The 144,179-nt window shown below is 40.3% G+C and overlaps 1 long non-coding RNA gene and 3 pseudogenes across 1 annotated transcript; 3 read left to right on the top strand and 1 right to left on the bottom strand.

The window, feature by feature from the left end:
• Nucleotides 1-22,261: 22,261 nt before the first annotated feature.
• On the top strand, nt 22,262-22,969 carry LOC127489818 (small ribosomal subunit protein uS5 pseudogene; annotated as a pseudogene).
• A 12,511-nt stretch (nt 22,970-35,480) lies between these two features.
• Nucleotides 35,481-38,921, bottom strand: LOC138844838 (uncharacterized). Its single transcript, XR_011381205.1, has 3 exons — nt 38,838-38,921; nt 37,243-37,319; nt 35,481-35,908 (listed from the first exon to the last, which is right to left on the bottom strand). It is a non-coding gene; the product is annotated as an uncharacterized lncRNA (long non-coding RNA).
• A 12,475-nt stretch (nt 38,922-51,396) lies between these two features.
• On the top strand, nt 51,397-116,420 carry LOC138844820 (inducible T-cell costimulator pseudogene; annotated as a pseudogene).
• On the top strand, nt 82,859-82,982 carry LOC138844845 (U4 spliceosomal RNA; annotated as a pseudogene).
• Nucleotides 116,421-144,179: the final 27,759 nt, after the last annotated feature.

Below are 144,179 nucleotides of genomic sequence, written 5' to 3'. Positions count from 1 at the left end.
GGGCTAGGGGATCTAATCTCTCTCTCCTGATTAAGAAGGTAAAGCAGCAGTCTTTCTGTGCCTCTGAATGGCCTGCTCTGAGTGGATTGGCCCCCCAGAGGGCTCATTCCATTTACCACTCATTTGCTGAGTGAAAGAGGCCATTCTCCTGCCTGGCCATCTTGGGCACCCGGACCGGGATTTTGAGCAGACATCGGAGGTCAATATTCCTTCCCTCAAGTGGGACTGGATCTGTGGAAGTGACCGTTGAGTGTCTGGCACCCCACAGCTCTCCGAGAACGCGGAGTCCCCCCCCCCCCCGCCACAGCTTAGCTACAGCCGAAACTCCAGAGGGATTGTAAGGAACGGGAGGGAAATTAGGAAGGGCAGTTGGCTGAGAGCCTGGAGACCCCCTGAGCTCGCTTGGGCTTCTCGGCAGCTGGACTGCGACCCGAGGATCAGGTCTCTCTCTCAGAGGGACACCTGTCACGCTGCCTACTGCTACGCGAGCAGGGCTTAGCTTCAGTCGAGGCTAATATTGGCCCTTCAGGTAAACTCAGACAACTAGGTAGTGGGTAACCTTGAGCGATAGGAGATTTCAAACCCCACTCAGCCCCCAGACATGAGTAGCTTCATTGCTTTCTGCCTTCCTCCTCCTCCCGGGGGCTCCCTCCCCCACTCTTTTGCTCTCCTCATCTCCATTCCTATACCACTGGCCAGGAGAAAGGGAGAGGGAAATTCCACAGGTCTCTCCACCCAGGGAAAAGCTGTTACCTGTTACCTGTTAACCCTTTCCAACCTGGTAGAAAGTTTTCTGTCTTTGCAGCTTATGGTAGCTCTGGTGTGTCTTAAAGTTTTTTTGTGAACTATTACTGTTGCTAAGCTTTGATTACCTGAGGACTAAATCTGGAAAAGAGCTAGTTAACTGTTGTAATTGACTGAGTGTCAGCAGTAGTCCTAATTAATCTGGCTTTGGTTAAATTATAGGAGGTTCCCAACACTCTTGGTGAAAAGGCGCACCTACCCAACCCCACGGCTAGTCCTGCCAGGCCCCCATGTGCGCAGTCTTCCCTGTAAATGGGGGACCACAGCCTTTCTCTGCACTCTATTCTAGTCCATGTGGCCTGGTGCACCCAGGCAGGCATAGCCAAATATCTCTAGGCAGAGCCCCCACCCCAGGGCTGCTTCTTTTTCCTCTCCTGGAGGAATTTCCAATTCAATACTAATGCTGGCCTTACCTAAGGGAGCCAGAACCTTAAGCCATTAACCCTTTCCAACCTGATGGGTTTTTCTCTTTGCAGCTAATGAAAACCTAAACAATGGGTTCATATGCTGGTAATCAACTCTTTTCTGTGCTGCTGTCCCTGACTCATTTGAGAGCGTTCACCTGTCTTGAAGGTTTCGTGTTTTTCTATTGCCATTAGAGTCTTGATTGGAAAAACTACAATGTGAAGTTTATTTACATTGGTTATCTGTTTTTAATGTCTGAGTGATTACCCAACTGATCAGAAATGTACTAATTTTGGCTAAATGGTTTGACTCTCTGACAGCTTAAATTCTAAACCGAGTCTTCCAACTTTGGGCTTCCAGTCGGATCCCTGGAACTCTCAAAGGATGAGACTCTAAATTTGTTAAAGTAACAGCTGCTTGGGTCAATTCAGATTATATAAAATGTATTAAAATGTTATAAATGGTGTCAGACCTATGCTGTATTCATGTTTTTGCTTTCCAGCTAAAGTGGTCTTATAAAAATAAGAGTAAATTCTGTGTATACAAGCCTTTATGATGTTAACTAAAGTAAGCCAATGCAGATTGGTTCAGAAAATTAAGGTAATACAAATGCCCTTGGTTTGCTCAGTGGCTTGCTTGCTCAGTTTTGCATGTCTTTGATATGCTTTAAACTTTAATGGTGTGGTATTCATTAATAACTCAGTGTCTTAAGTCATCTAGGCATCACTGCTAAGTAAAACGGGAAAAATATATTATATATACTTTTAACATCTCAAATTCAAAAAAAAAAAAACTGTTTGAGTTTGTTAACATGTATTCTCATAGGTTGTCCATACATGACAATTCAAGGCTATGTAAAAGTAACTACGGGTATAAAGTTTCAAAAGGTGTAAACAAGTCATAAAAAGTTTTAAAATGTTTACGATTTTAAAATATTGTTTACAGAGTTGAGTGCTAATGCCAAAATTACACTGACCTAAAATTGAAGTCTGATCTTCTGTTATAACAATGGGTTTAAATCTTGGAATCTGTTTCTGCAAAAACTGTAACGTCTATTTTAACAGTGTCTGCTTAATCAATTACTACTGACCTTTTCTGTAATAATGCCTGGCCACAGTATAGGGCCCCAAACAACATAACAAAAACAAAAACAAACAAAAAAAAGAGGTTAAACTAACAGCTACATCAAATTTTCGGTGTATGTGGTAAATGGGCAGAACTCCCCTTTTAAACCAAACTAAAAAAATAAAAAGTTACACTGACGACCTCAAAGTATACAAACAGGTCACCACAGTTGATCTTACCTAAAAGGTCATAGTTCTCTTCATGGGCACGGTCTTAAGTGTCAGAATTTGCCCATGACCATAGTTTTTCTAGCTCACCCTGATATTAAAAAAAAAAATCTCCAAAAATCAGGGTTGGGTTGAGCACCCGCTTGACTGACAGCATAGAGGCTGGCTCCTTGGTCTACTTTATTAGAGACCAGGAGAACGAGGAGCAAGCTAGCAGCAAAGGATAGGCAACAGGCCAATCAATGGCTGCTTTTACACAGTGATCTGCTGTCAAGGAGACCCAGCAAGGCCAATGCACCCCAAAAGACACCTGTTACTGATATAAGGAGCCAGGGCATTGGGCAAGCAGCTGTCATGACAGCAAATGCCTTCTGTCAGCTCTGCCAAGAGCATGGTCACCGGACATGGAACTGCCCTGGGTGTCGAAGGACTCCTGGTTCAGAACCGCAGACCCTGTGGCCCCGAGCTAAAAAGCCTTTGGTTCTGCCCAGCCTCTGCCCAGCTTCCAGCTCCAGCCACTGCTATTGAGGGGATGGCCTAGGGTCAGTGAAATGTAAGTTGCCTATTTCTATCAGCCTCCTATTCAGCTCTCCTCCTAGTCCAGCCAAGTAATGCAAGTCAACAGGGTGCCTCCCTTAAAGGAGATTTGCATCTCTTTCAATTCTCTTCCAGCATCCCATGGATAGCTCTGGGCCTCACACACCCAGCCAGGCCTTAAAAGTCTATCCAATAACATTAGAAAGCCCTCCCTGCCAGTTCCTAAAAACAGGGCTTTCAGTAACAGCTAACTCAGATAGCCCTACACCTATTTGGACAGGTCCTCACTGAGGACTTAAAGGGCCCATCTCTTGAGGGGTGTGCACAATAATCCATAATATAAATAGTTAAATGTAAATAATGCATTAGTCTGTCTTCTTTCCCAGCCTGAGACTCTCATCTTGTACATTGGCTTAACTTCCTAGCAAAAGTGGCTACTAGATATCCGAATATATATATATATATAGAGAGAGAGAGAGTATCTGGGTCAATCAGACTAGACAGACACAAACCCAAATTTGTACTTTTTCTGGAAAAAGCCAAACAGCTCCAGGACCAGGCCAAGCAGGGCTGGGATTTCTGGCCTAACATCTGATCATAAAAATCCTGGCTATTTCCTCTCCTTGGCCCACTAACTTCTGCAATCTTGATGCTTCTCTTTGGGCCGTGTGTTTTTAATGCCCTTGTTCGTTTTGTCTCTAACAGCCTAAAAGCTGTTGAACTCCAAATGGTCATCAGGCAAGACTTCCAGCCCATTCCACTGGACGACTTGAGCAGCCCTCTGGACCGAGCAACACAGTCTTTCCAAGGCCACTGTTGCACACCATAAGACAGGTAGCAAGAGGAAATACCCAAATCCCCCTCAACACCCACATGCCAGCTTCAAAGAAGTTACAGAAAACGGAACTCCATCCATAATCCCAAAGAAGAATTTGGGGTATTACCTCTTGAGGGAAAAATATTAGGCAGAAAGTCAGTTATGAGCTTATGTGTGTGTGACATAAAGGCCTAATGTGTCCAGCATATGCATCTGCATCTCAGTCATCCTGACAATGTTTCACGGGCAGCCTGGCCTTCGCATCCTGCCCTGCCCCCTTCTACCTGATAACCTGCCAGGTGGAGATCCCCGCCCCTTCTGCCTGACAAATCTTCCACAATCTCCCAGATGCGGCCCAGTATCTGCATTTCAGTATTACAGAACAGGCGGGGGTTGAATCTCATTTTCATGGTTGGGGGGTGGTTATGCGCAGCCCTAAAGGAAAAATGTTGTTTTCATGCCAACTGAACCTGGGTGATTAGAAACTCCATGGCCAAACTCAAAAAAAAAAAAAAAAAATGACTGGAACAATGGCAACGGGAGAGGGAAACTGAACAGGGATGGTTTGAGTCATGGTTCGGCCGGTCCCCATGGCTTACTACCCTACTGTCAGCCCTAGCAGGACCCTTAATTGTTCTACTCCTAATTGTAACCGTAGGACCTTGTGTGTTAAATAGACTCATCACCTTCATACAGAAACAAGTTAAAAATGTTAAACTCATGGTCATAAGACAACAATATGTCACATTAAAAGAGACAAAAACGAATAATCTCTAAGATTAGAGATCCTCACAACAAGGAGTGGGGAATGAAGAGTTAAAATTGTATGTGTGTGGGTGTAAAAAGTTAAGCTTATAGGTTTAAACCTTCCTGGTGCAGCTGTGAAAATAAGACAGAGTGAAGTAGCACCTTGACAGTAGGGACTCCATTTTGGAGCACTTGAGACTGCATTCTAGGAAAGCAACCCCCCCCACCACCGTGAGACTCTGGTCTGAAACTATGATCTCAAATAGTCGGACAATAGCAGTGCACTACATCACCCTTGGCAACACACAAAAACCCCCTAGCATGATTGCTCAAGCTTAAAAATAAAAAGGTTACACCTGGGTTACCTGAGCTAATAATGAAAATGTGATTTGTCTATGTCTTAAGATCATAATTGCTGATTGTAAGATATTAGCAACCGCTTAGCAACCGTGTGTTCTCTCCCCTCTCCCGATTTTGTGGTTTTTGCCTTTATAAACCCTAACCTTTGGTTATTCGGGGCTGCTCTGCTTTTGTATGATCAGGCAGCCCCAGCATGCTGGATAATCAATAAAGCTTCCCCGTGCTGTTTGCATAAGAGACGTGTCTCTTGGTGACGTTTTTCGGGCGGTCGACTCTAACAGAAGTATGAAGCAAACTCCTACTTTACACCTTACAAAAATACACTCAAAATGGATTAAAATGGATTAAAGATTTAAATAACAACCTGATACCAAATTATTAGAGAAAGTTGGGGTAACCCTGCAAGACATTGGCATAGAAAAAGACTACTTGGAAAAGACCAAAGAGGCACAAGCAATCAAAGCCAAAACTGACAAATGGGATTACATCAAATTGAGAAGCTTCTGTACTGCAAATGAAACACTCAGCAAAGTGAAGAGCCAACAGACAAAATAGGAGAAATTATTTGCAAACTATGTAACTGATAAAGGATTAGTAATCAGAATATATAGAGGCTCAAGAAATTCCACAACAAAACAAACAACCCAGTGCAGAAATGGGCAAAGGACTTAAACAGGTATTTTTAAAAAGAAATCCAAATAGCCAACAGATACATGAGAAAATGCTCAGGATCACCATTCAACAGAGAAATGTAAATCAAAACCACAAGGAAGTTTTACCTCACCCCCGTTAGAATGGCATTCACATAGAAATCAAACAAATGCTGCCAAAGATGTGTGGAAAACACATCTGATCCACTGTTTGTGGGAATGTAAACTGGTAAAGACACCATGGAAGACAGATGGAGATACCTCAAAACATCGTCCTTAGTGAATAAGCCAGTCTAAAAAGGACAAAAACCATATATTCTCCCTGACCTGTGATAACTAATAGCACACCTAAAGATAACCTACAGAAATGCAATTGACACTTTGAGAAGCAATGACTTTGAACAGCCCTTGTCTTGACTATTGAGGAACATTTTTTTTTCACATTATCTGTTGAACTCTTCACTTAGTATAGAGTTACTCATATGTGTATAAAGTTAATTGAAAATAGATCTTAGTAAAAAATAGGAATGAGAATAGGAGAGGAAGAAGATGAAGAGTGTGGGTGGGAGGGTGGCTGTGGTGGGAAGAGTCACTATGTTCTTAAAGTTGTAATTATGAAATGCGTGAAGTTTGTCTTCCTTAAATAAAAGGTTTCTAAGGAAAAAAGATATGAAAGGAACATTCCAGGAAAATTTTCATTTTGATGATTTGGGTCAAGGCTACTTGGTAGCAATATTTAAAAGCAAAGAATGAATGATGCATTTTTCATCTTATGTATTTTTAATTATTTAATTTTTTGTTTTGAAAGACAAAATTTTGTAGAGAGCAGAAGGCAGTGGAAGATCTTCTAGCTGTTGTTCCACTCCCCAAGTGGCTGTAACAGCAAGAGCTGGGCCAGACTGAAACCAGGAGCCAGAAGCTTCATCTGGGTCTCACACATGGGTGGCAGGTGCCCAAGCACTTGGACCATCTTCTGCTTTCACAGGTGCCCTAAGCAGGGAGCTAGATTGGAAGTGGAGCAACCAGGAAAAAAACCAGAACCCATAAGGGATGCTTGAATCCCAGGCAGCTGTTTAACCCAATATAGTGCAATGTCACAATTTTTGTAAATTTAGACACTAGAAGTGAGTGTTGACAACTCAAGAAATTAAGCTTCTGCAACTTAAGTGAGAGGCTAGGACTATATTCCTGGCTCTCAGTTATGACCCTGTCCCAGCCCTGGTTGTTGTGGGTGTGAATCAATGTGGGTGTTGTGGGTGTGAATCAATGGATTGAAGGTGTCTGTCTCTATCTCTCTCTCTCTCCCTTTCTCTCTGTCATTCCATAACACAGAGCAGGCTAAGCCTCCACCCACAGTGCCAGCATCCCATATGGGCACCAGTTTGTGTTCCAGATGCTCTTCTTCTTTTTTAAATATTTATTTGAAAGTAGAGTTGCAGAGAGAGAGCTGGAGAGACAGAGAGAAAGGTCTTCCATCTGCTGGTTCACTCCCAAAATGGCTGCAATAGTTGGAGCTGGGCGGATACAAAGCCAGAAGCCAGGAGCATCCTCCAGGTCTCCCACTTGGGTGCAGGGGCCCCAAGAGTTGGGCCATCCTCGACTACTTTCCCAGGCCATAGCAAAGGGCTGGATTGGAAGTGCACCAACTGGGACTCAAATCAGTGCCTATATGGGATGCCGGCACCACAGGCAGAAGCTTAACTTACCATGCCACAGCAAGGGCCCCAGATGCTCTTCTTTGCATCCAGCTCTCTGTTTTTGTCCTGGCAAAGCAGTGGAAGATAGTCCAAGTCCTTGGGCCCCTAAACCCACCTGGGAGATGCAGAGGAAGCTTCTGGCTCCTAGCTTTGGATCAGCCCATCTCCAGCTGCTTTGGCCATTTGGAGACTGAACCAGTGGATAAAAAATTTATATGTCTCTCCTCTCCCTGTAACTATGCCCATCAAATAAATAAATAAAATCTTTTTTTTAAAAAAGATCTCTATATATTTCCATCTGCTTCTCATTCTCTCTCAAGTATATAAATACTTTAAGAGGCAAAAGATTCAAGTCAAAGACTAGAGAATTGTCTTGGGCTCTGACTATAGTTTATGCCATTGATAAATGGAATAATTTGCCTGAAACATAACTTTGTGGACTCTGAAGTAGTCCTGCATTTGTAGAATCACTGTGATAAAACTATGGAGAGTTATTTAAGGGCCTGCAATAGATTCGATCCTATACACATTTTCTGATCTAATCCATGAAGCAAGTTCAGCCTCCAAAAGCTTTTAAAGAAACTCCACTTTAATAATTCAAAATATTACCTTTTTAATTAATTGTTTCTGATGTAGCAAATTCTTGCTGAAGTTTGAATTCAAACCATGTTTTGTAGCTATGGCAATAAAAAAAATTGAGACCAATGTGCATTCAGCTCAGGTGGCTTTAAATCTTGAAACCATGCTTACTTTATCTTATATGAATCCTGATTCTGAATTATATTTCTTTATGCTTTTCCAATTTATTTTAAAAATCTCATAAAGCTCTTAATATACAATGTGAAAGAAGCTGAGGAATAAATAAACAACCTACCAGCAATATATTTATTTTTGTTGGTCTTGGCCACATGTAGATGTCTCTAGAATCTTATCTGCAAGAGAAATTGCTGAGAAGGAGGGGTCAGACAAAAAGTCTAGATTCTTTCTAGAGTCTACTGTGCTAATCAAGATCATGAAGGAAATGTATATAGAAAAATGGGCATATTGGCTCAGTGACCAAAATGAGGTAGCCTCCCTGTGGGGGAATATAATCTTTACACATGGGAAAAACAGAAAAGATGCCAAAAGAGCACACACTAGTCTACCAATCACTATGATTAAGCATAAACTATTGTTAGACTAACTAAAATATTAATTTATTACCAATTCTGTAAAAAAAAAATCCTTGTCAGGGCTGTCACTATGGAGTAGTGGGTAAAGCCATCTCCTACAGTATGGGCATTCATATGGGCACCAATATGAGTCCCAGCTACTCTACTTCTGATCTAGCTCTCTGCTATGGACTGGGAAAGCAGTGGATGAGCACCTAAGTCCTTGGGCCCCATGCACTCACATGGGAGACCTGTAAGAAGCTCCAGGCTACTGGCTTCAGATCAGCCCAGCCCCAGCCATTGAGGACATGCGGGAGTGAACCAGCAGATGGAAGGCCTCTCTCTCTCTCTCCCTGCCTCTGTCTCTTTGTAACTCAGCCTTTCAAATAAATAAATAAACCATATAGAAATAATTTATAATGTTCATCACAATTGTTCAAATAAGCAGCAGTACACCAAAAAAATTATGATTTCACTAGAATCTATATTACATAGAAAATCACTCAGGCAGTACTCTTTTCCTTAAAACATCTCTTGCTTTTTTTATGTATCTCAAATTCCTTAAAAGTATCCAGCTTCAAAATTAGTTTTTGGCCACAATTGTATATATAGGAAAAATTAACAGAATCTGTTAGCACAGCTTTCTGTAACTGTTCCATGTGACACTCCTCCCTGTATCCAAATCTTGACCTAATTCTCCACCACACAGAACCCTGACATTTTCCAGTTCACTTGATCTAGCCCATGATATGACCATAAATATGATATCAACATAGTTTGTAAAGTATTTTACCTTTGGGAGTGTGCCTTCTTGTACAGTAATCATGTGGAGAATCCTGAGACTTACCTGATGGACACCTGGGGCCTAGGTCAAGGCTGTGCAAATCAGGCATTGGAAGGGTAGGCATTAAGATGCAGTAGGCTTACCTACTTCTCTGGACATACCACGTCACAGAGTGCCTGGTTTGTGTCCTGGCTATTCCACACTTCCAACTCAACTTCCTGCAAGTGTTGTTTTTAAGTTTTTTTTTTTAAATATTTTCTTGAAAGGCAGAGCTACAGAGAGGCAGAGGCAGAGAGAGATAGGCCTTCCACCTGCTGGTTCACTTCCCAAATGGCCATAATGGCCAGAGCTAAACAGATCCAAAAACAGGAGCCAGGAGCTTCTTCCAGGTCTCCCATGAAGGTGCAGGGGCCCAAGGACTTGAGCTATCTTCTACTGCTTTCTCAGGCCTAGCAGAAAGCTGGATTGGAAGTGGGCAGCCAGGACTGGAACCAGTGCCCATGGGATGCTGGCACTGCAGGACATGACTTTCCTGTTACAGCACAGCACCAGCCCAAAAGTGTTCTCTTGAGTCAACAGATCATGGCTCAGAAACTTAGTTTCCTGCCATCTGAATGTGAAACCCACATAGAGTTCCTACCTCCTGGCTTTCATAGATATAACACTTGCTATTGTGGGCTTTTGCAGAGTGATCCAGCAGATGGAGGACCTTTTTCTCTGCCTTTCAAATAAACAAATCAGTAAAAAATCATCGGTATGTGATATGGAACAATGGGTCTCTACCACCACTGGTTAAAGCCAGAGTTGCTCCACTTCCAGTCCGGTTCCCTACTAATGCACCTGGGAAAATACCTGAAGACAGTCCAACTACTTGGACCATTTCTATCCACCTGGGAAACCTGGATAGAGTTCCTGTCTTCTGGCTTTTGCCTGGTCCAGCCCTAGCCATTGAAACCATTTGAAGAGTGAACCAGCAGAACATATTAGATAGTAAGATAGATCTGTCTCTCCCTGTCCCTCTATGAATCTGCCTTTCCAATGAACAAATAAATAAATTAAAAAAAAATATTGGTGTGAGTTAAGCAATCTTGAAGGCAGCAGCCTCAATTAAAGCAGTAGCTAACTAAAACAGGTGATTTGTGATTCCAGGTACCACCAGCATATGGATGGCCTAGCAGAGGCCACCCCAAAATGCTTACTAAGAATTACAAATGAAATGGTTGAATTTTATACCTGCACAACTTTTCTCCATTTTGAGTGCAAGAGCCCAAAAACTTGGACCACCTTCCTGTTTTTTTCCCAGAATATTAGCAGGGGCCTGGATCAAAATTGGGGCAGCCAGGACATTAACTGGTGCCATATAGGATGCCAGGGTCAGGCAGTGGCTTCACCTGCTATGCCTCAACACAGGCTGCAAAACTTTTAATCTTATACATCTATTTGAGCACTGTACTGTGATTTACTTGTATTTTACAAACCAACAAGCTGTAAAAGTGTGATTTATTCACATGTTAAATAATGGGAAATAGATTCACATTAAATTTTGTAGCATATAAGTAGCTGATATTAAGTGTGAAAAACTTGTATAATGCCCACTTTTGGATACACAATCCATAGAGATTATTAGGGAAAAAGTGTAACCATGGACAAGGAAAAGTCTTCCAAAACAGTGTTTGTTCCAAATCAACTGTGGTTTCTGAAATGGGTCTCAAAATATGACTTTTAAAATAAATGTGGTATATTAAATAACACTACTCAAAAATAAATAAATAAACCAGAGTTTGTGACATCTACAAATCATTTATTTGTCAATGCATTTCACCATAGCTCTAGATATCAAATATGACAAACTACATTTCACATTAATTGGAAAACAATAATTTTTTTAAAGAAATCATAGTAGACAAGACACACACCCTGGTATTTGATATGAGCCTCCCAATCAGCAGCTTAAACTGATGCAGCACAATCCCTGCCCCACAGCTCCTGGTTTTGATTTAGCCCAGACTCAGTTGTGAGCCTTGGAGGAATCAGCACATGAAAGCACTGTATCTGTTTGTGTCTCTGCCTAAAAGAAATAAAATGATAAATTAAAGAAATATACTACGCCCCTTATAAGCAGGATGCAGCTACAGAAGAGATGTTGACTCTACACCCCTCAATGTCCCTTAGGATTAAGAGAATGGGGTCTCTGAGGGGAGAATGTTGTAGGCAGGCATATAGAATAAAATTGATTAGGTGTGTGAGCTAAAAGACCACACTTTCACCATGCCCCTGTGTGACCTCATACCCCTACCTGGCCACACCTGTGTACCCACTGGCCAATCAGGTTAATTAACTGCTCCCCTTTGGAAATGGATTAAAAGTCTGGGACATGGTGTCCTTCTCTCTCCTTTCCTTGGCCTTTTGCCAGTATGGGGCTTGCTGTGGCCCTGCACCTCCAGGGCTCATGGACTTTGGGCCACCCACCCCGTGCTTCCTGGCCTAGATGTTCCTCCATGTGGCTGGTTCCTAGTACTCAGCATGAATTCAGATTTGCTTCTCTCCTGTAGATAGGGTTCTCACTCTCCTATGCATTTCTTTCACTAAATAAAAGCTTAAAAATGTAAAAAAAAAAATTTGGCTGCCTTCTGCTCTTTTCCCTATTTCTAAACTTTGCAACACAAGCAACCACAAATGTGCTCCATTAAAATAGATTTGCTTACTGTGGACATTGCAGGGAGGTTTGAGGGTAAGAAATGCCACTTGTGATAACGTCATTGCATACTGGAGTGCCTTGTTGGAGCCTGCTTATCCTACCTGATCCATCTTCCTGCTAATGTTCACCCTGAGATGATGATTCAAGTACTTGAGTCCCCCCCATAAACATGGTAGCTGCAAATGCAGTTTTTGGATGCTGGATTTAGCCTCTCCTAACCATAGCTGTTGCAGGGCCTTGGGCAGTGAGCCAGCAGATGAGAAGGTCTTTCTGCTTCTGCCTTTCAAATAAATGAAAATAAATAAGACATTAAAGAAAAATGACAGCAAAAGAGAACAATTAAAATATGCTATTTTAATGAATTCTACTATATAAATTATTGTGTTCAATGTGAATTATCTAAATATACCAATTAAAAGGATTGAAACAGCCAAAATAAAACCAAGACCTAACTATGTGTGATCTATAAGAAAACCATTTTAAATATAAAGACACAAAAAGATGATCTGATTCTGGGCTAATTAAAGAAAAAACTGGATGCCAGCATTATAGCACTGTATCAAGATTAACTTCCTACTTATGATGCTGGCATCCAACAGAGTATCAAATATCAGCTGCTCTATTTTCAATTGAGCTCCCTTCTAATGTCTAGGAAAGCAGTGATGATTGTCCTAGTACCTGGGCTCCTACCACCCATGTGGGAAACCCAAATGGAGCTCAGGTATCCTCCAGATGAAGAGTTAGGGTCCTGGCTTAGGCCCAGCCCAGCCCAATCCAGCCCATTGCAGCCATTTGCAGAGTGAACCAGAGGATGGACAATCTCTTTCTCTGTCACTCTCCCATTCAAATAAATAAATAAATATTTAAGAAAGAATAAATTTCACTTGCATATGAATTGTGAAAGATCTGTATTACAACATGGTGACTCTACTATGAATAATAACTTAGATTAGGTTTTAAGTGTTCCACCATCATCAAAAAGAACTACACAATAGAATGCATATGATGGTGAGGTTTATTTCACTTCTACACACATATTTATCACCATTAATGTGTTAAATTATTCCATTTTTTTCAACTGAAAATATGTAAGTACATTAAGAGTAGGATAAACACAAAGATAGCTTCAGTTCTGATTAGGATTTAGGTCAGAAAAATTTTAAGTGTTACACAATGAAACTGAAGGTAGTTTTCCAAAAGGATAGTACACTGTTTCCTTAGCATCAATCTATGTAAAGTAAAATCCATACAACTGAATGGGCATTACAGATACATCAGTGGTAATCAGTACAAATAAATATAAAAGTGGAAATACCAAGTCACTGGAAATTGGTATTTAGTAATGAATAATCAGAGATGCCAGTTACTACTAGATGGAATAAGGGAATAAGGTCATCCCAGTGTTGACAAATCACAAAATACACATCAATGAAAATTTAGATAATCCCTCCACTCTATGAATACTTCATATTAAATTTGAATTTATCCACAACCTGCAGTCTAACAATATTTTTCTCAGTTATTTAAAATATTTGCCATGCATTAGCACTGGTGGGGAATTAAAAAAGTAACAGTCACAGACATCGAATAATAATCTAGAAGAAAGCAACGTTCCATAACTACTGGAACCACTGACGTGAACTGCCTGAACTACAACCTAGAATAGAAACATCTGGGGGAAAAACACTCAAGGCAAAAAAGGAAAATATCTTTTTAGTGTAAAATATCAATAGTTAGTATCAGCATTCTGAAAAGTTGAAAAGCCAAGAGACAAACAAAATTCTTCTTTGGAAGAAGCAGATCACAAACTACAAAAAGAACCACAAAGAATTAGACCTGGTCACTTCTGAGGGCAGTGGGGGAAGAAATCAGGAAGACACCTGAACTGACAAATGCCCATTCATTCACTTGGGTAAGCATTCTGTGGGTGTTTATATTTTTATGTAAAGTCAGCAGAAAATAAGTGCTACTGAGCAATAATGAGGCCCTTGCTTCTCGACAACTGGATTCACCAGAGAGGAAAGCATATATTTCAAGAAGCCGGCATCTTGGGGAAAAGAAAGAGATCTCTTCATCTAAAATGTGCTCTTTCCACCCAACAAGCCAGCAAGAGCTGTTTCTAAGAACATGGGTCGAGGGGCAGACACTGTGGTATATGCGGTAAAGGCACAGCCAGCAGTAAAACTGTCACATATGGGCACCAGCTGCTCTGCTTCTGATCCAACTCACTGTGAATGCAGCTGGGAAATCAGTGGAAGGTCACCCACATGCTTGGGCCCCTGCCACCCCCTTGGGAGACCTGGGAGATGCTTCTGACTGGACTCCTGGATTTGGTCTGGCCCAGCTCAGGTGATTGCAGCCATGTGGGGAATGAACTAGCTGATGGAAAATCTCTCTCCATCTCTTCCTCTCTCTCTCTCTCTGTACCTCTTCCTTTTGAATAAAATAAATACATCTTTTTTTAAAAAAATGGGTAGCTTCAGATGGAGGTTAGAAATCAAAGTGATTCTATTTAGTTGACAATTTGGCAGCTGTTCAGGCTTTGCTCTAATAAGTGCTCATCTGGGGAAATCCAAGGCATCAACCAGGTGAAGATCTTTTGATGGGGCTGAAGCTCCTTTGTTAGCTGGGTCAAAGCCTGCTATTCTGGGCTGGTGCTGTGGCACAGCAGGGTAAAGACACGGCCTGTGACACCAGCATCCCATATGAGATGCTCCTTTCCTGATCCAGCTCTCTGCTGTGGCCTGGGAAAGCAGTAGAAGATGGCCCAAGTCCTGGGGCCCCTGCACCCATGTGGGAGACCCAGAAGAGGCCCCTGGCTCCTGATCATCTCAGCTCTTGCCATTGCGGTCATTTGGGGAGTGAACCAGTGGATGGAAGACCACATAGGATCCCTGGTCATTATGAGATAATAATCACTTACATAATATTAAGTCAAATTATTTATAAATATATTAAGTATATTGAATATTTAATTAATAGATATAGATATTTAAAATATATTAAAAATCTCAACTCTTAACACTCAGCTTTCTAAACCCAAAGTCAGAGAATACATGAGATAATCTTGACAAAACACAAAATTTCTTTCCCTTCTGTAGTAACCAAAAGGTAAAGAAAATTCTTTTGTGCTGTGTTTCTTCTAATGGGAAGCTCCTCCAGATTACTTAGAAGTTAAACCCAATGGAAAGGTACCCAACCTTAGACACTGGAGGCTGTGAGCATTCAACATTATAAAGGAATGAAAAAACTTAGAAAAGATTACACCTGTTGCCGGCACTGTGGCTTAGCAAGCAAAGCCATTGCCTGCAGTGCTGTGATTCCATATGGGTGTCAGTTCATGTCCTGGCTGCTCCACTTCTGATCCAGCTCTCTGCTATGGCCTGAGAAAGCAGCAGAAGAAGGCCCAAGTCCTTAGGCCCCTGCATCCCTGTGGGAGACCCAAAAGAAGCTCCTGGCTGCAGCTCAGTGCAGCTTTGGCCATTGTGGTCATCTGGGGAGTGAACTATCAGATGGAAGACCTCTCTCTCTCTCTCTCTGCCTCTCTGTAACTCTGCATTTCAAATAAATAAATACATCAAAATAAAAGAGAATAATACACCTTAGAAACAAAAGCAGAAAAAAATCCCATAGAACAATTTAAATACATCTAGAAAAGTCAGGTGTAGGGGCCAGTGTTGTGGCGTGGTGTGTAAAAGCCACCACCTGTGACACAGGCATTCCACATGCACACTGATTCTAGTCCTGACTATTCCATTTCTGATACAATCTCTGCTAATGTGCCTAGAAAACCAATGAAAAATGGAGGGCAGGCAGGGAAGCAGGAGCAGTGAATCCCATTAGGATGAGAGTGGAACTTGACACCAGTGGTTAGGCCATGAGGCCACCTGGCTTCTAGTAATGGCCGGGGGAGGAGCTAGGGCCTAGGATGTTTTCAGCCTGTAGATTGCTCCATAGGTAACACTGCATCATTTTCCTAACACTTCTGGCTGCTGTGGCAAGAGGTTTCTCATTTAAATAAATCTTGCTTTACTCACTGCAAGACCACAAGGAAATTCTTTGTGTGACACGCACCCCAGGCACTTCCTACATCACCATTTTCCCCCATTACTTTTGTTACCAGAGAAATGCAGGCTTCTGGTCTTGGCACAAGAAAGAATTCAGGGACGCACCCAGGCACGCTCCTGAGGCCGGCCGCTGTCTCATCTCGCGTGGACTGCCCCAGTGGTTTCAGGAGTGGGTGTGTCCCAGCAGCAGCCCCCAGGAATGACCCCGCCCTACAAGCCCTTAGGGCAGGGAATCCTGGATGGCTCAAGTGCGAACTGAGCCCAGCCCAGGAGCCGGGGAGCCAGAGTAGGACGCTGCCGGGGGCTCCAGCTTCCCTCAGAGAAATGTTTTTGTGGCCCAGGGACACCCGCAGGTGTGCTCCTGAGGCCGGCTGCTGCCTCTGGCTAGCACTGGGGCCAGTTGGCAGCACCGGCTGGGCAGCCTCCTGGAGCCAGGGGTCCGGCAGGCTCCGCGGGCGAATGGCAGATGGAAGCCAAGGGGGGCCCCGCCCGCTCCTAAGTGCGCCCTGGAGGCCAGGAACACAGGGGCCAGAAGTGGGTCTGGGTTTGCAATGCCCGACCAGAGGGAGGGAGCCAGCCAGCTGAAGAGCAGCCAGGTCCATCCTCCCAGGAAGTGCCAGCGGAGGCTTTGGGGGTGTGCGGTGGCAACCTTGGCTTGGCCGGGGGAGCCCTCCCGTCTCTGTGCCTCCAGCCATCCAGGCAGGCTGCAGGGTTGGGTGCGGCCGTGGGCCTATGGAGCTTGCTGCCCTGCCCGTGGGCGGGGCTTCCACACGCAAGGTGGCACAGGTTTCCTGGGGTTGTGCCTCATCCTGGCCCAAGGGAGGTGTGGGGAACCTAGGAGGCACCCAGGAACGCAGGAGTGCCCAGATGTCGGTCCTGCAAGGCAACACAAGAGGGCCCACGCGTGTGCGCTTATGCTCTGAAGGCCATCGTGCGACAGCCCATACATACCCCAGCTCCGAGCTCATCTCCCGTGGACCGCCCCAGTGGGCGTCAGGAGTGGGTGTGTCCCAGCAGCAGCCCCCGGGAACGGCCCCACCCTACAAGCCCTTAGTGCAGCGTGGGGAGCAACTCGGACTAGACTAAGTTACTGGAATTAAGACTTATTCTGCTCTCCCACAATATGGCGCTGGGAGAGGAGGAAACAGCTTCTACACAGCTGCCTCCAGTTCAACAAATAAACTGTAGGACCTGCTCCTGATTGGAGGAGAGCAGCGTACTCAGCGTGTGGGTAGCAGAGTTGGAATTAGTGGAAGAGGACTATAAAGGAGGAGAGAGACAACATGCACCAGGAACACCTGAGGAACATCTGAGCAGCCCCCGAGAGAGCCAGCCGGCGGTGTGCCACTCCCCCGCGGAAGTGGGGAACGTGGCAGGGGGAACCGCCCTTCCACGGAGGTGGAAGGATGGCAGCCAACCCAGGAAGAACCAGCAGCAAGCCCGGGAAGGGCTAAGCAGACAAAAGAACAGCGCAGGGTTTAGTGTCGTTCCTCCACGAAGATGGGGAGCGACAGTGCAGGGAATCCTGGATGGCGCACAGTGAGCCGGCGAGCCTGCGAGCCGGGGAGCTGGAGAAGCTGCCAGGGGCTCCAGCTTCCCTCAGAGAATGTCTGTGCGGCCCGGGGATGCCAGCAGGTGCGCTCCTGAGGCCGGCCACTGCCTCTAGCTAGCACCTGGGGCCAGTTGGCAGCGCCGCCTGGGCAGGCTCTGCCTGCGATTTATTTATTTATTTATTTATTTATTTATTTATTTATTTATTTTTGAAAGTTTTATACAGAGAGGAGAGGCAGAGAGAGAGAGAGGGAGAGAAGTCTTCCATCTGATGGTTCATTCCCTGGTTGACTACAACAGCCGGAGCTGCACATATAGGAAGCCAGGAGTCAGGAGCTTCTTCTGGGTCTCACACATGGGTGCAGGGGCCCAAGGAGTGGCCATATTCTTCTGCTTTTACAGACTGACAGTTCATTTTAAAAATGACCTTAATTCCCCACATCCAAAGCATTTTTTTTTAAATCAGAATGTTTAAGGGCAGCAGCCAGTACATTAGTATTGTAAGTTTCATTCCCTACTGAAATTCTGCCATAGTAGATTCAGCTTTGGAGACACCAATTCCGATTTGCATTTCATAAGCCATTTGTTTTAGTAATATTTTTTCACTTCTTGATCATCTACCTGATGTTCCATAGCTTTTTCTAGCCTATCCACAAAGGACGTACAGCCCTCAGTTGGCCATTGATGGACTGCAGAAAAGGAAACGGAAGGGTCTTTAATATCAGGAATCTTTTTTCAAGCTTTTAATGCAATGCTAGAAATTTACACATGGGTTTCCTTTCAGGGATAAACAACTTGTTGACCAAGATATGAATATGCTTTCTCTCCTAACAACTACTCCAAAATGATGAGGACATTGTTATTTAAGTTATCTATGGCTTGTACAAAAGCCATTTCTTTATATTCTCCAACCCAAACAGTGTATTGGGATGGGGTAACCAAAATTTTAACTAGAGTTTTCCAATCCCATGGCACCATCTCAAAGATCTCATATCCTCCTCCAACTCCCTGCAATATGCCCACTGTATAAGAACTTTGCATCCTATACTCTGTCAAGCTCTTTTTTTTAACTCTGTAAACATAGGGAAGATGCTCAAGCCAGGGAGACACATTTTGAGATATAACAACAGGACAGTTAACATTGGTAATTCTCCTTGCTCCTTGGCTTCCTGAAACATACCTTGTACCACTGACACAACTGAAGGGGACTCAGACACCACTGTTACATCAGTAGGCATGGAAAGCACAGAGGTCTCATCTTCAGGCAGTAGGGACAAGCCCATTGACTGACTCTCTTGGCCAGGGAGAGCTGCCAAGAGGTTTGTAACCTTACTACTGGCATCCCAGCAGAGATACCACACATGGAAAACTGGAATAGAGTGTAACTTTTGATTGATTTTCTGTCAGTTACTTTTAAAGTGCTTCCATCAGGGTACCAAGGGCAGCAACTATTGATTTTTTTTTTTGCAGCAAGTGTCCGATTACCTTTTCTGATAGACTGCCACACATTCTTAAGAAGATAAAGCAGTTCATCCTTATGTTTCTGTTGCACTGGGGACAGGGAGTTCCCCATCTTAGTGACTCACCCAAATCTCAAAGAGATGAATGATGCATCTGTAACCATTGCTATGCAAGGTGAGCCATCCCTTGCATTTTATGCTAAGTGTTCCTGTTTGGGCACAAGATGTTGGGGTGTGCAAGTGAGAGACAGGACACGGAAACTTTTCCTCCCAAAAGTGCCGCCAGGCCAACCCAGCATCTTTTCCTTATTGATAAGGATTACAACAGCATATGTGCATGTTCAAATAACTCTAAGGTTTCTCTGAAACATGTTTTGCAAGACATATTAGGTAAGCCTATCTGGGAAAGCAGCTGCATGTCCTTGTGAAGCCAACATTCCAACAAAGGCTCAGTGCTCTTGTTAGAAGGCCATAAAATATCCTTAGTCAGATCCTGTGGTCACGTTCTGTGTTCTAGGAAGAAAATACTTCACTAAAAGTGCTTTGTCAGAAACCTTATTCTTCACATCCCTTGCTCTGTCACTCTGTTTTAAAGGCAAGGGATAAGGCTGGCTCTGTGGTGTAGTCAGGTATGCCTCTGCCTGTAGGACCAGCATCCCTTATGAGCACTGATTCTAGTCCTGGCTGACCCTCTTCCAATCCAGCTCTTAGCTATGGCCTGGGAAAGCAGTAGAAGATGGCCCAAGTGGTTGGGCCCCTGCACCCACCTGAAAGACCCATAAGAAACCCTGGATCCTGGCTTTGGATTGGTTCAGCTCCAGCTGTTGCAGCCATCTGGGGAGTGAACCTATGGATGAAAGGCCTTTCTCTCTGTCTCTCCCTCTCTATGTAATTCTACCTCTCAAATAATTTTTTAATTATTTAAGTCTTTAAAGGCAAAAGAAGTCAGATGAGTTTAAAATAACAAATAATATGAAACAACATATTTTGTATAAAAGAAAAAAATTTAACTCAAATATATAAAAAGCTGATGAAGTACAAGAAAAAGATATGCAAAAATGTAAGAAAGATGGCTACGTTGGTTTGACATCCCACAATACAGAGAATAAATTTTAAAACAAAAGATGCTTCTAGAGACATATATGGCCACTTCTTGTAATAAAATGTCAAATAATGTGGGTATAATGACATTTAACCTTAGATATATATTTAAGAAAAATATACAGCATTATATGTAAAAAGGATGAAGATAAAGAAAAGGATGATTGGATTGTTCAACAACAGTACATCTTGCCTCAGATTCATGTCTTGACACTCCTGATTTTTCACAACCAAATCATCCACTGGACAACTGGAATGAGAAAAAAACACATCAATTGAACATATATGTTTGTTTGTAATGCTCATGCAAAAGCAATGAAGTTTCTTCCTGTCCTAGTGGCCTATGATTTTAACATATCAGTTAAATGTATTTATTTATGACTAAAAATTTTTTCTCTTGATAAATTAACATAATAGCTGACACCAATATATTTCCCCATTTTCAATCATGTAGTCGTACAATCTTTAGTGTTTTCTCTAAATGGGGTGGTGTACTATGGTACACCAGTGTTTGGGATGCCTGAATCAAACCCATAGCAGTGCCAGTTTAACTCTTGGCTACTTTGCTTCCAACACAGCTTCTTGCTAATGTATCCTGGAAATCAGCAGAGGAAAACTCAAGTGCTTGGGGTCCTTACACACTTAAGAATAACACACCTCTGAGACCTTGATGGAGTTTCAGGTTTTTGGCTTCAGCCTGGCCAGCCCTAACAGTTGCAAGCAGTTGGAGAATGAACCAGTAGATGGACAATCTTCTCACTTCCACTGTCACTTTTTCTTTCAAGTAGAAGAAAATAACCAAATAGGCATTTTTAAAAGTGGGGAAACATTTAGTAAAAAAAAAAAAATTACTCACTGACTAAATGGAGTAATAAGCTGAGTGGTTTTGATTAGCCATTTATATTCTCTCTTCTTTTTCTGTGTTTGAAGAACTCTCAGCATGGATGATGGAAAAATTTTATTGTATTATTTACCTGCAGATGCAGGAGAGGAACATGTCTGTTAAGCAGGACCACAGCTTGGGAACAGATTCTCATGCTTAGTCTTCCAGGAGGAATGGTTATCAGCATGTGTGGAGTTTTTAAATAAAAAACTCTCTTCTTCCCCACACTCTGCAAAGACTACTTTCCCCATATTTCTAGAAACCCTGACATTTTCAGGATTTCAGAATGACAATAGGTACAGAAAATTCCCAATAAATCAATACAGCTGGGTATAGTGTGCTTAACACCTACACTCTGAGTAGGGCTAAAACAGATAACTTGCTTGCTAGGGACATGAGTCTATCAGTAAAAAGAAGCCACATCTTGACATGATCTACATTTCTGGAATCATTCAGAGATCCTGAATATCAGTACAAAGTGATGAATAAATGAGCCCTGAAGATTGTCTCCTGGGTATGGGATGAAGTTGAGATATACATGTCGGAAAGAGGAGTTCTAATATGCAGTGACCATTTCCCACTCATCTCAATAGTGTTTCATGTGGGAGAATAACCTATCCTCCCCTAGTCTGGAGAAACCAAGGCAGGGCCAGATGATTCTGGCCAAGCAAATGTAATTACAGATTAATTGTGTCACTGTTTCATTCAGTGCCTATTTTGTTCTCCTGTCACAAACTCTACCCATGTTCTAGTAAAGGACATTCTACCACCCTGAGAAAAACAGATTTGATACACGTTTTGAATGCAGAGGCTGTAAGTCGGTGGTTTCCTAACCATAAGTTAATTTACTACCACCTAATATTCTGAGACAGCCAGAAAAAACATTACTTAGAACAGTTCACCCTCACAGATAGATGTCACTGCAAGTCTATGGGGTGGCCCTATGGACCTTTCAATAAATGGTGTGGAAAACAGATACAGAACAAAATTAAAGATGAATTTCACACCAAGTGTGTAACAGCTTGAAAATGTGTGTGGGGTTTGACTTATAATGTTGAGTAGGACAAGTCCATTCTTTATTTTAAGATTTGTTTCCTTCTTCTCTGAGAGGATACCAAATGGTGGGATGATGCTGATGCAGGAGGGTCTGGAGGCCCTGAGGACCCTGGAATGGAAGGCCATTGCAGTTTCTGCTGAGGTTTTGGCAGTGGCATCCAGGGCTGTGGTAAAGCCAGGGCCAGGTCCACAGCCAAGGTTATGGAACTCATAGAGCCTGTCACCAGGCTTGGCCACCTGTTTAAGAACATGAAGATCAAAACCTTGTAGGAGATATATCTCTTCTCCTTGCCCATCAAGGAGTCCGAGATCTTTGATGTTTCCCTGGGGACATCCCTCAGTGAGATTTTGAAGATCATGTCCGTGCAGAAGCAGGCATAGATTGGCAGTGAAGCAGGTTCAAGGCATTTGTTGCCATTGAAGAACACAATGGTCATGTCAGCCTGAGTGTGAAGTGCTCCAAGGAAATAGCCACCACCATCTGAGGGGCCATCATCCTTGCTAAGCTGTCCATTTTGCCCATGTGGAGGTGCTATTGGGGAAACAAGATAGGCAAACCTCACACTGTGCCTTGCAAGGTGACCAGATGATGTGTCTCTGTGCTATTGTGCCTCAATTCTTGCTCCTAGAAGCACTGGAATTGTCTTCACTGTGTCCCCAAGAAGTTGCTGATGATAGCTGGCATTGGTGGCTGCCACACTTCAGCCAGTGGGTGCACTGCTACCCTGGGCCACAAAGGGCGCCTTCTATGCTATCCCCAAGACCTACAGCAATCTGATCCCCAACCTCTGGAAAAAGAATGTATTCACCAAGTCTCCCTATCAGGAAAGCATGGACCATCTTATGAAGACTCACACCAGAGTATTTGTGCAGAGGACCCAGGCTCCAGATATGGCTACAAAATAGGATTTTACACAAGAAAACAAAGTGAATTAAGTCTGTTAAAAAAGATTTATTTATTTATTTATTTATTATTTATTTATTTGAAAGGCAGAGAGAGAGGGAGAGAGAGAAGGAGAGACATAGAGGAAGTAAGATATTTTCCATCTACTGCTTCACTCCTCAAATGGCCACAATGGCTGGGGCTGGACCAGGCAAGACAGGAGCTTCTTCTGGGTCTCCCACATGAGTGTAGGGTCCCAAGGACTTTGGGCCATCCTCCACTGCTTTCCCAGGCACATTAGTGGGGAGCTAGATTAGAAGTGGAGCAGTCAGGACTTGAATGGGATGTTGGCACTATAGGCTGTGACTTAATTAACTATGCCACAGCACCAGCAGTTGAAAAGTCCATTCTAACTGAAACTCAATATTCAGAAGCTATCTAAGCCCAAGTTGAGAAATCTGAATATATAAATATCCATACTCCTTATGACAAAATTAAAGAAATGCAAAACAATGTTAAAAGAAAAAAGTTACACCACAGAGAAGTTACCTTCCTAATAGCAAAAAATGACCAATCATATGAAAAAAATAATTGGCAAACATTTTGAAATATAAAAAATATTGAAAAAATAATTGGCAGGGCCGGAACTGTAGCATAGTAGGTAAAGCTACCACTTTCAGTGCCAGCTTCCCATATAGGTGCCTGCTTCTGATCCAGCTTCTGCTATGCCCTGGGAAAGCAATAGAAGATGGCCCAAGTTCTTGGGGCCCTGCACCTGCATGGGAGACCCATGGCTCCTGGCTTCAGATCGGTGCAACTCTTGCCATTGCGGCCAATTGAGGAGTGAACCATCAGATGGAAGACCTCTCTCTCTCTCTCGCTCTCTCTCTCTTTCTCTGCCTCTTCTTCTCTGTGTAACTCTGACTTTATAAATAAATCTTAAGAAAAGAAAATATAGTTGGCAAAATAATTGGAAAATGTGCATAGTCCAGAAAGACACTATTTAAAGTATAAAAAAGGTGAATACAGAGGGACAAATAAATGAGAAACACAAATTAAAATTTCAAGGGAACATATTGTTCCATGTAATATATTTGAGAAATTCAAAAATTTTTTGACAGAGTTAGAGAGAGAGAGAGAGAGAAAGGTCTTCCTTCTGTTGGTTCACCCCCCAAATAGCCACCACGGCTGGCACACTGCACCAATCTGAAGCCAAGAGCCAGGTGCCTCCTCCTGGTCTCCCATGCAGGTGCAGGTCCCAAGGACTTGGGCCATCCTCCACTGCCTTCCTGGGCCACAGCAGAGAGCTGGACTGGAAGAGGAGCAACCAGGACAGAACTGGAACCCCAACCAGGACTAGAACCCAGAGTGCCGGTGCTGCAGGCAGAGGATTAGCCTAGTGAGCCACGGCGCCAACCCAAAATGTTTTTAAATTGAACTAAATCTGACTAGTTCTATTTCCATTTTACATAAATTATTCCTATTCAAGAAGGACCTGACATGCAGAGGAAAAAATCAAACTGGCAACTATTTAAATCAATAGTACAGTGTAGAGAAAATTTTATAACAGAAACAACTCAAAAGTATCATGTTCATGACAAAGTATTCAACAAGATGAACCCATGAAAGAAAAAAAAATTATAAAATTCACAGTTTGTAGCACAACCATTTGGGAATTGGAGTGCATCACAATAAAAGGCAGATGCTGAACTGAGGGAACTGACAGAAGAGAAACTCATTCATTTTGTGCATTTTACCAGAGGACACTTTCCTATTTACACATAGATCAAGGGAGTCAAAGTTACAGCTTTAATTAGGGTGTTTTGGTAGAAATTTCAGGCTACAAAGACAACCAAAGAATGGGAGAAAAGGAAAATAGGTCCTGGAATAAAGAAAATCAAAGAATTTAAGTCCCTAAATTTGGATATAAAACACTACAGTACACTATATGGGACACTTCAGATAAAAAAAAAAAAAGCAATAAAAAAGCAGTCACTAGAAGCTGAAGGAAATAGAGTTACCTAGTGACCATTGTAAGGAATACACTTTAGAATTTAAATCCAGCCAACTAACTGCCTTGTAAAATAGAAATAATTTTTCTGAAGAATATGAGTATCCACAATGTCTGCAACACATGGTTTACAATATTGATGATAAAATTCAGAATCACTATTCATGTAAAGAAAGAAAAAATTTAGTCCTACTCAAGGGAAAGAAAATCAGTTGAAGAAAAGGCCAACATAAGTCAGATTTTATAAGTAGCAGACAAGATGACTAAACATTTTCCAAATCTCTTCCGGTACTTAAAGGATGACATAAAAGTAATATCAAGACTTTTTTTTTTTTTTTTTTTTTTTTTACAGGCAGAGTGGACAGTGAGAGAGAGACAGAGAGAAAGGTCTTCCTTTTTGCTGCTGGTTCACCCTCCAATGGCGCCACGGCTGATGCGCTGCAGCCGGTGCCTGATCTGATGGCAGGAGCCAGGTACTTATCCTGGTCTCCCATGGGGGTGCAGGGCCCAAGTACTTGGGCCATCCTCCACTGCACTCCCGGGCCATAGCAGAGAGCTGGCCTGGAAGAGGGGCAACCGGGACAGAATCCGGCACCCCGACCGGCACTAGAACCCGGTGTGCAGGCACCACAAGGCGGAGGATTAGCTTAGTGAGCCACGGCGCCGGCCTTTATCAAGACTTTTATAGATCACACCACCAGTGGCAGCGCTGACTGCTGAGGAAATGGTAGCCTAAGATAGTTGGCTGTTAAGTGACATGGATTCTGCCTGCCGCACCTGACTCTTGAGAAAGAGACACAGCCCCTGCTGCAATGGGACTAGGAAAGTGGGCAGTGAATTTAAATCCATCTGGCAGTGGGGAGATGTTCCTGCCCTGGATAGCAGCAAGGCAGTAGCCACAGTTGATATTGGAAGATTCCCATAGGAATAACACTTCCAAGACAGGACCTCAAGCTGGTTCAGCAGATCAGGAAGTTCACATTTTTCTCCACAGGTGTCAACACTGTCAGAAAGTGAGGAGTCTCAGGACTTATTTGGCAGCTGAGGCTCTGCACAGAAAGCCCATTAGAGTTATGCTGGGAAGCTGGAAAACCTTGAAGAAATGGATAAATTTCTGGATACATATAACCTACCAAGATTAAATCAAGAAAATATAGACAATCTAAACAAACCCATAATAAGCAATGAGATTGACACAGTAGCCAAAGTCTTCCATCAAGGAGAAGTCTAAGACCTGATAGCTTTACTGCTGAATTCATTCAAATAATTTTTAAACTATTCCAAAATCCTGAAGAGGATGGAACTCAGCCACTCTTTTTATGAGGCTAGCATCAATCTGATACCAAAACCAATGATACAACACAAAAAGAAATCTACAGACCTAAATCCTGAATGAACATAGATGCAAAGATTCTCAACAAAATATAAGCAAGCCAAAGATTTTAACAATTTGCCCCCTTCTATATATAAAGTCATACTAAAAATAATCTATAATGAAGAAGGAGATGGAAAAGAGAATGGGAGGTGGGAAGGGAGTGGAGTGAGGGGCACGGGGGAAAGAACCACTGTATTCCTAAAGTTGTATCTATGTAAAAATGCATACATTAAATAAAAAAATCATTCAATATGATCTCATTAAAGTCAAGGACTCTTATATTGAGAAGAGCTGGCTGGTTGGGTTGTTAGGTAAAAGGAACATACTTTAATAGCCACAGGAAAAAATATAAGCAAGTCAAATATAAACAATATCAAAAAGATCATATATGATGATCAAGTGGAATTTATCCTAGAAATGCAAGGGTGGTTCAACATTTGCAAATCAATAAGTATCATAAATCACATCAATATAATGAGGAATAAAAATGACATGGTCATCTCAATAGATGCAGAGAGAGCATTTGATAAGATTCAATACACTTTCATGATAAAAACCCTCCATAAATCAGATAGAGAAGAAACATACTCAAAATTATAAAGGTTTTATATGCCAAACCAACAGCCAATATCATGCTGAATGGGAAAACACTGAAAGTGTTTTCTCTCAGATCTGAAACACGACAAAGGTGTCCAGTTTCACCACTCTTATTCAAAATAATACTGGAAGTTTTAGCAAGAGCAATTAGGGAGTAGGAAGAAAGAAAGAGTATCAAAATTGGAAAAAGGTAAGTCAAATTATTCTTGTAGATGACATGATATTGCACATGGAAAACATACACTCCACCAAAAAGCTGTTAGAATAGATAAACCAATTCAGTGAAATTGCAGGTTACAAAATAAATATACAAAATGCTGTAGATTTTTCATATGCTATGATGAATTCACTGAAAGAGAAATCAAGAAAAAGAATCCCATTCACAATGGCCACCAAAAAATTAAATATTTATGAATAAATTTAACCAAGGAAGTAAAAGATCTCTACAATGAAAGTTATCAAACATTGATGAAAGAAATCAACAAGGACCCCCATGAAATGGAAAGATGTCCCTTGCTCATGGATTGGAAGAATGATTATCATTAAACTGTCCATAGGGGCTGGCACTGTGGCATAGTGGGTAAAACTACCACCTGCAGGGATGGCACACTATTTGGGCAGCAGTTTGAGTCCCAACTGCTCTACTTCTGATACAGCTCTCAGCTATGGCCTGGGAAAGCAGTAGAAGGTGGTCCAAGGGCTTTGACCCCTGAACCCACATGGGATACCTGGAAGAAGCTCCAGTCTCCTAGCTTTGGATCAGTCCAGCTCCAACCATTGTAGTCATTTAGGGATTAAACCAGTGGATGGTAGACCTATCTCTCTCTCTCTCCCTCTCTCCCTCTCTCTCTCTCCCCCTGCCTCTGTAACTCTGCCTTTCAAATAAATAAATCTTAAAAAAAAATAAAATAAAATGTCTATACTACCTAAAATAACCTACAGATTCAATGCAATCCCTATCAAAATATCAACAACATTCTCTTATAGAATTAGGAAAAAACAATCCTAAAATTCACATGGAATCACAAAAGACCTAGAATAGCCAAAGTGATCCTAAGTAAGAAAAATCAAGCTGGAAGCATCACAATACCTGATTTCAATGCATAGTACAATTACTAGTATAGCAATGAAAACAGCATGTTACTGGCATAAAATGTGACATATAGATTGGCCAGTGCCATGGCACAATAGGCTAATCCTCTGCCTGCGGTGCCAGCACCCCGGGTTCTAGTCCTGGTTGGGGCACCGGATCCTGTCCCAGTTGCTCCTCTTCCAGTCCAGCTCTCTGCTTGGCCTAGGAGTGCAGTGGAGGACAGCCCAAGTTCTTGGGCCCTGCACCTGTGTGGGAGACCAGGGGAAGCACCTGGCTCCTGGCTTTGGATCAGTGTGGTACGCTGGCCACAGCAGCCATTGGGGAGTGAACCAACAGAAAAAAGAAGACCTTTCTCTCTGTCTCTCTCTCTCATTGTCCACTCTGCCTCTCAAAATAAATAAATAAATAAATAAATAAATAAATAAAATAGACAACCCAGAAATTAATCCACATACATATAGAAAACTTATTTTTGATAATAGTCTCAGATCATACAGTAGAGTAAGTATAGTCTCTTCACAAATTGTTCTGGCAAACTGGATTTATGTATGTAGAAGAATGAAATTAAATTCACACCTCACACCATATATAAAAATCAACTCAAAATGTCCTAAGACCCAAATTTAAGACCTGAGACTATAACTGGAAGAAACTATAGTGGAAATATACCAACATTGGTGTACGGAAAGATTTCTTGGACAAGACCTCCAAAACAGGCAACAAAAGCAAAACTAAAGAAATGGAACTATATCAAACTCAGAACTTTCTGTGTGGCAAAGAAAATGACCAATAGAGTGAAGACACATCCAACAGAAGGAGAAGAAGACATTTAAAGCTACTTATTTGACAAAGCATAAAAATCCAGACTATATCAGCACTCAAAAACTCAACAATAAAAAAAAAAAAAAAACAATTCAGAGGCCGGCATTTTGGCATATTGGGTAAAACCTCTGCCTGTAATGTCAGCATCCAATATGGGTGCTAGTTCATATGCCAGCTGCTTCACTTATGATCCAACTCCCTGCTTCCGACATGAGAAAAGCAGCAGAGGATAGCCTAGGTGCTTGGGCCCCTAATACCCATGTGCGAGACTTGGAAGAAGCTCCTGGATTTGGCCTGGTTGAGCCCCATCCACTGTAGCCATGTGGGGAGTGAATTAGCAGATGGAAGATCTCTCTCTGTCTCTGTCTCTCTTCTGTCTCTCACTCTATGACTCTTTCAAAAAAATAAATCATTTTTTTTTAAATCCAAGGAAGTAAAGAGCAAAGGACCTCAACATACAGTTCTCAAAAGAAAAAGAATGGCCAAGAAATATATGAAAAAATGCACAAGTCACTACCCATCAGGGAAATGCAAATTGAAACCATAATGAGATACCACTTACCCCCTGTCAGAATGGCTGTTATCCAAAAGACAAAATGTAATAGGTTCTGGCAAAGATAAGGAGAAAGGGGAAATCTTATACACTGTTCATGGGAATACAAGTTAGTGCAGCCACTAAACAGTATGGAAATTTCTGAAAAAAACTAAACACATATACTTGCCATATGACCCAAGAATCCCACTTCTGTGTATATACCCAAATGAAATGAACATATTCTATCAAAGATATACCTGCACCACCATTTTTATAGCAACACTGTTCACAATACTCAAAATATGAAATCAAACAAGTATCCATCAACAGATGAATGGGTAAAGAAAATGTGATATATATATATATATATATATGTATGTAAGCAGTAGAATATTAATCAGATATAAAAAATAATGAAATCATAGTATTTGCATCAAAATGGATGCAACTGGAAGGCATCATGTTTGGTGAAATAAGCCAGACACAAAAAGACAAATCCTACATATTCTCTCTTATATGTAGGAACTAAAATTAAGGAAGAAAAAAACAATAAAGAAAAATAAACAAAAAAGAAATATATATGTATCAATATTACTGTAAATACACTTTTGCCATATTTGTTTTACATATTTGTCAAAACAATGAGTTAGAATGACATATTACTACAGTTTTAGAGATATGTGATCGTTTTCTAATTTACTGTATATGAGCAAAATGTATGTATTTTCTTTTGATTTTGCCTATATTCCTGCTGAATATCGCCTTTTAATTTTTACTTATTTAATTCCTTACTTAGTGGAGAATTAAGCCTTCAGCTAGAATATAAATTTAAAAATACATTATCTCAAAAATTAAAAAGAAGGAAAGAGGAATAAGAGAAATATCATGTCTTGGAATTGTATCTATTGACTACATTAAATTTATTCCCTTGATATTAATATCACATTAATGATAAAATTGATGAGAACTGTGTTATAGCAATTATCATACATTTGCTTTAACCCTGACAATATAATGTATTAGAAATTCCTTTAAATAACTAACACAGAAGCTGGCACTGTGGTATAGTGGGTAAAGCCATAGCCTGCAGTGCCAGTATCCCATGAGGATGCTGGTTTGAGTCCTGCTGCTCCACTTCTGATCCAGCTCTCTGCTGTGGCCTGGGAAAGCAGTAGAAGATGGTCCAAATCCTTGGGCCCCTGTATCCACATGGGAAACCCAGAAGAAGCTCTTGGCTCCTAGCTTTGGATCAGCGCAGCTCCAGCCATTGCGACCAATTAGGGAGTGAATCAGTGGATGGAAGACCTCTCTCTCTCTCTCTCTGCTTCTCCTTCTCTCTGTGTAACTCTGACCTTCAAATAAATAAATAAATCTTTCCACTGGGATCTCACTCACGCAGATCTTTCATTTAGGTCTTCTTCTTTTTTTTTCCCCAGAGTGTCTTGGCTTTCCATGCCTAAAATACTCTCATGGGCTCTTCAGCCAGATCCGAATGCCTTAAGGGCTGATTCTGAGGCCAGAGTGCTATTTAGGACATCTGCTATTCTATGAGTCTGCTGTGTATCCCACTTCCCACGTTGGATCATTCTCTCCCTTTTTGATTCTATCAGTTAGTATTAGCAGACACTAGTCTTGTTTGTGTGATCCTTTTGACTCTTAGACCTATCAGTGTGATCAATTGTGAACTGAAGTTGATCACTTGGACTAGTGAGATGGCATTGGTACATGCCACCTTGATGGGATTGTATTGGAATCTTCTTCCTCTCTGGGCTTCCTTCCTTCCACAGGGGTCTGCGTGGCTCGCTTCCTCCCTCCTTTCTTTAGGTTCCAATCAAGCACATGTTCCCTGAGTGCCCTATTTAAACAGGTATTCCAAGTACTCCCTCCCTCACCTCCATCCCATCTCTTCTTTGCTTTATTTTCCAACTTCTCTCTATTTGAGATGCTGTGTATTTTACTCATTATTACAAACAACAATAAATGTAGGGTCCATAAAAAATGAATCTTTTAAAAACTAACTAAAACAAATAGCAATTAATTACAAACATAGTACATATTAATCCAACAATATCAATAACCACTTCAAATGTGCTTCAGCTAAATACATCAATTAAAAGAATTTCACACAGGAAAATTTAAACCAACACCCAAATCTGTGCTGTGTATCAGAAAACCATTTTAAATATACAGACAAAGGCTGGTGCTACACTACAATAGGCTACACCATTGCCTGTGATATCAGCATGCCATATGAGTGCTGGTTCAAGTCCCAGTTGTTCCAGTTCCAATCCAGCTGCCTGTCAATGTGCCAGGGGAAATGCTGTATTATCACTAGAGTGGTTGGGCCCCTGCACCTATGCTAGAAGCCCAGATGGTGTTTCAGGCTCCTAGCTTCAGCATTGTTCGGTCTCAGCCATTGTGGCCATTTAGGAAGTAAACCAGCAGGTGAAATATCTCTCTCTCTGTCTCTCCCTTTCTTTATGTCACTCTGCCTTTTAAATAAATGAATATATTTTAAATAAACAAATATAAAGACATATGAGGGGTTTGAGGACATATCGGTCAAAGGAAAACACATTTCATTTGCATTGGAAAAAACTCAGAAGAGGTCTGGCATACATCATGGTGACAGTAGTTAATGACAATGCATTTGACTATAGAAAGTAAATAAGAGATTACATTTTAAATAGCTCCAATGTAAAGAATAGGTGTATGATAGAATGCATGTGGCAATTACCTTGGTTTATCCATTTTACATTATGCAAATATTTTCAACCATCATTTCTATGTACTAAATGCAATCAATTTTTGTGAATTTAAGATAAACATTAAAATTAGTATTTTAATTTTTAAAATATTTTATTTATTTGAAAAACAGACTTATCTAGATAGAAGGAGAGACAGAGAGATCTTCCATCTATTGGTTCACTCCCCAAGTGGCTGCAATGGCTGGGGCTGGACCAGGCTAAAGCCATGAGTCACCCATGTTGGTGGCAGGGGCCCAAGCACTTGGGTTATCCTATGCTGGTTTCCCAGGCATATTATTAGGGATGTGGATTATAAGTGAAGCAGCCAAGTCTCAAATCAGTACCCATATGGCCTAAGCCTTTGCACCACAATGCTTGCCCTCAAATAAGCATTTTATTTTAAGATTTTTCAAATATTTTTCTATTTCTGAGCACTGCATAAAGTATCATATTATAGGGATCAAAGAGTATAACCAAAAGGTTAAAAACAAATTTTTGAGTACCACTTCCATTCCTTACTTGAAGTGCAATAAAATCAATAGAACTATACTATTTCCACATTGAATACAAGTTAATAAAGTAATTCCTGCAAATAATGTTGATAACTTTACCTCAAATATTTGAATTATGATTTGAGATTTTCTAGTATACAACAGAACTAGACTGGGAGGTTACTACCTAAGCAAGAAAAATATATATCATTAGCAAATACATGAATTGAGACCATAGTTGTAAATTTAGAAACTTGAGACAAACTATATTTATTTGAGGAGTTAAGTAAAAGAAACTACAATCTGAGAGGCACCATCCCTAAACAGGAACTTTATCACATATGCAGAGGCTGTTAGGAAAAGAGTTGCATATTGGTGCCTCCTCACATGGGGCACCAAAATGTTAGGAAACAAGGCACAGAATAGAGAGGAGGCAGTGTACAAATTTACAGCCAGACTGATTTCATTCAGCGAAAATAAATCCATAGAGGTGAGTGACCAACTGCCTGAATGCACATTGATGGAGCTTGTGGCAGAAGACCCTGACCCCCAGGGGCCAGACCTTTTTATATTTTAGGAGGACTGGGGTTGGGGGTGGGGTAGGTGGGAACAGCCGGCAGAGGGGATTTCCTGCAAATGGTCTTTCAGGTGTTCAGAGCAACTGGTCTTTCAGGTGGCTGTAAGGGGTCAGGTATGAAGGCAATGTGTGAGACCCAATTGAGTTTCAAGGGCAAGGAATACATTCCAAAGTTTTAGCTTTTGTGCAATGAGGGAAAATGGCTGAGGCTCATGTCCTTATTCCACCTGAGGCCATATACTCTTGATAAAAAAGAAAAAAAAACTTGGAGGGTCTGGCACTGTGGCAAAGCAGGTTAAACCATTGCCTGCAGTGCCAGCATCCCATATGGGCACTGGTTTGAGTCCTGGGTGTTCCACTTCCAATCCAGCTCTCTGCCATTGCTTGGGCCCCTGCACCCACATGGGAGACCTGAAAGAAGCTCCTGTTTCCTAGTTTCAGATCCACCCCCCTCCAGCCATTGCAGCCATTTGGGGAGTGAGCCAGCAGATGGAAGATTTCTCTCTTTCTCTCTCTCTCTCTATCTCTATCACTATCACTATCACTATTTCTGCCTCTGCCTCTGCCTTTGCCTCTGCCCCTGCCCCTATCTCTCTGCTGCCTTTCAAATAAATAATCTTAAAAAAAAACTTGGAAGGATCTATACCATAAATTTAGCAGAATATTTTTTATGTACAGGAGCGTAACATTTTAGGTTTAGATTACCAATGAAGATAATCTTTAAATAAATCCTCAAAGGTTTTCTATTAATATTTAACGTTCTAGTACCATTTGTTGAACTCTGTAATTAACACACAATTATTCTTAGGTGTTTAAATTTTAACTGAAAAGTGATCCCTGTTAGGAATTTGGAAAACATTATGCTGAGTGAAATAAGCCAATCCCAAAGGGACAAATATCACTTGTTCTCCTTGATAGGTGACAACTAACTGAGCACCAAAAAGGAAACCTGTTAAAGTGAAATGAACACTATGAGAAACGGTGACTTGATCAGCCCTTGCCCTGACTGTTGATGAGCAACTTAATATGTTATCCCTCTTAGTATTTTTTTTGTTTGTTCTACTTAATACTTTTGGTTGAATACTGTAATCAATACACAATTCTTCTTAAGTGCTGAAACTTAACTGAAAAGTGATCGCTGTTAAATATAAGAGTGGGAATAAGAGAGGGAAGAGATGTGCAATTCGGGACATGCTGAAGCTGACTTACCTCAAATGGTAGAGTTAGAAACATACCAGGGGATTCCAATTCAATGCCATCTCACTAGTCCCACTGATCAATTTCTGTTCACAATTGATCATAATGATAGGACTAAGAACCAAAGGGATCATATAAACAAGAATAGTGTCTTCGAATACTAGCTGATAGAATAAAAAAGGGAGAGAATGATCCAACATGGGAAGTGAGATACACAGCAGACCCATAGAATGGCAAATGTCCTAACAGCACTCTGGCCTCATAATCAGCCCTTAAGGCATGCGGATCTGGCTGAAATGCCCATGAGAGTATTTCAGGCATGGAAAGCCAAGACACTCTGGGGGAAAAAAAAAAAACCTAAATGAAAGATCTCCACGAGTGAGATCCCAGTGGAAAGAATGGGTCATCAAAGGAGGTACCTTTCTCTGAAGGGAGGAGAGAACTTCCACTTTGACCATGGCCTTGTCTAAATATGATCAGAGTCAGTGAACTCAGGGGGCTTCCATAGCCTTGGCAGCTCATGACAAGAGCCTAGGGTGATTACTGATGCCATAAACAAGAGTGTCAATTTGTTAAGTCAACAACAGGAGTCACTGTGCACTTACTCCTCATGTAGGATCTTTGTCCTTAGTGTGCTGTACATTGAGATTGAATGCTATAACTAGTACTCAAACAGTATTTTTCACTTTATGTTTCTGTGTGGGAGCAAACTGTTGAAATCTTTACTTAATGTATGCTAAATTGATCTTCTGTATATAAAGAGAATCGAAAATGAATCTTGATGTGAATGGAAGGGGAGAGGGAGTGGGAAAGGGGAGGGTTGCGGGTGGGAGGGACGTTATGGGGGGAAGCCATTGTAATCCATAAGCTGTACTTTGGAAATTTATATTCATTAAATAAAAGTTAAAAAAAATAGCCCTTGGGGCCAAGAAAATGACTTACTCAAAACATCTATTTACTTTGTGAGAGTAGTCAAAGCAGAAAAGGCAGTAATGCATTTTTTAAAAATAGATGTAATCTTCTACCCGTAAGCTCCATTACATCACAAGAATAAGGTGAGTTTAACATTTTACTTAAGGTCACTTAGCATTATCAGTTTTCAAAGAAACAAATACCTTAGAAATAAATCATTCTGCTTTAATAAATTATAATAATGTTAATGAAATTTGAAACTTCTTTAAGGGTAGAAGCCAAAATCCAAACTGGACAATCTTAAAAAAGCTGAAATGTAAAATGTTGACTTCCACTTAGATAAAATGAATTCTTGTTCTAATCTCTGTGGCTTTATTTACCTCCTTACCTTTATTCTTTGGCTTGGTGATGACAGTGGCCCCTTAGCATTTCTAATTTCATTCTGAAGGCTATGGTGGCTGTGGAACTTCACAGAGCTTGAGTAGTGGCAAAATGGGAGTACATGTTCATCGATGAGGTAAGCACTGGGTGCCAAGCAGTGTTGGTCGGAGTCTCAAGGTGGAGTTTTTCCATGATCTTCTGGTGCCCACACTCAGCAGCAGCAAGATCTCAAATAAGTATTATAAAAGTAACATAAATATAAAGACACAAATTAAATATAAAATATGCAGAAAGATAGACCATTAGAACAATAGTCCAAAGTAACCCAAAATAGCTATATTCACTTCAGACTAAACTTAGAGGTCTCCCACATGGGTGCACCCTCTGCTGCTTTCCAAGTCACATTAGCAGGGAGCTGGATCAGAAATGGGGCGGCTGGGAATTGAACTGAGACCCATAAGGGATGTGAGTGCTGCAGGTAACAGCTTAAATTACTGCAACATAGTGCCTGCCCTGGAATCTTTTTGGATGTCACTTCTAACACCAAAGTTGTCATGCTTCCTGAACACCAACCCAGTTCTCCAACACCTACTAATTATCAGACAGTTCAATTCTGATCCCATCTAGAGCTAGAAGAGAACTTGAAGATGCCAGACCCAAGCATGTTTGCTGTTTATGGTCAACTCTCTCCATTCTGAAGTTGTATAGTGAGCTCACAGTTATTGCCAGAAAGGGGTGTGTTATGAAGGATCAGAGCTATACCTATTACTCAGGAAATTATAAAGGCCTTAAAATCTCTGTGCTAGACAATAAGTAGAAAGCCAAATAATTTGTTTCTTATAACTACATTCTCAAATAAACTCTCAAATTCATAAACCCTTTCTCAGCCAGCAAAAGCTAACCTTCCCAGGCATCCTCAATGGGCAAAAACTCTATCTGAAAAAAACTACTGTGATACTATTTCCTTTTTTTTCTTCTTTTTTTCTTTTTTGACAGGCAGAGTGGACAGTGAGAGAGAGAGAGAGACAGAGAGAAAGGTCTTCCTTTACCGTTGGTCCACCCTCCAATGGCTGCTGCAGCTGGTGCGCTGCACTGATCTGAAGTTGGGAGCCAGGTGCCCCTCCTGGTCTCCCATGCGGGTGCAGGCCCCAAGCACTTGGGCCATCTTCCACTGCACTCCTGGGCCACAGCAGTGAGCTGGCCTGGAAGAAGGGCAACCGGGACAGAATCTGGTGCCCCGACCAGGACCAGAACCTGGTGTGCCAGTGCCACAAGTCGGAGGATTAGCCTATTGACCCATGGTGCCAGCCTCTGTGATACTATTTAATAAACAAACATATGGGTTTTAGGATTTCCTAAAGGTGTGGAAAGACAGAATCAATTAAAATGTCTATTCAGTGAGGTAATAAATAAAAACGTCCTTAATTTGGAGAAAAGGGGACAATCAAGTACAGGAAGCACATAGAACTCCTAATGGACATGACCAGAAAAGATCTTCAGCATGACACATGGTGGTCAAACTTTCAACAGGAAAATATAAAAAAAGGATTTTAAAATGTACCTGAGAGAAATGCCATATTGCCTTCAGAGGATCTCCAATTAGATGGACAGTTGATTTCGAATCAGAAACCTTATAGGCTAGGAAAGAATGGAGAGTTGTAGTCTAAGTCTTATAAGAAAAAAACTGTCAACTCAGAATACTATACCATGCAAATCTCTCATTTATGAGTGAAGGTGAAATAAAGACCTTTCATAACAAACAGAAATTGAAAGAACTTGTCACCACTCATCCAGATTTGTAAATGATGCTTTAAAAGGATGTGCTACACAGAGAAACAGAAAGGTAGTCATCATTATGAAAGCATGTGAAGGCAGAAAATCTAGTAAAAGTACAAAGGAATGCCAAACCAAACAATAGGAATAGTTATGGGAAAATGGCAGGGCAAACTCCTTACTTATCAATAATAATCATATAGAAGTGCCCTACATTCTCCAATTAAAAGGTACAAACTGGCTGAATGGATTTCAAAAAAAATTCCTCTATTTGCTGCCTGTAAGAAACATATATGACTAACAACGATACAAACAGACTCAAAGTGAAAGGATGGAAAAAGGTATCCCATGCTAATGGAAAGCAAAAATTATCAGGAGTAGCACAAAAACTGTAAAAAGGCAAAGAATAGCATTATGTTATTATTAAAGATCAATTCAATAGGAAGATGTGATTACAATAAATGTACATGTCCCAATACTAGTGCATCTGGGTCTCTAAAAGCAATGTTAATGGATCTAAAGGGAGACACAGACTCTAATACAATAATGAGACACTTCAACACACCACTTTCATCAGTGGACAAATCAACTAGGCAAAAAAAAGAAACAACAGAACAAATTTACACCATGGACCAAATGGACCTGTTATCTACAGAACATGCCATCCCCAAACTGAAGAATACACATTCTTTTCATCAGTGAATGGAACTTTCTCTAGGATATATCATATGCTAGGCCATAAAGCAGGTCTCCATAAATCAAAAAATACCTGAAATAATATCATGCATCTTTTCTGACTACAATGGAATGAAGTTGGAAATTAACTAACTAAAGAAATGTGAGAAAACATGCAAACACATGGAGGCTGAACAACATGTTCCTAAATGAACAGTAGGTCATGGAAAAATCAGAAAAGAATTCAAAAAATTCTGGAAAACAAATGAAGATGACAATATAACATATCAAAAATTATGGGATACTGAAAAAGTAGTGTTGAGGGAAGTTTATAGCAATCAGTGCTTACATCAACAAGTTAGAAAGGCAAAAATTAAATGATCTAACAATACATCTCAAGGATCTAGAGAAACAAGAACAAACCAAACCCAAAATCAGTAGGAGGACCAGAAGAAGAAAAAAATGGAGAATTAGGGAGTGGCATGCTTCAAAGGCTAGGGAGAAACAGTGAAGAGAATAGTGTAGGAGGTACACTCTTGGTGGAGAATTGGAGAGAAAAACACCCAGGAAGCCCCATGGGAGGAGGGGAAATGGCCTGAACCTGCATAGTGAGTGCTGACATGCAGCCAGAGAGGGCGGAGAGCCAAAGCTATGGAAAGCCAGAGCTGGCAGCATTCTTGAGATGGAGGGAGGATAGACTGTACCAACCCATGAGGTTAGAGCAGAGAGAGAATATGGTGTGTGTCCAGACTGGAGTCCAGGGTCCTGGTAGTTGCTGGCAGTTGTCAGTGGTCCTAGTGCAAGTGTAGAGGGTTGTCCAATTCCAACGAATCACTCCAAAACAGAAACTGTGATCCAGCTGAGAGAGGGCAGGTGCCATTTTAAAACAGGGCAAAACTACAGAAGCCTGCAGGTGTACACATAACAGCTCACTGAGACAGGACACTTGAAGTTAGTGCTGGCAGCAGTGGCAGGCAGGCATTCAGCCAGTGACTCTAGGGTGTGTGTGATCCAGAACTTCAAACAGTGGGTGTGGCCCACAGCCCCCACTGACTCAGAGCTGGGCTGGGAGGCAGCTGGACAGCAATGAAGGACAGAGGGGTACCTGTGCCAGCAGTGTCCTCTGGACTCAACAACTGTGGGAGACTTGAGTGCTGAGACCATGGGGACTCGGTGGCTACAAGTAAAGGCGTAGAGCATAGCTGGGTATTGATTTCCCCCTTGCTCCTGGAACTTAGGTGTTACCCTGGAAACTTGCCCCACCCTAAAACATTGGCCAGAGCCCCTTGGCCACACTCACCATATACTTCCTGTTAGTCACTGGAAGGGCAGACATTCCAAGAAGCCACAGAAGCATACCTCAAAGACAAAAACCAACAAAAGGAAAAATTAAAAATCAACTCCACAAATGCTGAAAAATAAGAACCAAAATGCAAGAAACTAGAATAAGGAAGTCACCATGACCCTCCCAGAGGAACACAACATTTCAACATTAGAATGCTAAAGTAGAGATCAAGGAAATGTCAGAAATGGAATTTAGAAAATTAATCATAGGATGAGTCACTCAAAAAAAAAATCAGAAGCAAATCCACAAAAGAAAATGATACATGACATGAATGAAAATTTTTTCCTAAGAAATTGAGAACTTAAAGAGAAATCAAAATGAAATTTTAGAAATGAAAATTTCAATGGATCAAATAAAAAAGTGGTGGAAAGCCTTAACAGCAGACTTGATGAGGCAGAAGAAAGAATATCTGAACTAGAAGACAAACTTTCAGAAATCTTACAATCAGGCAATAAATAAATAAATAAAACAAAAAGAAATTAGAAAACATAAAAACAGTGTTGGAGATTTATGAGATACTCTCAAATGACCCAACATGTGCATCTTAGGAGTTCCTGAATGAGTGGAAAGAGAGAAGGGAATAGAAAACCTATTTAGTGAAATAATTACAGAAAACTTCCCCAATTTGGAGAAAGAAAGGGATGTTCAAATAGAGGAAGCACATAGAACTCCTAACAGACAGGACCAGAAAAGATCTTCACTACCACACATTGTAGTCAAACTTTCTACAGTGAAACATAAAGAAAAGATTCTAAAATGTGCACAAGAGAAACATCAGATTACTCTGAGAGGCTCGCCAATTAGACTCACAGCTGACTTCTCATCAGAAACCCTACAGGATAAAAGGGAATGGTGAGATAGAGTCCAAATCTTAAAAGAAAAAACTGTCAACCCAGAATATTATACCCTGAAAAGTTCGCATTTATGAATGAAGGTGAAATGAAGATCTTCCATAACAAACAGAAACTGCAAGAATTTGGCAACACTTGTCCAGCCTACCAAAGATGCTTAAGGATATGCTACACACAGAAACACAGAAAGATAGCCAGCATTATGAAAGAATGAGAAGGCAGAAAACCCACCAGGAAAAGTACAAAAGAAATCCAAAGTCAACAACAGGAATATTTTTGGAAAATGGCAGAACCAAGTTACCATTTACCAATAGTCACTTTGAATGTAAATAGCCTCAATTCTTCAGTTAAAATATACAAACTGGCTGAATGACTGTAAAACAAGAGCCATCTATTTTCTACTTAACAAGAAAAACATCTCATCAACAAAGATACAAGCAGATTGAAACTGAAATGATGGAAAAAGATAATCGATGGTAATAGAAACCAAAAAACAGCTTGTGTTGCCATCCTAAAATCAGAGACAATAGACTTTAACATAAAAACTGTTAAAAGAGATTAAGAAAGGCACTATGTAATAATTAAGGGATCAAACCAAGAAGAAGATGTGACCACAATAAATGTATATACACCCATTACAGGGCACCTGGCTACTTAAAAAATGTTAATAGACCTAAAGGTAGACAGACTTCAATACAATAGTAATGGGAGATTTCAATACTCCACTTTCAGCAATGGACATATAATCCAGACAGAAAATTAGCAGGGAACAATAAAGTTAATTGACACTATAGAATACATATTCTTCTCATCAGTGCATGGAACTTTCTTTAGGATAGATAATATGCTAGGCCACAAAGCAAGTCTCAGCAAATTCAAAAAAAAAATTATTCCATGCATCTTCTCTGACCACAATGGAATAAAACTAGAAATCAACAACTCAAGAATCTCTAGAACATATATAAACACATGGAGACTGAACCACAAGCTCTTGAATGAACAGTGGGTCATTGAAGAAATCAAAAAATTTCTGCAAACAAATGAAGGTGATAATACATCATATCAAAACCTATGGGATACAGCAAAAGCAGTGTTAAGAGGGAAGTTCATAGCAATCGGTGCCACCAGGAACTGAAAAGGTACCAAATAAATGAGCTATCCATGCATCTCAAGGACCTAGAATATCAACAACAAACCAAACTCAAAACAAGTAGGAGGAAAGAAATAATTAAAATTAGAAAAGAAACAAAACTGAAAAAAAAATACAAAAAAAAGTGAAATAAAAAGATGTTTTTTTAAAAAGATACACCATTGGCACAACTAACCAAAAAGAAGAAGAAGAAGAAGAAGAAGAAGAAGAAGAAGAAGAAGAAGAAGAAGAAGAAGAAGAAGAAGAAGAAGAAGAAGAAAGAGACCCAAATCAATAAAATCAGAGATGGAAAAGGAAATATAACAGCAGATATCATAGAAATAAAAAGAATCATCAGAAACTATTAAAAGATCAGTATGCCAACAAACCAGGTAACTTAGAAGAAATGGATAGATTCCTAGAAACATACATACAATTTACCAAAGTTGAGTCATGAAAATATAGAAAACCTAAATAGACCAATAACCAAGATGGAAATTGAATAAGTAATAAAGATGCTCCCAACAAAGAAAAGCCTAGGACCAGACAGCTTCACTGCTGAATTCTAGCAGATTTTTTAAAAAGAACTAATTCCAACAAATAGGAGTGAATCATCCCAAACTCCTTCTATGAAGCATACATCATCTTAATGCCTAAACCTGGAAAAGATGCAACAGAAAGAGAACTATAGATCAATATCCCTAATGAACATAGACACAAAAATCCTCAACAAAATAGCTGATTGAATCCAACAAAACATCAGAAAAATCATTCATCATGACCAAGTGGGATTTATCCCAGTATTCAGTGATGATTCAACATTCACAAATCAATTAATGTGATACACCACATTAGAAAACTGAAGAAGAAAAATCATATGATTATCTCAATAGATACAGGAAGAGCATTTGATAAAATACAATATTCTTTCATGATGAAAACCCTAAGCAAAATGGTTGTAGAAGGGACATTCCTCAACACAATCAAGGCAATATATGACAAACCCATGGCCAGTATCCTATTGAAAAGGTAAAAGCTGGCAGAATTCCTGCTAAGATCTGGAACCAGACAAGAATGCCCACTCTCACCATTGTTATTTAATCTAGTCCTAAAGGTTTAGCTCTAGCTAAAACCTTAGGCAAGCCAAAGAAATCACAGAGATACAGATCAGAAAAGAGGAAGTAAAACTATTCTTATTTGCAGATTACATGATCCTATATATAGGAGATGCAAAAGACTCCACTGAGAGACTACTGGAACTCATAAAAGAGTTTGGTAAAGTGGCAGGATATAAAATCAACAGAAAAATCTATAGCCTTTTTTTTTAAATTTTTTTTAACTTTTATTGAATGAATATAAATTTCCAAAGTACGACTTATGGATTACAATGGCTTCCCCTCCATAATGTCCCTCCCACCTGCAACCCTCCCCTTTCCCACTCCCTCTCCCCTTCCATTCACATCAAGATTCATTTTCAATTCTCTTAATATACAGAAGATCAGTTTAGTATACATTAAGTAAAGAGAAAAATCTATAGCCTTTATATACACAGACAATGTCATGACTGAGAAAGAACTTTTAAGATCAGTACCATTCACTATTTGTTGAACTCTTTACTTAGTGCAGGGTTAATCTTATGAGTATAAAGTAAAATGAAAATAGATCTTTATAAAAATTAAGACTGGGAAAGGAGAGAGAGGAGGAGGGAGGGTGGGATGAAAAGTACCAATATGTTCCTAAGTCAATATATATGAAATACATGAAATTTGTATACCTTAAATAATTTTTTTAAATCAGCAGTGAAGCCATTTGGTTCCGGGCTTTTCCTTGTTAAAAGGTCTTTATTACTGATTCAATCTCCATCTTGGTTATTGGCCTATTTAGGTTTTCTATGTCTTTGGGAGTCAATTTTGGTAGATTGTATGTGTCCATAAAACATTCCATTTCTTCTAGGATTTTCCAATTTATTGATGTATAGCTATTTGTAGTAGCTCTTCATGATTTTTTTAAAGATTTATTTATTTATTTGAAAGGCAGAGTTGCAGAGTCAGAGAGAGAGAGAGAGAGAGAGAAGGTCCTGGCTGCTCCACTTCCAATCCAGCTCCCTAGTGATGAACCTGAGTAAATAGCAGAGGATGTCAAGTCCTTAGGCCCCTGTCCCACCATGAGACCTCAATGAACTCCAGGCTCATGACTTCAGATTAGCCCAGCTATGGCAGTTGCTGGCCATTTGGGGAGTGAACCAGTGGATGGAAGATATATGACTGAATGAGCAGATACTAACATGTCTCCCAGGAATGAGAATGTTCTTGTGAGAGGAGAATCTTAATGTCCCTATGGGTTAGCTCTTCAGATCAAGGATATACTACAGCTAATTCTCAGGCTTAGGGCATAAGCTACTACCTTGCTTTCTTCCAGAAAGAATGAGCTAGGGTTAAACTGCACAGTCCTAGGGACTGAGCCACTGGGAGCATCTTAGATCACCACTCACACAGTTTTGAAACTTAGGACAAGGAAAAGAGTGAAGGGAGCATTGATAAGACACCACCTTGTAAACTTTCCAAGGGAACAAGCCAATGACATTCATGATGAGATATCTGCATTTATGGTAGCTAAAAGGACATGTGCAAATATTTTTTAAAATTATTTTACTCATTTGAAATGCAGAGAAATAGACAGAAAAAAAGAAAGATTTTTTTCTCTCCTTCATCGATTCACTTCTCAAATGCATGCAACAACGATGACCAGGCTGAAGGGATGGACCAGGCTGAAGCCAGAAGCCAGAAACTGAATTTGGGTCTCCCATATGGGTGATAGAGACCCAAGTACTTAGGCCATCATCCACTGCTTACAAGAGTGTGTAATAGCAGCAAAGTGGATTGGAAGGAAGGCTGATACTCTGATATGGGATATGGACATCTGAAGTGACATCTTAACACCTGCTGTAGAGTCAAAATCAAAATGGAGTGAGTGTGGCTAAGATATGATTGCAGATCTCTTGCTTCTGTACATATTAGCTTTGCTTGCTAATGGCTAAGGGTGTATCTTATAAAACTATGTGGGCCAAAATTCCAAGGAAATAAGTTGAGAGAAATGTGTCCTGCACTGTTATCTTGCAACCATATTTTAGAGTTGTTATTGTTCCTGGGTTTGTTATTGCTAACTGTTATCTTACAACCATATTCTGTTTTTTTTTTTTATTGTTCACTGCATACCAGGGGTTTGAAATTGTGAGCCTTAGTGGAAGAATACTGTAAAAAACTGTGTAACTCGCTGTTGGGACTGCACTCTGGTAAGGAGTGATGGTCCCAATCAGATGCCTTGCCTCTCCTTTTCAATTAAATTCACGTGTGACTGTCACTTGTTTTTGTAATATTCTATTTTAGCTGAAGAATGGATGCAACACTGCTCTAAACATCCACCAAAGCAGAGTTTTTACATGAGAATGATAAATAGGTTTTCTCCACTTTCTTCTTATGTGAAATCTTCACAAATAGAAAACAAACCATTTTTGATTCCTGTGGAAAAATGCTGCTGGTTCTTTGGAAAAATGCTGAAATACTGAAGCTGAATGAAAGGTATCATGGCAGAAAATATTTAATAGTTTTGGGAACTTCAGAGGGGAAGGTGCCATTTGACAACGTGGGGCTGAATGCAGATATTTAAGATTTATTTCCACAGATAATGGTTTGTCCCCTTTGAAACCTATGGGGAAATTTAATCCAAGTTATCATAGTAAGAGATGAGATCATGTGGAACCTTAGAGGAGGTGATTAGGATCAATTCTTTCATGTGATTAATGGGTTGCAGGTTTACCTCCAGGGGTCTGTTTCAGCAGTCACTTTACATTAGCCTCTCCTATACTCAGCTTTATTGGTCCACATGGTTCTTGTGCTAGGCCTTTGCCAATAAGAAGGCCAGCACCAGATGTTACCCCTAAAACCTGGGACCAAGTCCTTGAGCCAAATAAAACCATTTCTTTGTAACTTACCCAGTCTGATACTGTGTTATTAACAAGAGAATACAGATTAAGATCCCGAGGAAGAGCCATGCTGAGAGGTCAGGGTCATGGACTAGAAATCTTGTTTCCCAACTCAGGGGGACCAGATCACCCCTGGTATGAGAGGAAGGTTTAAGGATCCTACCGATAACAGCAGATTCCCCCCAGTGAATAGCATATCTGCAGACATACTCCCTCTGAGGACCTCTCATCCTACCACACTATTTAGGGAGACGTGCGCCTATCCAGAGGGCCTCCAGCACTGACCAGAAGTTTCTGTGTGCAGGAACAGGACAGAATGCTGAGGGGCCCAGCTACCTGCTCAATTCGAGCAAACTGGCCCAACACACTCACCATTTCCTTGCTTCCGTGATATCCAGGCGCCCTCTTGAGGGATCTTGTGATGACCGAAATTTGCAGAGCGACGGAGCCAGCTAAGGCCTCTCTCAGGAGCAGATCCGGGGAGTTGAGTACAGCGGTGCCAAAAAAATAATATCGCACGTGGTTCCCCAATGATGCCCCTGGGCGCCTTGATTGAACAATTTGCCCAACCGGCAAGAATGCACGACGTCAGAAAAGGTGTAGCCAATCAGAATCCCGTTAAGGTTCCTTGAGGCTGTTCCTGGAGAGGGGAGAAGCTTGGACTTAAGCTGCCTGCTTCTCTCAGATGGCAACTCTTCTGGCGGTAGGAGGCACTTTCCCCTCTCGATGGTCCCACCTCCTTGGATCCTCCCTCTCCCTCCCTCCCTCCCTCCAGTGATCACAATCCTACTGAGATCTCATGATCCTGCGCTTGCAGTAACCTGCTTCACATGAGCTACAATTTACAAAATGTTGGCTGGACTGTGGGCCTTTCTTTTTCTTTGTATTCACAGTTTATTTTATTAGGTTGTTTGACAATTTTTTATATTGATTTTAAGACTAAAAATATTATGTAGGTTAGTTTTTTGTTTCATTTCTCTTATAAGCATTTGATTTCTAGTCTGTGTTTTGTCCTTTAAAATGTTTTCTATTTGTTTCTTGCTGGTACATAGTAACCCAGTTGATTTTTATGTATTTATTTTATACCTAGTAAGCTTATTCTCTTATCAGTTTTATTTATCTAGGGATTATGTTGTATTTTCTCTGTATACAATAGTATCATCCAATATATTAACAATTTTGTTGCTTAAAAGTTTATCAAAAATTTCTACCTAATATTTCCTTTTTTGTTGTTTTATTTACCTGATTATACTTCCAAGATGAAGTTGGAGAGAAACAATGAGAAAAGATAGACTTGTCTAGATCTGTTCCCAGGAAAAAAGCTTGCAATGTTCTGTAGTAATTATGCTGTCATAGGTTCATTTTATACAATCTTAGTTGGAATGTGGAAGTTGCTATTTTAATATTCTATTAGTTGTTGTGTGTTTATGGCCCAATGATGAATTTTATTACATGTTTTTTAACATTTACTCTAAATGATCACATTATTCTCTTGTATTTTTCACCCATGTGAATGTTTATTCTATTTGTTCCAGACTGTTAACCCCCTTTGAACATTTTAGTATATTCTGTTCATTATTAATTTATTATCATTTCATATTTTTGCAGAACAACACCCCAAACTTGTTGGAAGTGTTGTTTTAGAACCCCAAACATGGCCTACTTATCCAACATGCAGAAAGCCAATTACTGACATCAATGTAGAAGGAAAAAGGTGTTTATTTCAAAGACAGAGCAAGAATCCATGCAGCTATTGCTTAATTCCTAGACTCCCCAAGGAGTAAGGGTTGAAGGTTTTTATAAATGAAAGCTAGGGCTGACAGGTGGAGGTTTATCTTGTGTGCAAGGCCCTGGTGTTTCAGTGGTACTCATGACCTTACTTTGATTGGTGGCATGGTGCACTTTAGGGGATTTTTTTTTTACAATGGCCCAGTGGGCTTCAGTTTGGGGGACTACATATAAGTGGTGGTTATCTTTTGCCCAGACCTGTAATTTCCATGCTGAATCTGGAATCCCCCTAAACAAACCCATCCAGGGAATATTGACCAGCAGGATTTGATCTACTGCAGAAGCAAGTGCCTCCTTGTACTGTGGGAGAATGGCATTTAATTTTAATCATATCCTTTGCCTTTTACATTAAAAGCATTCTAGGTGCAGGCACATAGGTGACGAATGAGGTAATAAAGTTTATTTAAAAGGTAAGAAAGCAAGCACAAACATGAGTGGGCATAATTGAAGAGTAGAGTTGATCAGAGAATGCGTAGGGGAAAGGAAATATAGAGATGGCACCTCACCACCTCCATTAGTCTTGATCTCCAATGGAAGACAGCATAAGCACCTCCCAGCACCTCCTTTTATGAGATAATGTGGTCACTTGTGAGGTTTATGGCAGCTCCATAAAATTCCAAGTGGAGCTCAATATACATATTTACATGACTTTCCCTTAGGTCCCAGATGAAAAGAAGGTTTTCTGGGAAAGGAGGTGTTCTGACAAATATTGTAGAATTACATGGGGGCAGGGCTTTATGGCTTTTGACCTGCAGCTCACTTAGCTACCTTATCCCATATCACATGAGCCTGATGATTTGTCAGTACAGCTGTATCACTTCTTCAATTCAGTGAATTTCTTTTGGTAAAGGACAAGCAAGGACCTTGGTCTAGGGCAAGAAATGAGATAATGCGTCCTGCCTTTACATTATAGGGGTTCAGTCACAATATGTAATTTAGTATAATAATACTTTATTATCTCATATATTTGTTATCTCTTATATATTTGTATCTCTTATATAGAGATGGTCCTTAAGTTCATTTTTATTTCATGTCCTTGTCTGACTTTGTCATCAATGTAATGCTGATTCACACCAAAACTATTTCCTGTTCAGTTCCACTTTGGATAAATCTGCAAAATTTTGGAATTTTTTTCTTCCTTAAAAGTTATCTCACTGTCCACTCTGCCTGTCAAAAAAAAAAAAAAAAAAAAAGTTTGGGCTGTTCCATAAATCTGGGACTGAAATTTTGTTTGTAGAAAGGGTTTGTTGGCTCTTTTCATTTGTAAAATATTGATTCATGTTTAGTTCATGAGACATTTTCCTATTTATGTTACATTCACATTTTAATATTCTGAGTTCAAAAATTCGGTGGACTTTTGTGGTGCAATGAGAAGGCCATGCCAAGATGGCTGCTGGCAATGGAAACTGCCTGGCAACAGGCTGTGATTGGATGGCTTCAGAAACTGCCTGGCAACAGGCTGTTATTGGTTAGGGCATAGACAGCCCCTTGACCAGATTGGCTGCCTTGGCTATTTAAGCTGCTGTACCAACTGAAATAAATAAGTCTGTGGGCTGCTTGCCTCAGGCTGACTCCTGGGATCTGTGTGGTGGCTCCATGCCTCCTGCTCTCACAACACTCCTCCTCTCAGAATGCATCAACCTCAAAATCTGGTTCCCAACGTGACTGAGAGAGAAAAAATAGCCTATCAAACTCGATGAGGTCCCCCCCTTGATTTCGGCAAGTAGGCCCCTCGGTGTTTTGTGGGCTGTTTGGTTCTGTAAGGGTGAGCACAGAACCCCCTCCTATGCCCCTTTCCTTCTCTTTGTCCTCCGTCTAAGTGCCCCAGGTAAGCACACATCACCCAGTAGCATAACGCTGCTTCTCAGCTCCTCCTTTTACTTTCAGGTTGCCCGTTAAATTCACATAAGGGGCTGATCATCCCAGAATTCAGAACCAAGTCATCTTCCCACACTTGACAGAGGTGACACTCTGGAAACACCGTGTGGGCATACGGCCTTGACCTAACGAATCAAGGAAGTCCCCCACTAAGCACAGGACATACGTACAATCTGATACACCACTGTCCATCTAAGATAGGGAACCCCTGCAGAATGCCATCAGCTGCTGAGGTACTAGGAATTTTTTTTTTTTTTTGACAGGCAGAGTGGACAGTGAGAGAGAGAGACAGGGAAAAAGGTCTTCCTTTTGCCGTTGGTTCACCCTCCAATGGCTGCCACGGCCGGCACGCTGTGGCCGGCACACCGCGCTGATCCGAAGGCAGGAGCCAGGTGCTTCTCCTGGTCTCCCATGGGGGTGCAGGGCCCAAGCACTTAGGCCATCCTCCACTGCACTCCTGGGGCACAGCAGAGAGCTGGCCTGGAAGAGGGGCAACCGGGACAGAATCTGGAGCCCTGACTGGGACTAGAACTCGGTGTGCCGGCACCACAAGGTGGAGGATTAGCCTATTGAGCCACGGCGCCGGCCTTAGGAATTTGTTTTGTTATGGCAGCAGTGCTGTGCATGTCTTTCCTTTGGCTAGAGTTGGTGTGGCACACTGCTCTTAAGTGTTCAAACATGGGAAAGATACCCCCTCTCAGAAGCACACACATATTACCAAACACAATGAATCTGTGAGTAAAAAGAGCCTGTCACTCCAGGCCTCTGCCTCATAGACAACAGTTGATGACTTAGGGAGAGAGAGCTCCCACAGTGAAAATGACATGACAGCAGACAACGCAACAATGCCTAGTCAGCCACCCCCAAATACTCATGGAATGAACTTAGACAACCTCGAGGCAATAACCCATGCAAGGTCATCCCATCCACACCCAGTGAGGACCCCCACACTTGTGGCAGTCCTCAGGCACCTCAGGCTCTCAGGGCAGCCCCACCCATATGTTTGTCATTAATGCAGGAGAGGACACAGAATTCGGGACTGGATGACCTTATTATGCTAAAAAATAAATGATCTTGGCCAGCACTATGGCTCACTTGGCTAATCCTCCACCTGCAGTGCTGGCACTCTGGGTTCTAGTCCCGGTTGTGGTGCCAGTTCTCTCCCAGTTGCTCCTCTTCCAGTCCAGCTCTGTGATGTTGCCCAGGAAGGCAGTGGATGATGGCCCAAGTGCTTGGGCCCTGCACCCACATGGGAGACCAGGGGGAAGTACCTGGCTCCTGGCTTCGGATCGGTGCAGCACACTGGCCGTAGTGGCCATTTGGGGGGGTGAACCAACAGAAGGAAGACCTTTCTCTCTGTCTCTCTTTCACTGTCTAAATGTGCCTGTCAATAAATAAATAAATTAAAAAAAATTTTTAAATGACCTTACTATGCTAAAAAAGGCTTCTCAAGAGTCAGGCCCTAAATGTCCTAACAGCACTCTGACCTCATAATCAGCCCTTAAGGCATGCGGATCTGGCTGAAATGCCCATGAGAGTATTTCAGGCATGGAAAGCCAAGACACTCTGGGGAAAAAAAACCTAAATGAAAGATCTCCACGAGTGAGATCCCAGTGGAAAGAACGGGTCATCAAAGAAGGAGGTACCTTTCTCTGAAGAGAGGAGAGAACTTCCACTTTGACCATGGCCTTGTCTAAAAATGATCAGAGTGAGTGAACTCAGGGGGCTTCCATAGCCTTGGCAGCTCATGACAAGAGCCTAGGGTGATTACTGAGGCCATAAACAAGAGTGTCAATTTGTTAAGTCAACAACAGGAGTCACTGTGCACTTACTCCTCATGTAGGATCTTTGTCCTTAGTATGCTGTACATTGAGATTGAATGCTATAACTAGTACTCAAACAGTATTTTTCACTTTATGTTTCTGTGTGGGAGCAAACTGTTGAAATCTTTACTTAATGTATGCTAAACTGATCTTCTGTATATAAAGAGAATCAAAAATGAATTTTGATGTGAATGGAAGGGGAGAGGGAGTGGGAAAGGGGAGGGTTGTGGGTGGGAGGGACGTTATGGGGGGGAAGCCATTGTAATCCATAAGCTGTACTTTGGAAATTTATATTCATTAAATAAAAGTGAAAAAAAAAGAGGCCCTGACTCTCCCTACTTTGAACAGGTGCTCACACAATGGGCAGTGAATCTTCAAACTCATTTTGACTGGGTTACACTGATCAAAGCATATCTGTCAAGACCACTGTTCTTACAGTCAAAAGCCTCCTATGAGGAAGAGGATGAAACCATGGTGAGGAATAGTGCTGCCTGTGGAATTGCAGTAACCTTTGATATGCTTAGAGGCCATGGCACCTACATATATTCTCATGAACAGACCCTCATTGAAGTAGTTGCCTATTTTGATCAGGTCAGAGATTTGGCACTTAGAGCCTTAAAAAATATAAATCCTCCTAAATATAGTCAGCTCTTTAGAAACTTAGTTCAAGGCCCAGGTGAATGGTTCCCCGATTTCCTTTCCAGAGTCTTGGAAGCAGTAGAGAAAAGATTACTGCTTGGCCCCAATCAAGAAAATCTGGTCAAACAATTAGCTTGGGAAGGCACTACTAGAGGCAAAAGCTGTAATTGCCCATCTGTAAGGAAGACCTTTCTAAATGGATAGTAGCTACAAAGGAGGTAAACCCTGCTGATACACCCATACAAGCCATACAAGCCCTAACTGCAGCCATTAACAAACTGAACACAAGGAAGTCTAATGACCCTCCAGTTTATTGGGGATGTCGGGAAACAGGACACCTACAGCAAAACTGCCCAAACACTGACAGATGGGGCAAACCCAAAACACTGTGTCCCAGATGTAAAAAAGGCTTTCATTGGGCAAAAGATTCCAAGACCAAGCCTTTAAACACTCCCAGCGGGGTGGCCCTCAGCCCAGCAAGTAAGATATTGACCATTAACTGGTCAATATCTTCAATCTGAGGCCAAAATGGACCCTATACTTAGATGACATTGCCTTTGTGGGTTTAATTGATATGGGGGCAGATGCCACTATCTTAAAAGCTAGGGACGTAAGAAAAATGCAACATTGGAAGACAGCACGCGGGCCTGACCTCCAAGGTGTTGGAGGATTAAAATTGGCTGATCATGTCATCATGCCTATAATGTGGCGAGATGACAGCAGAGATACAGGAACCATCTTTCCACTAATTGCTGATGTTTCCATGACCTTATGGGGGAGAGATGTACTCTCACAAATGCAAACTGTCCTTACTACAGATCACAAATCTCCATGAGCCAAGAGCTTTAATGGAGAGCCTACAAGTAAGATTCACCCCCAATTCTATGAGCCACTGTTCACCTCATACAAAAGCCACACCCAATCCCCACTGAATGAGGAAGAACAGGAAGCATCTGGGTAGAACAGTGGCCAATATCACAACCCAAACTTGGCATCCTTACAGAATTGGTACAAGAACAATTGGAAAAGGGACACATAGAGCCCTCCACTAGCCCTCACAACATTCCCATTTCTGTGATACCAAAGAAACAGGGAAAATATAGGCTACTACAGGATTTGAAGGCCGTCAACAAAATCATAAAAAAGAAGAGAACATTCCAGGCTGGTATTCCCCATCCAGGGGCCATTCCTAATGGATAGCACATAGTTACCATTGATATCAAAGATGGCTTCTTTTCCATTCCCATCGTGGAGGAGGATAAGGCCTACTTTGCCTTTACAGTATGGGAGCCCAATTTCAAGCTCCCCGCAAAAAGATTTCTCCCACAAGGCATGAAAAATTGCTCTGCCACTTACCAAAGATACATTTCTCATGCGACCAGCACACTTAAAGATCAGTACTTGGTCATACATTATGTGGATAATATCTTACTTGCTTACGAGAATGCAGCAACTCTGAAGGCCTGTCTAATTGAGACAGTAAGAAATTCACAATTACAGGGCCAGTGCAGTGGTGCACTAGGTTAATCCTCCACCTGTGGCACCAGCATCCCATATGGGCGCCAGGTTCTAGTCCCAGTTGCTCCTCTTCCAGTCCAGCTCTCTGCTGTGGCCCGGGAAGGCAGTGGAGGATGGCCCAAGTGCTTGGGCCCCTGCACCCACATGGGAGACTGGGAAGAAGCTCCTGGCTCCTGGTTTTGGATCAGCATAGCTCCAGCCATTGCAGCCATCTGGGGGGTGAGCCAATGGAAGGTAGACCTTTCTCTGTCTCTCTTTCTCCCGATCTGTAACTCTACCTGTCAAATAAATAAATAATCTTAAAAAAAAAAGAAATTTACAATTCCTGGGTTTGTCTATTGCCACAGAAAAGGTACAACATTTTCCTCCCTTTCAATTCTTGGATTATCAAATCTCCTCCCATATATCTCCAATGGGCCCAAACCTAAAAGTCAAGCATAAATACTCACTTAATGAACTTCAGCAACTATGCAGCCAAATCAATTGGCTGAAGCCCTTCCTTCCCCTAACACCTGCAGAGCTTAGACTGCTATTCGATTTACTAAGGGGAATAGCCCTTCTTCAAAAATTATATTGACACCAGCAGCCAAATCCACTATAGGAAAGATCAACACCCAGTTGTCAAATTTTAAAACATTTATATATGACTCTCAGGTGCCTCTGTTTGCCATAACCATATGTACCCTCAAGACCCCCTTAAGGAGTTATTTGGCAACAACACAGACCACTTTTTTGGGTGCACATAACCTGGAGCAAGTGTCATAAAATAGTTAACAAAGAAGATGCCATCCTTATGATGGGACTTAAATTAAGATAGTATGCCAATAAGATATTTAACACAGAACCAGACATAGTGGTCCTATCCCTATCACAATTAGAACTGTTCACATTGATGCAGAATAGCATGCTCTTTCATACTTTAATGACAAATTTCCCAGGACAGGTTGACAATCACCTGCCAGTGGACAGGCTACTCCAGCCATTACAAACCTTAGAAATAGACTATCCAAAACATGCTTTCCCTGCTAATCAACCTATACCCATGGCACCGTGTGTGTTTATGGATGCCAACATGTCACTGTTTGGAATAGTGATCAAATCCTCAACAGAAAAAGATAAGATCCATGTAGAACCCCACGGGGGATCAGTACAGTTGGGAGAAATAAGGACAGTAGTCAAGGTTCTACTCCTTAGCCAGGATGGTCCAGTAAATATATTTTTGGACAGCAAATACTCAGTACAGGTAGCAAAGACAATCACTTTTGCAGTCTTTAACCTGACCAATAAGCCAAGTGACAGATGTTCACAACACTTAAAGAGCTAACTGAGAACAGAAAACACCCATGGTATATCTCACACAGAAGATCACATACTGGGTTACCTGGCTTTATTTTCCAAGGCAACAAAAAGGTTGATTGTCTTATCTCCTGCAACATGGCTTCCACTGGACACCTAGAACAAGCCCATATTCTACACCAAAAATTTCATATGTCAGCAAACAACATAACATTGCTTTTCCCAGAGCTAACAATGATCCAATGCAAACACCTAGTGCACTCTTGCAAGAATTGTGCACCCCTCGTCCTGTTAGGCCCACTGCAACAAGCAGGAGTGAACTCATGAGGCCTTGCTCCTAATAAGTTCTGGCAAGTGGACACCACTCATATGAACTCCTTTGGTAAACTTAAGTTTGTCCATGTGGTGGTAGATACTTATTCAAAGGCTGTATTTGCAACAGCCCAATCTGGAGAAAAGGCTAGTAATGTGATAAAGGCGGTCAAGTCAGCCATGCTGGTCCTTGGTGTCCCCTGGATCATAAAGACTGATAACAGACCAGCATATACATCACAGGAATTTAATTCCTTCCTGAAATCCTGGAACATACAGTCTGCCACAGGTATCCCATTCAACCCACAGGGACAGGCAATCATTGAAACAACTCATAGGACAATTAAAGATCTCTTTCAAAAACAGAAAAACAATCATATGCCCCCAGACCCACAGCTTGCTTTGACTGAGGTCCCTTTCACTATCAATTTTCTTACTTTTGATTCCCAAGGGATAAGCCCAGCTTATAAACACTGGGGATCCTTTCCATCCCAGCCCCCAGCCCCTATGGTTAGGTGGAAAGACCCTCCTGATAGGAGAATGCAAGAGACCACACCCTCTGCTAACCAAGGGTGGAGGATATGCTTGTGTCTTTCCAGAGAATGCAGGATAGCCCATTTGGGTAGCAGCCAGAAACATCAAGCCTGCGACTGACAGTCAACCAGAACCAGCTGAACAAGACTGAGAGTCCACCTTGTTAGCAGACGCACCTGCCCTATCATCCTAGCCTGAGAAACTGCCCATGGCCACATCCGCTACTGCTTTATACCCCACTTAGCTCTGGTCAGCCACTCATACGGCCCACAGCCTGTGTGTGGTCATGCCATTCCTGGTTACCATTGTCCCTCATTCCTACCTCCATCTGAGCAAGCACTCCTGTGGTCTCCCATTTTGAGCACTGGTTAGTCAACAAGGGCAAGATCCCCTGGGGGACAACCTAAGACAGGCACAGCCACATATGGATTCCACATGGAAATGGGGTCAACAATGGTATGGCCAAGAATCATGCTTCCTGTTGCTCAAAAATAAGCAAAAAGGGGGAAATGTGGTGGAATGGGAAGGCCATGCCAAGATGGCTGCTGGCAATGGAAACTGCCTGGCAACAGGCTGTGATTGGTTTGGGCATAGACAGCCCCTTGACCAGATTGGCTGCCTTGGCTATTTAAGCTGCTGTACCAACTGAAATAAATAAGTCTGTGGGTTGCTCGCCTTAGGCCTGCTTTCACCCAACTCCCGGGGTCTGTGTGGTGACTCGCGCCTCTTGCCCCACCACGCTCCTCCTCTCAGAACGAATCTACCTCAACAGATTTTGATCTCTTTTAAAAATTATACTCCTAATTCAGAAACTCATCTTGATATTTTTAAATATTTATTTATTTGAAGGCAGAGTTACAGAGTCAGAGCCAGAGAGAGAGAGAGGGGGAGAGAGAGAGAGAGAGAGAGAGAGAGGTCTTCCATCTGCTGGTTCACTCCCAAGATGGCCACAACAGCCAGAGCTACACCAATTGAAATCCAGGAGCCAGGGGCTTCTTTTGGGTCTCCCACACAGTTGCAGGGGCCCTAGGACTTGGGCCATCTTCTATTGCTTTCCCAGGCCATAGCAGGGAGCTAGTTCAGAAGTGGAGTAGCTGGGAGTAGAACCAGCCCCCATATGGAATGCTAATACTGCAGGTGGGGGCTTCATGCACTACGTCACAGCACTGGCTCCTTTAATATATTTTACACACACACACACACACACACACACACACATATATATATATATATATATATATATATATATATATTTGAAAGGCAGAGTTAGAGAGGGAAAGAGAGAGATCTTTTTTCCACTGGTTCACCCCCCAAATGGCTACAATGGTCAGGGTGGGACCAGACTGAAGACAGGGGCCTGGAATTCCATCCAGGTCTCCCAAATGAGTGACAGGGGCCCAAATATTTTTTCCATCTTCTGCTGCTTTCACAGGTGCTGGGACTTGAGCAGTGCCCATGTGGGATGCAGGCATCACAGGTGGAGGATTAACCTGCTTTTCCACAAAGCCAACCTCTCCTCTTAATATCTTGTTAAGATCTGTGACATCTATAAGGCTAATTCTATTTGATTTGTGAAATTTGTTATTTGTGTTGCTTTCCTGTTTTTCTCTTAAACACTTTTATCAGATATGAATTTTGTCAATATTGTCACATCCTGGTTGGGGAGCTGCTTCCCCTAGTCTATGGACTTGTTGTTCAGCATAGAAATAAAGAGAAGAGGGCAGCATTGTGACATATTGGGTTAAGCTACCACCTCCAATGCCAGCACCCTATATGGGTGCCAGTTCATGTCCTGGAAGCTCCACTTCTGATTCAGCTTTCTTCTTGCTAGTGTGCCTGGGAAAGCAGGATAAGATAGCTCAAGTACTTGGCACCCTGCATACTCATGGGAGACCAAGAAGAAGCTTCTGGCTCCTGGCTTGTGCTTCACCCAGCCCTTGCTGTTGTGGCCAGTTGGGGAGTGAACCAGCACATAGAAGAACTCTCTGTCTCTCTCACTCTCTCCCCATACCCAACACTAACTTTAAAGTAAATAAATAGCTCTTTTAAAAAAGAAATAAGCAGAAAAGTCCAAGAGAGAGTACAAGAGTGAGAGCAAGCTTATTTGCAATAAATGACAGAAGCTCGCACATGTTGGGGAAGGGACTTGGAGTTGGCAATCCATTGCCTCCAGGGGGTTGGTCTGTTTTATGCTATTTCTTCTTCCCCTCTCTTATGTATTATGTACTAGTCCCCCACCTAGTGCATGTAGTAGAGGTCATGTTTGGGTTGGCTTCCCTGTCTCTGTCCAGGAGTACAGAAGGGATAAGTAATTGGATCCCCCTTCCTCTGTGCAGGAAGTGTTGGTAATTGACTAATACTTTCCATATCCTTGTCTTAGGTGTCATATCACCCCTCTTCCTCTCTTTGGTCTATTCTAAATTGTGCTTTGTTACATTTTGTTTTTCCCTGGAGAGGTAGAATTTTTCTGGAATTTTCCCAAAGCCTACTCTTGCCCTACAATATGATTTAAAACTTTTTTTCTTGCTTATTAGTTTCTGCTGTACATTTTTACTACAGGTATTTCATGGATGTTTACTATTCTTTTTTTCTTCGCATTTATTCTATGCTATTTTAGGATGCTCATTTTAGTTCTTAAGAAGAAACCAAAATGAAGAGCTTTCAGTCTTCTGTTCTAACATATTCACTTGAGGCTAAAAATTTCCTCTAAGCACTGCCTTAAATAACACCTGATGTATTCCTTCTTATGTTCCAGGTCCTGTACCTGCAGACCCTGTCTGCCTCCCAGTTTCTCTATCCCCGTGTGCCTGTAGCTATGACAACAGATTTATATATCCAACATTGTGCCTGAAATCCCAATATTTGCTATCCAGTATCACCATCTCCTATAATTCTGACCCATGCTCATCCTTGCATTTTTCTTACTTTAAAATATTGTCTGTCTATAGCCCAGGCCAGTTTTCAAAAGTTTCTCAAAAGGACTCAAACCAGCATCCATATGAGATGTCAACACTGCAGGCGGTGACTTTACCTCCATGCCACCGTGCTGGCCCTGACCAAAAACTTTTAAAAGCATGGTAGTCATCAGAGCCAGGAAATTCCCTTAGGTATTGTGTTATTTTTTATTGAATGTTTTAGAAGTAATAGCTCCCTTCAAGCATTTTAGCAAACTGAGAGAACTTGCTGAGATGAAGCTGTTTCCAGGCTTTCCTGTAAAATTAGCTATACCTGGGCCCGGTGCTGTGGTGTAGCAGGTAAAGCTGCCATCTGTGGTGCCAACATCTCATATGGATGCTAGTTCAAGTCCCAGCTCCTCCACTTCCAATCAGCTCTGTGCTATGGCCTGGGAAAGCAGTGGAAGATGGCCCAAGTCCTTGGGCCCCACATGGGAGACCCAGAAGAAGCTCCTGGCTTCTGGCTTTAGATCAGCCCAGTTCTGACCATTGCAGCCATTTGGGGAGTGAACCAACAGATGGAAGACCTTTTTCCTTTCTCTGACTTTGTATAACTCTACCTTCCAAATAAACAAATAAATCTTTATATAAAAAAAAATCCTTGGGGCCGACACCGTGGCACATCCAGTAAAGCTACCACCTGCAGTGCTGGCATACCATATGGGGACCAGTTTGAGTCCTGGCTGCTCCACTTCTGATCCAGCTCTCTGTTATAGCCTGGGAAGCAGTAGGAAATGGGCCAAGTCTTTGGGCCCTGCACCTGAGTGGGAGACCCAGAAGAATCTCCCAAAACCTAGATTTGGATCAGCCCAACTTCAGTCACTGTAGCCATCTGGGGAGTGAACCAGCAGATGAAAGACCTCTCTTTCTCTCTCTCTCTGCCTCTGCCTCTCTGTAACTCTGCCTTTCAAATAAATAAATAAATAAATAAATATTTTTTTAAAAAAGTCCTTGCTATGTTCATGGTAAGGTATTGTTAGCATGCTTAGAGTCCTCTTCCAAATCTCAGCAATTTATAGAAAATCCAAATGTTTAAAATTGCTTCCTAGTAAGTGCATACCAGTTTGATTATTGTATTTGTTTTTAGTGGAATAAGGATGTACTGATGTCAGTTTTAGAAAACAACCTACATATTTTGGAAAATCCTACATAATGTATTTACTATTTTCAGAATAAAGTATTATTTTATATGCTAATAGACTATATTTGCTGCAAGTTAAAGTCTAGAAGCATGTGCTGGTGCTGTGTTGTACTAGGTTAGGCCTTTACCTGGGGCATTATCATCCCATATGGGTACTGGTTCATGTACCAGCTGCTCTTTTTCCAATCCAGTTCTCTGCTAATGGCCTGGGAAAGCTGTGGAAAATGGTGCAAGTGCTTGGGTCCTGCACCTTCATGGGAGACCCAGAAGAAGATCCTGGATCCTGGCTTTGGAATGGCCCAGCTCCAGCTATTGCAGTTATTTGGGGGAGTGAATATACAAATGTAAAACCTTTGTCTCTCCCTCTCTCTGCCTGCAACTCTACATATGTTATAATACATAACAGCCATAAAGTGTCATATTGCATTAAAGAGCTTAGTTAAATGTTTTTTTTAAAAGGCTTAGAATGAATTTTACCTATTTCACACCCAATAAGTCCTTTATTCAGGAGGAAGGGTGGAGGGAAGGAGAAATTGTGGGAATAACTTGATCCCATTCCCTGATAAGCTCCTGTATGAAAATAGACTGTGTACTCAGCTCTTTCCTGAGATGTCCACTTGATCTATCAGGAGTATTTCAGCCCCCCTAGTTCTTTGCTGAGATGCACATCTGAGCAGTCAAGTGTGTTCTCTCCATTAAACTGTGCAACTTTGCTTATACCTGTCTGAATGGCTGGGTACTCTCTCAGATTCTGTCTAGAGAGGGGTTCATCCATTCTGACAAATTCTCTACCCATTAATTCTTGCTTCCTTCCTTACCACTACTCTCTTACATCTGTTCAAAGTCCACATTATGTTTATGGGTAATGCTTTCAGTATTGTATGTAAAACTAATTTTTGTACAGAATTCTTATACATTTTATTCTTATACATCTGTGCTTTCTACTTTTTTAAAATACAAGTTTATTCAGCACGTTTGTGCTTGTTTTTCAAAAAATTTATTTATTTGAAAGGCAGAGTTATACACAAAGAAAGGGGAAGAGAGAGAGAGAGAGAGAGAGAGAGAGAGAGAGAGACCTCTCATCTGCTGATCCACTATCCAAATGGCTGCAACAGCTGGTGCTGGGCTGATCCAAAGCCAGGAGCCAAGAACCTCTTCTAGATCTCCCATGTGAGTGGCAGAGGCTCAGGGACTTGGGCCAATTTCTGCTGATTCCCCAGGTGTATTAGCAGGAAGCTGGATTGGAAATGGAGTAGCCAGGACTCAAATCAGTGTTCGTATGGGATGCCAGCACTGTAGGCACCTATTTTGACCTGCTAAACCACAGATCTGACCCCTTATTCACTAGAGTGACTTCATGTGTTATTTGCACAGTATGCATCTTTTGATTTTGCCCTTATTATCATCCATTTGCATTTTCACTATTTTTATAGACTACATTACCTGTACTAGGCTGCCTCTGTCCCTTTGACAAAGATTAGTAAAATAATAAGTATCTGAGACCATTTATACATTGCCACTTACCTACATGTCTATTCTTTGTCCAACATTATGAACTTTCTTTAGATTTATTTATTTGAAAGGTAGAGTTTCAGAGAGAGAAAGAGAGAGATCTTCATCCACTGGTTCACTCCCCAAATGATTGCAATGGCCATAGCTGGGCTTATCCAAAGACAGGATCCAGGAGCTTCTTCTCTCTCCCACATGGGTGCAGGGGCACAAGGAGTTGGGCCACCTTCCACTGGTTTCCTAGGCACATCAGCAGGGTGCTGGTTTGGAAGTAGAGCAGCAGGGATCTGAGCAGGTGGCCATATGGGATGCCAGCTACAGGTGGAGGCTTTATCCACTAAGCCACAGTGCCAGCCCCATATTCTTGATGACTGTATGTTTAGATTAAAACATAAAATTAGGAATTGTAGATTCCTCAAATTTGCTTTTATTTTTTATTATCCAGACTTCTCAAGGTTGAAAAATAGCTTTTAATTGTCTACAGAATAGCTTACTGAGATTATTGTTGAGTTGTACTGAATCTATTGCTCAAACTTTGAAGAATTTACACCTTAATAATATATCATTTGATCAATAAAAAGACATATATATACAACTTGAGTTAAATTTTCTTGTCTTTCAATAGATTTTCAAAAAAATTTCCACATACATCTATATAAATTTGATGAATTGATGCTTCAATAATTCTATTATTTTTATTCTCAATTATTCTTTTTATTCTCACTTCTTTCTCTTATTATGTCTTGTTATTTTTGGTTTATTATAAATTTTTGTGTTATTTGAAATTCAAATTGCCCATGTCTGGTATATATAGTATTATTTTACTTTCTATATTGCCAGTTAAGTTGGTTTCCTGTAATTTCCATCAAGTCTCATCATATATGAAATAATGGAATGTATTTCTGTCTGAATTTCCAAAATAATGTCAGTGGATTGTCAGAAAAATGAATTTTAATGATTGAGTGAGAGAACATGAAGTGCCCATGACTGTCACTTCACCAAATCCTCTTGCTTTCCTATTCTATGTGTCACAGCTGCTAGAGGGGATGCTAACCTGCCTTTTCTGCCTGCTGTGGCTTGCATGCATGCACTTGGTATGAAACAGTCATGGTATCCCTTCTTTTTGTTGAATTCTCCCTGAAGTGGATTAAGGGTTTCATCTCATTGGACACAATTCAGGCAGACATATCTAGAATGGTTGGTCTGAAATTTGGTTGGTGTATACTGATTTGTGAAAGCCACATGGGAGTTCAGTTTAAATGCAGGTGCGGTCTCCTTTCAGATATTCAAAAACAAAAATATAAATTGTGTTCAAATGTCACAACTATAGAGAAAACATGTCCAGAAATAAAGAATTTAAACCATTTATTGAGTAGCATGATCATGCAGAACAGGCAGTTTTTCTTTTAAAAGATTTATTAATTTATTTGAAAGTCAGCATTACACAGAGAGAGAAGGAGAGGCAGAGAGAAAGAGAGAGAGGTCATTTGTTCATTTGGCTCACTCGCCAAATTAGTTGCAATGGCCAGAGCTGTGTGATCTAAAGCCAGGAGCCAGGAGCTTCCTCCAGGTCTTCCCATGTGAGTGCAGGGGCCCAAGGGCTGGGGCCAACTTCTATGCTTTCCCAAGCCATAACAAAGAGCTGGATCAAAAGTGGAGCAGCTGGGACTCAAACCGGTGCCCATGTGGAATGCTGGCACTGCAGACAGTGGCTTTACCTGCTACACTACTGTGCCAGCCCCAGAACAAGCATGTATAAGACAGCAAGTTAGAATATTGGATTTTGAATATGAATTCACATTAGGATATGCTTTATATTGTAGGAGTTTATGGATAGAGGTTATGGGGAAACACAAGACTTGAAGGTAAGTTTTACATAGATACTTAGGTATGAAGATAAATTTTTCATTACCTACACTATCATATTATTGAAAAATAAAAATAGAGATAAAGGATAGGAAAAGAAAGCAGAGGAGAGGAGGCAAGATGGTGGAATAGGAAGGGAGCACATTATAGTCCGGGGAGTGACAGTTTAATAAAAGTGGAGATACTGCAGGTTCAAGGAAGAGTAGGGGAAGAAACAGCAGAAGAAACTCTTCCGGAACACATGATTCACAGTGGACCTGCGTGGAGAGTGTGGGAGCCCACAGTTCAGGACACCAGTGGCAGACTCAACACACCAGCGCTGGAACGCGAGGTGAGCCAAACCTCAATAGCCAGAGACACTGGCAGGCAAGCGGAAAGAGGAGACTAGAGGGAACAACCCCCCGGGGGGGGGGGGGGAAGTTCACCAGGCTAACCAATAGAGAGAGATAGAGAAAAAAAAGGTGACTGGTATGGACACAGGTTTCTCTCTCTCTGCTCACCTCTCAAGGGCGAGCAAGACAAAGAGCAGGCACCATCTTGGACATACGTCATAAGCAGAGCGACCTCAGGTCTGCACCGGCCCTGAGCCTAGCAGAAAAACCTGACTCTGGGCAGGGCGAATTAACAACAGATTAGGACCTAGTAAATTTGTGGAGCTACTGAACTGAGACTGTGAAAAAAGAGACGGTGGGGGAAAGAACTCACAGAATTCATGTGAGTACTCTCCAGAGACGCTACAATTCTGTAACTTTGGCAACCCAATGGGACACTGAAGGAGACTTTGAGCCCACTCTGAGGGCCGAACAGATTCCCTGTGTGGTCCTTGGGAAAGAGCTTCCGATCTCTGGCTCCTGTAGGTATATCATTTGCCTGCTAACTACCTCCAACTTCGTTCAGCTGTGCGGAATTACTTCCCTTTTGAATCAAAAAAAAAAAAAAGAAAGAGAGAGAGATCTACCATGCCTAACCTGGGAGTGTCACCTTTGGCACACCAAACAGGGCTCTCAGGCCACACCCATCTCAAGCCTCTAAGGCTCCATCAAAAACAGACAGTCCACTTAATCTAGAGTCATAGTATAACAAGAAAAAGCACCACAGTGAAGAAGCCAAATATCTCCAATATGCCAAATAACAAACGCAAAAACCGAGGTAATAAAAACAAGGAAGTCACCATGATGCCCCCAAATGAAAAAGACACCTCAATTCAAGATTATGAAGATGATGAGATAGAAGAAATGCAAGAAGCAGATCTCAAAAAAATTGATAAGAGCATTAAGAAGTTCTCAAAAACAAATTCTTGAACTACAGAAATCCTTAATGGACAAGATAGAAAATCTCTCTCGTGAAAATGAAATATTAAGGAGGAATCAAAATGAAACAAAACAACTAGTACAACAGGAAACTGTGATAGTGACGAGAAATCATAATGAAGTGATGAATTCAATAGATCAAATGAAAAACACAATAGAGAGTCTTACAAACAGAATGGGTGAAGCAGAAGAGAGAATATCAGACTTAGAAGACAGAGAACAGGAAAGGATACAGTCAGACCAAAGAAAAGAAGAGGAAATTAGAAATCTAAAACATATTGTCGGGAATCTTCAGGATACTATTAAAAAACCCAAAATTCGGGTTCTAGGAGTTCCTGAAGGCATGGAGAGGGAGAAAGGATTAGAAGGCCTTTTTAGTGAGATATTAGCAGAAAAATTCCCAGGTTTGGAGAAGGACAGAGAAATCCTAGTACAGGAAGCTCACAGAACCCCTAATAAACTCGACCAAAAGAGATCCTCACCACGACACGTTGTAATTAAACTCTCCACAGTGAAACATAAAGAAAAGATCCTAAAATGTGCAAGAGAGAAACGTCAGATTACTCTCAGAGGATCTCCAATCAGACTCACAGCTGACTTCTCATCAGAAACTCTACAAGCTAGGAGGGAATGGGGAGATATAGCCCAGGTACTAAGAGAGAAAAACTGCCAGCCCAGAATATTATATCCTGCTAAGCTATCATTTGTGAATGAAGGTGAAATAAAGACTTTTCATAGAAAACAGAAATTGAAAGAATTTGTCACCACTCGTCCAGCCCTGCAAAAGATGCTTAAAGATGTGTTACACACAGAAACACAGAAACACAGTCATCAATATGAAAGAAGGTAAAGGAAAGAAACCTCACAGCAAAAGATCACAGGGAATTCAAAGCATATATTAGAACTTATCTTTGGCAAATGGCAGGGCAAAGTTACCACTTATCATTAGTCACATTGAACGTGAATGGCCTGAACTGTCCAGTTAAAAGACACAGATTGGCTGATTGGGTTAAGGAACAAAACCCATCTATTGGCTGCTTACAAGAAACACATCTTTCCAACAAAGATCCATACAGACTGAGAGTGAAAGGCTGGAAAAAGATATACCATGCCAACAGAAATGAAAAAAGAGCGGGCGTAGCCATCTTAATATCAGACAACATGAACTTTACCACAAAAACTGTTAAGAGAGACAAAGAGGGACACTATATAATGATTAAGGGATCCATTCAACAGGAAGATATAACAATTATCAATGTATATGCACCTAACTACAGGGCACCAGTTTATCTAAAAGATTTGTTAAGGGACTTAAAGGGAGACTTAGACCCCAATACAATAGTACTGGGGGACTTCAATACTCCACTCTCAGAAATAGACAGATCAACAGGACAGAAGATCAGCAAGGATACAGTAGATTTAAACGACACTATAGCCCAAATGGATCTAACAGATATATACAGAACTTTCAATCCTACAGCTAAAGATTTTACATTCTTCTCAGCAGTACATGGAACCTTCTCTAGGATTGACCACATACTAGGCCATAAAGCAAGTCTCAGCAAATTCAAAAGAATTAGAATCATACCATGCAGCTTCTCAGACCATAAAGGAATGAAGTGGGAAATTAGCAACTCAGGAATCGCTAGAGCATACGCAAACACATGGAGACTGAACAACATGCTCCTGAATGAACAATGGGTCATAGAAGAAATTAAAAGAGAAATCAAAAACTTTCTGGAAGTAAATGAGGATAACAGCACAACATACCAAAAGTTATGGGACACAGCAAAAGCAGTGTTAAGAGGAAAGTTTATATCAATAGGTGCCTACATCAAGAAATTGGAAAGGCACCAACTAGATGAGCTTTCTATTCACCTCAAGGATCTAGAAAACCTACAGCAAACCAGACCCAAATTTAGTAGGAGAAGAGAAATTATTAAAATCAGAGAAGAAATCAACAGGATTGAATCAAAAAAATATTACAAAAAAATCAGCCAAACGAGGAGCTGGTTTTTTGAAAAAATAAACAAAATTGACACCCCATTGGCCCAACTAACTAAAAAAAGAAAAGACCCAAATCAATAAAATCAGAGATGAAAAAGGAAACGTAACAACAGACACCACAGAAATAAAAAGAATCATCAGAAATTACTACAAGGACTTGTATGCCAGCAAACAGGGAAACCTATCAGAAATGGATAGATTCCTGGACACATGCAACCTACCTAAATTGAACCAGGAAGACATCGAAAACCTAAACAGACCCATAACTGAGACAGAAATTGAAACAGTAATCAAGGCCCTCCCAACAAAGAAAAGCCCAGGACCAGATGGATTCACTGCTGAATTCTACCAGACATTTAAAGAAGAACTGACTCCAATTCTTCTCAAACTATTCAGAACAATCAAAAAAGAGGGAGTCCTCCCAAATTCTTTCTATGAAGCCAACATCACCTTAATTCCTAAGCTGGAAAAAGATGCAGCATTGAAAGAGAATTACAGACCAATACCCCTGAAGAACATAGATGCAAAAATCCTCAATAAAATTCTCGCCAATAGAAAACAACAACACATCAGAAAGATCATCCACCCAGACCAAATGGGATTTATCCCTGGTATGCAGGGATGGTTTTATGACGCAAAACAATCAATGTGATACACCACATTAACAAACTGCAGAAGAAAAACCATATGATTATCTCAATAGACGCCGAGAAAGCATTTGATAAAATTCAACACTCGTTCATGAGGAAAACTCTAAGCAAACTGGGTTTGGAAGGAACATTCCTCAATATAATCAAAGCAATCTATGAAAAACCCACAGCCAACATCCTATTGAATGGGGAAAAGTTGGAAGCATTTCCACTGAGATCTGGTACCAGACAGGGATGCCCACTCTCACCACTGCTATTAAATATAGTTCTGGAAGTTCTAGCCAGAGCCATCAGACAAGAAAAAGAAATTAAAGGGATACAAATTGGGAAGGAAGAACTCAAACTATCCCTCTTTGCAGATGATATGATTCTTTATTAGGGGACCCAAAGAACTCTACTAAGAAACTATTGTAACTCATAGAAGATTTTGGCAAAGTAGCAGGGTATAAAATCAATGCACAAAAATCAACATCCTTTGTATACACAGGCAATGCCATGGCTGAGGAAGAACTTCTAAGATCAATCCCATTCACAATAGCTACAAAAACAATCAAATACCTTGGAATAAACTTAACCAAGGACGTTCAAGATCTCTACGATGAAAATTACAAAACCTTAAAGAAAGAAATAGAAGAGGATACCAAGAAATGGAAAAATCTTCCATGCTCATGGATTGGAAGAATCAACATCATCAAAATGTCCATTCTCCCAAAAGCAATTTATAGATTCAATGCAATACCAATCAAGTTACCGAAGACCTTCTTCTCAGATCTGGAAAAAATGGTGCTGAAATGCATATGGAGACACAGGAGACCTCGAATCGCTAAAGCAATCTTGTACAACAAAAACAAAGCTGGAGGCATCACAATACCAGATTTCAGGACATACTACAGGGCAGTTGTAATGAAAACAGCATGGTACTGGTACAGAAACAGATGGATAGACCAATGGAACAGAATTGAAACACCAGAAATCAATTCAAACATCTACAGCCAACTCATATTTGATCAAGGATCCAAAACCAATCCCTGGAGTAAGGACAGTCTATTCAATAAATGGTGCTGGGAAAATTGGATTTCCACATGCAGAATCATGAAGCAAGACCCCTACCTTTCACCTTACACAAAAATCCACTCAACATGGATTAAAGACCTAAATCTACGACCTGACACCATCAAATTATTAGAGAGCATTGGAAAAACCCTGCAAGATATAGGTACCAGCAATGACTTCTTGGAAAACACCCCAGAAGCACAGGCAGTCAAAGCCAAAATTAACATTTGGGATTGCATCAAATTGAGAAGTTTCTGTACTGCAAAAGAAACAGTCAGGAGAGTGAAGAGACAACGGACAGAATGGGAAAAAATATTTGCAAACTATGTAACTGATAAAGAGTTGATAACCAGAATCTACAAAGAAATCAACAAACTCCACAAAAACAAAACAAACAACCCACTTAAGAGTTGGGCCAAGGACCTCAATAGACATTTTTCAAAAGAGAAATTGCAAATGGCCAACAGGCACATGAAAAAATGTTCAAGATCACTAGCAATCAGGGAAATGCAAATCAAAACCACAATGAGGTTCCACCTCACCCCAGTTAGAATGGCTCACATTCAGAAATCTACCAACAATAGATGCTGGAAAGGATGTGGGGGAAAAGGGACACTAACCCACTGTTGGTGGGAATGCAAACTGGTTAAGTCACTATGGAATTCAGTCTGAAGATTCCTCAGAAACCTGAATATAACCCTACTATTCAACCCAGCCATCCCACTCCTTGGAATTTACCCAAAGGAAATTAAACTGGGAAACAAACAAGCTCTCTGCATCGTAATGTTTATTGCAGCTCAATTCACAATAGCTAAGACCTGGAACCAACCCAAATGCCCATCAACAGTAGACTGGATAAAGAAATTATGGGACATGTACTCTATTGAATACTATACAGCAGTCAAAAACAACAAAACCCAGTCATTTGCAACAAGATGGAGGAATTCGGAAAACATCATGCTGAGTGAATTAAGCCAGTCCCAAAGGGACAAATATCATATGTTCTCCCTGATCGGCGACAACTAACTGAGCACAAAAGGGGAAACTTTTTGAAGTTAAATGGACACTGTGAGAAACAGTGACTTGATCAGCTCTTGTCCTGACTGTTGATGTACAATGTAATACTTTATCCATTTTATTATTATTTTTTTGTTCTAGTACCATTGGTTGAACTCTCTAATTAACACACAATTATTCTTAGGTGTTTAAATTTTAACTGAAAAGTGATCGCTGTTAGGAATTTGGAAAACATTATGTTGAGTGAAATAAGCCAATCCCAAAGGAACAAAAACCACTTGTTCTCCTTGATAGGTGACAACTAACTGAGCACCAAAAGGGAAACCTGTTAAAGTGAAATGAACACTATGAGAAACGGTGACTTGATCAGCCCTTGCCCTGACTGTTGATGAGCAGCTTAATATGTTATCCCTCTTAGTATTTTTTTTGTTTGTTCTACTTAATACTTTTGGTTGAATACTGTAATCAATACACAATTCTTCTTAAGTGCTGAAACTTAACTGAAAAGTGATCGCTGTTAAATATAAGAGTGGGAATAAGAGAGGGAAGAGATGTGCAATTCGGGACATGCTCAATCTGACTTACCTCAAATGGTAGAATTAGAAACATACCAGGGGATTCCAAGTCAATCCCATCAACGTGGCATGTACCAATGCCATCTCACTAGTCCCAGTGATCAATTTCTATTCACAATTCATCGTAATGATAGGACTAAGAACCACAGGCATCGCATAAACAAGAATAGTGTCTGCAAATACTAGCTGATAGAATAAAAAAGAGAGAGAATGATCCAACATGGGAAGTGAGATACACAGCAGACCCATAGAATGGCAAATGTCCTAACAGCACTCTGGCCTCATAATCAGCCCTTAAGGCATGCGGATCCGGCTGAAATGCCCATGAGAGTATTTCAGGCATGGAAAGCCAAGACACTCTGGGGAAAAAAAAAAAAAAACTAAATGAAAGAGCTCCATGAGTGAGATCCCAGTGGAAAGAACGGGTCATCAAAGAAGGAGGTACCTTTCTCTGAAGGGAGGAAAGAACTTCCACTTTGACCATGGCCTTGTCTAAAAATTATCAGAGTGAGTGAACTCAGGGGGCTTCCATAGCCTTGGCAGCTCATGACAAGAGCCTAGGGTGATTACTGATGCCATAAACAAGAGTGTCAATTTGTAAAGTCTACAACAGGAGTCACTGTGCACTTTCTCCTCATGTAGGATCTTTGTCCTTAGTGTGCTGTACATTGAGATTGAATGCTATAACTAGTACTCAAACAGTATTTTTCACTTTATGTTTCTGTGTGGGAGCAAACTGTTGAAATCTTTACTTAATGTATGCTAAACTGATCTTCTGTATATAAAGAGAATCAAAAATTAATCTTGATGTGAATGGAAGGGGAGAGGGAGTGGATAAGGGGAGGGTTGCAGGTTGGAGGGACGTTATGGGGGGAAGCCATTGTAATCCATATTCTGTACTTTGGAAATTTATATTCATTAAATAAAAATTAAAAAATAAATAAATAAATAAATGAATAAATACATAAATAAATAAAAAGAGGGAAAAAAAAGAAAGCACAGGAATCATATGTGATTTTTTTTCAGGGCCCATATAAATAGTGACACTTTGGTAAGGGATTTTTCATGAGATCGTTTTAAGGAAAGAAATTTTTCTGAAAAGGAAATTCAAATGTAGCACACACTTATTTTCTATGATATTTCTGCTTAAGCAATGTGCTTATGCATGTATTACTTTCTTGTAAATTCAAAATTATCAGACAGTTCATCGGGAAAAACAACAGGAGAAATCAAAAAATTGATTTAGAGGTCATTTTTCTTTTACAATATAGACTGACAAAATATTTTTAAAATAAATGTAACCCTTGATATTTAGAAATATTGCCATATTCCAAAGTGTGAAATATGGGAAATAGTTATAAATAGTAAAAACACAAAAAGACACACACACACACATAAACTGTACACATACTAGGGTCCATTCTTATCTTTAGGGGGAAAGGACTCAAAGACAAATGTCTCCCCAGTTCTTTAACTCAGAACTACTCTCAGTGGTTCACACATTTTACTGATGAGTAAACTTGCTTCAAGTTTTCCATGAATAGAAATTGAGAAATTTGTCAATTGTACTCTATGGAGCATGTAAGTGACCATACCATAAACTCTCAAATGCAATGGTGTGTTGGAGTTCTTTCATGGATATTGTTCCTGACCTTGTGGGCAGTGAGAGCCACAGGAGAGTTAAAGGTACTTCAACTGACAGATCTGTTACTTGGAGGCTCCACAAGGAATCAATGACATCTTTGTGCAACTTGAGGGCTTGGCTGCTCCTCTTCTGATTCAGCTCTCTGCTATGGCCTGGGATAGCAGTAGAAGATGGCCCAAGTCCTTGGGCCCCTGCACCATGTGGGAGACCTGGAAGAAGCTCCTGGCTCCTGGCTTCGGATTGGTACAGCTCCAGCTGTTGTGGCCAATTGGGTAGTGAACCATCAGATGGAAGATCTGTCTCTCTCTCTCTCTCTCTGCCTCTCCTCTCTCTGTAATTGAGACTTTCAAATAAATAAATAAATCTTTTTAAAAAACTGTCAAATAACCCAGCCAGCTTACAGGTCTTAAGAGTACCTGAAGATGTAGAAAGAGAGAATGGAATAGAAGGCCTATTTTTGTGAAATAATCACAGAACACTCTCCCAATTTGGAGAAAGAAAGGGATGCCAAGTACAGGAAGCACATAGAACGCATAAGAAACATGACCTGAAAGGATCTTCACCATGACACATTGTAGTCAAACTTTCCACAGTAAGGCATAAAGAAACATTCTAAAATATGCATGAGAGAAATGCCAGATTGTTTTCAGAGGATCTCCAACTACACTCACAGCTGACTTCTCATCAGAAACCCTACAGGCTAGGAGAGAATGGCAAGATATATTCCAAGTCTTAAGAGAAATAAATTGTCAAGCCAGAATATCATGCCCTGCAATGCTCTTATCTAATAATGAAGGTGAAATCAAGACCTTTAATAACAAACAGAAATTAAAATAATTTGTCATTTCTCATAGAGCCTTACAAAAGATGCTAAAAGATTTGCTACACACAGAAATATAAAAAGAAAGCCATCATCATGAATAAATGTGATGGCAGAAAATTCCCCAATAAAAGTATGAAAGAAATCCACAGTAAATGATAGGAATATTCATGGAAAATGGCAGGGACAACAAGTTATTTATAAATAGTTACTTTGGATGTAAAAGCCTCAACTCTCCAGTTAAATGATACAGGCTGGCTGAACGGATTTCTTTCTTTCTTTCTTTCTTTCTTTCTTTCTTTCTTTCTTTCTTTCTTTCTTTCTTTCTTTCTTTCTTTCTTTCTTTTTAAGACCAATCTATTTTCTGCCTACAAGAAAGACATCTCACCAACAAAGATACATGAAGACTGAAAGGATGGAAAAAGATATCCCATGCTAATGAAAAGCAAAAAAGGCAGATGTAACCATCTAATATCAGAGAAAATAACCATTAACACAAAAATGGTTAAAAGAGACAAGGAAGGGCACTATGTAATGATTAAGGGATCAATTCAACAGAAAGATGTGACTATAATAAATGTATATGCACCCAATGACAGGGAACCTGTCAGGTTATTTAAAAGAACTGCTAATGGATCTAAATGGAGACATAGACTCCAATACAATAATAAGAGGTGAATTCAACACCCACTTTCATCAGACAGAAAATCAACAAAGCTAATTGACACTATGGACCAAGTGGACCTATCTGATATCTACAGACCTTTCCACCCCACAGTTGCAGAATACACATTCTTCTCATCAGTGTGGTGAACTTTCTCCAGGATAGACCATACACTAGGCTATAAAGCAAGTCTCAGCAAATTCAAAAAAATCAAAATCATAATCATACCCTGCATCTTCTCTGATCACAATGGAATGAACTAGATCATATACAGACACATGGAGATTGAATAACATGCTCCTGAATGAATACTGGGACATAGAAGAAATCAAAAGAGAAATCAAAAAACTCCAGGAGACAAATGAAGACAAAATACACCATATAAAAACTTAGGGGACACAGCAAAAGCAGAGTTAAGAGGGAAGTTCATAGCAATTGGTGCCTACATCAAGAAACTGGGAAGTCACCAAATAAATGAGCTGTGAATGCATCTCAAGGACCTAGAAAAACAACAAATTAAAGCCCAATTTAGTAGGAAGAAATAAATAAGTAAAGAAGAAATAAACAAAATTGAAACAAAAAAAACCACAAAAGATTAAGGAAATGAAGAAATGTTTTTTGAAAAAATAAATAAAATTGACCTACCATTGGCCCATATAACCAAAGAAAAGAGGGAGAGGACTCAGATCAATAAAATCAGCCATGAAAAAGAAAATGTAGATATGGTCACCGTATAAGTAAAAAAAGTGATCAGGAGTTATTACAATGAGCTATATACAAACAAATGAGGAAACCAAAAAGAATAGGCCCAAGTCTAGGAGAAGACAGTTTAAAAATGAAGTGGAAAGAGTGCAGTCTCGGGGAAGAGTTAGGGAGAGAACAGCAGAGGAAACTACACAAATTGGAGGAACATAATGGAACTACTTAGAGGGCAAGGACATGCAAAACTTAGGAGTCCAGCAGCAGAGAGCCTCTGCACCAGAGTTGGAGAGTGAAGTAAGACCAGACTTCAGCAGGACAAGCCACTGGCAAAAAAGCTGTAGGAAAAGCCTAGAAGGAATTCAGCTTGGAGCCCTGTGGGGGATAGTGTACCTGTCATACCAGAGAAAACAAGACAAAGGGGGGGGACATGTTTTCTCTCTCCCTGATCACGCTGCAAAGGTATCATGTAACAAGCTGACACCAAGAAAGTGCCATTTTGAACATATGTAACACCTGTGCCAGCTTGTGTCCGCTCCCAGCAACCAGCCAAGCAGACTCCTGAGTGTGGTGGGGAGAACAGACAGGGAGCTGGGTGCTCATGACTGCGGGAGGCTTGTGCGTGTGGACTGTGAAAACACTGAGGCTTCGTGGGAGGACTCAGGGTGTGGCTGAAGCAAGAGCAGTCACTGTGGGAGGCTCCACGTGATCAGGGCTCCCTGGTTACATGGCAAAGGACATTGCTGGGGAATCTGAGCTTACACTGAAGACTGTCCAGATCCTTTGGGTGGTTCTTGTGGCAGAATGGACAAATAATATACTCATTGGGGCTAGCACCCAGGCACTGGCCTCTTTCGAGGTGAGGAGCTCAGCTAAGCCTATGCAAACAGACAAGAAGAAACATCCCCACTGATTAAAAATGAAAAGGAGATTTACCACACCAAACCTGGATGTGTCACCTCAGATACACCCTTCACCCTGGAGTACAGAACAGAGCTCCCTGGCCATACCCACCAGACACCTCTAGATATTCATTGACAGCAGACACTAGTCACTCAGACACAGCTCAAAGACAAAAGCCACCACACCAAAGAAAAGAAAAGAAAAGAAAAGAAAAGAAAAGAAAAGAAAAGAAAAGAACAAGTATCTCCACAAATGCCAAAAATAAATGCACCAATTCAAGAAACAAGGAGGGCAACATGACACCCCCAAAAGAATATAACACCTCAAACCTAGATTGTAAAGATGATGAGATTGAAGAAATGCCAGAAATGCAATTCAAACAATTAATCATAGGATTACTTAGGAGTAATCAAAAGCAAATTCATGAACTAATGAAATCCATACATGATATGAAAGAACATTTCTGCCACAAAATTGGGATTCTAAAGAGAAATCAAAATGAAATATTAAAAGTGAAGATTTCAATAGAACAGATAATACTTAGAGTAGAAATCATTAACAGAATTGGGGAAACAGAAGAAAGAATATCCAACTTAGAAAACAAAGAACAGGAAATTATATAGTCAGACCAAACACAAGAAGAAGAAATTAGAAAACTAAAAAATACGTTTGGAAATCTACAGGATACAATCAAATGACCCAACATATGGATTCTTTTTTTTTTTTTTTTGAAAGGCAGAGTGGACAGTGAGAGAGAGACAGAGAGAAAGGTCTTCCTTTTTGCCGTTGGTTCACCCTCCAATGGCTGCCGCAGCCAGCGCTCTGTGGCCGACACACCGCGCTGATCCGATGGCAGGAGCCAGGTGCTTCTCCTGGTCTCCCATGGGGTGCAGGGCCCAAGCACTTGGGCTATCCTCCACTGTACTCCCTGGCCACAGCAGAGATATGGCCTGGAAGAGGGGCAACCAGGACAGAATCCGGCACCCCGACTGGGACTAGAACCCGGTGTGCTGGCGCCGCACTGTGGAGGATTAGCCTAGTGAGCCGCGGCGCTGGCCCAACATATGGATTCTAAGAGTTCCTGAAGGTGTGGAAAAAGGGAAAGAATTAGAAAGCCTTTTGGGGGCCAGTGCTGTGGCACTGTGGGTTAAATCCCCAGCCTGCTGTGCCAGCATCCCATATGGGCACTGGCTTGAGTCCCAGCTGGTCCTCTTCCGATCCAGCTCTCTTCAATGGCCTAGGAAATCAATAGAAGATGGCCCAAGTGCTTGGGCCCCTGCATCCATGTGGGAGACCCAGAAGAAGCTCCTGGATCATGTTTCCTGGCTCCTGGCTTTGGACCAGCTTGGCTCTGCCCATTGCAGTCATCTGGGGAGTGAACCAGTGGATGGAAGACTTCTTTTTCTCTGGCTCTACCTCTCTCTCTGTAACTCTGTCTTTCAAATAAATAAAATAAATATTTCCAAAGGGACAAATGCCATATGTTCTCTCTGATTTGTGAGAACTAATAGAGCACCTAACAGGAGATCTGTAGAAGTGAAATTGACACTTTGAGAAGTGATGACTTGAACAGTTCTTGTCTAGACTGTTGAGGAACGAGTTTTTTTCCTTAATAGAGAATTGGACTGGGAAGGAAAAGGGAGGAGAAAGTGGGGTGGGAGTGTGAGTGGTAGGGGGTTATGGTGGGAAGAATCACTATATTCCTAAAGTTGTACTTATGAAATTTGTATTTATGAAATAAAAGGTTCCTTTGGGAAAAAAAACAATGATTCCGGGACACAATCTACCAAAATTGAGTCATGAAGACATAGAACACATAAACACACCAATAACCAGGATGGAGATTGAATCAGTAGTAAAGACCCTTCCAACAAAGAAAAGCCAGACATTTAAAGAAGAACTAATTCCAACTCTTCTCAATCTATTCAAAACAATTGAAAGGGAGAGTATTTTTCCAAACACTTTCCATGAAGCTGGCATTACCTTAATTCCTAATTCAGAAAAAAAGAATAATAGACCAATTTCCCTGATGAGCATAGATGCTAAAATCCTTAGCAAAATACCAGCCAATCGAATACATCAGAAAGATCATTGACCCAGACCAAGTGGGATTTATCCCCGGTATGCAGGGATGGTTCAACATCTGAAAATCAATAAATATGATACATCATATTAACAAACTGAAGAACAAAACCATATGATTATCTTAATAGATGCAGATAAAGCATTTGATAAAATTCAACATCTTTTTATAATGAAAATGTTAAGCAATTTGGGTACAGAAGGAATATTCCTCAACATAAGGCAAAATTATGACAAACACACAGCTAGCAACCTATTGAATGGGGAAGAATGGAGGTATTTCAGTTAAGATCCAGAACCAGACAAGCATGCCTACTCTCACTGTTGCTATTTAATATTGTCCTGGAAGTTCTAGCCAGTGCCATTAAGCAAGAAAAAGAAAGAAAAATGATAAAAATTGGGAAGGAAGAAGTCAAATTATCACCATTTGATGATGGCATGATTCTATATATAGGGAACCCAAAAGACTCCATGCAGAGACTATTAGAACTCATTAAAAGGGTTTAGTAAAATAGCAGGATCTAAAATCAATAGCCTTTATATACACAGACAATGCCATAGCTGAGAAAGAACTTCTAAGATTAATTCCATTCACAAAGTTACAAAAAAATTGAAATAATTTGGAATAAATTTAACCAAGGATGTCAAAATCTCTACAAAGAAAATCACAAAAAATTAAAAAACAAAATAGAAGAAGACATAAAATGTGGAAAAGTCTTCCATGTTTATGGATTGGAAAAATCAGCATCATCAAAATGTCTATCATACCAAAAGCAATTATAGACTCAATGCCATCCCAATAAATATAACATTCTTCTCAGATCTAAAAAGCATGATGCTAAAATTCATATGGAAACACAGAGATCCTGAATAGCTAAAGCAATCTTAAACAACAAAAATAAAGTTGGAGGCTTCACAATACCAGATCTGAAAGCATACTACCAGGCAGTTATACTCAAAACAGCCTGGTAGTGGCAAACAAACAAACAAACAAACAAACAGGCTTGTAGACCACTGGAACAGAAAAGAAACTCCAGAAATCAATCTATGTATCTACAACCAATTGAAATTTTACAAAGGAGCAAAAATCAATCCCTGGAGCCAAAACAGTCTCTTCAACAGTTTGATGCTGGGAAAACTGGACCTCTGCAGAAGTATGAAACAAAATCCCTACTTTACAGCTTACAAAAAACTCCACTCAAAGGCCAGTACCATGGTTCAATACGCTAATCCTCCACCTTGCGGCGCCAGCACACCAGGTTCTAGTCCCGGGCAGGGTGCCGGATTCTGTCCCGATTGCTCCTCTTCCAGGCCAGCTCTCTGCTATGGCCCGGGAGTGCAGTGGAGGATGGCCCAAGTGCTTGGGCCCTACACCTGCATGGCAGGCCAGGAGAAGCACCTGGCTCCTGCCTTTGGATCAGCGTGGTGCGCTGGCTGCGGTGGCCATTGGAGGGTGAACCAACCGCAAAAGGAAGACCTTTCTCTCTGTCTCTCTCTTTCACTATCCACTCTGCCTGTAAAAAAAAAAAAAAAAAAAAAAACAAAAAAAAAAAAAAAAAAAAACAAAGAAATAGTCAAAGGAGCTGAACAAACATTTTTTAAAAAGATTATTTATTTATTTATTTGAAAGAAGAGTTACAGAGAAGCAGAGGCAGAGAGAGAGCGAGAGCGAGAGAGAGAGAGAGAAAGAAGCCTTCCATCCACTGGTTCATTCCCCCAAATGACCACAATGGCCAGAGCTGAGCTGATCTGAAGCCAGGATCCAGGAGCCTCTTCTGGGTCTCCCACATGGGTGCAGGGGCCCAAGGACTTGGGCCACCTTCTACTGCTTTCCCAGGCCATAGCAGAGAGCTGGATTGGAAGTGGAGCAGCCAGGACTTAAACCAGCATCCATATGGGATGCTGGCACTGCAGGCAACAGCTTTACTCATTACGCCACAATACCAGCCTCTGAAGACACATTTATTTATTTGAAAGTCAGAGTTACACACACAGAGAAGGAAAGGCAGAGAAAGAGAGGGATCTTCCATACTCTGGTTTAGTCTCCAATTGGCTGCAACAGCTGGAGCTGTGCCAATCCAAAATGAGGAGCCAGGAGCTTCTTTCCAGGTCTTCTATGCTTTCCCAGGCCATGGCAGGAGCTGGCTATGAAGTGGAGCAGCTGGGACTCAAATCAGCACCTATATAGGAAGCTGGCACTGCAGGCAGTGGCTTTATCTGGTATGCCACAGCACCGACCCAAACACATTTTTCAAGAGAGGAAATTGAAATGGCCAACAGACATATGAAGAAAAGACTTTCTATATTAAAATTGAATTTAAGGATCATTTAGAATAACTCCATTTATTTATATTTTATTTTATTTCTTTCTGCCCAATTTCATAACTATCTATATGCATTTTGGTAGATTAATGCTTTTTAAAAAAGACTTATTTATTTCAAATTCGGAGCCTCTTCACTCCTCAATTGGCTTCATTGGATGGAGCTGTGCTGATCCGAAGCCAGGAGCCAGGAGCTTCTTCCAGGTCTTCCCATGCAGGTGCAGTGGCCCAAGGACTTGGGCCATCTTCTGCTGCTTTCCCAGGCCATACTAGAGAGCTATATCAGAAGTAGAGCAGCCAGCCAGTGCTGCAGCTCAATAGGCTAATCCTCCGCCTTGTGGTGCCAGCACACCGGGTTCTAGTCCCGGTCGGGGCACCGGATTCTGTCCCAGTTGCCCTTCTTCCAGGCCAGCTCTCTGATGTGGCCCGGGAGTACAGTGGAGGATGGCCCAAGTACTTGGGCCCTGCACCCCATGGGAGACCAGGAGAAGCACCTGGCTCTTGCCTTCAGATCAGCGTGGTGCCCCAGCCGCAGTGTGCCAGCCGTGGTGGCCATTGGAGGGTGAACCAATGGCAAAAGGAAGACCTTTCTCTCTGTCTCTCTCTCACTGTCCACTCTGCCTGTCAAAAAAAAAAAAAAAAAAAGTAGAGCAGCCAGGACTCAAACTGGAACTTGTATGAGATGCCAGCACCACAGGTGACAGCTTTACCGGCCACACCACAATGCTGGCCCCAGATTAATACTTATTTTTAGGGGTATTGCAAATGGCATATTTTTAACATTTGAATTCCAACTGTTCATTTTGATATAAAGAAATTTCTTACAATAGTTCATATTACTAATTTTGTATGTTTCTCCCTGTCTCCATCTACAATCACCAACAGTTAAGATATTGCACTTTTGTACATTTATTTATTTATTTATTTATTTGAAAGGCAGAGTTAGAGAGAATGAGAGACAGAGAGAGAAATCTTCCATCTGCTGGTTCAGTTCCCAAATGGCTGCAATAACTGGGGGCTGAGTAAAGCTGAAACAAAGATCCAGGAGCTTCTTCTGGGTCCCCCACATCAGTGCAGTGGCCAAAACATTTGGGCCATCCTCCATTGCCTTTCTTGGTGCATTAGCAGGGTGCTGTATTGGAAGTGGGGCAGCCAGGACTTGAACTATCACCCATATGAGATGCCAATACTGCAGGCCATGGCTTTAACCCACTGTGCCACAGTGCTGGCCCCAATACTGCACTTTCAAAATGCTAACATTAAAATTTTGAACACCACATTTGAGTGATTCAGTCTGAGATCTAATAGAAGCAGTGGGGAACCACCAAATTGCTCTGAACATTTTGTGCTCAAATGCCTGTTCCTGTAATTGATATTATACAACTCTCCTTATAGAGAGCTAGTCTGAAGTTCATGGCCTTAGAGCACATTGGTAACTTAAACTTATTTAAAGATAATGATCGATGCTCTTGCAGAAAATTATCTGAAATGCTTACCAGAAGAGGTCCACAACCACACAATGGGGGAGTGTGTGCACAGTCATGGTGGTTTTTGATAGAAGTTTAGAACTTTGACAGGACAGGAGCTGGCATGTAGCATAGTGGGATAAGCCACAACCTGTGATGCTGGGATAAGCTACAACCTGTGATGCTGGTTCAAGTCCTGGCTGCTCCACTTCTAATCCAGCTCCCTGGAAATGTACCTGGGAAAGCAGTGGCAGATAACAAAGTACCTGGGACCTTGTGATCCATGGGGGAGACCTGGATAAATCTCTTGGTTCCTGGATTGAGTATAACCTAGCCCTGGGCATTGCAGACATTTGGGAAGTGACCTGGAAAATGAAAGTGCTCTCTTTTTCTCTCTGTCTCTCCCTATCTCTTTTTTTAAAAAGATGTATGTATGTATGTATGTATGTATGTATGTAATTATTTGAAAGGCAGAGTTAGAGAGAGAGATGGACAGAGAGAAGTCCTCCATCTGCTGGTTCACTGCCTGAATGAACACAGCAGTCAGAGATGAGCCTGTCCAAAGCCAGGAGCCAGGGACTCCCTCTAGGTGCAGGGGTCCAAGCACCTGGGCCATCCTCTGCTGCCTTCTCAGACACACAGTCAGGGAGCTGGATCAGAAGTGGAGCAGCTGGAATTCAAACCAGTGCCCATATGGGATGCTGGAACTGCAGTCAGAAGCTTAACATGCTATGCCACAATAAGTTTTATTGTAGTTGAGTCCCTTCAAGTCTTTATAGATATTGGATATTAACCCTTTATCAATTATATAGAGTACAACTATATTCTTCCGTTCTGTACGTTCACTTTGCTGCTGAGTGTTTTCTTTGCAACACAGAAGCTTCTTTGCTTTTGGCTCTTTCTTCTTTCATTGCCTGTGCTTCTGGGGTCTTTTCCAAGACATCTTTGCCTATGCCAATGTCTTGCAGAGTTTCCCCAATGGTTTCCTCTAGCAATTTGATAATATCAGGTCATAGATGTAGATCCTTCATCAATTGTGAGTTGATTTTGTATAGGGTGTTAATACAGGTCTTATTTCATACTTCTGAATGTAGAGGTCCAATTTCTCCAGCACCATTTGTTAAAGAGATAGTCCTTTCTTCAGAGACTGATTTTTAGTTCATTGGTTGATTGTGGATGCATGGATTAACTTCTGTGGTTTATATTTTGTTTCTTTGGTGTACATGTCTATTTTTGTGCCACTTCTAGGCTGTTTTGTTTATAACTGCCCTGGCCCTGTAGTACATCTTGAAATCTAGTATTGTGATGATTCTGACTTTATTTTCCTTGTTTAAGGTTGCTTTAGCTATTTGGGGTCTCTAGTGTTTCCATACAAATCTGAGAATAATGTCCTTGGTACTTTTACTGGGATTTCATTGAATCTATAAGTTGCTTTGGCTAGTTTGAACATTTTTATGATATTAATTCTTCCAATCCACAAACATGGAAGATTTTTCCATTTTCTTGTGTGTTCTTCTGTTTTTTTTTTTTCTTTAATGTTTTATAATTTCCATTGTGGAGATCTTTCACATCTTTAGTTAAATTTTTTCCAAGATATTTAATTTTTGGGTAAACATGTTTATAGCATCAACTTCCCAAGTGTTTCAAGGATTATTTTTTGATACAATATTAAAATTATAAAAGGCATTGTTAAATACCCATCCCAGATAATTCCTGTCAAATCATGTGAAAGTAGATACAATTATATGTGTGAATTTTAATTACAAATATAGATATTGATTAATCCCTCAAAATTCACTATGGTATTTTTGTTTAAATTTTAAGTCATTCCTGAATATAAACTCATGAGTATCATAAAATTTGTGGCAGTGAAGAGTGTTCATAACTTACATTCCTACTTTCTCTGAATTCTGAATGATTTAAAGCTAGACATGGAAGGAAATGTGAGCTTTATAGCCCACAGAGTTGTTAGTCTTGGTGCTTAGCAAAAAAGACTCCCTTCTGTTGCCCCAATACCTTGCATCCTTACCTAGTCACTTGCAGTGCACAGATTATATTCTAAATTTACAGTATAAATGAGGGCAGACAAGAACTCATGTTCATTTGTAGGCCTCCAACAAAATGTGGTATGGTAGCTCATTTACTCCTTCCCATATCTCCAATCATGTAAGTCATTAAGAAATCCCATATAGAGGAACAACTGAGGAGGGGTCAGGAGCAATGCTCTAATATTTAGGCATTTTTCTTTGTGGAGTGGACTGAATCCTTGTCAGTCTAAATTCAAACACTCTGCCCCCCCAAAAAGCAAGAAGTCTTGAAAAGTGATCATACCCAAATTTCCTATTTTAATTGTAGAGAATCACTTGTGTGGGGCCAGCATTGTGGCGCAGCAGGTAAAGCTGTTGCCTGCAGTGCTGGCATCCCACATGTGTGGTGGTTTGAGACCTGGCTGCTCCCCTTCCAATCCATCTCTCTGCTATGGCCTGGGAAAGCAGTAGAAAATGGCCCAAGTCCTTGGGCCCGTGCACCCACATGGGAGACCTGGAAGAAGCTCCTGGATCCTGGCTTCAGATCAGTGCAGCTCCCACTGTTGCAGCCATTTGGGGAGTGAACCAGCATATAGAAGACCTCTCTCTGACCCCTTCTGCCTCTGCCTCTCTGTAACTCTTTCAAATAAATAAATATTAAAAAAGAGAATTTCTTGTGCCAACTACAGTCACCATATTAAATACTGAGAAGAATGTGAAAATTTTGAATCTGAGCAAGGAATTCCTCTCATATGACATGGGTATGAATCTATTGTAAGAACAATATGTATGAGTACATGTTTATAGAATATTCCTGCAGTGGTTTTAGAGTTCTTTGGACTTCAGTTTTGTAAAACGATGCCAAATTATTTTTACTTGTTTTCTCAAGAGGTATATCAATTATTTTTCTTTGAAGTGAAGAGACAACGTTGCACAGTGGCAGTATCGTAGCCAATGAGGTTTATCCAAGGTGCGATTATTGTTAATTGAAGTCATGAAACAAATTGTAAATGGTTGGAAGCAATTAATTCTGGTAGGTGGTAGTTTGCAATAACCAGTAAGGATGACTGAAAATACTTATATATAGATAATGTTACAATTTTAAAATGCAAATGAAGTAAAAAATGCATTTCAAAATGAACATTTTATAAATGGTTCAAAAATAAACATTATAAATTCTCTCCTTAAAATGTATTTCACTTTATAAACTCTCACTTCTTATTCTCAAGACATTAAACTGCAACATGCTTTTATTGGGAAGCAAAGAAAAATGTTCCATTTCACAATATTGAAAACATACAATTTTAAGTTTTGTTGAACAGTTTGTAATAGTTGTACTTAAATTTTTAGGCATAAATATATTTTCTTCATGATGCACTATGATAGATATATTATTTTAAAGGTAGTGGAATATCTGGGGTAAGTGATCTAATAGATTTGTTTTCATTAGAGCAAGCACCTTGCCCCTGTGTATCTAAACTTAGACTGAGTTTCATATCACAACATAATTTACCTTCTGTGCAGGAAAAGTAAAGGATGTTAGATTTCAAATCACAAAATAAGACAATCCAATTTACTTCTGGTTCCCAGTGATATATTTAGTGTGGTTTATAACACCATGCATTCATGAAAGCTAGATGTTTATTCAAAAGTTCACATTTGTACCTTTTTTTTCTTTAGCTCTATAGGTCTAAAATTTTCCTAAAGGACAAGTTTTGTTTTTTTTTTTAAATACATGTTCATATGTGTTTTCTGCTGTAATCAATTTCTAAAGTGTATACACTGACAAGAAGAACTACACAAAGTACGGTCATCGAACAAGGTATATCTCCTGAGAGGGGCTCCAGGCGGCTCAGCCAGTGCTACTGTTTGTGTTTCCCACACCGCAGGAGCCCTCAGGAGGATGCTAGGACTCTGGTAAGCAGTGGGCTGGCTGTCAGGGCCGCGGGGTGGTGTGCAGTCCCTGCCTACAGCTTCTTTGAACCCTGGGGCATCAGCTTTCCTATCTCTGTGTGGTGAGGAAGAACTTGAACTTACTGTATGACCCGATTTCCTTGAGTGAGGCAGCAGATCTCAAGCAGGCCTCTCGGCGTAGGGGTCTGGGTCAGTTTTCTTGTTGCTAATCGTGCAACAGCACAGGCTCGGTGCATGAGAAGGAAGTGGTATTATTGACCTCACAGTTTTGGTGCAGGGTCTAGGGGCAGCATCCGGTGATGGTCTTCTGGTTGGTAGAGGCCTGGGTGGCACAGAAACCAGTGGACGGACAGAAGGGGTGCAGAGGGGGCCAATCCAAAGTGGTCTATGTTGCGGTCCCCTAGGGATAAGGCATTAATCCATGAACACATGAGTGGATTTATTCTGATCACTTCCTGTAGGGCCTCACCTGTTCTCACTGCTGAATTTCTCACCTCTGGGTTAACCATGCCCATGAGTTTCAGAGGGGATAAACCATGTTTAATAGAGAGCATGCATGCTGGCAGGAGGTCCCTAAATTTCCAGGTCTCCTCCCACCTAGTTTTGAGATTTAGCCCTTCTGCCCCTCATGTGGAAGAAGGCACCCTTTCTTAGGGCTTTCAAGGAAAGAAGGAAAGGACTTCAAGCTTTTCTTCCTACTAGGATCACCTATTATTTTCATTGCTTGCAACCTCATCAGATTTTCTGAATCACAAACATGCATATTGCCTGAGTATTACCAAGAAAATCTTACAAGTTGTCATGTGACATGCTAGAAAGGACCCGTGTGTGTTGAATGTCCTTATGTACTTCTGGTGTCATGTCAGGGATTTTGTGCCTCAAAAAATGTTCCCAAGGTCATATGTTTATATTTGTTTTTGACAGGCAGAGTTAGACAGCGAGAGACAGAGAGAAAGGTCTTCCATCCATTGGTTCACCCCCCAAATGGCTGCTATGGCTGGCGTGCTGCACTGATCCAAAGCCAGGAGCCAGGTGCTTCCTCCTGGTCTCCCATGCGGGTGCAGGGCCCAAGTACTTGGGCCATCCTCCTGCCTTCCTGGGCAGCAGCAGAGAGCTGGACTGGAAGAGGAGCAACTGGGAATAGAACTCAGGGCCCCAACCGGGACTAGAACCCAGGGTACTGGCGCTGCAGGCAGAGGATCAGCCAAGTGAGTCATGGCGCCAGCCTATGTATTTTTTTTAAGCAGTTCATAGTGAACAACATTTTCATTATTTTCAGTTCAGGAGAGCCAAAGTGTTATCTTGTAGTTGTTGTTTTTTTTTTTTTTTTTTTAAGAATAAGCTAAGAAAAATCCTGTAGTACTTATAATATATAAATGAACTATACTATTAGATATAAATTAAATGTTATATTTCTATGAAGATAAATGCCTAGTAATAAAAGCAAATTTTAAGTTTATTGATTTATAGAATTTCTCTTTTGGAAGGGAACCTTCAATATCAGCCAGTTTCATTCAAATTATAATATTTTTTCACTTTTAAGCAATCTCTGGTGTTATTAAGATTTCTTCACTAAACTTACACATTAATAGAATTATCTTAAAATACATTATTAATTACTTAAATACATTAATATAACACATCAGAAAACAAGTCTTACTACCTGCTATTGATTATAGTTATCAGAAGTATTAAGATGTTGTCACAAATTTGAAACAAATAATTGTTTTGTCTCTGAAGTGATTTTTCAGGAATAATGAATAATGGAAATCTATAAGAGATGTTTGGATAACATCTGCCTCATGGACAATTCATAGAAATATAGTTATTTATCTCTAGTTGTGGGCTTAATTTTGAAGTTATCATTTTTATGGCAATTGTGATAATACAAATGACCACAAACCAAATAATAAAATAATTGAAATTCCTATACTTTGAGAAAATGGATAGCTTCTGTTAATGTACCAAACATAATTTTTCTATACTAATTTATTGGAAACATTTCAAAAATATTTCTTTCAATTTGGGGAGAGGTAAAGTAATGAAAAAAATCAGAATTTCTGAAAATTAAAGTATTTGCATTTAATTTGTTCATTTTCTGCCTCATCACCAATGTAGTTCTTTAATTGGATAGAAAAAAAGTAGATTCAGAATCTACATTTGTTGACCACTAATAACAGAGTAGGGCAGTGAAGCATCATTAGCCCAATGAAACTTACAGGATTTCAGTGGTGGGGAAATCAGGACTCTTTCTGAATTTTGTTAGGGAAATGTGTTCTCATTTTATGTGGCGCTGTCTACTTTTGGTATTTTTATTTTAATATATATTTTAAAGTTTCAGCAGAACTCAGCACTAGGAGTGTCTACCTTATTTTTTTGGGAAAAAATCTGACTAATTTTTAAGAATGGGGCATCAATATTGTTTCATTTTCTCAGTTTTGAATATAGTGTGTCATTCTGTGAAAACCACCTTGCCAGTGTGCTTTTTGTTTAGTTTGCTTTTTAAGTGCAAACTTGAAAGTTTTACTTATAAAAAGTGACCTTTATGTTTTTCCATATGATTGACAGAGCTTTTACCCAGTTATCTTCATTGTATGACAATAAATCTATTCAATAAAGGTTAACAAATGCATTAAAAGTGCAAATAATCACTATGGTATGCTTGCTGGTTTTATTTCTGATGATGTATTGATCATCTCTGTCAGGTACTGTGGTAGATATGTCTATTGGAAAATATAATTTCATTTCCCAAAAAGGCAAGCAAGTTAAAACCCTTCTGCAATTATGAAGTCATCCTCTGATAACTTACTGATTCATTTCTTGGTGTCAAAATCAAGAACCAATTATCTGTTTGACTTGGAGATATTAGGTCCCTGTGGTACTATGAAGAAAATTATTTAGTGCCTTTCAGCTAGTGAAATGATGATTGGTGGGTCTGTTTGTTGAAAAAAAGGGGGGAGGGGAAGAGCACACATTAGCTATAAGGCTGTAGCTATCTCAGTGGAGGTAGTCATTTCAGTCTTTGGAATTAATTCTAGAATTTAATGATAACTTTAAGATTGTGTAAAAAGTGGTTAGTAAAAAATTTATTTACCTTATTATATAAACATAAGACTATGTTTTAAAACCTTCTTTCCCAGCCAAGATACTAATTTTAATACAAAATGGGAAAATATTCAATACAGTGTCTCCTTTTGGAGGCTTCCTACAAGTGAAAGCAGATTTGTGGGGGATGATTGGGTTTTGAGCAACTTCCTTGCTCAAAGACAAAACCCACATTGCCTTCGTCTGTCCCTAAAGTGCCAGACCCAAGCTACTTTTAAGAAGCTACTGTACTCCACCTGCCTTGGATGAAGCAAGCAGCCCCTTTGCTACCAGAATTGCCCAGAAACAGCATGGGCATTTTCCATGGTAGAGACAGCCCTTGTGAATTCTGCAACTGCAGGAGCTCTGGAGCTCTACTTGCTTGCTCTGTACAATATAGAGAAATTCTCACGGCCTCATATGGCCTTGAGAACCAGTAGCATCTCATACAGAATTCCAGAGTACCAGAACTAAAGAGGCCTCTTCTGAAACTCTTTGCACATGGTGCTGGAAGGCAGGACAGTGCATCATTTTTGCATGCCTTGTAGGCACAAAGGAAAGTTCTCTCCAATATCTGAAGCTCTAGGATTGCTGCTGCTGGTGTTATAAACCCTGGAATAACACTCATCTGTGGGAGTTATACAATCCTATCTTTGTATGCTTCAGGCTGGAATTCAATCCCTGGAATAATTGGCAGTCAACCTGAGAGACCTGGATAAGGACCCCGCTGTATCCTGTATCTCCAGGGCTGTCACTCTGTGTACTGTATTTCAGAGAGTCATGTAAATACACCTAGACCCTAGGGAATGGAGCCTATAAGCATTCCAGTGCTCCAGACCCAGACCTGCTGATACACAACCCTCAGCATAAACTGTATTCACCCTGTAGGACTCAGGGAATGTCTCCTTAACATTTCCCAGCTTGGGACTTGAACTCATGATGCTAAATTTCTGGGTATTAGTCAGGCTAACATATCAGGACCTGGGGAATGTCTTATCCACATAGTATAGTAAAAAGGCCATAAATTTTGCTGCCACAAACACCAGAAATATTCATATTTGCCTGGTAGAAAAGGGTAGCATGACCAGAAATGTGGATACGGACATCACAAACCCCAGTATGGCTGACAACTCTAGGGACTAAGAACCTATGGAAGCTCATGCCACTTCAAAGTCATACTGTAACATCCACAAAAGGCTGAAGAATGGAAACCTGTGGCACATGTAGACAATGCTGACACTGATTACTAATGAAGAAATCAAGTCTCAAGAACTTCAAAAGATTGAAATCATACCATGCGCCTACCTTCTCAGACTGAAATCAATCTAACTAGACATCAATAATAATAAAAAAGGGCACTGGAAAGTTCACAGGTACATGAAAATTAAACAACATGATGACCAATGCATCATTTTAAAAAATTAAAAAGAGGTCAGAAAATTTCTTAAAACAAATGAATATGAAAACACAACATATCAAAGCATAGAACACAGCAAAAGAAGTATTAAGAGGGAATTTTATAATGACAAGTGCTTACATTTAAATTTGAAAGATCTTAAATAAATGGTCTAATGCTGCATCTCAAAAACCCAGAAAAAGTGGCCAGCACTGTGGTGCAGTGGTTTAACACCCTGGCCTGAAGTGCTGGCATCCCATATGGGCACCGGTTGGAGACCCGGCTGCTCCACTTTCTATCCAGCTCTTCTTCTTCTTCTTCTTTTTTTTTTTTTTTGGACAGGCAGAGTTGGACAGTGAGAGAGAGAGAGAGAGATAGAGACAGTTATAGACAGTGAAAGAGAGAGACAGAAGGGTCTTCCTTCTGTTGGTTCACTCCCCTATTGGCTGCCACAACTGGCGCTGTGCCAATCTGAAGCCAGGAGCCAGATGCTTCCTCCCAGTCTCCCATGTGGGTGCAGGGACCCAAGCACTTGGGTCATTCTCCATTACCCTCCCGGGCCACAGCAGAGAGATGGACTAGAAGAGGAGCAACTGGGACTAGTACCCGGTGCCCCAACCAGGACTAGAACCTGAGGTGCCAGCGCCACAGGTGGAGGATGAGCCAAGTGAGCCATGGTGCCGACCTCTATCCAGCTCTTTGCTATGGCCTGGGAAAGCAGTAGAATATGGCCCAAGTCCTTGGGAACCTGCACCTGTGTGGGAGACCTGGAAGAAGCTCCTGGAGTCAGATCGGCACAGCACTGGTCGTTATGGCCAATTGGGGAGTGAACCAGTGAATGGAAGACCTCTCTCTCTGCCTCTTCTCTCTGACTTTCAAAAAAAAAAAAACTCTGACTTTCAAAAAAATATATAAATCTTTAAAACAAAACACAGAAAAAGAAAAACAAGCCATAGGCAAAAATTAGCAGGGCACAAGAAAAAATAAATATAAGAACAGTCATAAATGAAATTGAAACTAAAAGAATATTAGAGATATAAAACAAATAGCTGGTTCTTTAAGAAGATAAACAAAATAGAAAAGCCTTTATCCAGAGTAACAAAAGAAAGAAGAAAAAAACCTCAATAAATAAAATTTGAGAAGAAAAGTAGATGTTACAGTTGATACTAGAGAATATGATGGGTCATAAAAAGCTGCTATGAACTGTGTGTTAACAAATTAAAAGCCTCAAGTAAATTCCTGAATATGTGTAACATATTAAGATTAAACAAGGAAGATATGGAAAATATAAATAGGCCATAGGAAGAAATACTACTGAAGTAGTAATTAATAAAAGTTTCCCAACAAAAAAAACCCTAAATTCTATAAAACATTTAAAAAGGAATAACTCAAATACTCTTCAAATTATTGCAAAATATTTTAGAGTATACAAAACTGTAAGGGGCCAGCACTGTGGCAGAAGCAGGTAAAGCCCTGGCCTGAATGCCAGCATCCCACGTGGGTGCCACTTTGAAAATTTGAAGCCTGGCAGCTCCACTTCAGATCCAGCTCTCTGCTAATGGCTTTGGAAAGCAGTAAAAGATGACCCAAGTCCTTGGACCCCTGCACCCATGAGGAAAACCCAGAAGAAGCTCCTGGCTCCTGTCTTAGGATTGGCTCAGCCCTGGCCATTGCAGCCATTTGGGAAGTAAACCAATGGATGAAAGACTCTTTCTTGCTCACTCTTGCTTTTGCTATTTCTCTTACCCCTCCCCCGCCTCTGTGTAACTGCCTTTCAAGTAAATAAATATTTAAAAAAAAACTATAAAATACTTTTCAGAAAGCTGGCATTACCAATACCAATACCAAAGACACAACACAAAAATGAAACTACAGACCAGTATGCTTGATGAACATAAATGCAGAAGTTTTCAACAAAACATTAGTAAACCAAATCCAAAGCTACACCAGTGATTATACATAACAGTAAGTTTGATTTCATCTAAAGATGCAAGGGTGATTCAACATTTGGAAATCAAAAACCTCATAAATCACATCAACAGAATGAGGGAAAAATCATGTGAGCATTTTAACAGACACAGAAAGCAGTTGATAAAATCGAATATCTCTATAATAAAAAAAATCCTCTACAAATTAGAATAAAAAGAACACATCTCAAAATTATAAAGCCTTTATGAGACAGACCCACAGCTACTTTTATACTGAAAAATATAAAGCAGAAATCACTTCTTTTCAAATATGGAATAAGAGAAAAATGTCCATTTTTCACTAGTCTTATTCAGTATATTGTTGGAAGTACTAGCAAGAACATTTTGGAGGGAAAATAAATAAGGTAATTAAAATTGGAAAGTAGTAATTCAAAATCGCCATATTTGGGACCAGCTCTGTGGCATCGTGGGTAAAGCCACTGCCTGCAGCATGAGCATCCCATATGGTCGCCAGTTGGATTCTTGGATACTCCACTCATGATCCACCTCTCTACTGATGCACCTGGGAAAGCAGCAGAGGGCGGACCAAGTGCTTGGGCCCCTGCACCCATGTGGGAGACTTGGATAAATCTCTAGCTCCTGGCTTCAGACTGACCCAGGCCTGGTTGTTGCAGCCATTTGGGGAGTGAACAAATAGATGGAATATTTCTCTTTCTATGCCTTGCCCTCTCTGTAATTGCCTTTCAAATAAATAAATAAACTTTTAAAATTAACATTTGCAAATTTCATGATGTTGTACCTGGATGAAAACCAAGCACTACAGCAAAAAGCTGTTAGAATTTATAAATCTGTTCAGTGAAATCACAGTTACAAAGGGAGCAAACCAAAACAGTAGGATTTTTATGTACCAACAATGATCTCACTGAAAGAGACATCAGGTTTGAAATCCCATTCACAATATCACAAACACAATCCAATATTTAGGAATAAATTTAACCAAAGAAATGAAAGATCTCTACAATAAAATTTATAAAATATTGATGAAAGAAATCATCAAGGACATAAAAATGTGAAGATATTTCTTGCTCATGGATTGTAAGATTTATTGTCATTAAGAATCTATAGCATCTTAAGTATGCATTCCGTGCAATCTCTGTCAATATACCAATGACATTCTTTATAGAAGTAGAAAAACAATCCAAAAATATGTATTAAAATACCCAAAATAGCAAAGTAAACTTGAGCAAAAAAGCAAAAACAAAAACAAAAACATGCTGGACAGACACAGAAAGACTAATAGCACAGGTTCTCCTTCATATGTGGGAGCTAAAATCACCAAAAATAAATGCCTGTATCAATTTTGATGAAAATACAATGTTTTCTCAAACTTCGTTTAAAATCTTTGTCAAACAAACTGATAGGAATTATGTACTACTGTATATTTTTTTTAAATAACACTTGAAGATATTACATAGATTAGTCCTTCCTTGTTTCAGTTCTCGTATGGGTATGCATTTTCTAGTCTGTCTGTGTCCTTTAAAATTGTTTCCTATTTGTGTCTTCTTTGTTTTTTTTTTGGGTGGGGAAGGGTTTTATTATTATTTTTTTTAATTTAATGAATATAAATTTCCAAAGTACAGCTTATGGATTACCATGGCTTCCCCCCATAACATCCCTCCCACCCACAACCCTCCCCTTTCCCACTCCCTCTCCCCTTCCATTCACATCAAGATTCATTTTCGATTCTCTTTATATACAGATCAGTTTAGCATACATTAAGTAAAGATTTCAACAGTTTGCTCCCACACAGAAACATAAAGTGAAAAATAATAGATGATTTTTTAAATGATGATGAAATCAGATCAGACCTATTGTCATGTTTAATCCCAGTGAGAGTCAAGTTGGGAATTGCTAATTTCTTTTCTTTTTTTTTATTTTACAGAAGATCAGTTAGTATACATTAAGTAAAGATTTCAACAGTTTGCATCCCCACAGAAACACAAAGTGAAATATATTGTTTGAGTACTCGTTATAGCATTAAGCCTCAGTGTACAGCACATTAAGGACAGAGATCCTATATGAGGAGTAAGTGCACAGTGACTCCTGTTGTAGACTTTACAAATTGACACTCCTGTTTATGGCATCAGTAATCTCCCTATGCTCCAGTCATGAGTTTCCAAAGCTATGGAAGCCTTTTGAGTTCTCCGACTCTTATCTTGTTTAGACAAGGTCATAGTCAAAGTGGAGGTTCTCTCCTCCCTTCAGAGAAAGGTACCTCCTTCTTTGAAGACCTGTTCTTTCCACTGGGATCTCACTCACAGAGATCTTTCATTTAGTTTTTTTTTTTTTTTTTTTTTTTTTTTTTTTTTTTTTTTGCCAGAGTGTCTTGGCTTTCCATGCCTGAAATATTCTCAGGGGCTTTTCAGCCAGATCGGACTGCCTTTAGGGCTGATTCTGAGGCCAGAGTGCTGTTTAGGACATCTGCCATTCTATGAGTCTGCTGTGTATCTCGCTTCTCATGTTGGATCACTCTCCCCTTTATTTATTCTATTGGTTAGTATTAGCAGGTACTAGACTTGTTTATGTGATCCCTTTAACTTTAGTCCTTTCATTATGATCAATTGTGAACTGAAATGGATCACTTGGAACAGTGAGATGGCATTGGTACATGCCACCTTGATGGGATTGAATTGGAGTCCCCTGGTATGTTTCTAACTCTACCATTTGGGGCAAGTCAGCTTGAGCATGTCCCAAATTGTACATCTCTTCCCTCTCTTATTCCCACTCTTCTGTTTAACAGGGATCACATTTCAGTTAAATTTCAACACTTAAGAATAACTGTGTATTAGTGACAGAATTAAGCCAGTCATATTAAGTAGAACAGACAAAAAATACTGAGAGGGATAATGTATTAAGTTGTTCATTAACAGTCAGGGCTATGCTGATCAAGTCACCATTTCTCATAGTGTCCATTTCACTTCAAAAGGTTTCCTTTTTTGTGTTCAGTCAGTTGTCACCGATCAGGGAGAACATATGGTATTTGTCCCTTTGGGACTGGCTTATTTCACTCAGCATGATGTGTTGCAGATTCCTCCATTTTGTTGCAAATGACTGGATTTCGTTGTTTCTTACTGCGGTATAGTATTCTAAAGAGTACATATCCCATAATTTCTTTATCCAGTCTACCGTTGATGGGCATTTAGGTCTTGGCTATTGTGAATTGTGCTGTAATAAACATTAGGCTGCAGACCGCTTTTTTGTTTGCCAATTTAATTTCCTTTGGGTAAATTCCCAGGAGTGGGATGGCTGGGTCGAAAGGTAGGGTTATCTTCAGGTTTCTGAGGAATCTCCAGACTGACTTCCATAGTGGCTTGACCAGTTTGCATTCCCACCAACAGTGGGTTAGTGTCCCTTTTTCCCCACATAATTGCCAGCATCTGTTGTTGGTAGATTTCTGTATGTGAGCTATTCTAACCGGGGTGAGGTGAAACCTCATTGTGGTTTTGATGTGCATTTCCCTGATTGCTAGTGATCTTGAACATTTTTTCCTGTGCCTGTTGGCCATTTGGATTTCCTCTTTTGAAAAATGTCTATTGAGGTCCTTGGCCCATCCCTTAAGTGGGTTGTTTGTTTTGTTGTTGTGGAGTTTCTTGATCTCTTTGTAGATTCTGGTTATTAAGCCTTTATCTGTTGCATAGTTTGCAAATATTTTTTCCCATTCTGTCGGTTGTCTGTTCACTCTCCTGACTGTTTCTTTTGCAGTACAGAAACTTCTCAATTTGATGCAATCCCAATAGTTGATTTTGGCTTTGAGTGCCTGTGCCTCCCGGGTCTTTTCCAGAAACTCTTTGCCTGTGCCAATATCTTGAAGGGTTTCTTCAATGTTCTCTAGTAACTTGATGGTGTCAGGTCGTAGATTTAGGTCTTTAATCCATGTTGAGTGGATTTTTGTGTAAGGTGTAAGATAGGGGTCTTGCTTCATGCTTCTGCACGTGGAAATCCAGTTTTCCCTGCACCATTTATTGAATAAACTGTCCTTGCTCCAGGAATTGGTTTTAGAATCTTGATCAAATGCAAGTTTGTTTTAGAAGTTTGGGTTGGTTTCTGGTGTTTCTATTCTGTTCCATTGGTCTATCCATCTGTTTCTGTACCAGTACCATGCTGTTTTGATTACAACTGCCCTGTAGTATGTCCTGAAGTCGGGTATTGTGTTGCCTCCGGCTTTGTTTTTGTTGTACAAGATTGCTTTAGCTATTTGAGGTCTCTTGTGCCTCCATATGAATTTCAGCATCATTTTTTCTAGATCTGAGAAGAATGTCTTTGGTATCCTGACTGGAATTGCATTGAATCTATAAATTGTTTTTGGGAGAATGGACATTTTGATGATGTTGATTCTTCCAATCCATGAGCATGGAATATTTTTCCATTTCTTGGTATCCTCTTCTATTTCTTTCTTTAAGATTTTGTAATTCTCATCGTAGAGATCTTTAACGTCCTTGGTTTAGTTATTCTAAGGTATTTGATTGTTTTTGTAGCTATTGTGAATGGGATTGATCTTAGCAGTTCTTTCTCAGCCATGGCATTGCTTGTGTATACAAAGGCTGTTGATTTTTGTGCATTGATTTTATATCCTGCCACTTTGCCAAACTCTTCTATGAGTTCCCATAGTCTCTTAGTAGAGTTCTTTGGATCCTCTAAGTAAAGAATCATATCATCTGCAAGGAGGGATAGTTTGACTTCTTCCTTCTCAATTTGTATTCCTTTAATTTCTTTTTCTTGTCTGATGGCTCTGGTTAAAACTTCCACAACTATGTTAAATAGCAATGGTGAGATTGGGCATCCCTGTCTGGTGCCAGATCTCAGTGGAAATGCTTCCAACTCTTCCCCATTCAATAGGATGCTGGCCGTGGGTTTTTCATAAATTGCTTTGATTATATTGAGGAATGTTCCTTCTATACCAATTTGCTTAGAGTTTTCATTATGAAAGGGTGTTGAATTTTATCGAATGCTTTCTCTGCATCTATTGAGATAATCATATGGTTTTTCTTCTGCAATCTGTTAATGTGGTGAATCACATTGATTGATTTGCAAATGTTGAACCATCCCTGCATACCAGGGATAAATAATCCCACTTGGTCTGGGTGGATGATTTTCCTGATGTGTTGTTGTATTCTATTGGTGAGAATTTTATTGAGGATTTTGTGTCTATGTTCATCAGGGATATTGGTCTATAATTTTCTTTCAGTGCTGCATTCTCTCTGGCTTAGGGATTAAGGTGATGCTGGATTCATAGAAAGAATTTGGGAGGATTCCCTCTTTTTTGATTGTTCTGAATAGTTTGAGAAGAATTGGAGTTAGTTCTTCTTTAAATGTCTGGTAGAATTCAGCAGTGAATCCATCTGGTCCTGGGCTTTTCTTTGTTGGGAGGGCCTTTATTACTGTTTCAATTTCTGTTTCAGTTATGGGTCTATTTAGGTTTTCTATGTCTTCATGGTTCAATTTTGGTAGATTGCATGTGTCCAGGAATCTATCCATTTCTGATAGATTTTCCTGTTTGCTGGCATACAAGTCCTTGTAGTAATTTCTGATGATTCTTTTTATTTCTGTGGTGTCTGTTGTTACATTTCCTTTTTCATCTCTGATTTTATTGATTTGGGTCTTTTCTTTTTTTAGTTAGTTGGGCCAATGGGGTGTCAATTTTGTTTATTTTTTCAAAAACCCAGCTCCTCGTTTGGCTGATTTTTTGTAATTTTTTTTTGGATTCAATCCTATTAATTTCTTCTCTGATTTTAATTATTTCTCTTCTCCTACTAGATTTGGGTTTGGTTTGCTGCAGTTTTTCTAGGTCCTTGAGGTGCGCTGAAAGCTCATTTATTTGGTACCTTTCCAATTTCTTGATATAGGAACCTAGTGCTATAAACTTGCCTCTCAATACTGCTTTTGCTGTATCCCATAAGTTTTGATATGTTGTGTTGTTATCCTCATTTACTTCCAGAAGGTTTTTGATTTCTCTTTTGATTTCTTGAATGACCCATTGTTCATTCAGGAGCATGTTGTTCAGTCTCCATGTGTTTGCCTATGCTCCCTGGGGTTTCCTGAGTTGCTAATTTCCAGCTTCATTCCGCTGTGGTCTGAGAAGCTGCATGGTATGATTCTAATTCTTTTAAATTTGCTGAGACTTGCTTTATGGCCTCGTATGTGATCAATCCTAGAGAAGGTTCCATGCACTGCTGAGAAGAATGTAAAATCTTTAGATGTAGGATTGAAAGTTCTGTAGATATCTGTTAGATCCATTTGGGCAATAGTGTCAATTAAATCTGCTGTTTCCTTGTTGATCTTCTGTCTGGATGATCTGTCTATTTCTGAGAGTGGAGTATTGAAGTCCCCCAGTACAATTGTATTGGAATCTAAGTCTCCCTTTAAGTCCCTTAACATATCTTTTAAATAGACCGGCACCCTGTAATTAGGTGCATATACATTTATAATAGTTACATCTTCCTGTTGAATTGAACCCTTAATCATTATATAGTGCCCCTCTTTGTCTCTCTTAACAGTTTTTGTACTAAAGTTTATGTTGTTTGATATTAATAGGGCTACACCTGCTTTTTTTTGGTTTCTGTTGGCATGGAATATCTTTTTCCAACCTTTCACTTTCAGTCTGCATGCATCTTTGTTAGAGAGATGTGTTTCTTGTAGGCAACAAATAGTTGGGTTGTGTTCCTTGAGCCTATCAGCCAATTGGTGTTTTTTAACTGAAGAGTTAAGACAATTAATGTTTAATGTGATTATTGATACATAGTGACTTTGCCCTGACATTTTCCCGGAGATATTTTCTAGTATATGCTTTGAGCTTCCCATGCTCTTTTACTGGTGGTTTTTCTTCCTTTAGCTTCTTTCATATTGATGGCCGTGTTTCTGTGTTTCTGAGTGTAGCACATCTTTAAGTATCTTTTGCAGAGCCGGATGAGTGGCCACAAAGTCTTTCAATTTCTGTTTGCTATGAAAGGTCTTTATTTCACCTTCATTCAGAAATGAGAGCTTAGCAGGATATAATATTCTGAGCTGGCAATTTTTCTCTCTTAGCACCTGTGCTATGTCTCGCCATTCCCTCCTAGCCTGTAGTGTTTCTGATGAGAAATCTGCTGTGAGTCTAATTGGAGATCCTCTGAGAGTAATCTGACGTTTCCCTCTTGCACATTTTAGGATCTTTTCTTTATGTTTCACTGTGGTAAGTTTAATTGCCACGTGTCGTGATGAGGATCTCTTTTGGTCATGTTTATTGGGGGTTCTGTGAGCTTCCTGTACTAGGATTTCTCTGTCCTTCTCCAAACCTGGAAAGTTCTCTGCTAGTATCTCACTAAAAAGGCCTTCTAATCCTTTCTCTCTCCATGCCTTCAGGAACTCCTAGAACTCGAATGTTGGTTTTTTAATAGTATCCTGAAGATTCCTGACAATACGTTTTAGATTTCTAATTTCCTCTTCTTTTCTTTGGTTTGACTGTATGTTTTCCTGTGCTCTATCTTCTAAGTCCGATATTCTCTCTTCTGCTTCACCCATTCTGTTTTTAAGGCTCTCTAATGTGTTTGTCCTTTGATCTATTGAGCTCTTCATTTCATTTTGATTTCTCTTCACTATCACACTTTCCTGTTCTACTAGTTTCTGCTTTTCATTTTGATTCTTCCTTAAAATTTCATTTTCATGAGAGAGATTTTCAAACCTGTCCAATAAGGATTTCTGTACTTCAAGTATTTGCTTTTGAAAACTTCTAAATGTTCTTATCATAAATTTTTTGAAATCCGTATCTTGCATTTCTTCTATCTCATCATCTTCATAATCTTGGCTTGGGGTGTTTTGTTTATTTGGAGGCATCATAGTGTCATCGTTGATCTTGTTCCCTCGATTTTTGTGTTTGTTGCTTGGCATAGTTAATTCTTCTTTCAACACTGTGCGTTTTTTTTTTTTATTTTATACTATGTCTGTGTTAAGTGGACTGCCTGCTGTTGGAGGAGCCTTGGAGGCTTGAGATGGGTGTGGCCTGAGAGCTCTGCTTGGTTCTTCCAGGTTACGGGTGTGCAAAGGTGACACCCTCAGGTTATGTGTGGTAAATCTCTATTCATTTATTTATTTATTTATTTATTTATTTATTTTATGTATTTATTCAGGAAGTAAGTAATACCGCATGGCTGTGCAGAATTGATGGTATTTAGCTTCCGATTTCTGGCTTCTACCCAAAGAGTCTGTGCAGGCTCTGTTTCTCCTCTGGACTCCCAGTGGGTTTCCTAGTTATTGAATTGTAGCAACTCAGTTCCTTAGCTCTCCCCTGTTGTTATGTATATCCAGAGTGCTGCCTGCTCTTTGTCTTTTGCTCACCTTTGCAAGGTTGTCGGAGAGAGAAACTCGTCTGTACTAGTCCCCCCCCCACCTTTTTTCCTTCTCTCCTGTAGTCAGTCTGGTGAACTTTCCCGCTCCCCTCTAGATTCTGACCACCGTTTCCCCGCCAATGTCTCGGGTTACTGAGCTCACCTCCCCTTCCAGCGCCGATGTGTGGACTTGGAGCCCTGGGCGTCCCTGCTCTCCCCGCTGGTGTCTGTGTGACATCCACTCCTCTTCCCGCACTGGCGCGCAGACCCTGCAGCTCCCACGGCTTGGCTTCCGTGCGGTGGGTGACCTTGTTCTCCCAGTAGGTCCTCCGAGTCACAGCCACTAGATCCGGAAGAGTTTCCTCTGCAATTTTTTCCTGATTCTTTTTCTGAGGCTACCGTAACTCCACTTTTATTAAACTAAATTTTCCCGGACTATTGGTGCGCACCCTCACTATTCCGCCATCTTGGCTCTGCCCTCCTATTTGTGTCTTCTTTGTACATAGCAATTCTGTTGATTAGATGGATAGATAGATATGTCTCATTTAAAATAATTTTTAATGTTTTTCTTTATTAATTTGAAAGGCAGAGTTACAGAGAAAGAGAGAAAGAGGAGAGAGAGAGAGAGAGAGAGAGAGAGAATCTTCCATCTACTGCTTCACTCTCCAAATGGCTACAACAACTAAACTAGGCCAGGCCACAGCCAGCCAGAAACCGGGAACTTCTTCTGGTCTCCCACATGGGTTCAGGGGTCCAAGAACATGGGGCATCTTCCACAGCTTTCCCAGGCTATTAGCAGGGAGCTGGATCAGAAATGGAGGTACCAGGACTCAAACTGGTACCCATTTGGAATGCTGGCTTTACAGGCAGTATGCCAAGCCCTATATTGATCTTGTACCTAGCAATCTGTGTCATTTCATTTTTCAATAAAGGTCGAGGCATCATAGTACCTGATTCAAAGCATATTACAAAGTTTCAGTAATAACATAAAATTGTCAAATAGATCAATGGAAGAAAACAAAATGTCCAGAAATCACTTCATGTGCATTCAGGCAACTGATTTTTGACCAAAGTTCCATAGAATGTACATTTAAAAAGGGTAGTCTTTTCAATAAACAGTTCTTCAAAACTAAAGTGTGTGTGTGTGGTATTAACCTTTCATTATATATAAAATCAACTCAAGGTGGATCAAAAACCTAAATTTAAGATTTTAATCTATGGCTCTGAACTTTCTGAAAGAAAATATAGGGGGAAACTCTCCAAGATATTTGTGTAACATGATGACTTCTTGGATAAGACCCCCAAAACACTGACAAATGAAGAACTAGACAAATGAATTTATATCAAACTCAGAAGCTTCTGCACAGCAAGAGAAGCAATCAGGGAGTTAAGAGAAGTCTGAAAAATTGGGAAAAAATATTTGCAAGCTCCAACAAATGGTTAATATGAGAGTATATCCGTAACTCAAAAATCAATCCAGTTTAAAAATGAGCAAAGAGGGGCTGGCACTGTGGCACAGCAGGTTAACACCCTGGCCTGAAGTGCCGGCATCCTATATGGATGTCAGTTCGAGACCCAGCTGCTCCATTTCCAATTCAGCTCTCTGCTATTGGCTGGGAAAGCAGTGGAAGATGACCCAAGTCCTTTGGCCCCTGCACACATGTGAGAGACCTAGAGGAAGCTTCTGGCTCCTGGCTTCAGATTGGCACAGCTCCAGCCATTGTGGCCAATTGGGGAGTGAACCATTGGATGGAGGACCTCTCTCTCTCTCTCTGACTCCCTGCCTCTCCTCTCTCTGTGTAACTCAGACTTTCAAATAAATAAATACATATTTAAAAAATGAGCAAAGGACCTGAATAGACAGTTCTCAAAAGTATAAATGCAAATGATCAACACACACACTAACACACACACACATATATATGCTCAATAATGTTAGCTATCAGGGAAGTGCAAATTAATATCACTTCACCCTTATCACAATGAATATTATCCAAAAAGGAGAGAGCATTAATATGCTGGTGAGGATATAGAAAAAGTAGAATTTTGTACACTGTTATCAGGAGTGTGCTTTATACAGTCACCATTGAAAACAATATTGAGATGTCCTAGAAATCTACAAATAGAATTTCCATATGATCCAATAATCCCAACACTGACTATTATCCAAAATATTTAAACTCATTGTATCAAAGAGATTCTTCTCCACCATGTTGATAGCAGAGCTGTTCACAATAACCAAAATATGGAATCAACCAAATATGCTTAATAAGATGAATGGATAAAGAAAATGGGATATATATTCACAATGAACTATTATTCAACTATAAAAAGAATGAAGTCCTGTCATTTGTAGCAAAATGGGTGCTACAAATAGAGAACATAACATTGAGTGAAATAAGCCAGACTTGAGAGGAGGCAAGACGGTGGAATAGGAAGGGAGCACACTGATAGTCCGGGGAGAGACATTTTAATAAAAGTGGAGATACTGCAGGTTCAAGGAAGAGTAGGGGAGGAAACAGCAGAAGAAACCCTTCCAGAATGCGTGATTCACAGCGGACCTGCGTGGAGAGCATGGGAGCCCACAGTTCGGGACACTAGCGGCAGACTCAACACACCACCGCTGGAACACGAGGTGAGCCGAACCTCAATAGCCCGAGACACTGGCAGGCAAGCGGAGAGAGGAGACTAGAGGGAATGACCCCCCGGGGGGGGGGGGAAGTTCACCAGGCTAACTGGAAGAGAGAGAGAGAGAAAAAAAAAAGGTGACTGGTACAGACACAGGTTTCTCTCTCTCCACTCACCTCTCAAGGGCGAGCAAGACAAAGAGCAGGCACCATCTTGGACATACATCAGAAGCAGAGCGACCTCAGGTCTGCACCGGCCCTGAGCCTAGCAGAAAAACCTGACTCTGGGCGGGGCGAATTAACAGGAGATTAGGACCTAGTAAATTTGTGGTGCTACTGAACTGAGACTGTGAAAAAAGAGACGGTGGGGGAGAGAACTCACGGAATTCACGTGAGCACTCTCCAGAGACGCTACAATTCCATAACTTTGGCAACCCAGTGGGAGACTGAAGGAGAATCTGAGCCCACCCTGAGGGCCGAACAGATTCCCTGTGTGGTCCTTGGGAAAGAGCTTCCAATCTCTGGCTCCTGTGGGTATATCATTTGCCTGCTAACTACCTCCAACTTCGTTCAGCTGTGCGGAATTACTTCCCTTTTGAATCAAAAAAAAGAAAGAGAGAGAGAGAGAGAGGTTTACCACGCCTAACCTGGAAGTGTCACCTTTGGCACACCAAACAGAGCTCTCAGGCCACACCCATCTCAAGCCCTAAGGCTCCATCAAAAACAGATAGTCCACTTAATCTAGAGTCATAGTATAACAAGAAAAAGCACCACAGTGAAGAAACCAAATATCTCCAATATGCCAGATAACAAACGCAAAAACCGAGGTAATAAAAACAAGGAAGTCATCATGACGCCCTCAAATGAAAAAGACACCCCAATTCAAGATTATGAAGATGATGAGTTAGAAGAAATGCAAGAAGCAGATCTCAAAAAATTGATAAGAACATTAAGAAGTTCTCAAAAACAAATTCTTGAACTACAGAAATCCAATGGACAAGATAGAAAATCTCTCTCGTGAAAATGAAATATTAAGGAGGAATCAAAATGAAATGAAACAATTAGTACAACAGGAAACTGGGATAGTGACTGAAGTGAACAATTCAATAGATCAAATGAAAAACACAATAGAGAGCCTTACAAACAGAATGGGTGAAGCAGAAGAGAGAACATCGGACTTAGAAGACAGAGAACAGGAAAGGATACAGTCAGACCAAAGAAAAGAAGAGGAAATTAGGAATCTAAAACATATTGTCGGGAATCTTCAGGATACTATTAAAAACACCAACATTCGGGTTCTAGGAGTTCCTGAAGGCATGGAGAGGGAGAAAGGATTAGAAGGCCTTTTTAGTGAGATATTAGCAGAAAATTTCCCAGGTTTGGAGAAGGACAGAGACATCCTAGTACAGGAAGCTCACAGAACACCTAATAAACACAACCAAAAGAGATCCTCACCACGACACGTTGTAATTAAACTCTCCACAGTGAAACATAAAGAAAGGATCCTGAAATGTGCAAGAGAGAAACGTCAGATTACTCTCAGAGGATCTCCAATCAGACTCACAGCTGACTTCTCATCAGAAACTCTACAAGCTAGGAGGGAATGGCGAGATATAGCCCAGGTACTAAGAGAGAAAAATTGCCAGCCCAGAATATTATATCCTGCAAAGCTATCATTTGTGAATGAAGGTGAAATAAAGACTTTTCATAGCAAACAGAAATTGAAAGAATTTGTTGCCACTCGTCCAGCCCTGCAAAAGATGCTTAAAGATGTGTTACACACAGAAACACAGAAACACAGTCATCAATATGAAAGAAGGTAAAGGAAGGAAAGCTCACAGCAAAAGATCACAGGGAATTCAAAGCATATATTAGAACTTATCTTTGGCAAATGGCAGGGCAAAGTTACCACTTATCATTAGTCACATTGAACGTGAATGGCCTGAACTGTCCAGTTAAAAGACACCGATTGGCTGATTGGGTTAAGGAACAAAACCCATCTATTTGCTGCTTACAAGAAACACATCTTTCCAACAAAGATCCATACAGACTGAAAGTGAAAGGCTGGAAAAAGATATACCATGCCAACAGAAATGAAAAAAGAGCAGGCGTAGCCATCTTAATTTCAGACAACATAAACTTTACCACAAAAACTGTTAAGAGAGACAAAGAGGGACACTACATAATGATTAAGGGATCCATTCAACAGGAAGATATAACAATTATCAATGTATATGCACCTAACTACAGGGCACCAGTTTATCTAAAAGATTTGTTAAGGGACTTAAAGGGAGACTTAGACCCCAATACAATAGTACTGGGGGACTTCAATACTCCACTCTCAGAAATAGACAGATCAACAGGACAGAAGATCAACAAGGATACAGTAGATTTAAACGACACTATAGCCCAAATGGATCTAACAGATATATACAGAACTTTCAATCCTACATCTAAAGATTTTACATTCTTCTCAGCAGTACATGGAACCTTCTCTAGGATTGACCACATACTAGGCCATAAAGCAAGTCTCAGCAAATTCAAAAGAATTAGAATCATACCATGCAGCTTCTCAGACCATAAAGGAATGAAATGGGAAATTAGCAACTCAGGAATCGCTAGAGCATACGCAAACACATGGAGACTGAACAACATGCTCCTGAATGAACAATGGGTCATAGAAGAAATCAAAAGAGAAATCAAAAACTTTCTGGAAGTAAATGAGGATAACAGCACAACATACCAAAACTTATGGGACGCAGCAAAAGCAGTGTTAAGAGGAAAGTTTATATCAATAGGTGCCTACATCAAGAAATTGGAAAGGCACCAACTAGATGAGCTTTCAATTCACCTCAAGGATCTAGAAAACCTACAGCAAACCAGACCCAAATCTAGTAGGAGAAGAGAAATAATTAAAATCAGAGAAGAAATCAACAGGATTGAATCAAGAAAAACACTACAAAAAATCAGCCAAACGAGGAGCTGGTTTTTTGAAAAAATAAACAAAATTGACACCCCATTGGCCCAACTAACTAAAAAAGAAAAGACCCAAATCAATAAAATCAGAGATGAAAAAGGAAACGTAACAACAGACACCACAGAAATAAAAAGAATCATCAGAAATTACTACAAGGACTCGTATGCCAGCAAACAGGGAAGCCTATCAGAAATGGATAGATTCCTGGACACATGCAACCTACCTAAATTGAACCATGAAGACATCGAAAACCTAAACAGACCCATAACTGAGACAGAAATTGAAACAGTAATCAAGGCCCTCCCAACAAAGAAAAGCTCCGGACCAGATGGATTCACTGCTGAATTCTACCAGACATTTAAAGAAGAACTAACTCTAATTCTTCTCAAACTATTCAGAACAATCGAAGAAGAGGGAATCCTCCCAAATTCTTTCTATGAAGTCAGCATCACCTTAATTCCTAAGCTGGAAAAAGATGCAGCACTGAAAGAGAATTACAGACCAATATCCCTGATGAACATAGATGCAAAAATCCTCAATAAAATTCTCGCCAATAGAATGCAACAACACATCAGAAAGATCATCCACCCAGACCAAGTGGGATTCATCCCTGGTATGCAGGGATGGTTTAATGTGCGCAAGACAATCAATGTGATACACCACATTAACAGACTGCAGAAGAAAAACCATATGATTATCTCAATAGATGCCGAGAAAGCATTTGATAAAATACAACACCCGTTCATGAGGAAAACTCTAAGCAAACTGGGTTTGGAAGGAACATTCCTCAATACAATCAAAGCAATCTATGAAAAACCCACAGCCAACATCCTATTGAATGGGGAAAAGTTGGAAGCATTTCCACTGAGATCTGGTACCAGACAGGGATGTCCAGTCTCACCACTGCTATTCAATATAGTTCTGGAGGTTCTAGCCAGAGCTATTAGGCAAGAAAAAGAAATTAAAGGGATACAAATTGGGAAGGAAGAACTCAAACTATCCCTCTTTGCAGATGACATGATTCTTTATTCAGGGGACCCAAAGAACTCTACTAAGAGACTATTGGAAGTCATAGAAGAGTTTGGCAAAGTAGCAGGGTATAAAATCAATGCACAAAAATCAACAGCCTTTGTATACACAGACAATGCCATGGCAGAGGAAGAACTTCTAAGATCAATCCCATTCACAATAGCTACAAAAACAATCAAATACCTTGGAATAAACTTAACCAAGGACGTTAAAGATCTCTACGATGAAAATTACAAAACCTTAAAGAAAGAAATAGAAGAGGATACCAAGAAATGGAAAAATCTTCCATGCTCATGGATTGGAAGAATCAACATCATCAAAATGTCCATTCTCCCAAAAGCAATTTATAAATTCAATGCAATACCAATCAAGATACCGAAGACCTTCTCAGATCTGGAAAAATTGGTGCTGAAATTTATATGGAGGCACAAGAGACCTCGAATAGCTAAAGCAATCTTTTATAACAAAAACAAAGGCGGAGGCATCACAATACCAGATTTCAGGACATAATACAGGGCAGTTGTAATGAAAACAGCATGGTACTGGTACAGAAACAGATGGATAGACCAATGGAACAGAATTGAAACACCAGAAATCAACCCAAACATCTACAGCCAACTTATATTTGATCAAGGATCTAAAACTAATTCCTGGAGCAAGGACAGTCTATTCAATAAACGGTGCTGGGAAAATTGGATTTCCACGTGCAGAATCATGAAGCAAAACCCCTACCTTACACCTTACACAAAAATCCACTCAACATGGATTAAAGACCTAAATCTACGACCTGACACCATCAAGTTACTAGAGAACATTGGAGAAACCCTTCAAGATATTGGCACAGGCAAAGAATTTCTAGAAAAGACCCAGGAGGCACAGGCAGTCAAAGCCAAAATCAACTATTGGGATTGCATCAAATTGAGAAGTTTCTGTACTGCAAAAGAAACAGTCAGGAGAGTGAACAGACAACCGACAGAATGGGAAAAAATATTTGCAAACAATGCAACAGATAAAGGCTTAATAACCAGAATCTACAAAGAGATCAAGAAACTCCACAACAACAAAACAAACAACATACTTAAGAGATGGGCCAAGGGCCTCAATAGACATTTTTCAGAAGAAGAAATCCAAATGGCCAACAGGCACATGAAAATATGTTCCAGGTCATTAGCAATCAGGGAAATGCAAATCAAAACCACAATGAGGTTTCACCTCACCCCAGTTACAATGACTCACATGCAGAAATCTACCAACAACAGATGCTGGCAATTATGTGGGGAAAAAGGGACACTAACCCACTGTTGGTGGGAATGTAAACTGGTCAAGCCACTATGGAAGTCAGTCTGGAGATTCCTCAGAAACCTGAAGATAACCCTACCGTTCGACCCAGCCATCCCACTCCTTGGAATTTACCCCAAGGAATTTAAATTGGCAAAGAAAAAAGCGGTCTGCACCTTAATGTTTATTGCAGCTCAATTCACAATAGCTAAGAACTGAAACCAACCTAAATGCCCATCAACGGTAGACTGGATAAAGAAATTATGGGATATGTACTCTTTAGAATACTATACCGCAGTAAGAAACAACGAAATGCAGTCATTTGCAACAAAATGGAGGAATCTGGAACACATCATGCTGAGTGAAATAAGCCAGTCCCAAAGGGACAAATACCATATGTTCTCCCTGATCGGTGACAACTGACTGAACACCAAAAAGGAAACCTGTTGAAGTGAAATGGACACTATGGGAAACGGTGACTTGATCAGCATAGCCCTGACTGTTAATGAACAACTTAATACGTTATCCCTCTTAGTAGTTTTTTTGTCTGTTCTACTTAATATGACTGGTTTAATTCTGTAATTAATACACAGTTATTCTTAAGTTTTGAAATTTAACTGAAATGTGATCCCTGTTAAACATAAGAGTGGGGATAAGAGAGGGAAGAGATGTATAATTTGGGACATGCTCAAGCTGACTTGCCCCAAATGGTAGAGTTAGAAACATACCAGGGGACTCCAATTCAATCCCATCAAGGTGGCATGTACCAATGCCATCTCACTATTCCAAGTGATCAATTTCAGTTCACAATTGATCATAATGAAAGGACTTAGAGTCAAAGGGAGCACATAAACAAGTCTAGTACCTGCTAACACTAACCGATACAATAAATAAAGGGGAGAGTGATCCAACATGGGAAGTGAGATACTCAGCAGACTCATAGAGTTGCAGATGTCCTAAATAGCACTCTGGCCTCAGAATCAGCCCTAAAGGCATTCGGATCTGGCTGAAAAGCCCATGAGAGTATTTCAGGCATGGAAAGCCAAGACACTCTGGCAAAAGATCTCTGTGAGTGAGATCCCAGTGGAAAGAACAGGTCTTCAAAGAAGGAGGTACCTTTCCCTGTAGGAGGAGAGAACCTCCACTTTGACTATGACCTTGTCTAAACAAGATAAGAATCGGAGAACTCAGAGGGTTTCCATAGCCTTGGAAACTCATGACTGGAGCATAGGGAGATTACTGATGCCATAGACAGGAGTGTCAATTTGTAAATCAACAACAGGAGTCACTGTGCACTTACTCCTCATGTAGGATCTCTGTCCTTAATGTGCTGTGCATTGAGATTTAATGCTATAACGAGTACTCAAACAATATATTTCACTTTGTGTTTCTATTGGGATGCAAACTGTTGAAATCTTTACTTATTGCATACTAAACTGATCCTCTGTAAAAAAAAAAAAAAAAGAAATTATCAACTCCCAACTTGACTCTCACTGGGATTAAACATGACAATAGGTCTGATCTGATTTCATCATCATTTAAAAAAAAATCATCTATTATTTTTCACTTTATGTTTCTGTGTGGGAGCAAACTGTTGAAATCCTTACTTAATGTATACTAAGCTGATCTTCTGTATATTAAGATAATCGAAAATGAATCTTGATGTGAATGGAAGGGGAGAGGGAGTGGGAAATGGGAGGGTAGTGGGTGGGAGGGACTGTATGTGGGGGAAGCCATTGTAATCCATAAATCGTACTTTGGAAATTTATATTCATTAAATAAAAGTTAAAAAAAATCCATACATGACATGAATGAAAAAATTTTCCATGAAATTGAGATTTTGAAGAGAAATAAAATGAAATATTAAAAATGAAAAAAAAGATAATCGAAAATGAATCTTGATGTGAATGGAAGGGGAGAGGAAGTGGGAAAGGGGAGGGTTGTAGGTGGGAGGGACGGTATGGGGGGAAGCCATTGTAATCCATAAATTGTACTTTGGAAATTTATATTCATTAAATAAAAGTTAAAAAAAATAAAAAAAAATTCAAAAGTTAAAAAAAAAGAAATAAGTCAGACTCAGAGACACAAAAACTGCTTGTTCTCCTTTGTATGTGGATGTTAATATTAAAAGAAAAACTTATTCTGAACACAGAATGTTAATTGACAGACTCTGGGCTGGGTGGAAGAGATAAAAGAAATTGGGTTAAAAAGTTTATAAACGTAGCTGTGGTTCATTAATTGTGATAAGTATATAAGTATAATGATATGAGATATTATTAGGGGATATTAGATATTATTAGGGGATAAGGGGCCAGATATATGGGGAAATTTGTAATGTACCACAAAAATTTTGAGGGAAAGATGTCTATATCTGGAAATATTCTATTTGAACCTTTAAAAATCAAAGATAAAGTTAAAATTCCATAAAGTCTAGAAAAAGTAAAAAATAACTTGAAAATGATGAATTATCAAATGAGTCTAAGATATTTCTAAAAATATGTGTATAATGTGGTAGCCAGGAACAGTTGTAGTATTGTGATGGAGTTGGAGACCTCATAATAACAAAGCCAACCAAGATGGCCATGGGATTCTACTGCTAAGATTGACTTGCACTAGGATGTTAATATACAGGTATTAGTATTAACTACAATTTATAAAACAGATGAAAAAGCATGCGGATGATATGAAATAAATAAATGATGATCACTTTGAAAGATGTGAGCAATTTTGTAGGAGCAATATAGAGTGACCAACAGATATAAATGAAATTGTTGAAAACTAAACAATTACAATATATTAAGAAAGAATATAAATTAAAAATTTTCACAAAATTTAAAAATCCACATCAAATACCATTATAACCATGAAGGAAAAGTGTCAGTGACTTGAATTAAACTATTGACACTTTCAGAAATCAAAGATAAATGTCATAGTTCTGGAAAAATTCATAATTGCCATCAAATATGATACTTGGAAAGGGAGAATGACCAAATTTGCCTAAGAAGTCTCTGAAAAATTGTATACATGAAAATTGTCAGAAAAACTTATGCAATTTTGTGGCCAATGAAAGTTTCTTTAAAAACAAAATACAACCCTGTCGGAATAAGATTGAAGTCGGCAAACTCAAAAGGCTTCCATAGTCTTGGAAACTCATGACTAGAGCCTAGGGAGATTACTGATGCCATAAACAAGAGTGTCAAGTTGTTAAGTCAACAACAGGAGTCACTGTGTACTTACTTCTCATGTGGGATCTGTCCTTAATGTGTTGTCCAATGTGAAGTAATGCTATAACTAGTACTGAAACAGTATTTTACACTGTGTGTTTCTGTGTGGGTGCAAACAGATGAAATCTTTACTTAATATATACTAAATCCATCTTCTGTATATAAAGATAATTGAAAATGAATCTTGGCCGGTGCCGTGGCTCAATAGGCTAATCATCCACCTTGCGGTGCCGGCACACCGGGTTCTAGTCCTGGGCAGGGCGCCGGATTCTGTCCTGGTTGCTCCTCTTCCAGGCCAGCTCTCTGCTGTGGCCAGGGAGTGCAGTGGAGGATGGCCCAAGTGCTTGGGCCCTGCACCCCATGGGAGACCAGGAGAAGCACCTGGCTCCTGCCTTCAGATCAGCGTGGTGTGCCGGCCACAGCGCGCCAGCCGCATCGGCCATTGGAGGGTGAACCAACAGCAAAAGGAAGACCTTTCTCTCTGTCTCTCTCTCTCACTGTCCACTCTGCCTGTCAAAAGAATTCATAAAAAAAAAAGAAAATGAATCTTGATGTGAATGGAACGGGAGAGGGAGCAGGAGATGGGAGGGGTCAAGTGGGAGGGAAATTATGGGGGGGAGCCATTGTAATCCATAAACTGTACTTTGGAAATTTATATTTACTAAATTAAAGTTAAAAAAAATACAACCAAGATGGCCTCAAGTTCACAGTGGTTAGATTAGCTTTAAATGGGATACCAAGGATACACATGGGTAATATAAGCTCAAACACACACACACAAAATAAATACATAAAAAGAGGATCCAGGTGCTATGAAATAAAATACACTGTGACCAGGGTAAGTAACAATTATTTTCTAGAAGTAATAGCAGAATGACAAGCAAATATGAGGGAAATTACTGGAAATGATAACAATTACCTTAAAAAAGGAAAATGAAATAATTTTCACAAAATGTAAATCAAATGAAGATCATACACTTATCAGAGAAATCTTTAAAATAGATGGATTTTTAACTCATTCTTTTGAAACTTTCATATATTAATGGGAAGTTTAGAATTTCATGAAATATAAAAAAGAACCTGAAAAGAACCTAAAAAAGTACCTGAAAAGAATGACTATCATGTGGGTCTAAAATGTCTCTGAAAACATGTGTGCATGATGGTTGCTAACACAACTTTTAGAATTTTGATGGAGTTCATGACTTCATAATGAACACTTAACCAACATGGCCATGAATTCACAGTGGCAGGTCTGGAATACACTGGGATATTAAAGAAAAACACAGGTGATGGTAATCTTAAAGACAGTAATAAAAACATGTTGGATTTTTATGAAATAAAATGATTACTGTGAGTAGAAATGAGCAATTCAGTAGGAGCCATAATAAACAGACAATGAGATAATGGGAAAGCTAGTGAAAAATAGACTATTATAATACATTAAAAAAGAAATATTTTTTAAAAAACAATAAAATTATAAGTCAAAGATTGTGCTGCTTATTAGAATTAACTCAAAATATGTTAGCTTTTAAATCTAGTGAAATTTAAAGTTCCATAACAATCAAGAAATGTACTAAGTATATTACCTGGTACTTGTGAATGACTACATTGGACAAAGATAGCCCTGAAAAATTTTGTATATGAACATCATCAGGACAACTTATAGAACTCTGAGGAAGCTGATGACTCAGCTTCACAGTGTAAGTACTGCCTTCAGCTAAGATACTAAAGATCCTCATAAGTGATATGTCTAAATTCAAAGAAAAGAAAGTTTAAAAGTGATACACACCTTACGATATACAATATATTGTCATTACTGTGAAAAAGAAATCAGTAGCTTGGTCAGAACTATAATAAAATGACAGAGATAAAAGGGAAATTGCTGAGAAGTAGCTCATTATAATTACATTTAAAAAACAACCTTTTCTGCAAATGTAAATTAAAGATGGTATCAATTAAGGGAATCTTAAAATGTGCCAGTATTTGTAACTAGTCTTTCACAGCTTTTTTAAAAAAAAGATTCATTTATTTACTTGAAAGAGTTACACAGAGAAAGAAGGAGAGTCAGAGAGAGAGAGAGAGAGAGAGAGAGAGGTCTTCCATCCACTGGTTAACTCCCCATTTGGCCACAACGGCCAGAGTTGCGCCTATCCGAAATGAGGAGCCAGGAACTTCTTTTGGGTTTCCCATGTGGGCCATCTTCTACTGCTTTCGCAGGCCATAGCAGAGAGCCGGATTGGAGGAGGAGTAGCCTGGACTGGAACCTGCAGCCATATGGGATGCTGGCACTGCAAGTGGTGGCTTTACCCACTATACCACAGCGCCGGCCCCTGCCACAGCTTTTAAAGCCCAAAGATGGGGCTTGGCAGTGAGGTCTTCAGCAGAGAACTCCAGATACCCGAACCTTTCCTTGGCTGTGTTGGAATTGCTTTAAGGAGACATCAATGACTCTGCCAAGTATGAGATGTTTACATTTCAGAATGGAGGTGTTCAAATTTTATGGAAATACCCCGAGATTGTCCTGCAATTCAAAATGCAGCTGCTGACAGGGAGACAAGTCCTCTGTGACCTTAGGCAGGCAAAGGAGAGTGGAAACACGGTGTCCATTAAGGCTCTGAAATTCTGTCAATATTAGTTATTCAACAACAGTTTCTCTTTTTTACTATATAATTTGGACAGTTCTCATGCCAGCTATTACTTCTGCAAACTATCAATTTTTGACCCTCCTCCTTTTCAAGTAGAGATTCTCAGAGGAGAATATTTGCATATTTATGAATCACAAGCTCTGTTGCCAGGTGAAGTTCTGGTTACCCATAGGATGTGCAGCTTTTGCGGTAGTCTACATTTTTGAATGCATATTTATTTTTCGGCTTACAAAAGAGAAATATCAATCAAGTGTGCATGACCCGAATAGTGAGTACGTGTTCATAGCAGCAGTGAACACAGCTAAAAAATCTGCACTGACAGAACTCTCAGGCACCTGGGCATGGCACACATTGGTCGGGTCTCCTCAACTTGAAGTGAGAGTCCCTTGTTTCCTTGACTAGAGTCCGACTTGACTTGATTGGACCACATCCATCTCCTGCTCATGTTTTGTTCATTCTGCACCAGTGACTCTAAAAGCCAGCAGGATTTGCACAGATTTCCTTGGTGCTGCTGCTTTCTCAGAATAAACACCTTCTTGCAACTAGCTTTATAGAAAGCCCATCTCATATGCACTCAACAAACAGACCTCACTGGGAAGAAATCCCTTTGTCTAGGCCTAGTTTTAGCAATGCAGTAAAACAACTCCTTTATTTTTTTTCTTTAAAGCAGCCATATTTTTTCTTTAAAGCACAGCCAGCACTGTGCTGTAGCAGATAAAGCCGTCACCTGCAATGCCAGCATCCCATATGGGTTCTGGTTCAAGTCCCGGCTGCTCCATTTTCAGTCCAGCTCTCTGCTATGGCCTGGAAAAGCAGTATAAACTGGTTCAAGTCCTGAGCCTCTAAACCCATGTAGGAGACCTGGAAGAAGCTCCTGGATCCTGGCTTCGGATCAGCTCAGCTCTGGCCATTGTGGCCATCTGGGGAGAGAACCAGTGAATGGAAGACCTCTCTCTCTGTCTCTCTCTCTTTTTCTGTCTCTCTTTCTCTCTCTCTCTCTCTTTCCTCTCTCTCTCTCTCTGCCTCTGCCTCTCTGTAACTCTGCCTTTCAAATAAGTAAATAAATCTTTTTAAAAAATACTATCAGGAACATTCAGATACTTAGTAAAAATCTGATCGAGTTTTTAGGTTAATAAATTCTCCTTGATTTTGGCCAGCGCTGTGGCTCACTAGGCTAATCCTCTGCCTTGCGGCGCCAGCACACCGGGTTCTAGTCCCGGTCGGGGCACTGGATTCTGTCCTGGTTGCCCCTCTTCCAGGCCAGCTCTCTGCTGTGGCCAGGGAGTGCAGTGGAGGATGGCCCAAGTGCTTGGGCCCTGCACCCGCATGGGAGACCAGGAGGAAGCACCTGGCTCCTGGCTTTGGATTGGCACAGCGTGCTGACCATAGTGGCCATTTGGGGAGTGACCCAACAGAAGGAAGACCTTTCACTCTGTCTCTCTCTCTGTCTAACTCCACCTGTCAAAACACAAAAAAGACAGTTACTTTAAGCCTTTGTCTAGTAAATATAACACCTGGGCTTCCTAACAAGAGTTTCTGAGAACTGCTTTTTTTATCTCTATATTTATGTGTTATGTCTTCTTATATTTACTGTTTTCCTTTTATATTTTTTGAAAAACCCACATTATGAATAGTATAATGTGTAAACTCTAAGAATTACATTCTATATCCACTTAACATGGCTTGTTGTTGCTGCTGTTTATTTTAGCCAACCTTCCTGGAATATTCTTTGTATGTTAACCACTTAAATCTCTGTTAATTTTGTTAGTATATAGCTAATTATCAGACAAAAATTTTCTTAAATTTCTTAAACTACTTATTACCCTATTATTATTTTCTTAAATTTCTTCAACTATTTGTTACCCTATTAAACTCTGCGTGTGTGCTGGCACATGCTTTTATTACTACAGAGTAAACAGCTCTGCCTTAGCAACCACTTCCTGTTTGCACACTCCATCAAGTCCAAACAGAGGTGAGAGTTCTATGGCTGCTCATTTTCTCAGTCTGCAAAAAACTGCACAAATGTGTGGCCTTCTAGATCTCTGGGAACATTTAGAAGATTTTCAAAGCCCACTATAGTTATCTCATTTCCCATATTTTCACTTTACATTTTTTGGTCAGCCTTTTTTTGGCCTCAATTAGAATCATTGTCTTGGGCAGTTATAATGTTAAACAATTGCTTCTAATTGTTTTCAAAAAATATGACCAGCAGTGAAGTTTTTCTCACAGAGTGTGCACTGAGTCAGGTCAAAGACATGCCTTGTAAACACTGCTTTTCCAGGGAGCTGTCAGTCAATTTAAAAAGCAACAGCTCTCTGAGGATGGGCCTTCTTGGAAGCTCTATCCTCATTTTGCCTTTTCCACTAGCTGCTGGGCTGCTGATTTTCACAGCTATTACAAGGCAATTAAAGGCTAATATTTCAAGATTACTATGGAGCTTAGGAAATGAATATGAAAATAAGGCAAGTTAAAACACCACAAACCTTATTGTTCCTATTGAGATTCAGCATTTTTCTTGAATAACTACCCCCTCAGATTGTTGTCATCCTTTGGTTGAATTCCAAAGGTCTCAGAAAGCTGATTTGTATAATATTACCGTGGTTCTTGTTGGCTTAACAAATGAACAGGTTATCAGAGGCTCTTATTCCTATATTTCAAAAGTGCTTCACATTATTCATATTTAATGTATTATTTCATGTTTATTTACATTGTATTGGTCCTCTTTGCAATAATAGGCTAAAAGATTCACATCAGATACTGTGCATTCATAATTTCATACTACATTCAAATATTTCCATTAATGGGTTAAAAGTTATTTTGTTTTAGATTTACCCATTTGAAAGGCAGAAATAAAGAATGAGAGAAAAAGAAAGAGCATGCTCCCCTCCCCTTGTTCACTCCTCAAATGTCTGCAGCGGCTGGGAGGCCAAAAGCTGGAGCCAGGAACTCAATCCAGATCTCTCAGTGGGTGGCAGGAATTCATCCTCCAGAATCTGCATTAGCAGGAGGCTGGAATGAAGAGCTAGAGCTGGGAATTAAAGTGAGTTACTCCTATATGGGATACAGGTAAGTTTTTTTAAGATTTGTTTATTTATTTGAAAGGCAGAGTTATAGAAGGAGAGAGAATGGCCAGAGCTGGGTTGATCTGAATCCAGAAGCCAGGAACTTTTTCTGGGTCTCCCATGTGGGTGGGGGGCCCATGGACTTGGGCTATCCTCCACTGCTTTCCTGGGCACATTATCATGTAGCTGGATGGAAGTGGAGCAGCTAGGACTCAAAATAATGCCCATATAGGAGGCTGGTGCTGCAGGCGGTGGCTTTACCTACTACACCGCAGCAGTGACCCTGGATACAGGCATTTTAACCAGCATCTTAACTGCCAAGCCAATTGCTCACTCTAGGAAGTTAGTTTTTGAAGTCTTTATGTATTGCAAATACCCTTAGCAAATTATTATATAGGTTGCACTTTCTTCCATCTAAGATAAAGCAATACAGGCTATTGTTATCAAAAAAATATTATTCAGTTTACTTGAATGGATTAGATTCAGGAAATAAGAAAGTTCAAGGTGCTATGATAAGTGCACAAATTTGGAGCATTTCCATAGTCACAGTAGGTATGGGAGAAAGCGTGTGGATGGTGGCAGGCTGTCAGCAAAATCTTTCTAGTAGAGGTGATATGAATGTTACTTTGCAGTAGGAGTAAAAGTCAATTAGGAAGACCTGGGGTGTAAAAGCGGGAATCAGGAGAATTAGGTTTTCCTGGAAGAGCAAATGGCATGAAAAAATAAAACAGCATGGTCTGCTTTGAGCACTAAGTGTTGTGTTGTATTGATGCAATAGAAAATAGTGCAACTGCAATGTGCTTTAAGCTGCCTCTTACATATCACTTTTTTTTTTTTTGACAGGCAGATTTAGACAGTGAGAGAGACAGAGACAGAGAGAAAGGTCTTCCTTTTTCCATTGGTTTACCCCCCAAGTGGCCACTACGGCTGGTGCGTTGTGGCAAGCACGCTGTGCTGATCTGAAGCCAGGAGCCAGGTGTTTCCTCCTCCTAGTCTCCCATGCAGGTGCAGGGCCCGAGGACCTGGGCTCCTGGGCCACAGCAGAGAGCTGGACTGGAAGAGAAGCAACTGGGATAGAATCTGGCACCCCAACCAGAACTAGAACCTGGAGTGCCAGCACTGCAGGTGGAGGATTAGCCTAGTGAGCTGCGGCACTGCACATATCACTATTAAAACTACTAGCAGGGTTGGTATTATGGCACAGCAGTGTAAGCCTTTGCCTGCAGTGCTGGCATCCCATATTAGTGCTGGTCCCTGTCCTGGCTGTTCCTCTTCACATCCAGTTCTCTGTCTTGGCCTGGGAAAGCAGGAGAAGATGGCCCAAGTACATGGGCCCCTGCACCCATGTTGGAGACCTGGAAGAACATCCTGGCTCCTGGCTTTGGACTGCCTCAGCTCTAGACATTGCAGCCATTTAGGGGGTGAACCAGTGGATGGAAAACCATTCTCTCTGTCTCTGTCTCCCTCTCTGTAACGCTACCTCTCAAATAAATAAATAAATTTTTGAAAATAAATAAATAAAATCATTAAAAAATACCAGCATGGCTGATATCATATATAAGGTAATGAGTAGCAAAAGATAAAAGTCAACATATTGTTTTACATTTCATGGAATAATTTCAGTTACTCTTAGATTCTGAAAAGCAATGTAACTTGAAAACTTGAACATTCTATTAACAAGCATTTTACTACTGAGAATTAATGCAATTTGCTTTGTAGTTTTATATGCCTAAGTTGAAATGTTCATTTTCAATCACTGAAAAGTTTAGAGCAGTGACAAACCTATACCATTCTGTACTGTTTTCTGAGAATGACTGCACACGCTTCTACAAGTTTGTGTCACACAATAATGCTTTTTTAAATGCTACTTAATGAAAAGTGAATATAAGAAAACTCTTAGCTTACTTCTAATTTCACTTTTTAAAAAAACACCAGAATATATAAAATTCCTATTACATGTTTATAAAGAGTATTTATAGATTGTTACCTCAGTTCCTTATTTTTCCTTCTATAGTTTTACCTACTTCTCTGTGGAAGACAGACTTTCAATTATCTATCACAATGTTTTTTTTTTATGTGTCCTGTATTCCACAATATTTCAAAAATTCTCTTTCTCACCCACCTTAAGAATAAGATAGTTCATATGAAGAGAAGTAGCTCATGTTGGTAACCCCTTTATGCAGACTTAATTCTTTTTGCTCATTCAAATAATCTTGGGCAAAGGTTTATGAACTAGAGTCACACTGAGGAAAGGTCCTCTCCAGGCCTGTGAATATCCACTGCCATGGCTGTACTGGCTCTCCCCATCTGTTGGTTTCAAGCCAATACATTCAATATGGTACTGATTCAGAGAGTAGGAGTGAATACTATGTATAATGACAGTAGCTCCATCACTGGCCACTTTTATAATTTGAATACAGTATATCATGACTACTGGGGACTAAGAAAATATAACCAAATAAGAATACATAAATAAGATTAGTTTTATTGAGATGTTAAATCCATTATTTTACTGTTCTCCTGCTTTTCACTTCAATGTTCCATTTCTAACGTGCCAAAGTATAAACACTATATTTGTTAATTTTTGGAATTATCTAGAACAAATGGTTGTTTTTTTAACTTTTATTTAATAAATATAAATTTCCAAAGTGCAGCTTATGGATTACAATGGCTTCCCCCGCAATAACTTCTCTCCCACCCACAACCCTCCCATCTCCTGTTCCCTCTCTCATTCCATTTACATCAAGATTCATTTTCAATTCTCTTTATATACAGAAGATCAGTTTAGTATATATTAAGTAAAGATTTCAACAGTTTGCACCCACATAGAAAGAGAAGTGAAAAATACTGTTTAAGTACCAGTTATAGCATTAAATCACAATGTACAGCACATTAAGGACAGAGATCCTACATGAGGAGTAAGTGCACAGTGACTCCTGCTGTTGACTTAACAAATTGACACTCTTGTTTATGGTGTCAGTAATCACCCTAGGCTCTTGTCATGAGTTGCCAAGGCTATGGAGGCCTTTTAAGTTTGCTGGCTCTGATCTTATTTAGACAAGGTTGTTGTCAAAGTGGAAGTTCTCTCCTCCCTTCAGAGAAAGGTACCTTCTTCTTTGATGACCTGTTCTTTCCACTGGGATATCACTTGCACGGATCTTTCATTTAGGTTTTTTTTTTTTTCCAGAGTGACTTGGCTCTCCATACCTAAAATACTCTCATGGGCTTTTCTGCCAGATCCAAATGCCTTAAGGGCTGATTCTGAGGCCAGAGTGCTGTTTAGGACATCCACCATTCTATGAGTCTGCTGTGTATCCTGCTTCCCATGTTGGATCATTCTCTCCCTTTTTTATTCTATCAGTTAGTATTAGCAGACACTACTCTTCTTTACTTGATCCCTTTGACTCTTAGTCCTATCATTATGATCAGTTGTGAACTGAAATTGATCACTTGGACTAGTGAGATGGCATTGGTACATGCCACCTTGATGGGATTGAATTGGAATCCCCTGGCACATTTTTAACTCTACCATTTGGAGCAAGTCAGCTTGAGCATGTCCCAAATTGTACATCTCCTCCCTCTATCATTCCCACTCTTATATTTAACAGATCATTTTTCAGTTAAATTTCAATACCTTAGAATAATTGTGTGTGAATTACAGAGATCAACCAATAGATTTAAGTAGAACAAAAAAATACTAAAAGGGATAAATTATAAGTTGTTCCTCGACAGTCAGGACAAGGGCTGATCAAGTCACTGTTTCTCAAAGTGTCCATTTCACTTCAACAGGCTTCCTTTTAGGTGCTCAGTTAGTTGTCACCGATCAGGGAGAACATATGATGTTTGTCCCTTTGGAACTGGCTTATTTCACTCAGCATGATGTTTTCCAGATTCCTCCATTTCGTTGCAAATGACCAGATTTCATTGTTTTTACTGCTGTATAGTATTCTATAGAGTACATGTCCCATAATTTCTTTATCCAGTCTACTGTTGATGGGCATTTAGGTTGATTCCAGGTCTTAGCTATTGTGAATTGAGCTGCAATAAACATTAAGGTGCAGACAGCTTTTTTGTTTGCCAATTTAAATTCCTTTGGGTAAATTCCAAGGAGTGGGATGGCTGGGTCGAACGGTAGGGTTATCTTCAGGTTTCTGAGGAATCTCCAGACTGACTTCCATAGTGGCTTGACCAGTTTGCATTCCCACCAACAGTGGGTTAGTGTCCCTTTTTCCCCACATCCTCTCCAGCATCTGTTGTTGGTAGATTTCTGAATGTTTGCCATTCTAATTGGGGTGAGGTGAAACCTCATTGTGGTTTTGATTTGCATTTCCCTGATTGCTAATGATCCTGAATATTTTTTCATGTGCCTGTTTGCCATTTGGATTTCCTCTTTTGAAAAATATCTATTGAGGTCCTTGGCTCATCTCTTAAGTGGGTTGTTTGTTTTGTTGTTGTGGAGTTTCTTGATCTCTTTGTAGATTCTGGTTATTAATCCTTTATCTGTTGCATAGTTTGCAAATATTTTTTCCCCATTCTGTTGGTTGCCTCTTCACTTTCCTGACTGTTTCTTCATTTCCATATATAGCTAAGAAGTCCGATCTATGAATTGTTAACTCAACTTTCTATCAACTCAGAACACCCTGGAGCTGAAACACAACTTCAATTTGTTTTTGGCCCTATTTCTATGAGTTTTTTGACTATTTTTTTTCATGCTATTAGGGAACAGTAAAAAAATCTTTCACTACAAATATATCTCATAGTTAAGGGAGTTAGAATTCAAGTCAATAAGTACTTCTTAAATATAAGATTCAGTAATGTATTAAGTATAAACATAGTTATTCATAAAGCAGTAGTTACATGTAACTGTATATCATGTGTAACTAGTTTAAAATCTCATTAATTATTCACAACAGGGACTGGCATTGTGGCATAGAATGTAAGGCTGATGCCTGCTATGCTGGCATCCCTCATGGGTGCTGGTTCAACTCCTGGCTGCTCCACTTCTTATCCAGTTGCTCTCTAATTGCCTGGGAAAGTAGCAGAGGATGGCTCAAGTGATTGGTCCCCTGCACTCATGTGGGAGACCCAGAAGCTTCTGGTTCCTGGCTTCAGTCCAACCCAGCCCTGGCTGTTGCAGCCATCTGGGAGAGTGAACCAGAGGATGGAAGACTTTCTATCTCTCATTCTTTCTCTCTCTCTGTGTAACTCAGACTTTCAAATAAATAAATTTTAAAAAATCTTCACAACAATCCAGTGAGGTATAAATATTTGTCACCAATCAACAGGTGAATAAGATGAATTACAAAACCTCTAAGTGATAGTGGTAAACTTGAACCTAAAGCCATTCAACTCCAAAGACTGCCTCTTCAGACACTATACTACATTTTCATATTCATTTGACTTTATAATCTATATGTGATTTCAGGTATAAAGTTTTAAAAAGATTTATTTATTTGAAAAGCAGAGATACAAAGAAGAGATAAAAAGACAGATAGAGATCTTCCATCCCCAAATGGCTGCAATGGCTGGAGCTGTGCCAGGCCAAAGCCTGGAAACTAAAGCTTCTTCTGGTTCTCCCATATGGGTGTAGGGGCCCAAGTACTTGGGCCATCTTCCACTGCTTTCCCAGGCACATTAGCAGGGAGCCAGATGGAAAGTGGAGCAGCCTGGACTCAAAACAGATTCAATATGGGATGCCAACACTGCAGGCAGATTTTGCCACAGCAAACCCCCACCCCCCAGGTATAATTTTTTAAATCATGATTTTTACAATAGCACTACGTTCACATGATTAAAAAGTCAATAGCGGGCCAAGAAGAATCCTAAACTGAGAACAATAAGCATACCCAGTACTTAGATCATGATTTCAAGCATTAAACAAAACTAAGATTCCTTAGAGAAAATGCATATTTGAAGGACTAAGGCAAGAAATGTTTAAAATAAGCCTGCGATATCTCATTATACCAGAAAATAAGAAAATAATCAAATGACAATGGGGAGATTCAGAGGAACAAAGAGGCTTCTACTGGCTAACCTTGGGAACAATAGGGCATTAAAATAATGTGAAATCACTAGGTTCATACTGATACAGTTTTTTTAAAAGGAGAGAAGGAAAAGTTTTTCCCATAGCATAACACCAACTAATTATCAAAGAAACATTAAAACTAGAAAACAACATTTGGCTTGTATCATTTCATAGATTTAGTCAAAAAACATCAGTATATAATGGTACTTCAAAAGTTTGTCAAAAACAGAAATAAAAGACAAGTTTATTTTCTGTGCAAAAATTTTGAAGCTTATGATGTTATTCATGATGGACATTTTCCACAAATATTTTGCAGGACATTCATATATATTTACAGAGAGAGAGGGGAGGGAAGGATGAAAGGGATTAGAGACAGTGGGAGGATGCTAAAAAACAAATATGGCAAAATGTTAACTTGGGCCATCTACTGCTTTCCCAGGCCATAGCAGAGATCTGGATTGGAAGTGGAGCAGCCAGGACTTGAACCTGCACCCATATGGGATACCTGCACTGCAGGTGGCAGTTTTACCCCCTATGCCACAGTGGTAGCCCCAAAAATTGCCATTTGTGAAAACATATGGAACTGGAAATGATTATGTTAAGTGAAATAAGTCAGACACAGAAAGACAAATACAATGTTAGATCAATTTTAATATAATCTAGAGAAGGGGTATGGTATGGAGTTATAGAGGAAATAGATGGACCATGTGTTGATAATTATGGAAACTGTTACATAATATAATGAAAAGATTTTAAACAGTCAATTATATATTTTTAAAATAAAAAATCTTACCCCCACTCTTACCATTTTCATATTTCCTACAAACTCATCCCAACAGGTAACTGTTTTATTAGTTGCTTTCTAGTTTCTTTACAAAACATATGGAAACACAAATATATATTTTTATTTCTCCACTCTTCTTCCAAAAGGTAACAAACCAAACACATTGATGTCACTTTGTTTCCCCCCTCCCCACTTTCAGGTATTCTGGACATCTCTCCATACCATTTATACAGGTCTATTTTGTGTGTGTGTGTGTGTGTGTGTGAGAGAGAGAGAGAGAGAGAGAGAGAGAGAAAGCTCATAATTTATTCAACCAGTCCCTTACCACTGGAATTTTATTTTGAATCTTGTATTCCTCCAACAATACTACAATAAATACCTTGTATAATTCTATCATTTTTGACCTGTGCAGATTTTGCTCTAGGGCAGATTACCAGAGGGGATTTGATGAATCAAAGATATGCTTGGCAGATTTTACTAGATTTTTTACCCTTTCTCCCACTGATATATGAGAGTGCTTATTTCCTCACAGCCTTGACAACATAATATATTATTGAACTTTTGTGTGGGTTTTTATCCATCTGATAGATGAAATATTTTGTCTCAGTATTTTTTCATTTGCATTTTTTCTATTCGTGGGCGATATAATTGCTATTTCCACTACCTTTCACACTAGAGGATCAGTATTATCTCCTAACTTATAAGTACCCACCTATGTCTTTGACTTACTTTCCTCCTTACCTCTCCAGAATTCTCTATCCCTTCAATACCTTTAATATCTCCCCTGCTCCATTTCCTTTCTTGCTAAGTTCAAGTATTTATCTTCATTTTTTGGGAAGATGTTACAATCCAACAACATGGTATAAAAGGCAAACCATGAAAAGCATGTTTTCATAATTTGGTTTTTTTTGTTGTTATAATTTGAATATGAACACTGCCCACCCTTAGAATAGACCACCATGCTCACCTTCTTAGGAATTCCTTCAGCCACATTCAAGGCATACAGAAGCATACGTGGATACATTCCTTTCCATAGATAGATTCAAGTGGCAACATACTGCTCAGTTAAGGTAATGCCAGCTGCTGTAGTAACTTAACCCAAAGTCTCAGTAGTTTCACACAATGAAAGTTTATTTATGCACTCGCATGGCCGTCTGATGGTCAATGGGCAGATTTCCCTGTGGACTTAAGGGGCACGAGTCTGCCATAGTCTAGCATCTCAGTGTTTACTTCAGCATCACATTCACCAGGGTGGCTGCAGGAGGAATGGAAGGAAAAGATGAAACTGTAACTTAATGACCTGGCCCAAAGTCACCAGATCACTCAGCAAATATGCCCTTGGATATAACAGTCTTTTTAGATGTAAGAAAGGCTGGGAAATTTAGTAGCTGGCTGTGTACTTAAAATATGGAAGCATAACATAAATCTTTGGAGCTATTTGCCTCCTAAATGTATATTCTTTACACTGCTTTACTCCGTGGTGTGTTTTTTTTTTATTTTATCTTTGAGATGTTTCCAATAATTCATATAGGGCTGATCCATTTTAAAACCTTCTTCAGTGGGGCTGGTGTTGTGGCATAGCGGATTTAAGCTGCCACTTGCAACACCAGCATACCACATGACTGTCAGTTTGAGTCCTAGTTGCTCTGCTTCCAATCCAGCTCCCTGCTAATGTGCCTGAGAAGACAGCAGAGGATGGTCCAAGTGCTTGGGCCCCTGCACCCACGTGAGAGACTTGTATGAAGTTCCTGGGTTCTGGCTTCAGTCTGGCCCAGCACTGGCCATTGTGGCTATTTGGGGAGTGAACCACCAGATGGAAGATCTCTCTCTCTCTCTCTCTCTCTCTCTCTCTCTAACTCTACCTTTCAAATCAATAAAATAAATCTGTAAAAAATGCTTTTTAACAGCTGCATAATACAGGCATTTCTAGCTGAACTAGACTTTCACCTACTCTACAAGATTGCAATAAATACAGATAATTTTGCTAGAGACAGTTCTGAAGTACTTCATTTTCTGATGGTCCAAGTCCTTGGCCCCTGCAATCATGTGGGAGACCCAGAAGTTCCTGGCTCCTGGCTTCAGGATTGGCACAGCTCCGGCTGTTGCAGCCATCTGGGAAATGAACCAGCGGATGGAAGACTCTCTTTCTCTGCCCCTCCTTCCACTGTGTAACTCTGACTTTCAGATAAATAGATAAATCTGTAAAATGTTTTTATCTTTCATTGAAAAGAGGTTCTATTTATTATCCCTGGTAGGCAATAACTCAGGATGAATGTAGAATTTCTTATGTATATGTTAATACTCTGAATGTACACTATATAGTGCTAAGCACTTTGTCAGTGGACATTACAGAAATAAAGCTGCCTACCGTTGATTTTATATCAGGCTTTTATTAACACATACTTTAAGGGGCTGGCGCTATGGCGCAGTAGATTAATCCTCTGCCTGTGGCACCGGCATCCCACATGGGCTCCGGTTGTAGTCCTGGCTGCTCCTCTTCTGATCGAGTTCTCTGCTATGGCCTGGGAAAGCAGTAGAAGATGGCCCAAGTGCTTGGGCCCCTGCACCCATGTGGGAGACATGGAAGAAGCTCCTGGCTCCTGGCTTCAGATCAGTGCAGCTCCAGCCAATGCGGCCACTGGGGAGTGAACCAACGGAAGGAAGACCTTTCTCTCTGTCTCTCCTTCTCACTGTCTGTAACTCTACCTCTCAAATAAATAAATAAAATCTTAAAAACAAAACAAAACATGTTTTAAAATATTTCTGGGTCATGCATTTTGCATTGTAATTAAAACACCATTTGGATGCCTGTATCTCAGATCCGAGTTCCTTGAGTTCAAGTCCCAGTTTCATTTTTAATACAGTATCCTGCTGACATACACCCTCACAGGCAGCAGATAGTGAATGAAGTACTTGGGTTCCTGCCACCTGTAGGACCCCAAAAGCGGTGTCCTCTTGTGACGACCCCAGAAACACAGACTCCGGACCAAACGATGCAATAGAACAGGAGGTAATTTATTTCATTTGTACAAATGGGCCCCCTACTGCTGCAAGCAGCAAGCAAGTGAGAGGAGCCCCGAGCAGCTATCTTCTACAGCTTTTATAAGGCAAAACCACAGAATTAACATATTAAAGACTGGCATAAGTTCATTGGATAATTTTCAGTAGCGGGCCTTTTATGGCAGTCTGAAGTGCTAATGTCGGTGGAAAAGTACTAGGTCAAAGGGATACATTAGGGGAGGGGGTTTCTAGGAGACAGGAGTAGGTTGCTACATGCCTTGTAACTTTCTTAGTTAACCTTGAGCAAGAGGAAGGAAGGGGGGCTTATCTACAAGGCAGGTGTTCTGCGTATCTCCGGTCAGTAGCTGACTGCTTTCTCTGTGAACCGGTTTACTCCCCATTTTCCAAGGCCGTCTCTGGAACAGTTTGTCTCAAGAGCCCCATTTTTTTTTTTTTATGGTGGCTCTTGGCTCCTTTCACCACCAACATGGCAGAACCAGATTGGGCTCAGACTCCTGGCTTTGGCCTCAGCCAGCTCACAGGCATTTCAAGATTGTAGCAGATGAATGATGTATCTCTCTGTCACTGTTTCTCTGTGTATCTTTGTGTTTCCAATACATAACTAAATAACAGTGTTTAAAATATATTATATTAGGAATTAAAATTTTCTATATGTGCCCAGAAATTAAGTTCTAATTAGAAAGGGAAAAATTTGAGATGTATTTCTTTTTTTCCTTTTTTTTTATTTAATAAATGTGAATTTACAAAGTGCAACTTTTGTATTGTTGTGCCCCCCCAACCTCCCTCCCTCCCGTGGCCCTCCCCTCTCCTACTCCCTCTCCCATCCCATCCTTCATCGAGTTTCATTTTCAATTACCTTCATATACTGAAGATCAACTTAGTGTACACTAAGCAAGGATTTCAACAGGCTGCACTCACACAACCACACAAGGTATAGGGCATTGTTCGACTAGTAGTGTTGTTTTTAAGTTTCATAGTAAAACACATTAAGGACAGAGATCCTACATGGGGAGCCTGTACCCAGTGACTCCCGTTGTTGATTTAACAATTGACACTCTTATTTATGACATCAGCAATTACCCGAGACTCCTGCCATGAGCTGTCCAGGCTATGGAAGCCCCTTGAGTTCACCAACTCTGAACTTGTTTAGTCAAGGCCATATCACAGTGGAGGTTCCTTCCTCCCTTCAGAGAAAGGCGCCTCCCTCCTTGATGGCCCGTTCCTTCTGCTGGGGTCTTGTTCACCAGGAACTTTCATTTAGATTGCTTTTTGCCACCATGTCATGGCTTTCCATGGCTGTGAGACTCTCATGGACCTTTTAGCCAGATCCAAATGTCCCAAGGGTTGATTCTGAGGCAGGAGTGCTGTTTTGGGCATTTGCCATTCTATGAGTCTGCTGTGTGTCCTGCTTCCCCCGCAGGATCATTCTCTCCCTTTTAATTCTGTCCTTCATTATTTGCTTACACTGGTCTTATTTGTGACATCTCTTTGACACTTACCCTATCTTTTTGATCGATTGTGTATTTATACTTATTACTTTACCAAGTGCACTGGCATTGGTACCTGCCTCCTTGGTAAGATTGAGCTGAAATCCCCTGGCACATTTCTAGTTCCATCATTGGAGGTAAGTCAGAGTGAGCATGTGCCGACCTATATATCTCCTCCCTCTCTTATTCCCACTCCTATGTTTAACAGAGATCACTTTTCTGTTAATTTTTAACACCTAAGAATGATTGTGCATTGATTACGGAGTTCAACCAGTGGTCTTATGTAGAACAAACAGAGCAACAACAACAACAACAACAACAAAAATACTAAAAGGAATAAAATAGTAAGTTGTTCCTCAACAGTCTAGACAAGGGCTGATCATGTCATTGTCTCTCATAGTGTCCATTTCACTTCAATGGGTATCATTTTAGATGCTCGTTTAGTTGCCATCGATCAGGGAGGACATATGATATTTGTCCCTTTTGGACTGGCTTATTTCACTCAGCATGATGTGTTCCAGATTCCTCCATTTTGTTGTAAATGCCCAGATTTCATTGTTTTTTACTGCTATATAGTGTTCCATAGAGTACATATCCCATAGTTTCTTTATCCAGTCATCCGTTGATGGACATTTAGGTTGATTCCATGTCTTAGCTATTGTGAATTGAGCTGCAACAAATATTGAAGTGCAAATGGCTCTTTTTTTCTCCCCTTTAATTTCATTTGGGTATATTCCAAGGAGTGGGATGGCTGGGTCCTGTGGTAATGCTATATTTAGGTTTCTGAGGACTCTCCAAACTGTCTTCCATAGTGGCTTTACCAGTTTGCATTCCCACCAACAGTGGATTAGTGTCCCTTTTTCCCCGCATCCTCACCAGCATCTGTTGTTGATTGATTTATGTAAGCCAATCTAACTGGAGTGAGGTGAAACCTCATTGTGGTTTTGATCTGCATTTCCCTGATGGCTAGGGATCCTGAGCATTTTTCATGTGTCTGTTGGCCATTTGGATTTCCTCTTTTGAAAAATGTCTGTTAAGGCCGGTGCCGTGGCTCACTAGGCTAATCCTCTGCCTTGCAGCATCGGCACACTGGCTTCTAGTCCCGGTCAGGGTGCCGCATTCTGTCCCGGTTGCCCCTCTTCCATGCCAGCTCTCTGCTGTGGCCAGGGAGTGCAGTGGAGGATGGCCCAAGTGCTTGGGCTCTGCACCCCATGGGAGACCAGGATAAGCACCTGGCTCCTGCCATCAGATCAGTGTGGTGCGCTGGCCACAGTGCGCCGGCCATGGCGGCCATTGGAGGGTGAACCAATGGCAAAAGGAAGACCTTTCTCTCTGTCACTGTCCACTCTGCCTGTCCAAAAAAAAAAAAAAAGAAAAAAAGAAAAGAAAAATGTCTGTTAAGGTCCTTGGCCCATTTTTTTTATTGGGTTGTTTGTTTTGATTCTGTGGTGTTTTTTGATCATTTTATAGATTCTAGGTGTTAATCCTTTATCTGTTGTGTAGTTTGCGAATAACATCTCCCATTCTGTTGGTTGCCTCTTCAATTTCCTGACTGTTTTCTTTGCTGTAAGGAAACTCTTCAATTTGAGGTAATCCCATTTGTTTATTTTATCTTTGATTACCCGTGACTCTGGGGTCTTCTCCAGGAATTCTTCACCTGTTCCAATATCTTGCAGGGTTTCCCCTATGCTCTCAATTAGTTTCATGGTGTCGTGGTGCATCTCTAGTTCTTTGATCCATGTTGAGTGGATTTTTGTATAAGGTGTAAGGTAGGGGTCTTGCTTCATACTTCGACATGTGGACATCCAGTTTTCCCAGCACCATTTGTTGAAGAGGCTGTCCTTGTTCCAGAGGTTGGTTTTAGGTCCTTTGTCGAATATGAGTTGGTTATAGATATTTGGATTGATCTCCAGTGTTTCTATTCTGTTCCATTGGTCTATCCATCTGTTTTTGTACCAGTACCAGGCTGTTTTGATTATAACTGCCCTGCAATATGTCTTGAAGTCTGGAATTGTGATGCCTCCGGCCTTGTTTTTATTGTAAAGGATTGCTTTAGCTATTCTGGGTCTCCTGTTTCTCCATATGAATTTCAGCATCATTTTTTCTAGGTCTTTGAAGAATGACTTTGGTATTTTGATTGGTATTTTATTGAACTTGTAAATTGCTTTTGGGAGAATGGACATTTTGATGATATTGATTCTTCCAATCCATGAGCATGGCAGGTTTTTCCATTTTTTGTGTCATCTTCTATTTCTTTTTTAGTGTTTTGTAATTTTCATCATAGAGGTCTTTGACATCCTTGGTTAAATTTATTCCAAGGTACTTTATTGTTTTTGTGGCTATCGTGAATGGGATTGATCTTAGAATTTCTTGCTTGGCCCTGGCATTATCTGTGTATACAAGGGCTGTTGATTTCTGAGTGTTGACTTTGTATGCTGCTACTTTACCAAACTCTTCTATGAGTTCCAATAGTCTCTTATAGGAGTTTATCGGGTCCCCTATATATAGTATCATGTCATCTGCAAATAGGGATAGTTTCACTTCCTCCTTCCCCATTTGTATCCCTTTAATTTCTTTTTCTTGCCTGATGGCCCTGGCTAACACTTCTAGGACTATATTGAATAGCAATGGTGAGAGTGGGCATCCCTGTCTGGTGCCAGTTTTCAATGGAAATGCTTCCAACTTTTCCCCATTCAATATGATGCTGGCCATTGGTTTATCATAGACTGCCTTCATTGTGTTGAGGAATGTTCCATCTAACCCTAATTTGCTTAGGGTTTTCATGATGAAAGGGTGTTGTATTTTGTCAAATGCTTTCTCTGCATCTATTGAGATAATCATATGATTTTTGTTTCTCAATTTATTAATGTGATGTATTACATTGATTGACTTTCGAATATTGAACCATCCCTGCATACCAGGGATAAATCCCACTTGGTCTGGGTGAATGATCTTTTTGATGTGCAGTTGGATTCAGTTTGCCAGAATTTTATTGAGTATTTTTGCATCTATGTTCATCAGGGAGATAGGTCTGTAGTTTTCTTTCTCTGTTGTGTCTTTTCCGGGCTTATGGATTAAGGTGATATTGGCTTCATAGAAAGAATTTGGGAGGATTCCCTCCCTTCCAATTGTTTTGAATAACTTGAGAAGAATGGGGGTTAGTTGTTCTCTAAATGTCTGGTAAAATTTGGCGTGAAGCCATCCGGTCCTGGGCTCTTCTTTTTTGGTAGTGCATTTATTACTGATTCAATTTCTTCCATGGTTATGGGTCTGTTTAGATTTTCTATATCTTCACGGCTCAGTTTAGGAAGGTTGTATGTGTCCAGGAATCTATTCATTTCTTCCAGGTTCCCCAATTTGTTAGCATACATCTCTTTGTAGTGGTTTCTGATGATTTTTTTTTATTTCTGTTGTGTCTGTTGTTGCATTTCCATTACTATCTTTGATTTTACAAATTTGGGTCTTCTCTCTCCTTTTTTTGGTTAGTTGGGCCAATGGTGTGTCGATTTTGTTTATTTTTTCAAAGAACCAGCTCCTGGTTTTGTTGATCTTTTGTATTTTTTTTTGGTTTCAATTCTGTTTATTTCTTCTCTAATCTTTAGTATTTCTTTCACCCTGCTGGATTTGGGCTTGATTTGCTGTTGTTTTTCTAAATCCTTGAGGTGCATGGAGATTTCATTTGTTTGGTTCCTTTCCAGCTTCTTGATGTAGGCACCAATTACTATAAACTTTCCTCTTAGCACTGTTTTTTCTGTGTCCCACAGGTTTTGATAGGTTGTGTTATCATTTTCATTTGTTTCTAGAAATCTTTTGATTTCTCTTTTAATTTCTTCGATGACCCACTGTTCATTTAGGATCATGTTGTCCATTCTCCATATGTTTGCATATGGTGTAGAAATTCTTGGGTTGTTGATTTCAAGTTTCACTGCACTATGGTCTGAGAAGCTGCATGGTATAGTTTCAATTTTTTTGAATTTGTTGAGGCTCCCTTTATGGCCTAGCATATGGTCAATCCTAGAGAACATTCCATGTACTGGGGAGAAATATGTGAACTCTGTGGGTGTGGGGTGGAAGGTTCTGAAGATATCTATTAGGTCTATTTGGTCTATAGTGTCAATTAGCTCTGTAGTTTCTTTGTTGAATTTCTGTCTGGTTGATCTGTCCATTGGTGAGAGTGGGGTGTTGAAGTCCCCTGTTACTATTGTATTTGAATCTATATCTCCCTTTAAATCCTTTAGTAATTCTTTCAGGTAGCCAGGCACCCTGTAATTAGGTGCGTATACATTTATAATAGTAATGTCTTCTTGTTGGATAGATCCTTTAATCATTATATAATGCCCTTCTCTGTCTCTTTTAATAGTTTTTATGTGAAAGTCTATTTTATCTGATATTAGGCTGGCCACACCAGCTCTTTTTTGATTTCTGTTAGCTTGGAGTCTCTTTTTCCATCCTTTCACTTTCAGTCTGCGTGCATCTTTGCTGATGAGGTGTGTCTCCTGAAGGCAGCATATAGATGGAGTCTCTTTCTTGATCCAAACAGTTAGTCTCTGTCTCTTGGTAGTAGAATTAAGACCATTCACATTCAGTGTGATTATTGTTAAGTACTGCCTTTTCCCATTCCTGTTTCCTTAAACAAGCTGTTTATGTATTTGGAACTATGTTTGTAGGTTACTCTACATTCGCTTTTTTTTGTAGTGAAGCTTTTGTTTTTGTATTTCTGTGTGCAGCACATCTTTGAGCAAGTGTTGTAGGGTTGGAAGCATGGATACAAATTCTTTCAGTTTCTGTTTGTCTTGGAAGATCTTTATTTCCCTTTCATTCATAAATGATAGCTTTGCAGGGTAGAGTATTCTAGGTTGGCATTGTTTGTCTTTTAAAACTTGAAATATATCATGCCATTATCTCCTTGCCTGTAGTGTTTGCAATGAGAAGTCTGGGGTGAGTCTGATTAACTTACCCCTGTATGTGATTTGTCATTTTTCTCTGGCACATTTTAGGATTTGTTCTTTGTGTGTCACTGAGCTGAGTGTTGCCACAATGTGTCGTGGTGAATTTCTCTTCTGGTCTACCCTGTACGGAGTCCTGGCTACCTGTTGAATTTGCCTGTTGTTATCCAGCTGCCTTTGTTTGAAGTTTTCTAGTCTTTCTTTCTTTCTTTCTTTCTTTCTTTCTTTCTTTCTTTCTTTCTTTCTTTTTTTGACAGGCAGAGTGGACAGTGAGAGAGAGAGACAGAGAGAAAGGTCTTCCTTTTGCCGTTGGTTCACCCTCCAATGGCCACCACAGCCGGCATGCTGCGGCCGGCGCACCATGCTGATCCAATGGCAGGAGCCAGGTGCTTCTCCTGGTCTCCCATGGGATGCAGGGCCCAAGCACTTGGGCCATCCTCCACTGCACTCCCTGGCCACAGCAGAGAGCTGGCCTGGAAGAGGGGCAACTGGGACAGAATCTGATGCCCTGACCAGGACTAGAACCCAGTGTGCCGGTGCTGCAAGGCGGAGGATTAGCCTAGTGAGCTGCGGTGCTGGCTCCTGATATTATTTCATTGAAAACATCTTCCAATCCAATCTCTCTTTCCACCCCCTCAGGGACTCCTATTATCCAAACATTACACCATTTGATTGAATCTTGTAGGTCTCTGACCATATTTTTTAATTTTTTAATTTCTTCTTCCTGTGTTTCACTGACTGTATTATTTCTGGAAGTTTGTCTTTGCATTCTGATATTCGGTCTTCTATTTCATCTGTTCGATTTCTGAGGGATTCCATGGTGTTTTTTATATGGTCAATTAAGTTTTTCATTTCCAGTATTTCATTCTGGCTTCTCTTTAGGATTTCTAATCCTCGGGCTTGTTTTTCGTTCAGCTCTTGACACTGTTTCTCATTATTTCTAAGTAATCTGATTATTATTTTTCGGAATTATTTTTCTGACATGCTTTCAATTTCTTCTTCTTCAGCCTCTGTTATGGTTCATTTAGCCTACTCCATTGGCGAGTTTATATGTTCTTCCATATTCTTATTGTGGGTTTTTTTTTTTTTTTGGCATTCCGTTTTTTGGCAGCCCTCCCTCACTGCCCGCCCCTGCATGAGGAGTGTCGTGTGGCTCCACTCCACCTTTGGGCTTCACCTCTGAAGGTTAATGTGGAGGCAGAGGCAGTTCTCCTTTAAGCCCGAATGTAAACAAACAAGATGGCTGCTTCCCGCCCACTGCAGCTCCGATTTGGGGGAGGGTAGAGGCAGCAAGGGGTCCTAGCTTGTTTAGTCCCTCAATTAGTCCCCCTGAACCACACACTCTTTCCGCAGGTGCTACTCACTCTGTTCCGTTTTCTATTTCCTCCCCCACTCAGTCGTGCGTGTCTCAGTGTCCGTCCCAGGGTGGGTTGGGGGAGAGGCAGCGGCTGCTGTTGCAGAGGTGCTGAGTGAGTGCCCTGTCTCACCTCAGCTTCCAGCGCTGGTGCGTACACACTCCTGCTGGTGTCCTGCGCTTCAGGCGTCTGTGTCCTCCTCGCAGGTCCACCCTGTCTCCCAAGTTTCGGAAGAGCTTCCCTTTCCCTGAAACTACAAATTCTCACCCCTCTTTGAACCTTCCCTTCCTGGACCATCGGTGTGCTCCCTCCCCATTCCACCATCTTCAACCCGGTACTATGAGAGAGATGTATTTCCGAACTACATTTGTGCCGTGGTCATCTCAGGAGTGAAACAAATGGATGATCTCTTTCTCTGTCTCTTCCTCTGCCTTTCTCTGTTACACTGCCTTTCAGATAATTAAATAAATCTTTAAAAATAAATCCATGAGCATATTAATATATTTTAAAATATGTATCATTAAAAATTTCACTTAATAAATACTTCTCAGGCTAAATGATACAAAACAAAATGAAAATTCTACCTAAAAAAAGATTCTGTAATCCAACTGGAAAAAATTGTATCAATTATGGTACTGGGAATGAGCTAAGGTGCAGATTATTTTAAGTGCTGGTGATTCCCCCTACAGTTTTATATCTTCACTAGAATACACAGGAGATATGTTAGCAATGTGTGGTTTAACTTTCCCCTGTAGGAAGGGGAAAATATCAAAATAATTTGTAATAACAGGCCCACTTTTTTATAGCTAACAGATACTTGGTACATACTAATTAGTAGTTATATCATAGCTAAGAATAGAACCTTCTGACATGAAATCATCGAGCATTCTCAATTCACATTCTTCTATAGTTTCTGTCTTAATCAGTTCTCAAGCCCAAATCATTGACTGTAAGTTGATCATTGTGAGCTTCATATTTTACATTTCTATTTATCCAAATAGTAAACCAAGATATCATGAATAAAAGTTGTATAATTAAGATAGGAAGCAATAATTTAAAAACAAATGTCCATGACTTTAGTATAAAATAAAATGGAACCTTTGTATAAGTCATGTAATTTACTGTGTCTATAATTAAAGTACTTTGAATAAAATTAAATAATACTAGCACATCAGCAGATAACTTAAAGCTAAAGCTATTAAAATAGATCAAGGAAGTTATTAGAATGGTATTTTCTTTTTCTTTTTTTTAACTTTTATTTAATGAATATAAATTTCCAAAGTACGATTTATGGATTACAATGGCTTCCCCCACATACCGTCCCTCCCACCCACTACCCTCCCCTTTCCCACTCCCTCTCCCCTTCCATTCACATCAAGATTCATTTCGATTATCTTAATATACAGAAGATCAGCTTAGTATACATTAAGTAAGGATTTCAACAGTTTGCTCCCACACAGAAACATAAAGTGAAAAATAATAGATGATTTTTTAAATGATGATGAAATCAGATCAGACCTATTGTCATGTTTAATCCCAGTGAGAGTCAAGTTGGGAGTTGATAATTTCTTTTTTTTTTTTTACAGAGGATCAGTTTAGTATACATTAAGTAAAGATTTCAACAGTTTGCACCCTCATAGAAACACAAAGTGAAATATATTGTTTGAGTACTCGTTATAGCATTAAATACACAGCACATTAAGGACAGAGATCCTACATGAGGAGTAAGTGCACAGTGACTCCTGTTGTTGATTTACAAATTGACACTCCTGTCTATGGCATCAGTAGTCTCCCTATGCTCCGGTCATGAGTTTCCAAGGCTATGGAAGCCCTCTGAGTTCTCCGATTCTTATCTTGTTTAGACAAGGTCATAGTCAAAGTGGAGGTTCTCTCCTCCCTTCAGAGAAAGGTACCTCCTTCTTTGAAGACCTGTTCTTTCCACTGGGATCTCACTCACAGAGATCTTTTGCCAGAGTGTCTTGGCTTTCCATGCCTGAAATACTCTCATGGGCTTTTCAGCCAGATCCGAATGCCTTTAGGGCTGATTCTGAGGCCAGAGTGCTATTTAGGACATCTGCCACTCTATGAATCTGCTGAGTATCTCACTTCCCATGTTGGATCACTCTCCCCTTTATTTATTGTATCGGTTAGTGTTAGCAGGTACTAGACTTGTTTATGTGCTCCCTTTGACTCTTAGTCCTTTCGTTATGATCAATTGTGAACTGAAATTGATCACTTGGAATAGTGAGATGGCATTGGTACATGCCACCTTGATGGGATTGAATTGGAATCCCCTGGTATGTTTTTAACTCTATCATTTGGGGCAAGTCAGCTTGAGCATGTCCCAAATTATACATCTCTTCCCTCTCTTATTCCCACTCTTATGTTTAACAGGGATCACATTTCAGTTAAATCTCAATAATTAATAATAACTGTGTATTAATTACAGAATTAAACCAGTCATATTAAGTAGAACAGACAAAAAAACTACTAAGAGGGATAATGTATTAAGTTGTTCATTAACAGTCAGGGCTATGCTGATCAAGTCACCGTTTCCCATAGTGTCCATTTCACTTCAACAGGTTTCCTTTTTGGTGTTCAGTCAGTTGTCACCGATCAGGGAGAACATATGGTATTTGTCCCTTTGGGACTGGCTTATTTCACTCAGCATGATGTGTTCCAGATTCCTCCATTTTGTTGCAAATGACTGGATTTCGTTGTTTCTTACTGCGGTATAGTATTCTAAAGAGTACATATCCCATAATTTCTTTATCCAGTCTACCGTTGATGGGCATTTAGGTTGGTTCCAGGTCTTAGCTATTGTGAATTGAGCTGCAATAAACATTAGGGTGCAGACCGCTTTTTTGTTTGCCAATTTAAATTCCTTTGGGTAAATTCCAAGGAGTGGGATGGCTGGGTCGAACGGTAGGGTTATATTCAGGTTTCTGAGGAATCTCCAGACTGACTTCCATAGTGGCTTGACCAGTTTGCATTTCCACCAACAGTGGGTTAGTGTCCCTTTTCCCCACATCCTCGCCAGCATCTGTTGTTGGTAGATTTCTGAATGTGAGCCATTCAAACCGGGGTGAGGTGAAACCTCATTGTGGTTTTGATTTGTATTTCCCTGATTGCTAATGACCTGGAACATTTTTTCATGTGCCTGTTGGCCATTTGGATTTCCTCTTTTGAAAAATGTCTATTGAGGTCCTTGGCCCATCTCTTAAGTGGGTTGTTGGTTTTGTTTTTGTGGAGTTTCTTGATCTCTTTGTAGATTCTGGTTATTAAGCCTTTATCTGTTGCATAGTTTGCAAATATTTTTTCCCATTTGTCGGTTGTCTGTTCACTCTCCTGACTGTTTCTTTTGCAGTACAGAAACTTCTCAATTTGATGCAATCCCAATAGTTGATTTTGGCTTTGACTGCCTGTGCCTCCCGGGTCTTTTCCAGAAACTCTTTGCCTGTGCCAATATCTTGAAGGGTTTCTCAAATGTTCTCTAGTAACTTGATGGTGTCAGGTTGTAGATTTAGGTCTTTAATCCATGTTGAGTGGATTTTTGTGTAAGGCGTAAGGTAGGGGTCTTGCTTCATGATTCTGCACGCGGAAATCCAATTTTCCCAGCACCATTTATTGAATAGACTGTCCTTACTCCAGGAATTGGTTTCAGATCCTTGATCAAATATAAGTTGGCTGTAGATGTTTGGGTTGATTTCTGGTGTTTCAATTCTGTTCCATTGGTCTATCCATCTGTTTCTGTAGCAGTATCATGCTGTTTTGATTACAACTGCCCTGTAGTATGTCCTGAAATCTGGTATTGTGATGCCTCCGCCTTTGTTTTTGTTGTACAAGATTGCTTTAGCTATTCGAGGTCTCTTGTGCCTCCATATAAATTTCAGCACCATTTTTTCCAGATCTGAGAAGAAGGTCTTTGTTATCTTGATTGGTATTGCATTGAATTTATAAATTGCTTTTGGGAAAATGGACATTTTGATGATGTTGATTCTTCCAATCCATGAGCATGGAAGATTTTTCCATTTATTGGTATTCTCTTCTATTTCTTTCTTTAAGGTTTTGTAATTTTCATCGTAGAGATCTTTAACGTCCTTGGTTAAGTTTATTCCAAGGTATTTGATTGTTTTTGTAGCTATTGTGAATGGGATTGATCTTAGTTCTTTCTCAGCCGTGGCATTGTCTGTGTATACAAAGGCTGTTGATTTTTGTACATTGATTTTATACCCTGCTACTTTGCCAAAATCTTCTATGAGTTCCAATAGTCTCTTAGTAGAGTTCTTTGGGTCCCCTAAATATAGAATCATGTCATCTGCAAAGAGGGATAGTTTGAGTTCTTCCTTCCCAATTTGTATCCCTTTAATTTCTTTTTCTTGCCTAATAGCTCTGGCTAGAACCTCCAGAACTATATTGAATAGCAGTGGTGAGAGTGGACATCCCTGTCTGGTACCAGATCTCAGTGGAAATGCTTCCAACTTTTCCCCATTCAATAGGATGTTGGCTGTGGGTTTTTCATAGATTGCTTTGATTGTATTGAGGAATGTTCCTTCCAAACCCAGTTTGCTTAGAGTTTTCCTCATGAACGGGTGTTGTATTTTATCAAATGCTTTCTCGGCATCTATTGAGATAATCATATGGTTTTTCTTCTGCAGTCTGTTAATGTGGTGTATTACATTGATTGTCTTGTGCACATTAAACCATCCCTGCATACCAGGGATGAATCCCACTTGGTCTGGGTGGATGATCTTTCTGATGTGTTGTTGCATTCTATTGGCGAGAATTTTATTGAGGATTTTTGCATCTATGATCATGAGGGATATTGGTCTGTAATTCTCTTTCAGTGCTGCATCTTTTTCCAGCTTAGGAATTAAGGTGATGCTGACTTCATAGAAAGAATTTGGGAGGATTCCCTCTTCTTCGATTGTTCTGAATAGTTTGAGAAGAATTGGAGTTAGTTCTTCTTTAAATGTCTGGTAGAATTCAGCAGTGAATCCATCTGGTCCTGGGCTTTTCTTTGTTGGGAGGGCCTTGATTACTGTTTCAATTTCTGTCTCAGTTATGGGTCTGTTTAGGTTTTCGATGTCTTCCTGGTTCAATTTAGGTAGGTTGCATGTGTCCAGGAATCTATCCATTTCTGATAGGCTTCCCTGTTTGCTGGCATACAAGTCCTTGTAGTAATTTCTGATGATTCTTTTTATTTCTGTGGTGTCTGTTGTTACGTTTCCTTTTTCATCTCTGATTATATTGATTTGGGTCTTTTCTCTTCTTTTTTTAGTTAGTTGGGCCAATGGGGTGTCAATTTTGTTTATTTTTTCAAAAAACCAGCTCCTCGTTTGGCTGATTTTTTGTAATGTTTTTCTTGATTCAATCCTGTTGATTTCTTCTCTGATTTTAATTATTTCTCTTCTCCTACTAGATTTGGGTCTGGTTTGCTGTAGGTTTTCTAGATCCTTGAGGTGAATTGAAAGCTCATCTAGTTGGTGCCTTTCCAATTTCTTGATGTAGGCACCTATTGATATAAACTTTCCTCTTAACACTGCTTTTGCTGCGTCCCATAAGTTTTGGTATGTTGTGCTGTTATCCTCATTTACTTCCAGAAGGTTTTTGATTTCTCTTTTGATTGCTTCTATGACCCATTGTTCATTCAGGAGCATGTTGTTCAATCTCCATGTGTTTGCCTATGCTCTAGGGATTCCTGAGTTGCTAATTTCCAACTTCATTCCTTTATGGTCTGAGAAGCTGCATGGTATGATTCTAATTCTTTTGAATTTGCTGAGACTTGCTTTATGGCCTAGTATGTGGTCAATCCTAGAGAAGGTTCCATGTACTGCTGAGAAGAATGTAAAATCTTTAGCTGTAGGATTGAAAGTTCTGTAGATATCTGTTAGATCCATTTGGGCTATAGTGTCGTTTAAATCTACTGTATCCTTGTTGATCTTCTGTCCTGTTGATCTGTCTATTTCTGAGAGTGGGGTATTGAAGTCCCCCAGTACTATTGTATTGGGGTCTAAGTCTCCCTTTAAGTCCCTTAACAAATCTTTTAGATAAATCGGTGCCCTGTAGTTAGGTGCATATACATTGATAATTGTTATATCTTCCTGTTGAATTGATCTCTTAATCATTATGTAGTGTCCCTCTTTGTCTCTCTTAATGGTTTTTGTGGTAAAGTTTATGTTGTCTGATATTAAGATGGCTACACCCGCTCTTTTTTCATTTCTGTTGGCATGGTATATCTTTTTCCAGCCTTTCACTTTCAGTCTGTATGGATCTTTGTTGGAAAGATGTGTTTCTTGTAAGCAGCGAATAGATGGGTTTTCTTCCTTAACCCAATCAGCCAATCAGTGTCGTTTAACTGGACAGTTCAGGCCATTCACATTCAATGTGAGTAATGATAAGTGGTAACTTTGCCCTGCCATTTGCCAAAGATAAGTTCCAATATGTGCTTTGAATTCCCTGTGATCTTTTGCTGTGAGCTTTCCTTCCTTGGTTTCCTTCCTTTACCTTCTTTCATATTGATGACCGTGTTTCTTTGTTTCTGTATGTAACACATCTTTAAGCATCTGTTGCAGGGCTGGATGAGTGGCAATAAATTCTTTCCATTTCTGTTTGCTATGAAAAGTCTTTATTTCACCTTCATTCACAAATGATAGCTTTGCAGGATATAATATTCTGGGCTGGCAGTTTTTCTCTCTTAGTACCTGGGCTATATCTCACCATTCCCTCCTAGCTTGTAGAGTTTCTGATGAGAAGTCAGCTGTGAGTCTGATTGGAGATCCTCTGAGAGTAATCTGACGTTTCTCTCTTGCACATTTTAGGATCTTTTCTTTATGTTTCACTGTGGAGAGTTTAATTACCACATGTCGTGTTGAGGATCTCTTTTGGTCGTGTTTATTAGGTGTTCTGTGAGCTTCCTGTACTAGGATTTCTCTGTCCTTCTCCAAACCTGGGAAATTTTCTGCTAATATCTCACTAAAAAGGCCTTCTAATCCTTTCTCCCTCTCCATGCCTTCAGGAACTCCTAGAACCCGAATGTTGGGTTTTTTAATAGTATCCTGAAGATTCCCGACAATATGTTTTAGATTCCTAATTTCCTCTTCTTTTCTTTGGTCTGACTGTATCCTTTCCTGTTCTCTGTCTTCTAAGTCCGATATTCTCTCTTCTGCTTCACCCATTCTGTTTGTAAGGCTCTCTATTGTGTTTTTCATTTGATCTATTGAATTGTTCACTTCAGTCACTATCACAGTTTCCTGTTGTACTAGTTGTTTCGTTTCATTTTGATTCCTCCTTAATATTTCATTTTCACGAGAGAGATTTTCTATCTTGTCCATTAAGGATTTCTGTAGTTCAAGAATTTGTTTTTGAGAACTTCTTATGTTCTTATCAATTTTTTGAGATCTGCTTCTTGCATTTCTTCTATGTCATCATCCTCATAATCTTGAATTGGGGTGTCTTTTTCATTTGAGGGCTTCATGGTGACTTCCTTGTTTTTATTACCTCGGTTTTTGCGTTTGTTATTTGGCATATTGGAGATATTTGGTTTCTTCACTGTGGTGCTTTTTCTTGTTATACTATGACTCTAGTTTAAGTGGACTATCTTTTTTTGATGGAGCCTTAGGGCTTGAGATGGGTGTGGCCTGAGAGCTCTGTTTGGTGTGCCAAAGGTGACACTCCCAGTTTAGGTGTGGTAAACCTCTCTCTCTCTCTCTCTTTCTTTTTTTGATTCAAAAGGGAAGTTATTCTGCACAGCTGAATGAAGTTGGAGGTAGTTAGCAGGCACATGATATACCCACAGGAGCCAGAGATCAGAAGCTCTTTCCCAAGGACCACACAGGGAATCTGTTCTGCCCTCAGAGTGGGCTCAGATTCTCCTTCAGTCTCCCACTGGGTTGCCAAAGTTACAGAATTGTAGCGTCTCTGGAGAGTGCTCACGTGAATTCCCTGAGTTCTCTCCCCCACCGTCTCTTTTTTCACAGTCTCAGTTCAGTAGCACCACAAATTTACTAGGTCCTAATCTCCTGTTAATTCGCCCCACCCAGAGTCAGGTTTTTCTGCTAGGCTCAGGGCCGGTGCAGACCTGAGGTCGCTCTGCTTATGACGTATGTCCAAGATGGTGACTGCTCTTTGTCTTGCTCGCCCTTGAGAGGTGAGCGGAGAGAGAGAAACCCGTGTCCGTACCAGTCACCTTTTTTTTTCTCTCTCTGTCTTCCAGTTAGCCTGGTGAATTTCCCCCCCCGGGGGGTCGTTCTCTCTAGTCTCCTCTCTCCACTTGCCTGCCAGTGTCTTGGGCTATTGAGGTTCGGCTCACCTCGCGTTCCAGCGCTGGTGTGTTGAGTCTGCCGCTGGTGTCCCGAACTGTGGGCTCCCACGCTCTCCACGCAGGTCCGCTCCCCTTCCAACGCTGATGTGTGGACTCGGAGCCCTGGATGTCACAAGTCTCCCCGCTGTTGTCTGTGTGGCACGCACTCCCCTTCGAGCCCTGGCACGCAGAGCCTGCGGCTTGCGCAGCTCGGTCCCGCAGCTCGGCTTCCGTGCGGTGGGAGACCTTGTTCTCCCAGTAGGTCCTTTGATTCATGGCCACTCATTCCAGAAGAGTTTCCTCTGCAATATTTTCCTGGTTCTTTTTTCTGAGGCTACCGTAACTCCCCTTTTATTAAACTAAATTTTCCCGGACTATCGGTGCGCGCCCTCACTTTTCCGCCATCTTGGTTCCCTAGAATGGTATTTTCAAAGTCAGGATAATTCCTTTATTATTGCAAGATAATTACCATATGCCTTCAATCTTCCTTTAAATCTCAATTATCTCCTGTACCAACCTCTGTGAATAAGAATTATCCCAAACTTTTACCTGAACTTTAAAAAATAAACTTGAAATTTAGATGATTCTAAGAAGGAAGAAAATATTTCTATTGTTTCATGAATTTCTAATAGCTCCAATATATCAAAAAGATATGCTAGGGCAGAGAAAAAATGCATTATTACCTGTCTCTTAAGTTAGACATGTTCTATCCTTTACAGGTGAACAATTATGGAATAAAATGTTAAGGGATATGTACAAAATGCAATGCAAGAGCTGACCAGATCAGAAACCTTGCAGTTTAATGTCAATTTTGCTAGATAAGGGAAAAAAATTCAGTCATTCCAGGTTATCTTACTCCAACTAAAAATACTGTGGAGGCTGGTGCCATGGCTCACTAGGCTAATCCTCCGCCTGTGGCACCGGTACTCCAGGTGCTAGTCCTGGTTGGGGTGCCAGTTCTGTCCTGGTGGCTCCTCTTGTAGTCCAGCTCTCTGCTGTGGCCTGGGAAGGCAGTGGAGGATGGCCCAAGTGCTTGGGCCCTGCTCCCACATGGGAGGCCAGGAAGAAGCACCTGGCTCCTGGCTTCAGTTTGGCTCATTTGGTAGCAGCCATTTGGGGGCTGAACCAATGGAAGGAAGACCTTTCTCTCTGTCTCTCTCTCACTGTCTAACTCTGCCTGTCAAAAAAATACTGTGGTGGAAAGAGACTATATAGATTTTAAAATTATTTTTGATCAAAATCATTTTGCATTGCCAATTTTTATCTAGTGTACAACTGGATTTTCATATAACGTATTTCAGTAATTGCTCTATAAATAAATTTTATTTAATATTTGTATATAGTGAGGCTGACACTATGCCATAATGGCTTAAAGTGCCACCTAACATGTTGGCATCCCATATAGCTGCCTGTTTGTGTTCTATCTGTTCCAATTCCAATCCAACTCCCTACTAATGTGCCTGGAAATGATGCCCCAAGTGCTTCAGCCCCTTCCTCCCATATAGGAGACCCAGGACAAACTCATGGCTCCTCGCTTCAGCCTGCCTGAACCCTGACCATTGTAGTAATTTGGGGATTGAACCACTGAATGGGAGATCTCTCTTCTGTCTGTCTCTGTCTCTCCTCTCTCTGCAAGTCTGCTTTTCCAATCAACATTTTTTTTAAAAGGTGTATATAGTGTCACAATATTTTACATCATTTATTCTTGTGTAGCTTCTTTCATAGGCAGATGCCAATAGTTCCATAAGAGTCCACAGAAATGACTAACACAAAATATGCCAACAAACTGGAAAATCTGGAAGAAATGGATAGCTGTCTGGAAACATACCATCTACCCAAACTGAGACATAAAGACATAGAAAAGCTAAGCAGACCAAAAACCAAGATGAAGACTGAATCAGTAATAAAAACCCTCCCAACAAGAAAAGCCCAGCACCAAATGACTTCACTGTTCAATTCTACCAGACTTCTAAAGAATTAATTGTATTCTGCTCAAACTATTCAAAGCAACTGAAAGGGAGGGAATCCTCCCCAACTCCTATGAGGCCAGAATCATCTTAATTTCAAGTAACTCAACAACAAAACAAAGAAACCAGTTAATAAATGTGCAAAGGACTTGAATAGGCTTTTTTTTTAAAGATAAAATTCAAATGGCCAACAAATACATGAAAAAATGCTCAGAATCACTAGCCATCATGGAAACGTGAATTAAAAACCAGAGTGAAGTTTCCCCTCATCCCAGCTAGAATAGCAACCACATAGAAATCAACAAAACATAAATGCTGGTTAGGATGTTGGGAAAATGTTCCCTAATATACAATTTTTGGGAACATAAACTAGTATGGACATTGTGGAAGACACTATGGAGATTCCTCAGAATCTGAAAATAGATCTACTATATGACTAGCAATCCCACTTATGGGAATTTATCCAAATGAAATGAAATCAGCATATGGAAAAATTTATGTGTACCCAAAAGTTTATTTCGGCTCAATTCACAATAGCTTAGTTATGGAATCAACCAATGCTGGATAAACAAAGTATTGTATATATACATAATGGAATACTAATCAGCAATAAAAAAGGAATGAAATCTTACTTTTATGAAAGATTTGGAACAGGTTTTTAACACTTTTATTTTTAAAGATTTATTTATTTGCTCTTTTTTTAAAGATTTATTTTATTTACTTGAAAGACAGAGTCACAGAGAAAAATAGAGACAGAGGTTGTACATCTGCTGGTTCACTCTCCAGATGGCCACAATGGCTAGAGCTGTGCTGATCCAAAGCCAGGAGCCAGGAG

The sequence above is a fragment of the Oryctolagus cuniculus genome, chromosome 12 (genome assembly GCF_964237555.1).
Source record: "Oryctolagus cuniculus chromosome 12, mOryCun1.1, whole genome shotgun sequence".
Classification (NCBI taxonomy): Eukaryota; Metazoa; Chordata; class Mammalia; order Lagomorpha; family Leporidae; genus Oryctolagus; species Oryctolagus cuniculus.
The sequence above is the reverse complement of the archived record's forward strand: the minus strand, read 5'-3'. Positions and strand labels throughout refer to the sequence as shown.